The sequence below is a fragment of the Schistocerca serialis genome, chromosome 2, assembly GCF_023864345.2.
Source record: "Schistocerca serialis cubense isolate TAMUIC-IGC-003099 chromosome 2, iqSchSeri2.2, whole genome shotgun sequence".
Taxonomy (NCBI): domain Eukaryota; kingdom Metazoa; phylum Arthropoda; class Insecta; order Orthoptera; family Acrididae; genus Schistocerca; species Schistocerca serialis.
This window is the reverse complement of record NC_064639.1, coordinates 140264386-140408564: the sequence shown is the minus strand read 5'-3', so window position 1 is coordinate 140408564 and position 144179 is coordinate 140264386.

Here is a 144179-nt window from a genome sequence, read left to right as displayed (position 1 = left end):
CCGACTTATCACCAAGCGAGTAACACGCCTACAGTCAACGCGTGGAACTTCTCCTAGGACTGGAGTACGTTTTATCCTATGAACCACTGCTAGTTTATTGTGTAATTCACATCCTGACATTGACTATTTAACACAGAAATTGCATCAATATTAAGTACTAAAGATTCCTTGTAGACTTCTGTCCAAGCTATTAACGTGGTTGCAGTCATCGTACGGATCTTCTCCTCTGAGTCACGTACGTCCTTTCTGATGCACCGCTGCTAGTATATTGTTTCCCTCGCATCTTCATATTGACGAGTTAATACAGATATTTTGTCGCTATTAATAACTAAAGCGTCCATATTGACTTTTCACCAAGTGAGTAACGCGGCTACGGTCAGTATGTGGATATTCTCTTAGGAGTCAAGTAACTTTTTCCGAAGCACCACTGACCGTTTACTGTGTCGCTCGCACATTCACGGTCACAATTTAACAAAGAAAATGTTTCGTTAAAAAATACTAAGTGATTCATGCCGACTTATCCCGAAGTTAGTAATGAGCATACGGTAAACGAACGGATCTTCTCCGATTAGTCAAGAAAATTCTTTCCGATGAGGCACTGCTAGAGTATTGTGTCCCTCCCTTCCTCACATTAACCCTTTATCACAGAAATTTCGTCGCTATTAAGTACTGAAACGTCCATGTTGACTTCTCACCAACCGAGTAATGCGGCTACTGTCATTATATTGTTCCTCCCCTGGGAGTCAAGTACGTTTTCTCTGATGCACCACTACTAGTATATTGTTTCCCTCGGATCCTAAAGTTGACTATTTATAACAGAAATTTTGTCGCTATTAAGTACTAAAGGGTCCATGTCGACTTCTTCCCCTGCTTGTAACGCGGCTACAGTCAACATATGGATCTTCTCCTGCGAGTCAGGTAACTTTTTTTCGATGCACCACGACAAGTTTACTTATATCCCTCAAATTATCACATTCACGATTTAACTCAGACTTTGCGTCTCTGAAAATACTAAAGGATCCTTGCCGACTTATCAGGAAGTGAGTAACGCGCCTATGGACAACGTACGGATCATCTAATGGGAATCAAGTACATTTTTCGGGTGCACCACTGTTAGTTAATCGTGTCTCTCACATCCACGCATTGACTATTTAACACAGAAATGTCGTCGCTTTTAAGTACTAAACTATGCATGTCGACTTCTCAGCAAGCGAGTACGCGGCTACGGTTAATATGTGGATTTTATCCTGGGAGACAAGTATCTTTATTCCGAAGATCCCCTGTCAGTTTACTGTATCTCTCCCATCCTTAACTTCCCGATTTAACACAGAAATAGCGTCGCTAAAAAATACTAAAGGATGCTTGCCGACCTATCCCCAAGCGAGTAACACTCCTACAGTACAACGTATGGATCTTCTCCTAGGACTTGAGTACGTTTTATCCAATGCACCACTAATTGCTTATTGTGTCCCTCGCATCGTCACATAGACTATTTAACACAGAACTCTCGTCGCTATTAAGCACTACGATATCCCAGTAGGCTTCTCCCCACGCGAGTAGCGCTCCAACCGTCATCGTAGGGAACATCTCCTAGGAGTCAAGTACGTTTTTTCCGATACACCATTGCTAGTATATTGTGTTCCTCGCATCACCACATTGGCTTTTTCACGCAGAAGTTTCGTCGCTATTAAGTACTAAACGATCCGTGTCGTCTTCTCTCCAAGCATGTAACGCAGGTACGGTCTATTTATGAATCTTCAACTGCGAGTCATGTATGTTTACTTCGAAGAACCACTGCCAGTTTACTGTATCCCTAGCAGCCTCACATTTACGATTTAACACAGAAATTGCGTCGCTAATAAATGCGAAAAGATCCGTGCCAACGTATCTCCAAGTGAGTTACTCGCCTAAGGTCATATACTCATTGAAGTCAAGTAACATTTTCCGATGCACCACAGTCTATTTGTGGTATCCCTCGCACCCTCACATTCACTATTTAACACACAGACTGCGTCGCTAAGATATACTAAAGGATACACGTCGTCTTCTCACCAAGAGAGTAACGCAGCGAAGGTCAATGTATGGTTCTTCTCCTGGGAGTCTAATATCTTTATTGCGAAGTAGCACTGCCAGTTTTCTATGTATTAAATGATTCTTACCGACATATCCCCAAGCAAGAAACGCGCTTATGGTAAACGTTTCGATCATTTCCTGGGAGTCAAGTATGTTTTTTCCAATGACGACTGCTAGATTCTTGTGTCCCTCACATCCTCATTATGACGATTTAACCCTGATTTTCGTCGCTATTAAGTACTAAATTATCCACGCCGTCTTCTCACCAAGCGGGTGACGTGGCTACAGTCAGTTTATGGATCATCTCCTGCATGTCAAGTGTCATTATCCTGAAGCACCACTGCCGGTTTACTGGATCCTTCGCACCGTCACATTCACAACTATACACAGAATTTGAGTCACTAAAAAATATTAAAGGATACACGTCGTCTTCTCATCAAGAGAGTAACGCAGCTAAGGTCAATGCATGGTTCTTCTCCCGGGAGTCAAGTATCTTTATTGCGAAGTACCACTGCCAGTTTGGCGGCCGAGGTGGCCGAGCGGCTCTAGCCGCTACAGTCTGGAACCACGCGACCTCTACGGTCGCAGGTTCGAATTGTGCCTCGGGCGTGGATGTGTGTGATGTCCTTAGCTTGGTTAGGTTTAAGTAGTTCTAAGTTCTAGGGGACTGATGACCTCAGAAGTTAAGTCCCATAGTGCTCAGAGCCAGCACTGCCAGTTTACTGTCTACTAAATGATTCTTACCGACTAATCCCCAAGCAAGAAATACGACTATGGTAAACATATGATCATTTCCCGGGAGTCAAGTATGTTTTTCCGATGCACCACTGCTCGTTTTTTGCGTCCTTCACATCCTCTCATTGACTATTTAACATATAAAATGTGTCGGTATTAAGTAGTAAAGGATCCATGTCGTCTTCTCCCCAAGATAGTTGCGCGTGTACGGTCAACGAATCGATCTTCTTCTGGGGGTCAAGTACGTTTTTTTCTGATGCATCACTGCTAGTTTATTGTGCCCTCGTATCCTCACATTGACTATTTAACACAGTAATTGCGTCTCTATTGAGTACTCAATGGTCTATGATCTTCTCCCCAAGCTACTAAAGCAGTTCATTCACCATCTTGTCCTGGGAGTGATGTAAGTCTTTTCCGATGTACCACTGCCAGTTTATTGTGTCCCTCGCGTTCCCACATTGAATATTTAACACAGAAATTGCTTCTCTATCAAGTAATCATGTGTTCTTGTCGACTTTTCCCCAAGCTAGTAACGTAGTTGCAGTCACGACGCCGATCTTCTCCTGTGAGTCAAATAACTTTTTCCCGTGCTCCGCTTCCATTTTAATGAATTATCGGCGTAACACAGAAACTGCGTCGCTAAAATATACTAGAAGATATATTTAATTCTCTTACTAAGCAAATAATGCAGCTAAGGTCAATGTATTCATCTTCTCCTGGGAGTCGAGTTTCTTTGTTGCGATGCAACAGTGCTAGTTTATTGGGTCCCACGCGTCCTCACATTCACTATTTATCACAGAAATTTTCTTCGCTATTAAGTACTAAAGGGACCATGTCGACATCTTTCCGTCAATATATTGACTTTCTCCTGCAAGTCAAGGAACTATTTTCCGATGCACCACTAAAAGTTTACTTATATCCCTCAAACTCTCAAATGCACGATGTACCTCAGAATTACGTCTCTAAAACATACTAAAGGACCCTTGACGACCTATCCGTAGCGGGTAACACGCCCATGGTCTCCGTATGGAGCTTCTCCTGGGAGGCAAGTTACATTGTACCGATGCACCACTGTCAGTTTATCGAGTCCCTCACATCTTCACAATAATTATTTAACACAGAGATATCGTCGCTTTCTTTATTTCTTTCTTTTGATACCGAATTTATCCCGCAGTTTGCGCAGGGTCGGCAAGGTTAAGTACGCAATTCGCATGGTTAACTGTATGGAGTGGCTGGATGCCATTCCTGCTACTACCCCATACCCCCCGGGAAGGAATTAGTGTAACGCAGCTGTCTGCGTCTAGTGTAAATTGTGAAATAGTGTGAATATGTTTCAAATGCCTGCGAGTCGTGTAACTGAGGCGGGATGTGGGGACCAGCCCGGTATTCACCTAGTAGGATGTAAAAAACCACAGAAATATCGTCGCTATTAAGTACTAAAAGGTGCATGTCGACTTCTCCCCAAGCTACTAACGCAACTGCAGTAACCTTATGGATCTTCTCCTGGGAGTAATGTACCTTTCTTCCGATGCACCAATACTAGTTTACTGTATTACACACGCCCTCACTTTCATTATTTAACAAACGAATAGCGCCGTTAATAAAATACTAAAGGATCCATGCCCACTTATCCCTAAGCGAGTTCCGCGACCTCTGTGAACGTATGGATCTTCTCCGGGGAGTACAGTATCTTTCTTCCAATGCACCACAGCCAGTTTATTGAATTATTCGCAATCTCACATCCACGATTTAACAAAGAAATTGTGTCGTTAAGCAATTCTAAAGGATATAAGACGACTTATCCCCAAGCGAGTACCGCGCCCTTCGTCTACGTATGGATCTGCTCCTGGGAGTCAAGTAGGTTTTTCCGACGCACCACTGCCAGTTTATTGGGTCCCTCGCATCTTGGCATTGATTATTTAACTAATAAATTTCGTCGTTAATAAGTACTAAAGAGGATCATGTAGACTTCTCCCCAAGGTAGTAGCGCGGTTACAGTCAACATATGGATATTCTCCCGTGGGTCAAGTAACTTTATTTCGATGCACCACAGCCTGTTTACTGTATCGCTCGAACCCTTACATTCACTTTTTAACACAAAAATTTCGTTGCTAAAAAATACTGAAGGAGCCATGGCGACTTATCCCTAAGCAAGGACACGCCAGCGGTCAACATATGGATCTTCCCCTTGGAATCAAGTACGTATCTTCTGATGCACCACTGCTAATTTATTGGGCCCCTTTCCTCCTCAAAATGACGATTTAAACCATAAAATTCGTCGCTATTACGTACCAAAGTATTTATGTCGACATCTCACCACACTAGTAATGGTCCTACGTTCATCATATGGAACTTATCATGGGAGTCAAGTTACTTTTTCCAATGCACCACTGTTAGTTTATTGTGTCCCTCGCATCCTCAAATAGACTAATTAACACAGATAATTTCGTGTTATTATGTACTATAGGGTCCATGTCGTCTCTCACCAAGCGAGTAACGCAGCTACAGTCAATTTATGGATGTTCTCCTGGGTGTCAAGCGACTTTATTCTGAAGCACCACAGCCGGTTTAATGTATCCATCGTACCTTCACATTCACGATTTGACACACAAACTGCGTTGCTACAATATACTAAAGGATCCGTGCCGAATCATCCCCAAGCGAGAAACGCGCCTACGGAAAACGTATGGATCATCTCCAGGATGTCTAGTACTGTTCTTCCGATGCACCACTGCTTGTTTATTGTGTCCCTCGCATCCCCACATTGTCAATTTAACAAAGAAATCGCTTCTCTATTAAGTACTCAAGTGTTTATGTCGACTTATCCCCAAGCTGGTATAGCAGTGTCAGTAACCTGTTGGCCGGCCGGTAAGGCCGTGCGGTTCTAGGAGATTCAGTCTGGAACCGCGTGTCCGCTACGATCGCAGGTTCGAATCCTGCCTCGCGCGTGGATATGTGTGATGTCCTTAGGTTAGTTAGATTTAAGTAGTTCTAAGTTCTAGGGGACTGATGACCACAGATGTTAAGTCCCATAGTGCCCAGAGCCATTTCTTTTAGTAACCTTCTTGATCTCCTCCTGGGAGTCAAGTAACTTTTTTTCGATGCACCACTGCAAGGTTACTGTATCATTTGCAACTTCAGATTCACGATTTAACAAACAAACTGCGTCGCTAAAAACTACTGAACCATCCATGCCTACTTATCCCCAAGCGATTAACGCAACTACGGTCAACGTATGGTTCTTCCCCTGAGAGTGAAGTACGTTTTTTCCGATGCACCACTGACAGTTTATTGTGTCCCTCGCATCCTCGCAATGACTATTTAAGAAGAAAATTTTCTTCGTTATTTGGTACTAACGGATCCATGTCGAATTCTCATTAAGAGAGTAACGTGGCTACGGTCCACATATGGATTTTCTCCCGTGAGTGTAGAGTTTTTATTCCGAAGCACCACAGCCGGTTTACTGTATCCCTCGCACCCACAAATTCACGATTCAAAACAGAAATTTCGTCGCTACAAAATACTAAAAGATCCATGCTGACTTATCCCCAAGCGAGTTGCCTGCCCTCAGTCTACGTATGGATCTTCTCCTGGGGTAAAGTACGTTTTTCCGATGCACCACTACTACTTCATTGTTTTCCTCACATTCTCACTTTGATCAGGTAACACAGTAATTTCGACGCTAGTAAGTACTAAAGGATTCTTGCCGACTTCTCAAAAAGCGTGTATTGTGGTTTCGGTCAATTATTCGATATTATGCTGGGAATCATGTATCTTTATTAAGCAGTACCACTGCCAGTTTAATATGAACCTTACTGTATACATTTATCATGATGTTCCACTATCAGTTTACAGTGTCTCTCGCACCGTCACCTTCACTATTTATCACAGAAATTGAATCGTGAAAAAAACTAACATATCCATGCTGCCTTATCCCCAATCTAGTAATGCGCCAACGGTCAACCTATGGATCACCACTTTGAAATCAGGTATGTTTTACCGAAGCACCACTGCAATTTTATTGTGCCCCTCGCACCAACACATTGACCATTTATCACTGAAATGTCGTCTCTATTAAGTACTAATGGATACATGTCGCCTTCAGTACAAGCTAGTAACGTGACGAGGGTCAGTATGTGTACAAACTCCTGTGACACAAGTCACTTTAATCCTATGTTCCACTATCAGTTTACAGTATCCCTCGCACCATCACCTTCAAGATTTAACACAGAAACTGAATCACTAATAAATACTAACGTATCCATGCTGCTTTATCCCCAAGATAGTAATGCGCCTACGGTCAACGTATGGATCCTCACTTGGAAGTCAAGTATTTTTTTCCGAAGCACCACTGGAACTTTATTGTGTCCCTCTCATCATCACATTGACAATCTAACACAGAAATGTCTTCGGTATTAATTACTAAAGGATCCATGTCGCCTTCAGTCAAAGCTAGTAACGTGGCGAGGGTCAGTGTATGTATACACTCCTGGGACACAAGTAACTTTATTCCGATCTTCCACTATCAGTTTACAGTATCGCTCGCACCGTCACGTTCAAGATTAAACACAAAATTTAAGACGCTAAAACATTCTAAAGGATTAATACTTACTAATCTCCAAGCGAGTAATGCGTCTACGGTCAACGAATAGATCTTCACTTAGAAGTTAAGTATGTTTCTACGATGCACCACTGGAGTTTTATTGTGTCCCACGCATCATCACATTGACCATTTAACACTGAAATGTCGTTGCTATTAAGTACTAAATGTTCCAAGTCGCTATCTGTGCAAGCTAGTAACGTGGCGAGAGTCAGTATATGTATACACTCATGGGACAGAATAACTTTATTCCGATGTTCCATTATCAGTTTACTATATCCCTCGCACCCTCACTTTCAAGATTTAACACAGAATTTGAATCGCTAAAAATTACTAAAGGATCCATGCTGCCTTACCCCCAAGCTAGTAATGCGAGTAAAGTCGATGTATAAATGTTCCTTCGGAGTCAAGTATTTTTTTCCGATGCACCACTGAAATTTTACTGTGTCCCTCGCATAATCACACTGAAAATCTAAAACAGAAATGTCTTCGGTATTAAGTACTAAAGGATCCACGCCGCCTTCTGTGTAAGCTAGTAACGTGGCGAGGATCAGTGTATGTATACACTACTGGGACCCAAGTAACTTTATTCCGATGTTCCACTTCTAATTTACTGTATCCCTCGAACCCTCACCTACAAGACTTAATACAAAAAGTAAAACACTAAAAAATACAAAATGATTAATGCCTACTCATCCCTAAGCGAGTAATGCGTCTACCATCAACGTATGGATCTTCACTTGGATATCAAGTATGCTTTTCCGATGAACCACTGGAATTTTATTGCGTCCCTTGCATAAACACATTGACCATTTAATACTGAAATGTCGTCGCTATTAAGTGCTAAAGGATCCAAGTCGTCATCAGTGCTAGCTAGTAACGTGGCGAGTGTCTGTGAATGAATACTCCCCTGGGTTGTTGTTGTTGTTGTGGTCTTCAGTCCTGAGACTGATTTGATGCAGCTCTCCATGCTACTCAATCCTGTGCAAGCTTCTTCATCTCCCAGTACCTACTGCAACCTACATCCTTCTGAATCTGTTTAGTGTATTCATCTCTTCTTCTCCCTCTACGATTTTTACCCTCCACACTGCCCTCCAGTACCAAATTGGCGATCCCTGGATGCTTCAGAACATGTCCTACCAACCGATCCCATCTTCTAGTCAAGTTGTGCCACAATATCCTCTTCTCCCCAATTCTATTCAATACCTCCTCCTTAGTTATGTGATCTACCCATCTAATCTTCAGCATTCTTCTGTAGCACCACATTTCATAAGGTTCTATTCTCTTCTTGCCTAAACTATTTATCGTCCATGTTTCACTTCACATTCACTCCATACAATTACTTTCAGAAACGACTTTCTGACACTTAAATCAATACTCGATGTTAACAAATTCTCTTCTTCAGAAACGCTTCCCTTGCCATTGCTAGTCTACATTTTATAGCCTCTCTACTTCGACCATCATCAGTTATTTTGCTCCCCAAATAGCAAAACTCCTTTACTACTTTAAGTGTCTCATTTCCTAATCTATTTCCCTCAGCATCACCCGACTTAATTCGGCTACACTTCATTATCCTTCTTTTGCATTTGTTGATGTTCATGTTATACCCACCTTTCAAGACACTGTCCATTCCGTTCAACTGCTCTTCCAAGTCCTTTACTGTCTCTGACAGACTTGCAATGTCATCGGCAAACCTCAAAGCTTTTATTCCTTCTCCATGGATTTTAACATCCCTATCTCACTCCCTTCCCAACCACTGCTTCCCTTTCATGTCCCTCGACTCTTATAACTGCCATCTGCTTTCTGTACAAATTGTAAATAGCCTTTCGCGCCTTGTATTTTACTCCTGCCACCTTCAGAATTTGAAAGAGAGTATTCCAGTCAATATTGTGAAAAGTTTTCTCCAAGTTTACAAATGCTAGAAACTTAGGTTTGCCTTTCCTTAATATATTTTCTAAGATAAGTCGTAGGGTCAGTATTGCCTCACGTGTTCCAACATTTCTGCGGAATCCAAACTGATCTTCCACGAGGTCAGCTTCTACCAGTTTTTTCTATTCGTCTGTAAAGAATTCAAGTTAATATTTTGCAGCTGTGACTTATTAAACTGGTAGTTCGGTAATTTTCCCATCTGTCAACACTTGATTTCTTTGGGATTTGAATTACTATATTCTTCTTGAAGTCTGAAGGAATTTCGCTTGTCTCATACATCTTGCTCACCAGATGGTAGAGTTTTGTTAGGACTGGCTCTCCCAAGGCTGTCAGTAGTTCTAATGGAATGTTGTCTTCTAGCCATCCCTATCCCTGCTTAGTCGTTTTGCACTTCCTGTCGATCTCATTTTTGAGACGTTTGTATTCCTTTTTGCCTGCTTCACTTAGTGCATTTTTGTATGTTCTCCTTTCATCAGTTAAATTCAGTATCTCTTCTGTTACCCAAGGATTTCGACTAGCCCTCGTCGTTTTACCTATTTGATCCTCTGCTGCCTTCACTATTTCATTCCTCAGAGCTACCCATTCTTCTTCTACTGTATTTCTTTCCCCCATTCCTGTCAATTGTTCCCTAATGCTCTCTCTGAAACTCTGTACAACCTCTGGTTCTTTCAGTTTATCAAGGTCCCATCTCCTTAAATTCCCACCTTTTGCAGTTTCTTCACTTTTAATCTACAGTTCATAACCAATAGATTGTGGTCAGAGTCCACATCTGCCCCTGGAAATATCTTACAATTTAAAATCTGGTTGCTAAATCTCTGTCTTACCATTAAATAATCTATCTGAAACCTTTTAGTATCTCCAGGGTTCTTGCATGTATACAATCTCCTTTAATGATTCTTGAACCAAGTGTTAGCTGTGATTAAGTTATGCTCTGAGCAAAATTCTACCGGGCGGCTTCTTCTTTCATTTCTTAGCCCCAATCGATATTCACCTACTACGTTTCCTTCTCTTCCTTTTCCTACTGTCGAATTCCAGTCACCCATGACTATTAAATTTTCGTCTCCTTTCTCTACCTGAATAATTTCTTTTATCTCATCATACATTTCATCAATTTCTTCATCATCTGCAGAGCTAGTTGGCATATAAACTTGCACTACTGTAGTAGGCGTGGGCTTCGTGTGTATCGTGGCCACAATAGTGCGTTCACTATGCTGTTTGTAGTAGTTTACCCGCACTCCTAGTTTTTTATTCATTATCAAACCTACTCCTGCATTAACCCTATCTGATTTTGTATTTATAACCCTGTATTCACCGGACCAAAAGTCTTGTTCCTCCTGCCTCCGAACTTCAATAATTCCCACTATATCTAACTTAAACCTTTTCATTTCCCTTCTTAAATTTTCTAACCTACCTGCCCGATTAAGGGATCTGACATTCCACCCTCCATTCCGTAGAACGCTAGTTTTCTTTCTCTTGATAACGACGTCCTCCTGATTAGTCCCCACCCGGAGATCCAAATGGGGGACTGTTTTACATCCGTAATATTTTATCCAAGAGGACGCCATCATCATTTAATTATAAAGCAAAGGTGCATGCCCTCGGGAAAAATTACGGCTGTAGTTTCCCCTTGCTTTCAGCCGTTCGCAGTACCACAACAGCAAGGCCGTTTTGGTTAGTGTTACAGGGCCAGATCAGTCAATCACCCAGAGTGTTGCCCCTGCAACTACTGAAAAGGCTGCTGCCCCTCTTCAGGAACCACACGTTTGTCTGGCTTCTCAACAGATACCCCTCCGTTGTGTTTGCACCTACAGTACGACTATATGTATCGTTGAGGCACGCAAGCCTCCCCACCAACGGCAAGGTCAATGGTTCATGGGGGGGGGGGGACTCGGGGGGGGACTCCCCTGGGAGGCAAGTTTTTTTATTTCGATGTACCACTGCCAGTTCACATTTTCCCTCGCAAACTCACATTCGCGTTTTAACTGGAAAATTGCATTGCAAGAAAATACTAAAGGATCCGTGGTGACCTATCCCCAAGCGAGTAATGCGCCTACGGTCAACTAACGGATCATCCCTTGGGAGTCAACTACGTCATTCTCGATGCACAAGTGGAATTTATTTGAGTCCCTCGCTTCTTCACCCTGACCATTTAGCACTGAAATGTCGTCGCTTTTGAATACTAAGGGCTTCATGTTGCCTACTGTCCAAGCTAGTAACGTCGCTACTGTCAGTATATGGATACACTTCAAGAACACAAGTAGTTTAATCCGATGTACCACATTTAGTTTACTGTATCCATCACGCCCTCACATTAACGATTTAACATATAAATTGCACCGCTAAAAATACTAAAGGATCCCCAAGCTAGAAATGCGCCTACGGTCAACGTATGGATCTGCACTTAAGAGTCAAGTATGTCTGCCTAGGGTCAGTGTATGAATACTCTCCTGGGAGACAAGTTATTTTACTCCGATGTACCACTGCCTGTTCACTGTTTCCCTCACACTGTCACATTCACGTTTTAACTCAGAAATTGCATCGAAAAAAAAAACGAAAGGATCCGTGCTGACTTATCCCCAAGCGAGTCATGCGCCTACGGTCATCGTATGGATCTTCTCTTTGGAGTCATTTATGTTTTTCCCGATGCAGCACTGGAATTTTATCGTGTCCGTCGAATCATCACATTGACAATTTAACACAGAAATGCCGTCGCCATTAATTACTGAAGGATCCATGTCGTCTTCTGTCCATGGTAGTAACGTGACTAGGGTCAATGTATGGATACTCTTTTGGGACACAATTAACTTTATTCCGATGTACCACTGACAGTTTACTGTATCCCTCACCCCCTCACATTCACGATTTAACACAGAAATTGCATTGTTAGATAATACTCAAGTATCCATGCCGACTTATTCTCAAGTGAGTAATGCCCCTTTAGTCAACGTATTGATCCTCTCTTGGGAATCAAGTTGGGTTTTCCTGATGCACCACTGGAATTTCATTGCGTCCCTCGCATCACCACATTGCCAATTTAACACAGAAATGTTGTTGCTATAAAGTACTAAAGGATCCATGTCATCTTCTCACCAATCAAGTAATGCGGGTCAGGTCAATTTAAGGATCTTCTCTGGGAGACAAGTACCTATATTAAGAAGTACCACTGCACGGTTTACTGTGTCCCACGCACCCTCGCACTCATGATTTAACACAGAAGTTGCGTTACTAAGAAACTCTAATGACTCCATGCCGACTTATTCCCAAGCCAGTAATAAGCTAACTGGCAACGCATGGATCACCCCTGGGAGTCAGGTAGGTTTTTTCCGATACGCCACTGCTAGTTTATTGTGTACCTCGCATCCTCACATTGACTGTCTTACACAGAAATTACTTTGCCATTAAATACTAAAGGATCCATGTCGACTTCTCACCAAGCGACTAACATCGTTACGGTCAATTGTGATATCTTCTCCCGGGAGTCCAGTATCTTTATTCCGAGGCACAACTGCCTGTGTACTGTGTCTCTCGCACCCTCACATCCATTATTTAACTCAGGAATTGCTCACTAAAAAATACTAAAGTATCCATGAGGACTTCTCCGCAAGCGAGTGACGTGCCTACGGTCAACGTATGGATTTTCTTCAGCGAGTCAAGTACGTTTTTTTCCAATGCAAGCAAGTGACGCGACTACAGCGAATACAATGATCTTCTCCTGGGGTCAAGTATCCGTATTATGAAGTAGCACTGCCAGTTTACTGTATCAACTGCACCCTCACATTGACGATTTAACACAGAAATTGCGTCTGTAATATATGCTAGTGAATCCATGGCGACTTAACCTGAAGCCAGTAACGCTCCTACGGTCAACGTATGGATCTTCTCCTGGGAGTCAACTACGTTTCCTCCGATGCACCTCTGCCAGTTTATTGTGTCCCACGCACCCTCTCATTGACTATTAAGTACTAAAGGATCCACGTCGATTTCTCACCAAGCAAGTAATGCGGCTATGGTCAATATAGGGATCTTCTCCTGGGGGTCCAGTATCTTTATTAAGATGTACCACTGCCAGTTTACTCTATCCCCCGCACCCCCATATTCACAATTTAACACAAAAATTGCGTCGCTAAAAATTACTATATGATTCATGCCGACTTCTCCTCTAGCGAGTAACGCATCTACGCTCAACGTATGGATCTTCTCCTGTTAGTCAAGTACGTTTTTTCGATGCACCATTGCTAGTTTATTGGGTCAACCTCACCCTTACATTGAGAATTTAACACAGAAATTTCGTCTCTAGAAATTCTAAACGATCCATACCGTCTTCTCACCATGCGTGTAACGCGGCCACTACCAGTATATGGATCTTTTCCTGGGAAGGAAGTAACATTATTCCGATGTACCACTGCCAGTTTACTGTATCCCTAGCACCCTCACATTGACGAATTATCACAGAAATTACGTCCCCAATAAGTTTTAAAGGATTTTTGCTGACCTCTCCCCAAGTGAGTAATGCGGCTACGGTCAACTTAAATATCTCCTCCTTTGAGTCAAGTATCTTTTTGCCGATCTACCACTGCCAGATTATAGTATCCCTCGTACCCTCATATTGACGAATTAACACAGAAGTTGTGCCACTATTAAAAACTAAAGATTCTGTTCAGCTTTCTCCCCAAGTGAGAAACGCGGCTATAGACAACGTATGTATCTTCTCCTGGGAGTTACGTATCTCTTTTCCAATGCACCACTGCCTGTTTACTGTAGCCCTGGTAGCCTCCTCGCACCATCAACAGAACAAGCTCTGCTATCGGTGTACCACGCGTTGCACATCGTTGACATCGGTCTCTACACAACGCTGGTCACTATTTTGAAGGACAGTAGCAGGTTCAAACATGTAACCCTTTTCTATTGATTGTGAATAAATAATTGCCACTACTGAAGTTCCAGCCCTCGTATAAATAGCAGCAAAGGACCATCTGTGCGGCACTGCTTGCTCGTCACGAATTTGATCGTGCCAATCTTTCGTCGAACATCTTCTCAGGCGACAAGAAATGGGTTCATCTCCTCGAACCGGAAACAAAACAGCAATGCATGGAATAGCGTCGCACAACTTGCTCTCGGTAGAAAAAGTTAAAACCGAGTCCTTTGGCGGTAAAATTATGGCGACGATCTTCAAAGGCTCTGAAGAAGTTGTTCTGTTTTATCTCCTCCCTTGCGGTGCAACGATCGATTCTGAAGTGTATTGTGCTACCTGAGTAAAGTGATGAAACAACTACAGCGTAAACGTGGCCACAAAAGTGCATACGAAATTCTTCTTCTCCATGACAGGACCTCGCACAAGTACGTGCACCTGAGACGAGCTCACTAAAGTTCATTGAACTGTTCTTCATCCACCCTACAGTCCAGATCTCGCACTTCCGACTTCCATCTATTTGGCCCAATGAAGGATGCACGCCGCGAGAAGCGGTACGTGTATGATGGGGAGAATACTGACGTTGGAAGACATTGGCCTACAGGTCGACCAGTAGAGTGGGACCATGCGGGGCATGCAGGCCATCCCAGAAAGGTGGCGTAAGGCCGTCGCACTGAACGGAGATTACGTTGAAAAATAGGGTTTTGCAGCCAAACGAGTAACCAATAAGATAAGTATTACTGTTAGAATCTGTGTATCTTTCTTGAAGAAACGTAACTGACGGTGCACAAATTTATTCACTCAATATTTGATAATGAGAGCACTTAGAGAATTTCAACAAACATTACACATAATTTCAAATCCTCGTAGAACTTTTTCTCGCTCATACCTCCTACATAATGTTGAAAGGAAAATAGTTTACCGCTTACTAAATTTTCGCTGTTCGTGCACTACAACTTCAGCATCAGACATGACGTTGTAATTTATTATTTCTTTACTGCGGAGGCATTTTGAACACAGTTTTCAGACAGTATCCACATATAACATTGAATGTACCTGTAAAACAATATCACTATGTCACACATAGTTCATGAGATGCGTCAGAAATATTTATATTCGTGAAAAATTTGCTTTTTCTTGTAATGGAGCGCAAATTACCAACACTGTATTCATACAGTTTGTCATAATGAGAGCACTTCGCAACTTCCATCAAATTTTAAGCATAATCTGAAGCCCTTTCTAAACTTTTCTTGATCACTTGCTTAACGTCAAGTATTTAACACACAAGATAATTTGTAATCAGACATTTGAAACTGTTGTATACAAGGGAGTTCGGTTCTACAAAACGTCTGAGGTCTGCTGGTCTAATGCTAAACTGGGACAAATTTTATCGAAGAAAAATAGGTTCCAGTTTTTTCCACTCAACAAATTAGCTTGCTTCGATATTAGCAGTACCTAGTTACTAACACGTTGCACATAGCTAGTAGGACCTGATTACGGCCTTGGTAAACCGACTCCACTAGCCGTTTACAGTATTCTGTGTGCTACAGAAAGTGATGATATTGCTGCTCAATGAAAGGAAGCTAGCAAGGCCTCTGACTAGACGCACCCTGTAACGGTCGTAACACTTAACAGAAGTTAAGGAGCTCTTTCTTTCAGCGTCGTGCACAGTGACCACATAGTCACTTTGAAATTTCTCGGGATTCCAGCCCCGTTCACAGTATCATCATGGCACATTGGCCGGACACCTAATACATGGCACACAATCTCCTAACACTATTAGTACATTAGACAGCAGGGAATTTATTCTCATCTGAGGAAACTGCAGACGTTACAAAACGTGAGTTCCTTAACTCGCATAGGGCAAAAGACACTGAGTTTGCTATATAAAGGATTTGACCAATATCCTACCGATTACTTCATATTATGTGAATAGCATATGCAATCCCTGAATCCCAACTAGGTCATGTAGGCAGCACTTGTAACAGAGTAAATTATCGCAGAAGGATTACTGTAAACCCTTTCCTGAGCTACTCAGAGTAACAGCTACATCTACAATGAAATGCACATCTTGCTAAGGTAGTGTTCAGTGACACAACATATTCGTTGGAATGACATGTCACTGTATGGTGACAATTCCCTGTTGCTGCTAAGCCAGCTTATTGATGTTGACGTTGAGGTAAAGCCATGGGCGAGCTGTTTAGAACTGTGCGTGATATCTGTCTGTGTCTGTGTGTGTGTGTGTGTGTGTGTGTGTGTGTGTGTGTGAGTGTGTGAGAGAGAGAGACAGAGAGAGAGAGAGAGAGAGAGAGAGAGAGAGAGAGAGAGAGAGAGAGGGAATGAATTTTATATTATCTAAGGATACACTCACTATCTTACTGCATATATTCCTCAAATGCTGGCTCAGTTGAACCTGCAGCTTTGTAATTGAGAGTGCAATAGTATGTCTGAAGTATTGGAGGATGGGTGACATACTCCAAACAAGTAATGGTTAGTGATTCCTGAGGATTATCTATGTGCTATGATTTCTATACATATGTAATCTAATCCAGTGTTTGTAGATTGCAATGGTTAACTAATTATTGAAAGAGATGCTAGCATTCATGAAGCTTTTCATTTTTATGGAATATAGTAATTCCTAGCTTATAGATGTATACAATAGTGATGATATATGCTCAATGATGTCCCACTCATGGGTGACGAAATGGGAGAGTACTTAACTCCTCAGATTCTGGTTTCAGAGATGGGAGATTAGGATGATGTGGAGAAATGGATCAATAACCACCTGTGCAGGAATTCTGAATGATGTTTTGATTGAAACCAGTCCACTGGATACACATACTGTATGCTCTCAGGATTGAAGCGCAACAAATGTAGAGAACATGGGTGAGTAATATATCTATACATATGTTTCTCTGTGTAACCTACAAACAGGTTTTTTTTCAGTTCGGAAATACTGGGTATATGCCGCATCACAAGCATGTCATTGTATATAGGCAGATGCATGAAGGTAAGACAGATCCCATCCTCTGATGCATGATGCAAGCATGTCAGAATGGGTCAAGGATATCACGAATTATTTAGGTGAAGTAAAACAGATGTGGAGCAATCCAGATGCAGATAAATTCCTACATAAGTAATTGTTATTCATGTTTATAGCTATCCACTATGGATTTGAAATATCTGTCATATATTTTGTCTTTTTTCTGCACAAACATTTGAATCATTCACAATTATCACGGTCCATTACGTCATGGCCCTTGTAGCCTAACACATCCACTGCAGTTTCACTGCAGCTAAGTCGATGACACTGAGTGCAGTATCAAGCAGTATGCTAACACAAGGTGGACCATCATGTCAGAATCCTGGTCCATCTCAGTCGTCACAGCTATAGGCCTTCAACGCTAGTTATAGGCATCGTCTGGCTATCTGCCGTTTTCTCACCTATCCCACTAATAATGTAGACATACACCAGGATAGAGGTATGCCAGCTTTTAATTGTTCAGCTGTTGCTAGTGGATTTGAGGATGAGATCCCATATCTGTCGATTGGAAATAATACAGCTGGATTTGAAAAACTAGTCTATTACCTAAATGAGCTCTCCAAAACCGTTGGCAGTCCGCAGTATACAACCACTAAGTGCAGTGCCCTCCACTCCGCAGAACAGGCTGATTGCACTGAGCAGAAAATTATTGTCTTCATTTGATGGGAAAATGGCGTGATATCACGAGGCACCTCAATTGGTGAATGGTTATGAACCTTTACCTGAGTGTCATAGAAAGCCATTTCTTTTAGGATGCAGGAAAGGGAGTCTTATGAGGCACTAAGCGAAGTACTGCACCTCAATCTCCACTCAGATATTTGTGATACATTAAATGAAGGATGGAATTACATCCAGCTTGCTACGAATATAGCGAGGAAAATGGTAATTGTTAGTTTCCAAAATCTGATGATAAGTTTTGTTCTGTACAGTCAATCCTGGCTTTAGGGGAAGACACATACTAAATGTCCAGTTATTACAATGTAGGTAATAGTAGCTGAGGGTGTTATAACTTTAATGTGCTCAATTTCCTTGTTAAACTTCTGGACATATCTGACTTTGAAAGGTAGAACATCGGTAAATGGAATTATATTTATGGCCTAAAGTAAGATGATGGTGTAGTTTCACAGTTGTTGGGCCCCCCCATTTTCTTCCGGTAACTCCTTAGGTTAGAGTTTTATTGGGCATGGAGGGTGAGTGGGTCAGGTGTCCAAGGTACTCATGTAGGATGCCTAGCTTGGGAGCTGTTGTGAATGACTATGATATGCACTAAGACATCAGTGAATCAGTAGATTAGATTAGATTCACTTTCAATTCCATAGACCCAAAAAAATGAGATGATTCTCATGGGTGTAGAACATGTCAGAAAGTATAACATAAAAAACATATAACATTTGTGTATAATACTTACTATCCTGATCATTTGTCAGGAGATTGTCGGTATATGTGTATACATGATAGTAAACTGGAACTGCTGATATTTACAGAATAAGTTTGCTGTCAGAATAAAATATTGTTGTGCACTTTTAATAAATTTATTTCTGTTAAAGCTGGTGTAACACAGTCCCTGTTAAGATATTCATCTATGGAGTAGAAATATGCAGTGAGTATTCAGGCACGGAAGTGCACGCACTACAAAGAAGTGCTGATGCCTTGGCAGCCATTTGTAATGTCACTCTAGTGGGTCAGCAACATGTCTGTGTGCTCTGCTGGTGGTGTCAGTGATGAGGGAGATGCTGCCCATACTGACAATGTGCGGCGACCTTGTGTTATTTCCATCTGAGTACTCACAAAGAGGGAAGTGCACTTAGGTGGGTGTAAACAGCATGCCACATACTGTGGATGTCATGAAGGCAGAAGCCCAGGATTCATATCACCGACACAGTGTGCAGTTAGATAAGTGATATTCAGGTGACACAATCAGCCAGTTGTAGGCAGTAGTTTGCAGTCGCTCAATGTGGCCCCTCACCATGGGAAGGTTCAGGCTTGCCCACACTCTCCTCAGCCATGCAGTAGTGGTAGCTTGCTGTGGCTGAGTCCCACCCCAGCCGCCAGTTGACTATGGCCTTGGAGGCCAAATCATTCCACAGCAGTCACCACATCACACTTTGCCATTATCATTATTAGTATTATTGTAAGAGATTTAGCTGCTAAAGGAATTGTTTTATGTATCTTGAAGAAACCGTTGCGCAAACGGAAATGGCTACAAAAGAAAATATTCTGAATAAATAAAGAAAATTTGTTAACCTACATCCTTGTAATGATTTATAATACCATGCTGTCAACTACGTTCACAGTTCTACTGCACAAAAATGAATAAATGCAACACGTGTCAAAAGTGTGTATGTGTGTCTACAGAAGATGTGACTCATAATTATATAAACGACTGTTCCACTTCACATGAATGTATAAAAGTGTGTGTGTGTGTGTGTGTGTGTGTGTGTGTGTGTGTGTGTGTGAGTGAGTGTGAGTGTGCAGGAGATACTGCTAAGTTCACAAAAATTTTCACAGTTGTGTAGAATGTATAAAGGGTCAGACATTTGTTTCGAGTATGGGTGTTGTTAAGGGACTCTAGTATAAAGATGATGATAACAAAGTTCATAGATTAATGATTTGGGAATTTGCATTCCCCTGATCTTCAGTAGGTCTCTGGGAAAGGCTGTGGGTGATTGCTGACAAAGATATATAGAAGCCTTATCTAAAATCATATCACCTGTGCTCGAAGGAAAATATAGGCATCGAATCTGGATGAATAACTATAGTGAATAAAATTTCTCTCTCTCTCTCTCTCTCTCTCTCTCTCTCTCTATATATATATATATATATATATATATATATATATATATATATATATATCTAGCTGCCTCACAACTTTACCTGAATCAGTTGAAGGTGGCTTAGACGGATTATAATCAGGGTGAACTAATTAATAACAGAGTAATTTATTTTAAATTCATTCATTTGTCCCCCAGCTTAAACGTAATTTTACATTTCCTGAAAAGGACAAAACACTATTTTATTCATCTCCACACTTCTTCTCAAGTTGCTGGAAGGCTCGATACCCATAAGATTCCAGGTCTTGAATAGCTGCATACCTCCAAAATTTTTTGTATGCGCGAAGTTTTCTCGACGAAATTGTCTTAGATGGTATTGCTTATGTGATCAAAAACTTGAAGCGACGTCACCTGATCTTCATAAGATATCCAGGATCATTCGAGTGAATTTTGTGGGAAAGGCATGATAACCATAATGCTGTCTACCCTTTTGATACACTCCCTGTCAAGGAAAAGTTTTGGTGATGCTATATTTGCTGAGACGTCTTTGCTACTCGTCCATTATTTGTAAATGTGATAAAGGCGATATCATTATATACATAAAGAGCATATTCCTCTGATAAGTACTGTGTATTCACAATAATGATCACACTTTGATATGCTATTGCGAAATGCTTTAGATGTCATGTAACACTCGTTCATTTGTGCAACTCGGTGCATAATTCAGTAAGAGGTGAACAGTTAATCACATACACTGTAGTGATGGTGGGTAGACTGCTGAAGATTCGAATTCAGTGTGTACACCTACTGAATAGATTTAACTGTCTTGTTCTGTTCTGAGCAATCTATAACGGTCATTGGTGGAAGCTAGTTAAAACTGTATGGGGTGACCAGACAACCTTCTTCATTATGCCATCATAGCAAGGAGGGCGAAGCTTTGTATCCATATTAAATGGTAAACTATAGATTTAAAGATTCCACTCTACTTGTAAGCTGTCACGTGGATAATAAACAGAACTGATGTAGAGTTTGAAAGTTAAATTACAAATTTAGAATATATATTAATTCTTTCCGAGCTTCCTCTTCCTGTCATTCTGAAATGATATTTTAAAGAATCTTCATGTTGCTAATTGAACAGACGTTTTAACGACCCACGTCTATTGAATGAAGTCGGCAACAAAGGACATTCATAAAGCTCCCTTGGGCAGAAAGTTAATGGTAGATGAATACCTTAATTGAAAACTTTTAAAAGTTTCTGATGTTTCTTGTCTATTACAGTGATATGATGCATCTCCCATGTTGTTTTATCAATGATAATCTCATTCAATTTGTGACCTTCTTGAATGTATGAGGTACTACCTGCTGCAACTTTTGCATGATTATGTTCTAGATTCGTGTTCACAATTATGCATCTCATGTCATCGAACCATTCTGCATATTATAAACTATTCATTTCTGAGGGGAATGCCAAAAGGTATGTTTTAAGGGTTGAGGCTACGCCTTCACTGTCTGTGGCATCAGACTCTACTCCCCTCTGTTCATGTCTTATTTCCTGAAACAGAAGTGATAAGACATTATATCTAGATTCGGTGTCACTGTGGTGCTAGCATAACTTTTCCTAACCTAAGAGTGGGAACTTATTGCATGAAATGTTTAAAGGGTCCTGGTGCTAGACGAGAATACTGATTTCATCATTTTTATCAAATGTTGGTAAAACATATGGTATGTACAAAAGATATTCCTGCTGTATAATTGAGCCATCATATTCTAAGAGGACTATTATATGAAGTTACGTCATATGAAATTATGAACTGGTAATTCTTCACGTAATCACATTGAAGTTCCACTGAGAAGCGGTGCATGGATGACTGTATGTGCTGGCTTTACCCTATACCCATCCTGTCATAGGTGCTGACATGCTACGATTTTCTCGCTACAAAAGTGGATGATCTGGTGTATTGGTCCATAATGTGCAACTGTATATGGTCTAATGCCTGTACGGACACTGGAATATATATGCGTCTGTAGCAGTTTCAACAACCATATATCCATGTCCACTTGTAGGGAAGAACCCATACCTTTTTGAATCAATCTCTCATTGAGATATGGTCCCATTGTGATGTTAAACTCGATGCAAATTGTACTGACAGGCAGTGTGTCTTCTGTCTGATCTCACTCGTAAAATACATCAGGATTCTTTTTCAAGACTTGACTTTTTTAAAAAGCTCGTAGGGGACCTTCTGAATAATTGTACCCAAAGTCTACTGTCTTTCATGTTATCCTTATTTCCGATTTATGTATACTAATGTTTGCACTTATCCCAATCCGTTTTCCACACTGTTTTAAAACCAAATTTACATTATCAACTAGAATGTATTTGTACAACTTGTCCATCTTCTACATATACGTATGTAGTTTACTGCTGTTCTCCATCATATTGGGAAGGCTATTGTATGTCTCTAATCCAGTGTGATAATGCAATGTCCTCTACTTAAATCGTCTAGTTGTGCAGGATTATGATTTAATTTAGGGGCGACTAGACCCTTCAACAATAACAACAAACAACAGGATTAGCGTTGACACAACTTAACAAATAGCATCTAGTTCCCTAATGTTATATTACTGCCCGTTCCCACCTGCCATGGTTGATTGGCTAATGAAGATGGGTGCCTACGATAACTGCTTACGCAACATTACTAATTTACGTAATTTATTAGTAATAGTTCACCAGAAACACAAGTCTTAAAACACTTCATATATACTGATTAAATAACTGTTCCTTTGGGTAATACAATTAATGGCGTTCATAACTTGTCAGACATTTACTCACAAACCAGCCTACTGTAAGTGTGGCGTGCATTGTTTTAGCATTTGCGAATGCTGCAATATGCTGTCTTATAACAATGTCTCTTCTAGGAAGTACTGCCACAGTTTATTAGCTAAAATTATATGTGCATTGTGACGTCCTTGGAGAGTTTATTTGTAGTGTACGTATTACCATTCTTCTTGCACACCTTTTCCTACAGAATAATCACTTCATCACCACATGCCAGCCATGTTTGGTGTTTTGTTCCAGCTCCACATTAGTTGTACATGTTGATGCGTAATTCGCCCAGTAGTTTATCGAGAACACGTCTATCGCCTCAGATGAGCTTCCTACCATTCATGTTATTCTTCTGCATGGTTTGAGATTTGTGTGCTGCGTTTCATAACAAATCATGGGCATACACTCAGATATTGTGTGATAAAGCCCTATTCTCTCGACATCTAATGACATGGACTTTGAGAAACATGTCCAGTTTAGAGCTCTTTTTTGTAATTCAAATAACAACTTCCAGGAATTTCTTTCCCTACATCATCCTTTAAGAAATATGTTCTAGTTTATTTCCAAATTGCATGACATGCTTGACTGAACTTATACCCAACATATATAGTTCATTCCTGCAGACCCCATATAGCCAATCTATCTCACTTCCCTTATGATAGCTAATAAACTCAGCAATAGTATATCCTACTTTTTTCTCTTTTGTGCCTCAATCTGTCTTATTGGGTGTGCGTGCGAGTCGTTTCAAAGATTCAGCAACAGCTTTAAAGCTTTCCCTCAAAGACTGATTACATTACAAACGTTCTGTCCTTGGTCATTTCTGTCGTATGGCCTTACGTGACTCAATTACTTTACACAATGTCGGTATGTTGTTGTGTACTATACTAACTTTGAGATAGTATGCAGCTTTTCTCATATACCTAAAACTTCGATTGACTTCAAAACTGCTTTTGGATAACTGATATTTATACCTTCTAGCGTTTCCTCAAATTCATGTACCTATTTAGTTGTCTCATTCATGTCCTTCATTAAGACTCTACTACTGGCAACATCTTGAACAACCTTAGCAGCAGGTCTTTCATTGGGCACTTTGTCTAGTATTGTTTCTGAGAACTTTATTGAACATTTTATTACTTGCAGTAATATGCTTATGATTTTTCCTCAGAGATTCGATACTATCACTTAAAACTGCCATTCTCACAGACTGGATTTCGTTGATTGTTTGAATTTACATAGTATACTGTTTAAGAGTTCAGTTGATATTTTCAAGTTTTACATCCACATGTGTATAAATGTTTGGTCCATATACCCCCCTCTCAGGGTTAACTTGGGACATGTGTTGTAATTTGTTCATGATATAAGGTATACTGATGTATTTCGCGCCTTCTTTGCTGTATATATTAAGACAAGAGATATACTCTTTCATATCATCTGACATTCAGTTCTCTAGATTTGTCAGCAACCAGAAATCCACAGTGTGTGTGATTCCTGCAATCTCCACATATCTTTATAAATTTGTAGAACGTCATGGCAGCTCCTACATGTACCTGATAATATATTTTAAATTCATATTACCTCATTTGAAAGTGGTAACAAGATTAGCGTTATTCCTCTCAAACTGTTTTTAAATCGTAGTTTATTTCTGACTCAAATAAAAAAAAAACATCAACACTCATCTGGCTATCGAAAGAGAAATATTTCTGTAATTGATCGAGTTTTCCACTGCTACATTGAAATAACGTTCCTAAAAAGACAAATACTTGCTCAAAACGGATTCCATTTGGATGTGTTAACAATGATATGATGACATTCATCTTCTCACAGTCAGATGGACCTACAGTTTTAGTTCGCATTTAATTAGAAAGGAGTGTTCCTTTCCTCTGTAGTACTGCAGAACAAATCGTTTACTGTGAGGTCTTTGTTATTAGGGTGTTTTACCCTCTCAGCTATAGTGATGACTATATGATGACAGTAAATGCAGGGCGTTTTATATTAACATATACTTTTACCTCCATATTCCACCATAGTCATCACTGTCGCTAAGGTTTACATGACAACTGCAGTATGAGTTAGGGTTGTGCAACTGATGTTATGCGTTTCTATGTCATCAGCTCGACTCACAGAAGGATTTTTTCTGCCTGTGTCGATTCATTGTAGTCTATGAAACTTTAAGACTGAAAATTATGGGTGTATCATCATTACTTTCAGGTATAAAAGAAAAAATACACTGGACTCTATAGTCAACTCGTCATTGTCACTCATGCTGTTGCATATACTGTTGAAAAATGTACTAAGTTAAGACACTTGATGCTACAAGTAATAAAGGCCGAGTGGTAGTACTAGTTGTTAATACAAGCGTTGACATGTAAAGAAAATATATCGCGAGTTCTGAATAGGGAAGGGTCTGTTCGTACTTCGAACAAACCCATTAAGTCACTGTTAAAAGAGAGTGATGGATGCATGAAATTAGTGTTATCGAGAAAGCCAAAAACCCCTGACTTTCTACTTATTTTCCTCAATATGCCACAATTATGATGCTGGAGAACTATGGACTCGATGAGAAGGAATAGGAGGGCGTTAATGTTTACTGCATGAACGAGTAGCTTCAGTCTAAGAATGTTTGTTAGCTGCCTCATGATATTTGTCAAAAACTTACATAAAGGCATCGTAAATTGAATGTTATTGACTTTAATTAGCTTCCTAAACCACTTATGCTGATGCTGTGTGATACTTCACAGTTTTCGCTCGCTACCTGAAATGCTTTAGGATCATGCGCTTACTTCTATGTGTGAACCATGTTATGAGCATTATGATTTGAATGCATAATGGCAAACCTCCTACTCAATATACCCTATCGGATCTTTAAAAAGGAACTAATTAAATAATTTCTCCCTCTGTTTGCAAATGGAATAGCAAAGGAAATGACTAGTGGCAGTACAGGGTACACTCCACTATGCACCACATGAACGCTTGCAGAACATGTATGTAGATGTAGATGTACTGCAGATCCATAATACAGTACCCAACGATGCCACTGTCCATCGTAAAACATTTGAACAATATATCATGTCCTAGCAAATCCTAGCATTTGATTATGGGATACCGTAGTCGCGAAATATGTTATGGTAAATATTTCACATTTTTTACAACTCGTGCGTAACATTCCCATTACATTGAGTTAAGTTACAACAAACAACGTCATATGTCCAAGAATCGCTGTTGGAAGCTCTTCGGTTTGAATAATTTCCGCAAAAATAGGAATTGTGTAGTCACATGATCATGTCATTATAATAACTCGTGATTCAAACGCTCTCTCTCTGTCTCTCTCTCTCTCTCTCTCTGTCTCTGTCAGACACATCTCAATCAACAAACAATGGTGCACGGCAGCAATACTGAAATACTGCTGTTCCAGATCTGGATAGATGCTCGATGCAATACAGCACAGAACATGCTTAAAAATTTTGTAAATTTACTGTGAATAAAATTATGCCTTACATAATTTTTGAGTCTGGCGTGCTTTTTGAGCAGTTATTATTGCTCAAAATAGATGAATGTTTTGGCACGAGTAAAATGATTCCCAAAATGCAAATCTAATCCTTATTAATACTATGATTTCAGCGCATTAGCTGAACATATGGAATTTCGTTATAGACAGTGATGTAAGTTATCGAGGTATATCATCAGACACGTGAAAACAATGCTTAGAGAACAGAAAGTTCTCAGAAAAAAATTAAGATTATATACAGGTACTAAGGCAGAATGAACAGTGTATACCACCTCTTCATGTGACAGTGAAACAGTTAGTGGTCCACCAGATCTGTGCAAAATATTTAATAATCAATTCCTGTCAACAGTTGCCAAGATTTTGTTTACGACCTTCCACTAAGGAAGGGATTCTATTTGTGTTTATCTGCTCTGCATAGTAACTAACAGTTCTTGATAAAACTTTACGTAGTTTTCGTGTTAGATATCTTAGTGTTTTCTTGATCGTTTAGAACAGAAAGCGCCCTAAAACCGTCTTTTGTTTGTTTCGCGGCCGTTAGCCACTAGTCACTTGAATCAGCAGTTGTCTTGTGACAGCCAGAGCGAGAGCACCAGCAGCAGCGAGTACTGTTTGTATAAAGCGTTTTTGTACTTATTTGCTGCGCTTAGCTTTTAAATAGTTTTTCTGGGAAAACCTAGCGTAGTTTTCGCGTCTCTTATTTCAGTGAGTGTTTCTCGATTATCAGAGTAGCTCATCAGAAGATTATCTTGGGAATTTGTCACCGTATAGAGTAGGGTAAACATAGTCATGTGTAGGGACTGTGGTTGTTGTGAGCGGACGCAAGGAGAATTGGCCACTCTTCGGGGGCAGGTGGAGGCTTTGTCTGTTAGGCTCATCGAGCTCGAGGCGCAGGCGTCGGCTCGTAGTGGCGTTGGGGCAACTGTGGTGAGACCTATGCCTACTTCGGTGGCCTTGGAATCACATGGAACCCCTGATGTCGCTGCGTCTTCCGGCAGTGAGCATCTTACCGGTCAGCCATCACTCCAGGGTGAATGGCGGACAGTGGTGGGCTCGCGCGTGCCTGGCCGAAAGGCGAAGGTGGGATCTGGCCGCGTGGCAGCTGCCTTACCCCTTTCCAACAGGTACGGGGTGCTTCCTAGTGGTGATGACATCGTTTCCGAGCCACCACAGGATGCCTCGCCTGTTGGGCCAGTGGCCGATTCTCCGGCAAGGTCCCGACAGTCACAGAGGGCGGGCCTATTAGTTATAGGGAGCTCCAACGTTAGGCGGGTTATGGAGCCCCTCAGGAAAATAGCGGGTAGGTCGGGGAAGAATGCCAGTGTGCACTCAGTGTGCTTGCCGGGGGGTCTCGTCCGTAATGTGGAGGAGGCCCTTCCGGCAGCTATTGAACGCACTGGGTGTGACCGGCTGCAGATAGTAGCACATGTCGGAACGAATGACGCCTGCCGCTTGGGTTCTGAGGCCATCCTTGGTTCCTTCCGGCGGCTGGCTGATTTGGTGAAGACAACCAGCATCGCACGCGGAGTGCAAGCTGAGCTTAATATCTGCAGCATAGTGCCCAGAGTCGATCGCGGTCCTCTGTTTTGGAGCCGTGTGGAGGGTCTAAACCAGAGGCTCAGACGACTCTGCGACTATAATGGTTGCAAATTCATCGACCTCCGTTATTGGGTGGAGAACTGTAGGGCCCCCCTAGACAGGTCAGGCGTGCACTACACACCGGAAGCAGCTACTAGGGTAGCAGAGTACGTGTGGCGTGCACACGGGGGTTTTTTAGGTTAGAGGGACCCCCCCTTGGGCGAAACGATAAAATACCTGACGGCTTACCAGAGAGGACATTATCATCGTTGATAAAGAACGTCCGTCCTCAGAGACCAAAAACAGGAAAAGTTAACGTAATATTGGTAAACTGCAGGAGTATCCAGGGCAAGGTTCCTGAATTAGTATCTCTTATTGAAGGAAATAGTGCGCATATAGTATTAGGAACGGAAAGTTGGTTAAAACCGGAAGTGAACAGTAACGAAATCCTAGACACAGAATGGAATATATACCGCAAGGATAGGATAAACGCCAATGGTGGAGGAGTATTTATAGCAGTAAAGAATTCAATAATATCCAGTGAAGTTATTAGCGAATGCGAATGTGAAATAATCTGGGTTAAGTTAAGTATCAAAGGTGGGTCAGATATGATAGTCGGATGCTTCTATAGACCACCTGCATCAGCAACCGTAGTAGTTGAGCGCCTCAGAGAGAACCTGCAGAACGTCGTGAAGAAGTTTCGTGATCATACTATTGTAATAGCGGGAGACTTCAATCTACCAGGTATAGAATGGGATAGTCACACAATCAGAACTGGAGCCAGGGACAGAGACTCTTGTGACATTATCCTGACTGCCTTGTCCGAGAATTACTTCGAGCAGATAGTTAGAGAACCAACTCGTGAAGCTAACGTTTTAGACCTCATAGCAACAAATAGACCGGAACTTTTCGACTCCGTGAATGTAGAAGAGGGTATCAGTGATCATAAGTCAATGACTACAAGCGTAATAAGAAATGCCAAGAAAGGAAGGAAAATATATTTGCTTAACAAGAGTGATAGGGCACAAATCGCAGAATATCTGAGTGACCACCATCAAACGTTCATTTCTGAGGAAGAGGATGTGGAACAAAAATGGAAAAAATTCAGAAACATCGTCCAGTACGCCTTAGATAAGTTCGTACCGACTAAGGTCCAAAGCGAGGGGAAAGATCCACCGTGGTATAACAATCATGTACGAAAGGTACTACGGAAACAAAGAAAGCTTCATCATAGGTTTAAGAGTAGTCGAATCATAGCTGATAAGGAAAAGCTGAACGAAGCGAAAAAGAGCGTAAAGAGAGCAATGAGAGAAGCATTCAACGAATTCGAACATAAAACATTGGCAAACAATCTAAACAAGAACCCTAAAAAGTTTTGGTCATATGTAAAATCGGTAAGCGGATCTAAATCCCCTATTCAGTCACTCGTTGACCACGATGGCACCGAAACAGAGGACGACCGAAGAAAGGCAGAAATACTGAATTCAGTGTTCAGAAACCGTTTCACTGCGGAAAATCGTAACACGGTCCCTGACTTCTGCCGTCGCACGGACGCCAAAATGGAAAATATTGAAATAAACGATATCGGAATTGAAAAACAACTGCTATCACTTAGTAGCGGAAAAGCATCCGGACCAGACGAGATACCCTTAAGATTCTACAGTGATTATGCTAAAGAACTTGCCCCCTTTCTATCAGCAATTTATCGTAGATCGCTGGAAGAACGTAAAGTACCTAGCGACTGGAAGAAAGCGCAGGTCGTTCCCATTTTCGAGAAGGGTCATAAATCAGATGCGAATAATTATAGGCCTATTTCGCTTACGTCAATCTGTTGTAGAATAATGGAACATGTTTTGTGTTCTCGTATTATGACGTTCTTAGATAATACAAATCTCCTTCATCATAACCAACATGGATTCCGCAAACAGAGATCATGTGAAACTCAGCTCGCCCTATTTGCCCAAGAAATTCACAGTGCCGTAGACACTGGCGAGCAGATTGATGCCGTATTCCTGGACTTCAGGAAGGCATTTGATACGGTTCCGCACTTACGTTTAGTGAAAAAAATACGAGCTTACGGAATATCGGACCAGGTTTGTGATTGGATTCAGGATTTCCTAGAAGAAAGAACACAACATGTCATTCTTAACGGTTCAAAATCTGCAGATGTAGAGGTAATTTCGGGAGTACCGCAGGGAAGCGTGATAGGACCTTTATTGTTTACAATATACATAAATGACTTAGTTGACAACATCGCTAGCTCCGTGAGGCTATTTGCAGATGACACGGTTGTCTACAAGAAAGTAGCAACATCAGAAGACTCGTACGTACTCCAGGAGGACCTGCAGAGGATTAATGCATGGTGCGACAGCTGGCAGCTTTCCCTAAACGTAGATAAATGTAATATAATGCGCATACATAGGGGCAGAAATCCATTCCAGTACGATTATGCCATAGGCGGTAAATCATTGGAAGCGGTAACGACCGTAAAATACTTAGGAGTTACTATCCGGAGCGATCTGAAGTGGAATGATCACATAAAACAAATAGTGGGAAAAGCAGGCGCCAGGTTGAGATTCATAGGAAGAATTCTAAGAAAATGTGACTCATCGACGAAAGAAGTAGCTTACAAAACGCTTGTTCGTCCGATTCTTGAGTATTGCTCATCAGTATGGGACCCTTACCAGGTTGGATTAATAGAAGAGATAGACATGATCCAGCGAAAAGCAGCGCGATTCGTCATGGGGACATTTAGTCAGCGCGAGAGCGTTACGGAGATGCTGAACAAGCTCCAGTGGCGGACACTTCAAGAAAGGCGTTACGCAATACGGAGAGGTTTATTATCGAAATTACGAGAGAGCACATTCCGGGAAGAGATGGGCAACATATTACTACCGCCCACATATATCTCGCGTAATGATCACAACGAAAAGATCCGAGAAATTAGAGCAAATACGGAGACTTACAAGCAGTCGTTCTTCCCACGCACAATTCGTGAATGGAACAGGGAAGGGGGGATCAGATAGTGGTACAATAAGTACCCTCCGCCACACACCGTAAGGTGGCTCGCGGAGTATAGATGTAGATGTAGATGTAGATAAATCAAGACCTTACTGGTGCAAATAATATATTGATCATTATTTTTAGATTGTTTAAGAAATGTCAAAAGCAAAAAAATGTATGGTTGTGATGGTTCAATGAGCTGAGTGATGAAGATGCTCACAGTGATAGCGCTGAGTCAGAGATTGAGGACTGTGTTCATGAAAGCTGTCATGATTCAGGAACAGAACAAGAAGTGCCAGAGAATGATGAATATGAGTCATAGGGAAAAGTAACTCAAGAGGTTAGAAGCAGATCTTGTAATATTATTACGCATTTGCCTCGACCAAAGCATCAACCTCGTATAACAAAGACAAAAATTTTGAATTAGTTCTAGGATATAAATATAATATGCATTATCGCAACACGCACTAATATATCCACCAGTGAAGTTCGTGGTGACTTCTCTAGGGAAAGGGATGCGATAGAGATCAGAGCTTTCATTGGTTTGTTATATCTGTGTGGATCTTTGAGATGTTCTAGGAAGAGTATATCGAAATTGTGGGAAAACTCAAAGGGAAACGGACTTAAATCATGTTATTTATGCATAAGGGGAGACCGATTCAGGTTTTTGTTGAGATGTCTGAGGTTCGATAATATCCGTGGTAGAGGTGTTCGCAGAGAGATTGACAAGTTGGCTACTCTGAACTATCAGAGAGGTACTTGACCTATTCATGAATAATTGCCAAAAACATTTTTCACCTAGTGAATATTTTACTGTTGACGAACAGCTTTTGGCATTTAGAGGAAACTGCCCGTTCAGGCAATATATTACTAGCAAACTAGCATAGTATGGGTTAAAAGCGTTTACTCTGGTTGATGTAAAAACAGCTCACACTTTGAATTTAGAACCGTAGGTCGGTAAGCAACCAGAGGGACCATGTAATGCCAGTAATTCTACTGAAGATATTGTTCTTCGAATGGTCGAACTGTTTCAAACGTTAGAATATATTATACTGTGTACGAATATTAAATGTCTTATATTTAGATTTAATAAAAAATCATAAAATCCTTCATAAACACAGTTCAAAGTATACAAATAGACCGCTTGCTTCGTGGATGGCGCCTGTCATCCACGCGAGTGACCATGTCACGAATTTTCTCGCGAGTAACGGAGGGTTAAAAGCCAGTGTTCTGGGACAGTAATATCAGAAGTATCTGCAGGAAGTAAGCTGAGAAGAAATTTAATCAATTACTGAACCAGTAAAGAGTGAATACTCACATGACTATGATGAAAAATCGAGTCACCTGTGCAATGTGTCTTTCAGCTGTAGTCAGTTTCTAGACACAGAAATATCGTTAGAGAAATCACTTAATAAAAAAGGAAAAAGAGGCGATGTACCTGTAGACAATAACCTGGCAATACCTTTGCTACCATTGTTTTCTAGAGTTTTTGAGAAAGCAATGTATGAGAGAGTAGAGGAAAATCTCAGTGCACAAAATTAGGTATCAGAATCGCAAAGTGGCTTAAGGAAAGAAGTAGATACACAAAAATTTAGTTTATTCTCACGTATGTGAATCACCATTAGTACCAAACATGAGGTAGAGGGCAGTAGATATTTTCCTTGATTAAACAAAAACATTTGATTTTACTGGCAGTGAAACACTTTTGCATGATTCCTAACATTTTGGTACCAGGGGAAAACCTCAACAATGGTTTACTTCATATCTGGAAGGAAGGAATCAGGTTTCCCTCCAGAGTTTACAAACAGTGAACGGACTTGAATCTGACTGGGGTCACGTAAAATGGCATGTGGCTCGGAGTTCTATTCTCACTCCGTTCCTTTTTTGACAAGTATAAAAAGCAATGCCATTAAATTTGACAGTTAGTACGAAAACAGTTTCTTTCTGCAGCTGATACAAGTGATATTGGAAAATAAGTGCAAAATGATGTGCCCCATCACATTTTATTCTTCGACAACACAAATAAAACGGACACAGAAGAAAGAATGATGTTTCTTCTACACTCCCGAGTGTTCCTAGTAATCTCCTTCCCGTTTTACGGCCCTCCTACAGCGAGACACAAGGATGCACAAGGAGGTGTATTCCCCGTGATGTCACTACACGTTTTGGCCTCAAAGCTATTTCTTCACTGTGCGATCCACCTTTTCGTCATTCTCAAAATTTCTTCCACGAATGATATCCTTGAATGGCCCACACAAGTGGAAATCTGAGGGAGCTAGGTCAGGGCTGAAGAGCAGATCCTGTAATTAATCTAAAGGGAGTAGAGATAATTACAATACTGAACATATTATTGACAGTTCCTCATGACTGTCGACACGTAGACATTATTGGACACACACTGAAATCTTTGCTCAGGAATAATTACTGAACTCAAGATTGTCTGCTAACCAATTCATAATAGGCTATCTTTTTCTAAATACGTGTCTCTTTACCCAATCATCTTAAAAATTATCTTTCATTCCCCGGTTAAATCTCATGGAACGTCTCAGACAGTAATCTCTGTGCGGTACCTCCGCTATCCAAGCTGCTCACTCTAACATGATCCAATAGTCTCTCCGCTAGTGCACGACTACTACTGCGCACTACTGCGACTCGGATGTTAGCTCCTAGCTTGCCAGCGCTTTTCTTAATAATGCAATCTCTTGAAACCAAGACTGTGTATCGATCGCGTTTTCAGCATGCAAAAATGTTTAAAGTGGTCTCATTCCGAATAAACACATAACTGTCATTACATTTGCATTCAGAGATGCACCAAGTGGTAATACACCAAACTAAGTGTGACTTATTATTATTTCATTTAATGTATAAGCCTTACACATGCTTAAGACATTTTCTTCTGAAGGTTAATACTCTGCAAAAATTATGGGATTGGAAATCGTGGTTTAAAAAGGAACCCTGTGAAATCATGACAAATAATTACAAGGCCTTGAAGCTTCGTCAAGCAAGGCGAATTAACAGTGATTCACAACCTTACAAGTAAATGGCACGAAGTCGCTCACAGGACACCAGTGCAACGTATCACACACGTGGCTAAACATTAAAAACCGAACATGCCCCAACCACGCAAACGGCATCCAGTGTCTAGCTATTATTTGTACCAAATTGGCCCTATGGTATACTCAGCCACATCGTAAAAGTTCTACTCTTACTGGATATCACACCTTAAGAATAACTTAATTTTTGGCGGTTCCACATATGTTTTCGCCATTACCCTCTGCAAAGATAACAAGTTAGCTTAAGGTGGATAAACAGTAGCCTCATTTACCAATCACATATTAGAGGTAGCTAACCTTAACTTAAAAATACCGAGTTCACTTCAAGCGTCTGAGTGTGATCTTGTCACTTGTGGCTGAAACTAAGGAACCAGGAGGTGGCGTCTTATAACATGTATTCAAGTCAACAACCGTAAATGCGTCTACTAATGTTACTCGCAACAGCTAGCATTGGAAACATAAACCAACGCTGGGCACACCCACACGGCCGCATCTCCAGACTACGTCCAGTATAATGTTCTGTTTATAGATATCTTAGTGTCTTCAACTGCAGAACAACATTCCTAACGACACTCATCAAACATCGACGCAACAGATTAAAACAGCCATCCTTAGCCACACAAAGCACTACAAGCGGGTAGTATCAACAGCCCAGTAAGGCAGGCGAAACTAAAGCTACTGGGACAGTAAAGCAGCGACAGCTTCGTAGCCACGTCAGCAATGCACTGTGAAACACGGGGAAATTGCTTACCCCTAGCGTTCACAACAAGCAGACGCGAATTTGTAGAGCAAAGATGCCGACACAGACACACAGCAGACACCTTAATAAACAGAAGAGCAACTGCCCAATGCAGACTCCTCTTCAGCACGACTTCCACAAATTTATCCGAACACCTGATCTGATGCCTGAATTTCAGTATGTGCCACGCAGCCAGAATCAGTTTTTCCATCAAACCTTCAGTTGTGCGTGTTTTAAGGGGCTTTTGCGCATGCGCAACTGATGTGACGTATTTTCCTTACGCGCCAAATACATACGGCGTGACAGTTAGCCCTTACCACTCAACTACAAGTTATGCCCATGCAACCGGATGGCATCATCCTGCAGTAGATCTTGATCCCCTTTCCCTTGGCATAAATCTCGCTACTCACTTGCACACTCCTTAGATATGCCAGTTCGCTCACTTTATAGTTAATTGAAATTGGACATCAGTATATGTTATAGTTATACCGAGAAAAAATCTATTTTGTGGGTTTCTCATTGAGATATGGTACATTAAGTTTTGAATTTCACTGTACATTAATCCATTTGAGGCGCTGAGAGCCATAAATCAAATCATCGTGGATTGTGAGACTGGCATTTATTCGTGCTTCTGACATATGTTGACCTTATGATGGGTCAGGTTTATGTCTGCTGAAAGTCCATATTGTTTATCTGAACATTCACGAAAAGCTGTCTCACTGGGTTCTCTAATATTCACTTAAATGTGGGAGGGAAGACGGTGTGGTTTTGGTCCTTCCAGTTCTCATCGCCTCATTTTCATTCTAGACAAGTGGCTATGTTGGTAGGCAGTACTACTTGTATTAAATCGTTTGTACCAACGGCAGTTTGTATTTGGCGTTGGTTGTTTACTGTGCAGGAATCGGCTCTCTTGTGCTGTGTCATCATGAGCTGTGTTGAATCTGTTTCAAGCGTTAACTGGAGGGAAAATACCAAGGAAACTTTAGTCGAAGAGGAACTAGGGCCTCTGAGACCGGAACTGTTGAATGAGAAAGTGAAGAAATCAAATAAGATGAATATAAGCGAATATTTAACAGAGAACCGTAAATTGTGTGGGTGCAACGTAAGAATGTATGGTATCCAACCCGGAAGTTAATTTGCTTATTAATACATGTGTTAGGGATCTTCTACATTTGCTTGAAAAAATAAAAAAACACACAAAATGTCCCACCTACGCAAAAATGCAAAACAGGGAGTAGCGAAAGCGTAAACATTATTTCGTTTTTGCACCAATCTGTAATTAATTATGTACAAAGCAACAAAAGGCAACAAAAACAATTCTTTCTGTTTTTGAGACCAGTTATGCATATTATTATTATTATTGATACTGTTATTATTATTATTGGCAGTGGCTTTAGTTGTATAATACGTTAATTAACATAATTGTTATATAGGATATCTTATTATTTTCACTTTCTCGTGTTTATCTCAATCTCAGAATTTGTGAACATCAACATTCTATACTCAAGAACCGCGACTGCGACTAACCGTACTTACAACTGCAAATGCTCCGTAAACAGTAAACATACGTTTGTAAATGTTCGCAACAGTTTCTTTCTCCGCAGTGAGAAAATCAATGGCGACATGCTGCTTGCAACGTACATCACTTACAGACGCTATTTCGAAACTATGCTGCAGCTACGGTATCTACTGCAGGGAATGCAAACTTTGTGCTCGCACTCAGGGAACTTCAAATAAAGCAGAACTGAAGTTTGGCACTCCTACCATTATTCTTGGCTGAGAAAAAAAAGTGGTGCTTTACTTTCCGGGTGACTTTGTAAATTATCTAGCTAACAGACTAGTCGGTAACATCAATTCAATGCGTGACTTTCTAGAACACATAGCGCCTGATTGAAAAAAAAAGCACTGCACATACCACACAATTTCTGACACGGAACTGTTCTAAAAGAAAAATTTCATAGTTCCAAGACATTCATTTAATGAAGTAGGCGAATTTCATCACTTAGGATTGAAGGGAGATGAAAGTTTCTTAGAGGCATGACGTTCAATATACAATATATTGTGTTGAAACTCAATTCTGGCGTCGTCATTATAGGTATAATGTGTCCAGAGTGTAACTCTGAAACACGAATGCCTTTTCCACACTACTACCACTAATGGGCAACTCTGTTCTCTCACCATGAATAATTTTAACCCAGAAAGGGGTGATCAGGCAAATCTGTAGTGCCAATATTTGATCTTCGTTGCACATTTTAAGAGTGCTGTCCCTGTACAAGTAATCCATCAGGTGATTTTCTGTTGACAATTGACTCATTAACAGAAACTGCAATATCCGTTCTGTGTAGAGACAAAGATTTGCATTTTGTAACACTTCCGTAAGCACTATTTAGCAGGTTATATTTTCAACATCCTTCGAACAGTACTAAAAACTGAATGATAAACCCAAAGTGCTCAAATCCAAGTTGAAACGTTTCCTTGTGACACTCTGCTGCTATATAGAAGAGTTCCTCGTCGTACTTGGATCTTTGATATCTAATGTGTTATTTGTTTGTATACTCTCTCACAATTGTTTCCCTTATTTGTTAATTCCTTTGTTGTTTTGTTCACATACTTGCTAATCAGTATTTTGCTATCTATGTGCTTAATCGTTGTCTGACGAAGCAGCTGTTGCTTTCAACTACAGCCTGCCTACGCGAGGAGTCAGAATGGCACATTATGAGTGCAATCACAATGCCTCTCTCATCTAGAGTGTACTGTACTGTTCAGTGTCTCGCACCCGATTCGTACTTATGCGCAGACTACTTACTCATTAAGTTACTAGCGTTTACAAGAACAGTATAAACACACTACCTTCCCTATTCATCTGCTTAATTATATTCCAAAAATACATTAAAGAAAATGAAAAGTGTGGAAAATATTACACATAGACTGCATATGAGGAAATTGAAACACTACACCAATCACATTATTAATTTACAAAAGTCTTTATGTTACACCTGCAGATACTTTGCTGCAATTTAGTTTGTTGAAAGTGCAAAATGAGCGTCTTTCTCTCTCTTCACAATATTTTGACGTCACGAGAAATTTCTCCTTTATCTTGATTCATAGCCGCTATGTGAAATGCATTATATAATTAAAAGATGTAAGATGACAGTGGATGGCTTCAGCAGGGGTGTAAGAATAATCGTGAAATATGGAGCTGACTCAGCAGGCGCGGATGCAGCCGACTTTTGGCACCCTTGGCGCCCTGGTGAGGTGATTCACGCTCCATTCGCCGCTGCATAATATATCGCTGATTTATGAGCCTCATTTCCTGTGATCTATTACGGTAAGTAGCTTACCGACCTCGCTTTATTCATGAGCTGCCGATAAAAGGATACGTTTCGTTCCATCTCTGCAATGAATCACCTAAACGTCTAAGTCACTCGATACAATTTCTTATCAAACATTCCATTCCGTGATGCGTCTTAAAAGAAACACTCCACATTATTTGACAAGCTGTTTCTTCAGACAGTTAGCTGTTTCTTTGAGTAACTGTAGTTTGTCATTATGAAAATTTTATGTCAAAAGTCATAATTTAAAGTCAAGCGTTCACCTGTTGAACCATATTATTACTAATCCTCTTTATTCACCTGAAAAAGCAAGATACGTGCACTGGGATGCTGAAATTAACTTTACATCACAAATTTCCATAGCATTATCGTCTGGACTAAACTGCTAATATAAAATCTTGATTTGGTGGCTGTAGAAAGATTACGTCATTGACAATAACTACAGACAAGTATCGAGAAAAGGAAATCAAAAACCCACATAACTGAACCACTCTGGTTAACTGTAGCAAGGCGCTGTACTCCTGTGCCGCGAAACATTAAGCGTTATAAGCATTTTCATATGTACGTGCATACAGAAACATTAAGATTCTAACATTTATAAAACCTTGTCTCTATTGAAGAAGTTGTTGACTTTTACACTACATACATCTGTGTAAGTGACAAAGTTTATGAGGTTTGTTAACATTACTGTCAACAGATGCTGGTGTATTTCGTTTGACGCTACATAACAAAGTGCCATATGACTCGCAATGAATGTTAGAACTACGACCACTGTAGAGGTCAAAGAACATACTACTACATCAAGGTGGGAGGGCAGAGAAAATCAACCCAATAAAATGATTAAAATTATGTAACTGAAAAAAACTAATAGTAAACATAGAAAAGTCGAAGGTGACTCATAACAAATGGTTGTAAATAACTCGTACGAAATGCCATAAATAATTATTTTTTCGCATTGTAAAACAGAAATTTATGCCGAATAAATTATCATGAGTCATAATTTTTACACTCACCTTAAGTATTTAAGAGAATAAATTGGCTCAGCCGTATCTATGATGATAACCACGTTAAAAATCTGCTTTGACAAGCGATATTGACCTATGGTGACGAAGTGTTCAGCGTACTGTGTGATAACTGTGGGGATGGTGGCCAACAAGAGGGCTACCAAGGTAAATACGCTAAGGCAAATTATTCAAACACTTTAATTGTTATTAATGAACTGTTTTATTCTACTGTTTTTCCAGATGCTCTGATTCCTGTGAGTGTTTTTGGCTATGGATGATGAATAATATTATATGCGTGTCCGAACCAAATTATTCTCTTAAGTTATTAAGTGAATAGTAACACCAGTATTTATTCATCCTTTGATCATTGTGTACAATAATGTGGACTATTGGAAGGAGTACAGAATGGGGATAATAACGTGAAAACAAATGTTTGTTTTAAGGAAATTATGAAGTGAACATCTAATGATCTATTTCACAGCTCACAACTTACGGAGTCGTATAAGCACAGCTGACACAACTCAGCCCACTCCACTTGACACACACAGTTGCGTACACACATGATTACGAACTCCTGCGACATATATAGGGCTGCTGCTGTATTTGGTTACGTACCAAGAAGAGACGCATCTATAACATTTGTACGTTGTTGATGAGTGTGGAATACATCAGTGGCTTTAAATGTGCTCACTGTCGCAACTGTGTGGGAATAAGGTCAGCGGCGCTTTAAGGAAACGCTATTGGGTCTCGATCAATCCATCGCTCCTTAAAGGTTCATGAAAGTTCCTTTAGTACGAGGCGCAGAAAAGAGGGTGGTGCACGGTCATGCCCATACTACATCAGTTGTCTTTACGCTGGGATAACGCTCTCCAGGAGTTAGCGTAATCTGTCACTCAGAAATCCGTAATAAAGAAAACCTGTTAGTTTCTCCGTTGAAGTGAGTGGGTCTAGGAGTCAGTCACCAAAAATTCGTGTCCTCATATTCATACTAAAGCAAACATGATGACACGTGTTTGATGATTTGCATCTTCCCTGCGCGCCCTTGTGGTACTTAATTACACCATTCTGTGCGAATCTCGCACCGTTCGTAAACAAAATGCCAGTTGAGAAATATACATCTCCAGTGCTCCGTCTTTGAATCCATTGTGAAGCATTTTCCTCTAGAATTATCTACAAAAATGTTTTACATAATTATGTCCCAGTAAGTCATGGAAAGGATACAATATGGTTATTGAACAGTTCAGTATAATGTAATACCGTGAACAGCAAGAGAATCATCCAGTGGTCCGAAATTCTAGGTAAACGGAATTTGGTATTAAAAGATAATACCAGAGGTTGAAAACAACACTACAGCTGCAAATTAATTTTATCATCACACGACCCGTTTCTGGCTTTTATAGGCCCATCTTTAGGTCGTAACTTGGTGGTGTGGCCCCCGACCGCCGCGGTGGATGTGTACCAGGAGCGGTGTGCTACCTATGAACGCAGAACAGGGAGCAGTACACGATGTGCCTATAAGAGCCCGAAACCGGTCGTGTGATAATAAAAAAACTTGACAACTGAAGCGGTGTTTTCGACCTCTGTTATAATGCTCAGTTGCGTCTGTTCCTCCAACAGAATTGTATGTAGAATATAATAATTACGCGTTAATGTAATATTTCAGGTTATCGCCTGTTGATCTTGATGAGACACGATATATCAAGGTAGTGAAACGTTTCCGACGGTATTGTTCTATAACTATCGATCGACCAACATAACACGATTCTTACTAAAGATGTAAACACAAGAAATTAAAAGAAATGGCCGAGAAATCAGGGAGGTTCTGCTTAGGGATGCAGTATTAATAACGAGAAAAGACGTAATGTGTTCGGTTGTTATTTGCTTGAAAATTTAGTCACCAGTCCTTTCTTTACGGCCTCTGAAAAAAATACAGAAATTCGTAGAAAATTACGTTATTATCGTGACAGATAATCAGGTGTAATTTTGTAGATGAATTCGACATGCACGGGTTAACAACACTCTCTATTTATCAGAATTAGGATACACGGGAATATGGATGGTTTCCTTACAATTACCGGGTGATAAAAGAGACATAATATGGTGAGAATAATTGAGGTAAGCTTTTACGCTTGTTTTTACAAAAGGTTACATGTATTTTAGGCGTTTCGGTAATCTTCACTCGTTTGTAAAGTCTCTGGCCAAATATATACTTTTTAGGTTTTAAAGACGAAGTATTTCACACATACAATAAAAAGGAAATTCACATTCATTACAGACTTAAAATATTCTTATCGGTGTACAAATTATTTTATGAGTCACACAACCACTTGTCTTCATGGAGGTTGCATAAATATATCTCAAGGATAAGATATCTAATTTTGTAACCTGGCTTGAAGGCATGAAGTTACGTGTGGCACAGAACACATTTCAGGAATCCAAATAAGTGTTACTAGTATTTTTGTTCATGTCACTCATTTCTTTAAAACATTTACGCTTAAAGACAAATCGATTAGGCACTTTAAACAATAAGTTACATTCTTGATTATGATGATCACGTGATGCAGTCAGTTCTATTGGAGGCGATATCAGAATGTAATCCAGATGTCAACAAGGACACCACAAAGCCTGATTTTATACACGTCTTTTGTATTTTATGTGTCCCCATAGCTATTCTCTTATTATATGAGGAGAGACGGTAGTGTGGAACATCGGCTCTATAATTTGTGTCCAATTAGTGTGAACAGTCGAGGATGTGGATTGGTCCTTTAAAGAATTTTTCTATGTAAGTGGTCTGAAGTTGGCGATTTAATTTTGCTGAAACTAGTAATCATTGTGCGATCTGAGAGAATAATTTTCTGTAATAAGAAGAAAAATATTGCTTGCACTGAGGATTATTTTTGTTTCCAGTATTCATTTACATAGACTTTCAGTGATTTTGCTAATGTGTGATAAATTGTCCAGTTAACTGTAAGTGGCATGAATTTTATTTTAGCTTAGTATCAGATGAGAATCTGTAAGTAGTTACGCTTATCTTCATTTTCTTCTATTAGTTTTTTTTTCAGTTACATGATTTTGATGATTTTATTGGTGTGAATTTCTTTGGCTCTCATGTTAATATAACAGTATAGCTCTCACTATGTTCTTCGGCCTCTTTTGTGGTCGTAGCTTTAATATTCATTACGAGCCACATAGCAGAGAGAAAATTTCATAATACATGGTAAAGTCTTAGCTCTCGTAAAATTTGATTCGCAATTTAGCGTAATTCAAAGTTTTAAATTGTTGTGACAATTGTCGTTACAGACGACTGTCTGTAATGTTTTGGTTTCGGCATGACCTTATATAAACACACTGATGGCGGACGGTTGTTGCGTCACCGAGGCGATGCGAACCACACGCGAGACTGAACACGTCATACCGCTGTTGACCTCCAGAGTCGGAGGAGGAGGGGCCCCCAAGCCAGCGATGATTGACGGGGACATATACTTCGCATCAGTATTGGCATGGCGGTTCTCGGTCGTACCTCTATCTCACCATCGAACAGGTTAAGGGAGGTATTAGAGATAAAAAAAACATATTTTTTACGCGTTGTGCGGTCCTAAGATGAATTTTGTTTAGTACATTTGCCTAGTTAGAAGTTTCACAAACTTGGTATCGTAGTCATTCATTTTATCCGTAGAGTGGGAACCTGCGTTTCTCACTGACTTTGCGTTGGTAACTCTGGCCACTACATAGCTGCTACTAAACGGTATATGTCAGCGTGTTGGATACAGTTCAGTTCTCTCCTAACGATATATAGAAAAATAGGTTTCAAAATTGTTAAAGGTTTTGTACCTTGACAAACGAGTAGAGGTTACTAAAGTATTTGCTTCCAATGGATCGTGAAACGTTTTTTTAGTCATCAGTCCGCTGATTTGTTGCGGCCCACTACGAATTCCTCTCTCTACCAACCTCCTCATCTCACCTGACTTGCAACCTATGTCCTCAATATCTGCTGGATGCATTCCAAACTCCGTCGTCCTCTACTCTGAATAACTACTGCAGACAATATCTGTGGTGTGCGTACTGTAAGACCTTCGGTACACACACCATCAGATTATTTGACTTGTCACTCTAACGAAGTAGGCGAGTGTCAGCAATATGTCTCGTGGTCTTATCGTGGCGTGTTTATCTTCTGCCGTTAGGTCAGACGATAGAAATGGCACTTGAACGCTTAGAGTAGCAGATTGACGGTGACCAACTTTAAACAGAACTTGATTAATTTTCACACATTTATTAAAATAATAACAAGCATAAAAATACCTGAAGTTGGTTCTGGATGCTATTTACAATTGACAATCTGAAGGTCCTTTGGTCTTGGTACGTTAATCTTATTCTCACATATCTCTGATACTTGACAAAAGTGTCTATACATTTATCTTCATGGCTATGTACAGGAATACGGTTGGTTGGTTGGTTTGTGGAAGGAGACCAGACGGCGTGGTCATCGGTCTCATCGGATTAGGGAAGGATGGGGAAGGAAGTCGGCCGTGCCCTTTCAAAGGAACCATCCCGGCATTTGCCTGGACTGATTTAGGGAAATCACGGAAAACCTAAATCCGGATGGCCGGACGCGGGATTGAACCGTCGTCCTTCCGAATGCGAGTCCAGTGTCTAACCACTGCGCCACCTCGCTCGGTACAGGAATATGATAATCTTATTAGGCGTAGACTGAAACTTGACTACAGACTAATGCAGACTGGTACAGACTAATGTAGACTGACTAATCGGAGGTCTGTACACTCGTTATAATACTTCACGCGTTCAGGTGTCACTGCGCCAGTGTCATCCGCGAGGAGAAAAGGTTCTACGTTAGCAGCAATCTCATTGGCTGCGTTACATATTAATACGCGGATCGGCGGAAGCAGAATTTGGTTCGTCTCTAAGACAGCGCCATCTCGTAGTGCGGAGACGGACGAGCGCTGCGCCTGCGCTGTTGTGCTTAGCGGGGCGCGCTCTATTGGGAAAGTTGTGAACGTACTGACTACGCGGAACTATGTACACAACATCCCTCCCTTCCGGGGGAAGCAAAAAAGGTTTTGAAGTTTGCTTGAAAAGCGTTTTTTTCTGCTTTCTTGCTTTCCGGCGTGCGTATGTCTGTGGATGCACACATGTTGCTCCCCGTGGCATTCGCCCGCGGTCCCGCTCAAAACCTATGGAACCGGAGAAGCAAAAATTTTGTTACATAATTGCATTTCAACATCGGTACATTGGTCATAGTTTAAATCTAATCCTTCTTCGACGTCCATCTTCTCTGGGGATGTCGGCTGTGGACGGCTCGTGTAGTCGGCTGCCCCTGAAGGTGCTGCGTCGGCGTCGGCGGCGGTGGCTGCGTTGGCTACGGCGGCGGCGGCGTCGGCGTCGGCTGCCGGTGACGGCTTCTGGAATCCTGCGAGCTGCTCGGGGTTGACACCTTATTCTGAGTCTGCAAAATGAAACAGCCTAGGAGTTCTGCCTATATGTGACTGCTGTCTTTGCTGCCGTAATTGATCAGTATGGCGAATAACTATGCCGCTTTGCGTTCTTATTCTATACATGACATTTCCAATGCATTCTACAATGATTCCTTGTGTCCAAGTACGCTTTCCTCGACTGTAGACAGTTACGAAGACTTTGTCGTTTACGTGGAATCGTCGTCCTTTCGACGGTCGTTGATCATTTTATGGATGCATTGTGGGTTTTAGGATAGACATCAAAGTCCTGTGTTGTCGCCCATGCAGTTTTTCTGCTGGTGACTGTGCCTCGTGCGGAGTATCTCTCTATAGTGACAGAAAAATTAATAAGGAATCCTCTTTGTTGTACTGTTGCACCAACTTTGTGTGCCTTGAACGTTCGTACGAATCGTTCGGCGAGTCCATTAGCCTCAGGGTGAAATGGTGCCGTCCTGTAATGTGCAATTCCGTTCATCTGACAGAATGACGGGAATTTTTGCGACGTAAATTGTGTGCCGTTATCGGTCACTATGGTTTGAGGCAATCCTTCAATTGAAAAGATCTTTGACAACGCTTGAATTGTTGTCGCTGAAGAAGCTGAACGCATCTGTAGTACAAAAGGGAATTTTGAAAATGCATCAGTGACAATTATCCAAGAAGTTCCAAGAAAAGGACTTGCATAGTCAATATCCAATCTTGACCAAAGTAATGTTGCCTGTGGCCACGTAAAATATTGTCTTGGCGGAGCTCATTGGTGCGGCTGACATAATTTACAGTTAGAAAGCATTGTTTCAATATATTTATCAATGTTCTTCCAGTAGCAATGTTCTCTGGCCATGCGTTTCGTGCGTACAATGCCCCAATGACATTGGTGTAACACTGTTAGCACTTTAGTCCTGAGAGCTTTGGGTATAACTTCTCTTGTTTTTCCCGTTTCACTGTGAACTAATATGACGCCTTTGTGCACTGTGAGAGCATGTCTCATGTTCCAAGAAGATTTCACTTCTGGCTGAGCTAACATGTTCTTATCGGTTGGCCATTCTGTAAGAATATACTGCTTTATCTTTCATAACACTGGATCTTTGGGTACTAACTTAACTATTAAGGTGGCATTGACGGGGAAATTTTCCACGACGTGCTCACTGATTACGTCTATCTGAAAACATACGTCCCCTGATTTGTCAAAATGTTCATCTTGACCCGCCGGTAGACGTGAAAGTACATCGGCGTTGGCATGTTTTGCCGTCGATCTATATAAGATCTCGTAGTTGTAATTAGAGAGTAGCAATGCCCAACGTCGTAAACGCTGTGCTGTCTTAGTGGATACACTATTATGTGGTCCGAATATTGTCACCAATGGGTTATGGTCTGTGAGCAGAATAAATTTTCTTCCGTATGTGTAGTCATGAAACTTCTTCACTGCAAAGATAATTGCGAGTGCTTCTTTTTCTACTTGGCTATAGTTACGTTGACTTGAGTTTAATGTTTTCGACGCGTATGCAACCGGTCGTTCAATTCCTTCATGTTTATGGGACATGACTGCACCGATCCCGTAATCTGACGAGTCCGTCGCAATAGTGATCATCTTTTGCGGGTCATATGTCGTAAGACATTTTGCGTCTACTAAACTTTGTTTCAGTTTGTCGAATGCGCGCTGGCATTCTTTGGACCAATTCCACACGACTCCTTTGCGAAGCAATCTGTGCAACGGTTCGGAAATTTCAGCTGCTTTCGATATGAATTTCTGCTAATAATTAACTTGGCCTAATAAAGCTCTTAGTTGCTTTAAGTCTTTCGGAGCTACCAATTTCTGTATTCATGCTATATGCTGTGGTGTCGGACTGATTCCGTTATTTGACAATATATGTCCTAAATACTGAATTTTCTTGACAAAAAATATAAATTTGTCCTTGTTGCACCTGAGATTGGCCTTTCTGAGAACCTTGAACAGTTCTTCCAGGTTATCTAGTAAATCCTGTGGAGTTTTTCCCGAGACGATTATGTCATCGAGATATTTAACTGCGTTAGGACAGTTTCTAGTTAATTGTTCCAAGTAACGTTGAAAGATGACTGGTGGGCTAGCGATACCAAATGGTAAGCGCTTGTATCTGTACAATCCAAATGGAGTATTTATCACCATAAAATTTTGTGTATCTTTGTCTAAAGGGATCTGCAGGTATGCTTCCTTTAAATCCAGTTTGGCGAAATACACACCCCCTGCTAATTTATACATTAGTTCTTCCGGTTTCGGGATCGGGTATGTATCTATAAAGCACTGCGAATTAACAGTATTCTTGAAATTTCCACAGATACATAATGATCCATTTGGCTTTTCTATGACAACGATTGGTGTTGCCCAGGCGCTACATGTGACTGGTTCGATAATACCATTGCCTTCTAAACGGTCAAGTTCTTAAGGTTTATAATTTATATAAAAAACAGCTACCAGCCACATGTATGGTTGAAATAGGTTTATTATCTTCAGACCACGACCGGCTTCGGATTTTTTTCTTTACAAATCCATCTTCAGATGGCAGTTACAAGCATTCTTAGTTGGACCTAGTCTTGTTTTTGTTATTCGTTTGCTGCACTGGGAGAGAAAAGAAATATTTTTCTTGTCATATCGGTAGTGGTATTTTTATGAAAGATTTACTTCTTTTATAAAATCTAATTGCTCATGAGATGGTTTTATAAACATTAGTAAACTTGAGGTTAGTGTACTTACGAGCTGTGTAGTTCTGCCTGACGAAATATTCGTGCGTTTATGTTTTCGAACCCAAGCTTAATACACTTTTCAATATGCACTAAGTGAGTGCTATTCCAGTCAATGGACGTCACTTTCAACCTCATCATCTTAATTAAACACGCATCACACACGAATAACGTTGACAGAACGTGGCCCAGCTTCATATTACAAACGAGAATAATATTTGCAAAGAGCTTACAGTCATAACGATGTTAACTTACAGATGCTGTATAGTCGATATGGGTACAGTAAAATATCTCTTTGCTGTTGTATGAAATTAATCTATAACGGAATAAATAAATTTACATACAAATAAGATTACAAACATTATATGTAGTACAGAATTACTGTGTGTTACTAATTAGTTGTTACAATAGTGGGAGATAAATTCTAATATATGACATAATAAGCAATGCACATGTTTTCATTATGCAATTTTTCAATGACATATAAGCAGTTTTTGGGGCCTGTATACTGAATGTTTTTGATGGAATATTAGGCTTAAGTTATTTTAAAAAAGTGAAAGCTTCTTCAAAGTTATGTAGGAAGGGGGTGTTAACTGACTCTGTCTGTTCATTCAAAAGAGATCAGGGAACCTGTTTTTATGTGTATGAATCTCAATCTCCTCTAGGAGATTCAATGTGAAACCTTTGTCTTTGAGGTGTAATATCTGCAGGTTGTTTTCTATATTCTCAACTGTATGATTTTTCTCTGCAAGATGGGTGGCAAAAGCAGATTTGCTTAGGTTTTTCAGACATAGGGCATCAAGGTGTTCCTTGAATCTTGTTTCAAAAGCTCTACCTGTTTGGCCAATGTAGAATTTAGGACAGTTGTTACACTTGAGTTTATAAATTCCGGATCTTTTATGGGGTATGCTATTGTGTGGGAGTGAGTGTATGACTTTGTTGGAGTTTATTATTGGTAGAGAAACTGATTTTGACTTTCTTTTTCTTGAATAAATTGGAAATTTTCTATGAAAGTGGGCCTATATATGGTAGGGCTACATATTTTACTGATTTTTTGCCTTTCATAGTTATTGTGGCTGTTGCTTGTTGCAAAGACTTATTGCTAGCAATTTTTTCTTTTGTTTTTTGAGAGAGTGTGTCTATGATTGAAGCATCATAGCCATTATTTTGGGCAATTGATTTGATTATGCTGATTTCTTTGTGCTGTTCAGTGGGGGTGAGGGGGACTTTATGCATACGATGTAGCATTGACCGGAAATTAGCCATCTTATGTTGGTTCGGGTGGCAGGATGTGTTACTGATGGTAACACCTGTGGTTGTTGGTTTTCGAAAGATACCAAAATGGTGTTTGTTATTTATGTTTGATATTTTGAGATCCAGAAAATTGATGCTATTATTTATTTCATGCTCCACTGTGAATTTGATGTTGTTGTGTAATTTGCTCAGATCTTCAGCTAAGGCATCAATTTAGCTGCTGTCACCATCAAAAAGTAATTGAGTGTCATCTCCGTATCTCTTGTAGTAAATTATTTTACTGTGCATTTGGTTATTGGATGAGAAGAACTTTTGCTCAAGATGGTTAATGTAAATATCAGCTAATAATCCAGCAATAGCAAAGAGATATTTTACTGTACCCATATCGACTATACAGCATCTGTAAGTTAACATCGTTATGACTGTGAGCTCTTTGCAAATATTATTCTCGTTTGTAATATGAAGCTGGGCCACGTTTTGTCAACGTTATTCGTGTGTGCTGCGTGTTTAATTAAGATGATGAGGTTGAAAGTGACGTCCATTGACTGGAATAGCACTCACTTAGTGCATATTGAAAAGTGTATTAAGCTTGGGTTCGAAAACATAAACGCACGAATATTTCGTCAGTCAGAACTACACAGCTCGTAAGTACACTAACCTCAAGTTTACTAATGTTTATAAAACCATCTCATGAGCAATTAGATTTTATAAAAGAAGTAAATCTTTCATAAAAATACCACTACCGATATGACAAGAAAAATATTTCTTTTCTCTCCCAGTGCAGCAAACGAATAACAAAAACAAAACTAGGTCCAACTAAAAATGCTTGTAACTGCCATCTGAAGATGGATTTGTAAAGAAAAAAATCCGAAACCGGTCATGGTCTGAAGATAATAAACCTATTTCAACCATACAAGTGGCTGGTAGCTGTTTTTTATATAAATTATAAACCTTAAGTACAACAGCCACGTTTCTCAACATGTCGACTTTCGACAAAATAGGGTCAAGTTCTTGTTTTACGCATTCTTTCATTGCGTAAGGGACAGTTCTAGCTTTGCAAAACTTCGGCACTGCATTCGGTGTCAGCGTAATGTGTGCCTGGTAATCAGTTACACTGCCTGTCGCGGAGGAAAAAAATATCTTCGTACTTCTGCAACACTGTTTGTAGTTTTCCTTTCGGAACTTTGTGTGTGACCTGTTTCGCTTCATGGATTGTGAAGCCTAATTCGTTGAAGAGATCCAGACCAACAAGTTTGATACCTTATGGGTGTTAACTACTGCTAAAGTAGCTGTCCTGGTAAACTGTTTCTAAGTTACTTCCGTCGTCAGTGCACTTACTGTAGCTGTACAGTGAGCTGTCGAAATGCTGCAATTTAGGAGAACCTAGTCGTTTATGCGTGTGCAGATTTATGATAGAAATCGACGACCCTGTGTCAATCTGGAACTTGATAGGTATTTTGTTCACCAGTAATGTGACATACAAAGATTTGTTTCTGTTTTGTACAATAGCATTAACTTTGTTTAATTTTTGAAATCTGACTATAGTCTTGCCTATTCATATCGTCACACGCATTGGAGGTATACTTCTTAAAATTAAGCACTTTCTTATTGCTAAACTTACTTCTAGACTGTACACTTTTCTTATTACACACTTCTGATTTGTGCCCTTTTCGTTTGCAAAAGTCACAATGTGCGTTACGATAGTAACAATTGTCTCTGTGATGATTGATTTCACATTTACGACATTATTTCAACTTTTGTCTTTTAGTTTGGGTGTGTGATCCGTTCTTAGATCGCGTGAGCCTAGCCTTGCTGTCCTGTTTACGGCCTTGGCTACGCGGGCCGCGTTGCCCCATTTCGCGTGCCTGTGTCGCGAACACGTCACAGCCGTCGTCTTGTGCCACACCCACAGAAGCTTGGCTTTGTTCGTGTGCTCGAATGATTGATAAACAATCTTGCGAGGACGCATTGATTAAACTAAGAAGCTCTTTCCTTAATTTATCGTCTGGTGAATGCATTATGAGCATATCACGTATTAAAGAATCTGCATAGGACTTTTTACACTTTTCGTTTTCACAAATAAATTTGCAGTTCCTAGTTAATCCTTACAACTGTGTAATCCATTCCGTGTATGTCTGCTGTGCCTTTTTCTTGCATAAGTAAAATTTATGCCTTGCAGCAGCGACATGCGTTTGCTTGTCGACGTATTTTTCGAGCGAGTCTTTAATAGCTGGAAATGACAAATTTGTCGGTTCACAAGTCGGACTCAGTTGTAAGAGAAGGTTGTAGATAGCTGCGCCGCAATTTGCCAAAAAATAAAATCTTTTTTCTACATCACCTGATATCTGGTGTGTGAGGAAGTGCTGTTCCAGGCGTGGTGCATAGTCCGGCCACGCTTCTTCCTTCCTGTTGTAAACTGCGAAAGGTGATGGCGGAAGTTTAATTTGTAGCGGAGACGCTACGGCAGGCTGCGACTCCAAACGTTCCACTCTTGCAAGCAACGCCTGTTGCGTCTGTTGTATTTGTTCCATGAGATTTACTATCTACGCCGTTAGGTCCATGGTTATCTGAAAATTCCAAGTGCGACTAAATTACTGCAATAATGATATTATAGCTGCAAGAGAGCGGGTTAACAGCAAGTATGTAGCTTCCCGAAGTCCACTGTAATTTATTTTATTTCAGGCTCACACGTGGTCATCCGTAATTGTGCTGAAATCATTTGACTGGTCGCTCTAACGAAGTAGGCGAGTGTCAGCAATATGTCTCGTGGTCTTATCGTGGCGTGTTTATCTCCTGCCGTTAGGACAGACAATTGAAATGCCACTTGCACGCTTAGAGTAGCAGATTGACGGTGACTAACTTTAAACAGAACTTAATTAATTTTCACACACATTTATTAAAATAGTAATAAGCATGAAAATAACTTAACTTGGTTCTGGATGCTATTTACAATTGACAATCTGAAGTTCGTTTTGGTCTTGGTACGTTAATCTTATTCTTACATATCTCTTATACTTGACAAAAGTATCTATACATTTATCTTCATGGCTATGTACAGGAATATGATAATCTTATTAGGTGCAGACTGAAACTTGACTACAGACTAATGCAGACTGGTACAGACTAATGCTGACTGGTACAGACTAATGCAGACTGACTAATCGGAGGTCTGTACACTCGTTATAATAGCTCGTGCGTTCAGGTATCACTGCGCGAGTGTGATCCACGAGGAGAAAAGGTTCTACGTTAGCAGCAATCTCATTGGCTGCGTTACATATTAACACGCGGATCGGCGGAAGCAGAATTTGTGCGTCTCTAAGACAGCGCCATATCGTAGTGCGGAGACGGACGAGCGCTGCGCCTGCGCTGTTGTGCTAAGCGGGGCACGCTCTATTGGGAAAGTTGTGTACGCGCTGACTACGCGGAACTATGTACACAACAATATCCTTCGGAATCTGCTCACTGAATGCAACCCTTGATCTCTTGGTCTTCCTCTGCGATATTTAACCTCCCCCCCCCCCCCTCACCACACACACACACACACACACACACACACACACACACACAAACACACAGCCCCCCCCCCCTGGCCCTTATTAAATTGGTGATCCGTTGATGTCCCCCTTCTTCTAGGCAAGTTGTTCCACAAATTTGTTGCCTCCCCACTTCTGTTCAGTACCTCCTCTTTAGTTACGTGATCTCCCCATCTGATCTCCAATCTCCAGCATTCTCTGCAGCACCACATTCCGAAAGCTTCTATTCTCTTCGTGTCTAAACTGTTTCTCGTTCACGTTTCACTTCCATAAGTGGCAACACTCCAAAAAAGTACTTTCTGCTAATCCTATATGCGATATTAACACTTTTCTCTTCTTCTGAAATACTTTTTCTTGGCATTGAAAGTCTGTATATTATATCCTCTCGACTTCAGCCATCATCAGATGTTTTACTGCCCAAATAGTTAAACTCACCCACTGCTTTTAGTGTCTCCTTTCCTAATCTAATTCTCTCAGAATACCTGATTTAATTCGACTACATTCCATAATCCTTATTTTGGTTTCGTTCATGTCTATCACATATCCTTTGATCAAGACATTGTCCATTCCACTCAGTTGCTCTTCCAAGTTCCTTGTTGTATCTGGCAGAATTACAATGTCATCGGCAAATCTCTAAGCTTGTTTCTTTCTCCCTTCAACGACTACACCAAAATTTTTTTGCGTTCATTTTCAGCTTTCTTAATTTACAGCTTGAATAACATTGGGGACAGGCTACATCTCTCAGTCCCTTTGATACACCTAGCGTCCTATACTTGCCGTCTGGTTTCTGTACAAGTTGTAAATTGCCTTTCACTCCCTGTGTTTTACCCCTGCTGTCTTCATCTACATCTACATCTACATTTATACTCCGCAAGCCACCCAACGGTGTGTGGCGGAGGGCACTTTACGTGCCACTGTCATTACCTCCCTTTCCTATTCCAGTCGCGTATGGTTCGCAGGAAGAACGACTGTCTGAAAGCCTCCGTGCGCGCTCCAATCTCTCTAATTTTACATTCGTGATCTCCTCGGGAGGTATAAGTAGGGGGAAGCAATATATTCGATACCTCATCCAGATACGCACCCTCTCGAAACCTGGCGAGCAAGCTACACCGCGATGCAGAGCGCCTCTCTTGCAGAGTCTGCCACTTGAGTTTATTAAACATCTCCGTAACGCTATCACGGTTACCAAATAACCCTGTGACGAAACGCGCCGCTCTTCTTTGAATCTTCTCTATCTCCTCCGTCAGACCGATCTGGTACGGATCCCACACTGATGAGCAATACTCAAGTATAGGTCGAACGAGTGTTTTGTAAGCCACCTCCTTTGTTGATGGACTACATTTTCTAAGCACTCTCCCAATGAATCTCAACCTGGTACCCGCATTACCAACAATTAATTTTATATGATCATTCCACTTCAAATCGTTCCGCACGCATACTCCCAGATATTTTACGGAAGTAACTGCTACCAGTGTTTGTTCCGCTATCACATAATCATACAATAAAGGATCTTTCTTTCTATGTATTCGCAATACGTTACATTTGTCTATGTTAAGGGTCAGTTGCCACTCCCTGCCCCAAGTGCCTATCCGCTGCAGATCTTCCTGCATTTCGCTACAATTTTCTAATGCTGCAACTTCCCTGTATACTACAGCATCATCCGCGAAAAGCCGCATGGAACTTCCGACACTATCTACTAGGTCATTTATATATATTGTGAAAAGCAGTGGTCCCATAACACTCCCATGTGGCACGCCAGAGGTTACTTTAACGTCTGTAGACGTCTCTCCATTGATAACAACATGCTGTGTTCTGTTTGCTAAAAACTCTTCAATCCAGCCACACAGCTGGTCTGATATTCCGTAGGCTCTTACTTTGTTTATCAGGCGACAGTGCGGAACTGTATCGAACGCCTTCCGGAAGTCAAGAAAAATAGCATCTACCTGGGAGCCTGTATCTAATATTTTCTGGGTCTCATGAACAAATAAAGCGAGTTGGGTCTCACACGATCGCTGTTTCCGGAATCCATGTTGATTCCTACATAGTAGATTCTGGGTTTCCAAAAACGACATGATACTCGAGCAAAAAACATGTTCTAAAATTCTACAACAGATCGACGTCAGAGATATAGGTCTATAGTTTTGCGCATCTGCTCGACGACCCTTCTTGAGGACTGGGACTAACTGTGCTCTTTTCCAATCATTTGGAACCCTCCGTTCCTCTAGAGACTTGCGGTACACGGCTCTTAGAAGGGGGGCAAGTTCTTTCGCGTACTCTGTGTAGAATCGAATTGGTATCCCGTCAGGTCCAGTGGATTTTCCTCTATTGAGTGATTCCAGTTGCTTTTCTATTCCTTGGACACTTATTTCGATGTCAGCCATTTTTTCGTTTGTGCGAGGATTTAGAGAAGGAACTGCAGTGCGGTCTTCCTCTGTGAAACAGCTTTGGAAAAAGGTGTTTAGTATTTCAGCTTTACGCGTGTCATCCTCTGTTTCAATGCCATCATCATCCCGTAGTGTCTGGATATGCTGTTTCGAGCCACTTACTGATTTAACGTAAGACCAGAACTTCCTAGGATTTTCTGTCAGGTCGGTACATAGAATTTTACTTTCGAATTCACTGAACGCTTCACGCATAGCCCTCCTTACGCTAACTTTGACATCGTTTAGCTTCTGTTTGTCTGAGAGGTTTTGGCTGCGTTTAAACTTGGAGTGGAGCTCTCTTTGCTTTCGCAGTAGTTTCCTAACTTTGTTGTTGTACCACGGTGGGTTTTTCCCGTCCCTCACAGTTTTACTCGGCACGTACCTGTCTAAAACGCATTTTACGATTGCCTTGAACTTTTTCCATAAACACTCAACATTGTCAGTGTCGGAACAGAAATTTTCGTTTTGATCTGTTAGGTAGTCTGAAATCTGCCTTCTATTACTCTTGCTAAACAGATAAACCTTCCTCCCTTTTTTTTATATTCCTATTAACTTCCATATTCAGGGATGCTGCAACGGCCTTATGATCACTGATTCCCTGTTCTGTACATACAGTGTCGAAAAGTTCGGGTCTGTTTGTTATCAGTAGGTCCAAGATGTTGCCTCCACGAGTCGGTTCTGTGTTTAATTGCTCGAGGTAATTTTCGGATAGTGCACTCAGTATAATGTCACTCGATGCTCTGTCCCTACCACCCGTCCTAAACATCTGAGTGTCCTAGTCTATATCTGGTAAATTGAAATCTCCACCTAAGACTATAACATGCTGAGAAAATTTATGTGAAATGTATTCCAAATGTTCTCTCAGTTGTTCTGCCACTAATGCTGCTGAGTCGGGAGGTCGGTAAAACACCGTCTGTACCTTTGTAAAAATTTCGGCAGAATTTATCTCTGGCTTAAGCCAGCTTTCTGTACCTATAACGATTTCAGCTTCGGTGCTTTCTATCAGCGCTTGAAGTTCTGGTACTTTACCAACGCAGCTTCGACAGTTGACAATTACAATACCGATTGCTGCTTGATTCCCACATGTCGTGACTTTGCCCCGCACCCGTTGAGGCTGTTGCCCTTTCTGTACTTGCCCAAGGCCATCTAACCTAAAAAACCGCCCAGCCCACGCCACACAACCCCTGCTACCCGTGTAGCCGCTTGTTGCGTGTAGTCGAAACCCCACCACCCTATGGCGCAAGTCGAGGAATCTGCAGCCCACACGGTCGCAGAACCGTCTCAGCCTCTGATTCAGACCCTCCACTCGGCTCTGTACCAAAGGTCCGCAGTCAGTCCTGTCGACGATGCTGCAGATGGTGAGCTCTGCTTTCATCCCGCTAGCGAGACTGGCAGTCTTCACCTAATCAGATTTCTAAAAGAGTATTCCGATCAATGCTGTCAAAGGCATTCTGTAAGTCTATAAATGCTATGCACGAAGATATCCCTTTCCTTAAGCCATCTTCTAAGATGTAGGGTCAGCATCGCTACGCGTATTCCCACGTTTCTCCGGAATCAAAATAGATCTTCCCAGAGGTCGGTTCTTTCAACTTATCCAGGCCCTACCATTTCCAACGTTCTTGAAATTTCTTTAGTTTCAGTCTTCAACCTTAACCAATAAATTGTGGTCAGAGTCCACGTCTAACACAGGAAATGTCTTACCAATTAATATGTGGTTCCTAAATCTCTGTCGTACCATTATATAATCAATCTGAAACGCTTCGGTGCCTCAAGGTCTCTTCCACGTACACAGAGCCCTTTCATGATTCTTAAACCAATTGTTACTATGATTAAATTATGTTCCTTGCAAAATTCTACCAGGTAGATTCATCTTTCATTTCTTTTCCCCTTTTCCTTCTATTCATTTCCCTACTATCGAATTCCAGCCCCCAGTCATACTTAAATTTTACTCTCCCTTGACTACCTGAATAATTTCTTTTATTTCAGCATACATTTATTCAATCTCTCCCTCGTCTGCGGTGGCAGTTTGTATATAAATTTGTCCTACTTTGGTACATTTGGTCATCGTTTCTATCTCGGAAATGCTAATGTGTCCACAGTGCCCTTTACACTAGCTTTCCCGCATTCCCATTTATTATTCATCGCTAAGCCCACTTCTGCATTACCCCAGTTTCACTCTGTATTTATAACCCTGTATTCACCTGACCAGAAATCATGTTCCTTCTGCCATAGAACTTCACTAATTCCCGCCATATATAACCTCAACCAGTCTAATTCCCTTTTTAAATTTGGTATCACACCTGCACGATTAAAGGATCTAACATTCCATACTCCGCATCTATAAATAAATTATTTTAGTATTCTCTTTTTATTTGGTCGCGTTCCGGGTTACTTGGTTCGGTGGACTGATGGTTTACATACGAATTGTTTCCCAAACCATGAAACTGTGTTTTTAGTCTTAAGGACAACATCGATGTACACCTACATCTTCAGAGAACTAGGACGCCTACGAACGATCACAACAGAAAAGTGGTAAATAAATCATACATCACGTACGCGAATCAAAAGAGAAGCATCTTCCAAAGACACACCAGGATAAATTTTGTCAAACTTTAAGATCAACTAGATGCTACGATGAACAGCTCATAGTTAGGTCTTAAAACTAGCACCATAAGCCTGCATCATTAGCATAATAAAAATCACTAAGAAATGCTTCACTACTAGATTTTGAGCAAAACGTAACCACTTACATATTTGTGCCTGGCTGCATAGCTAATGTTTACTTTCGCATGCTCTTGGCAGTGCATTAGACCCATACTGGCCGTCTTGACAGCAAAATTGATTCTTATTTTATCATTCATTTGGATATTATGTACGTCTGTCGTCGATTACGGCTTTTCAACTCTAAGTTAAATTCTGTGCTTCCCATGACTCGGTAGCAGTAGATGGGTTTAATTGCCAACGGCGTAACTAGTTTCTGAAAAAGAGTTATTTCTACCATTTCCATAGCTACCTGCGAATTTCACTCACTATATACAGAGGTACATACATATATAAACGAATTCATATCAGTATCAAAGCTGTCTACTTTTCTTTAACTGTCTGGAGTCGAATGAAATACCTACAGTCTGTGCGTAACTGAACAGCTTCTTTCAGTTTAAGGCAAGCATACTTCTGACCTACATGCTACGAAATTTTAACATAACCACCTATACTACATGTGGATCGAGATAATGTACAAATTCCAGTTATTGCTCACATCTTCTTATGAAACAAATGCTACATTTAATTACTGTCTCTGCCTTCCGGGCCTTAAGTAGTCATTTTATACATACATTTTTTGTCTTGTTTCTTTTCTTTTCTCTTTTTTGTGAGTCATCACTCCTCTGATTGGTTTGATGCGGCAAGCCACGAATTCCTCTACTGTGCTACCCACTTCATGACAGAGTAGCACTTACAACCTGTGTCCTCAATTATTTGCTGTATGTTTTCCAATCTCTGTCTTCCTCTACAGCTTTTGCAATCTACCGTTTTTCCCCCTACAGCTCGCTCTAGTACCATGGAAGTCGTTTCCTGATGTTTTAACAGATGTTCTATCATCCTGTACTTTCTATTTGCCAGTGTTTTCCACGTACCCCTTTCCCCTCCGATTCTCCGCAGGATCTCCTCATTCCTTACCATATCAGTCCACTTAACTTTCAACATCCGTCTGCAGCACCACATCTCAAATGTTTCGATTCTCTTCCGTTCCGGTTTTGCCACAGTCCATGATTCACTTCCATACAATTCTGTGGTCCAAACGTACATTCTCAGAAATTTCTTCCTCAAATAGAGGTCTTTGTTTGATACTAGTGGACATTGTTATTCTGATGTCTAGGTTTTATTCAGCTCGCTTGGTATTAGAATTCTTTAACTCCATCTACTTTGTGACCATAAAACCTGATGCTTAGTTTCTCCCTGTTCTCATTTCTGCTACTTCTCATTACTTTCGTTTTTCTTCGATCTACTCTTAGTCCATATTCATCACCCATTAGACTGTTCATCCCGCACAGCAGATCATATAATTCTTCTTCATTTTCACTCAGGATAGCAATGTCATCAGTGAAACGTATTATTGATATCCTTTCACCTTGAATTTTAATTCCACTCCTAAATATTTCTTTTATTTCCATCGTTGCTTTATCGATGTACAGACTGAGCAGTAGCGACGAAATACGACATTCCTGTCTAACACCCTTTTTAATCCACTTATCACTTTGTTCATGTTCTCCCACTCTTAGTATTACCTGTTGGCTATTGTAAATATTGTATATTACTCGCCTCTCCCTACAGGTTATCCCTGTTTCTCTCAGAGTTTCGAACATCTTACACAATTTGACATTGTCGAACTCTTTTTCCTCGACGATAAGTCCTATGAACGTATTTTGAATTTTCTGTAGTCTTGCTTCCATTATCAACCGTAACGTCAGAATTACCTCTCTGGTGCCTTCACATTTCGTAAGGCCAAACTGATCGTCATGTAACATATCCTCAATTCTCTTTCCCACTGTTCTGTATATTTTTCTCGTCAGCAACTTGGATCCATGCGCTCTTAAGCTGATTGAGCGACAATTCTCGCACTTGTCAGTTCTTGCACTGATCGGATTTGGGTGGATGATATTTTTCCGAAAGTCAGATGGTATGTCACCTGACTGATATTCAAGACACCAAAGGGAATCGTCGTTTTTTGCCACTTCCTCCAATGATTTTTAAAATTCTGATGGAATGTTTTCTATCCCTTCTGCTTTATTTGGTCTTAAGTCTTCTAAAGCTCTCTTAAATTCTGATTCTAACACTGAATCCCCCATCTCTCCTAAATCGACTTCTGTTTCTTTTTCTATCACATCAGACAAATCTTCCACATCATAGAGGCCTTCAATGTACTCTTTCAATCTGTCCACTCTCCGCTCTGCATTTAACAGCAGAAATCCTGTGGCACTACTAATGTTATCACCTTTGGTTTTACTTTCATCGAAGGTTGTTTTGATTTTCCTATATGCTGAGTGCATCGAAGAAAGACAAAGGTAGTGAGAAGTAGTTGAAGTGAGAACAGCGTGAAACTTAGGATTGATGGCCACGAAGTAAATGAATTTAAGGAATTCCGCTACCTAGGCAGTAAAATAACCAATGACGGACGGAGCAAGGGAGACATCATAAATAGGCTGGACATGGCAAAGAAATCATTCCTGGGCAAGAGAAGTCTACTAATATCTAATATCTGCCTTAATTTGACAAAGAAATTTCTGAGATTGTACGTTTGGAGTACAGCATTGTATGGGAGGTTGCAAGCACTACTGTGAGATGAGAAGGTTAGCACAGGAGAGGAGTTCAAAATGGTTCAAATGGCTCTGAGCACTATAGGACTTAACATCTGAGGTCATCAGTCCCCTAGAACTTAGAACTACTTAAACCTAACTAACCTAAGGACATCTCACACATCCATGCCCGAGGCAGGATTCGAACCTGCGACCGTAGCGGTCGCGCGGTTCCAGACTGAAGCGCCTAGAACCGCTCGGCCACCAGCGGCCGGCAGAGGAGTTCGATTTCTTCACATCTCCCATGCAGCCATTTCGACTTAGATCCTCCGCACTTCCTATTTATTACATTCTTCAGTGAATGGTATTTCTTTATTCCTGCTTTTTGTAACTGTGTTTTTCTTTACAACTTTTGTTACTGATCTTTTTAGAGATGTCCATTCCTCTTTAACTGTACTACATACAGAGCAATTCGTTATTGCTGTATCTATAGCCTCAGAGAACTTCAAGAGTGTCTCGTCATCCCTTAGTACTTCTGTATCCCACTTCTTTGCGTATTCATTCTTTGTGACTAATCTCTTAAACTTCATCCTAATCTTCATCACAACTACATTCTGATCTGAGTCTATATCTGCTCCTGGGTATGCCTTACAATTTATTATCTGCTTTTGGAATCTCGCTTAAATCTTGATAACCTGCCACTGTAGCAGCAGTAACCGACGTAACAACTGCGCCAGACACTTGTTGTCTTATATAGGCGTTTGTGCACATATCTCTGTATATGAACACGCATGCGTATACCAGTTTCTTTGGGGCTTCAGTTTAACTCCGCAATCGACGCACTGTGAAACAAGAAAGCAGCAAGATTAAAACAGACTTGTAATTTCTTGGTAACAATGTGGACAGAAATAAATTGAGGCTCCAGGAATGCAAATATGTCTCTGAAAATGAACAAACAAACAAAACAAAAGTTTTGCAACTTTAGTCTCTAGAGATTATAATTACGGACAAAATATCCTCCGTTTTCAGAGTCGTAATCCTGAGAACACTTGCAGATATGCCGAGCGTGAAGCGCCCCTTGGTCGCAGGCGCGGCTCGACCCGGGCGCTTTTACATTATGTCAGGGCTCGGCCAGAGTTTCCGCCCGTCTGCCGCGTATGAGAAGGCGTGGCGCAGTTTGGCGCAGGCGGCGCGCCCCGCTGTTGGACGTGGTTCAGCTCTCGAGTGATTTTTATCGCCGGCCATCTGTTAAATTCGGACACAGAACTCTTTGCTTGGCTGCGAGCCCAGGCGCCGTAAACGGAATCACTTGGCAGTTTCAGCGGAGCCATTGACGCTTAGGCCGCATCTTGCAATCGCAGAAAAGGCGACGAATGCCGTAGCGCAAATGACGGAGAACTTATTATTCGCCCATCACACTACGTTATCCCGTATGACGACCGCTCATCAGCAGCGGGGAAACGTAGGGAATGCTTGAGTGAAACGTGACTGGAGCAATCTCGTTCTCATACATGTAAACAGACCATTACACAGTGGAGCAGGAGCAGAGACTGAGGACAATGCATTTGCCAACAGAAGGGATTCTAGCTGTAAGGTCGTAAGGAAATGCGCAAAGACTCTAACAAAAACGAGCCTCTCTGAAAGTGGATAAATGCAAGAAAATGCATCTAACAAAGACGGAGAGCCTGATAATATCCTACTGTGCCTTTGGTAGTGGACCTAGAAGCATGTCACCTATTAACAAACAGCTGGCCATTAAAGACGACCTGGAACGAACGTTAAATTAGCGGTAAGTGTACTGCAAGCTCGGGTATTTAAAAGTTGAGCATTTCAGCCTAACTACAGAAAATAATGGACAGTCAAATGAAAATCAAACAGACAAGAAATAAATTAATCCCTATAACTGTTAACATCGGCCAAGTAAGTCTTTCTTCGGGGCTCCGAAAATATGAGAATAGCATGGGGTGGAATCGGATGTACAAGGGCTTCCCAGCGGAACGTATGCAACGTAGTCTAAACTAACTTGCCAACATGTAGATGGGTAATCTCCTGCAACGGAGAGGCGCCGTCCGTAAATACTCCTTGGAATTTGGACTTCACGGCGTGCTTCAGCTTTTGCATAATGTCCACGTACCACTGTGCGTTAATTGTGGCGTCGTGTTTCAAACAGTCAATGAGCAGCAGGCCCTTACAGTCAAAAGAAAAGATGTGCAAGACTTTCCAGGAGGTGGAGTGCACGGCTTTGGACATTTCGATGGCGGTGAATCCACATGCTTACACTGTTGGCTCTCAGGCTTTCTCCCGGGCTCAGAATGGAGACACCATGTTTCATCTCCCGTCACAATAGAGGTTAAAAAGCGATATTCTTCGTCGTCGTACCGTTTTAGTTTCTGCAGTGGTGTCGACATTCTACGGAAAGTCTGCTCCTCCGTCAGGCAATGGCGAACCAACTTCGCAAAGATTATGTAAGTCTGAAAGCTTTCATGGCCTTTGACCAACGACTAACCTCCAGCATAAGTTCGGAAAAAACCCTTTCTAACCAATGACGTTATCACACTAGAGGTAGCCACAGGAGGTTAAGCCAATAACCTCTTTCTTCGTCATTAGTGCCGGAAAACTTCTCTTACTATTGAATGACGGTGGCTTACCAGAGGTAACCCACGATTTGTACTCAATAATACCGCTTCTCCAGCACAATCGCGGGAAAAGCCCCCTTTAAAAAGAGGAGGCAACACTGGTTTCCGACAGTGCTCAATCCACATTAGACACCAGAAGATCCTGAAGAAGATCCCAGCAGAGGGGTCGAAACGTCGGTTGTTTGAAGAAAAATGACGCGGCCTAAAAACCCAGAAAACATTAAATTTTGCGATCAGATGTTCCAGAGCATCAGATGCTCTCTCATTATGGCGTGAGCGGTGCTGAGACTGATGTTCAACATGAGGCGGATGTCTTCAACTGTCCACCATCAGTCATTCCTGACAGTAGTAACCATAGCAGCAATGATATACGGATAATGACGCGATGAGTCTGCCCTGGCCCGACTGCGGCTTTTCGCTGACACATCACTTTCTGAAATCGTTGATTCCACAAAAACACACGCATGCGTTATTTACCCAGCGGTCATTCGGGCCGCACTGTACCTTGCTGCTTCTCTTTCCTGGTTAATACAGTGGCTTCGGGCACACACACCACTCGAGATACCGAGCCAAGTGGCGCAGTGGTTAGCACACTGGACTCGCATTTGCGAGGACGACGGTTCAACCCCGCTTCCGGCCATCCTGATTTAGGTTTTCCGTGATTTATCTAAATCGCTCCAGGCAAATGCCAGGACGGTTGCTTTGAAAGGGCACGGCCGACATCCTTCCCAATCCTTCCCTAATCCGATGAGACCGATGATCACGCTGTCTGGTCTCCTCCCCCAAACAACCCAACCGAACCAACCACTCGAGATTCCACGTCGAGTATGTCTAACAGACAAAGGGCATAGCAGTGAACGTTCTCGCTGTTCCATTCTGTTCCCCAATAGAAGCCATTTCTATAAACTCCCCTACATCCATTACCAACGTCCGCACCATGCTCGCTATAAAGTGTGTTAGGGGTATCAGCGCAAATATTTTTATTAGTGTGTGAGGACAACGTACTGAAGAGCATTACATCAGTATTTACGTCATCTGCAGAGCAATAATTACAGCTATTAGCCGTAGTATATTTTCAAGTACCTACAATGAGGTAAGAGCAAGCCATTAATGCTCATTTTACCTTCGCGCCAGGTCAGGTGTTGAAGTGTGGACGAGTGGACGCAAAACGGGTAGTCTCTACTGACAGCCGTTACGACTGTGCAGAAAACATGAGGTAGTAATTTGCGTGACAAGCTAGTGGGAAGACCGCTTGATGCTGAAAAAAAAAAAAAACTGAAGTTGGTATACATTAAGGTAACAGTGATAGCAATATCTGCACTTATATCCCTAGCATCCCTAGCACCTTGTGTAATCTGCCTCATTTTCATTTGGATGTCCACATTCGGAATAACGAAATCTCAATTTTACATATAAAGAAATATTATCTGACGATATACTCATTTCGAAGTCGTGTTTGAATATTGGTTGCGTGCGAGAAAATCGTACTATTCCCACAGGGCACATACCTGCCGGCACTTCTTATAATTTTACAGCGGCAGGGTAGTGGCCATTTCGTTTCAAGTCAGTGCTGCTCACGCGAGTCGAGATAACAAGACTGTAATGCGAATGTGTATTCGATTAGATCTCAGAGGGCACCCGCCACTAACACATGAGATGATAGCTCATTGTTGGCTAGGCCGTGAATTATTATGCATCAACGTCACGTACCTCGAATTAGGAAATGCGGCCAGTAGTGTCACAACGTCTGCAGCCAGGAGACTGTCAGCACTGTGACCACAGATGCGCCTTCACTTAACGCGGCAGCGTAGAGGAACGAGCCGACAGCATTTGTGTGCCCATCGACAACAATGGACATAGCAGTAGCACCACGTCGGTTTTTTTAGTTGCATGTTCTCCCTACTCTATCGTGATTCGCACCATTATGGTTAGCTTATCCGCAAGTCCGTGTATAGAAACTCGTAGAGGGAATTATCAGTGAATTAGGTCCTGCTCGATTCACACACTCGGCGAGGGCAGATTATCTATACAGGATGTATCAAAAATTACTTTACCAATATGGAAACTCCCATTAATTTATTTATTGAACCTTTTTTAATTTTTTTTTTTTTTGAGCCATCATTCTTCTTACTGCTTTGATGCGGATGCGGCCCGCAACGACTTCCTCTCCTGAGCCAAATGTTTTCATCTCGTAGAAGCTTTTGAATCCTACGTCTACAGTTATTTGCTGAATGTTTCCCAGTATCTGTCTTCCTCCACAGTTTTTACCCTCTGCTGCTACATCTGGTATTGCGAAAGATATTCATTTATGTGTTAACGGATGTCCTATCATCCTGTCCCTTCTTCTTCTCAGTCTCATCCGTACATTTATTTCCTCGCCGATTCTGTACAAAAACGCACTCCTTATCAGTCCAGCTACTTTTTAACATTCATCTCTAGCATTGCATCTCAAATTTTTCTGTTTCCTTCTGTTCCGGTTTTGCCAAAACCCATGTCTCACTGCCATAGACTGCTGGGTTCTTAAAGTACCCTCTCAGAAACTTCTTCCTCAGATTAAGACCTATGTTTGATACGAGTAGACTTATCTTGGGTAGGAATGCTTTCTTTTTGCCAATGCTAGCGTGTTTTCTTTTGTGTCCTCCTTGCTCCGTCCGTCATGGATAATTTTGCATCCCAGGTAATAGAATTTCTTAACTTCGTCTACTTCGTCATTACCATTATGATGTTAAGTTTCTTACTGTTCTCATTTCTGCTACTTCTCATTACTTTCGCCTTTCATCCATTTACTCTCAATCCATATTCCGTACTCACTAGACTGTTCATTCCTTTCATACCCTGTAATACTTCATTTTCACTCATTGTGGCAATGTTCTCAGCGAATCTCAACGCTGCTATCCTTTCTTTTATTTCCGCCATTCCTTCATCTATGTGCAGATTGAACACCAGGGGCGGAAGACTAGATCCCTGTCTTAAACCCTTTTTAATCCGTGCTTTCCTTTCTTGGTCTTCTAATCTTACTGTTCCCCTTTTTGGTTCTTGTATATATTGCATATTACCCATCCTCCACTATAGCTCACCCCTAATGTTGTCAAGATTTCGTACATCTTGCACCATTGTACGTTGTTGAACGCTTTCCCCCGTCTACAAATCCTCTGAACATGTCTTGATTCTTTTTCAGTCTTGCTTCCATTATCAATTCTCAACTGAAGAACTGCCTCTTTCGTGTCCTTATCTTTTCCAAAGTGATCGTCATCTAACAGATCCTCCGTTTTCTTTTCCCTTCTTCTATATATTATTTTTCTCAGAAACGTGGATGCATGACCTATTACGCTGATTGTCGTACTTGTCGGCTCTTGCAATCTTGAAAATTGTGCAGATTATGTTTTTCCGAAAAGCCAGTTCGCATATAGTCGGTCTCATTTGTTCTCTACACCAACTGGAATAAATGTTGCCACCTCCTCCAATGATGCTAGAAAATTGCGATGGGATATTATCTATCCATTGTGTCTTCTTACGTGTTAAGTCTTCTGATTCTAATACAGCACACCCTGTACCTTTCATATCGACATCTGTTTCTTGTTGTAGCACGTCGTGGGATATGTCATCTTCCTCATAGAGGCTCTCAGTATGCTCTTTCCAACCTGTCCGTCCTGTGCTCTACATTTAACAGTGAAAGTCCGATTGCACTTCTTAATGCTACCGCGCTTCTTTTAAATTTCACCGAAGCTTTCTATATGCATAGTCATTCCAACCGACAATCATTTCCTTTTCGATTTCTTCACATAACTTGTTTCACAAAAACATTACTTTCCAGTTAATCAAAAACAGTGTTAATAACAATTACTTTAAAGAGATGTATCCTTTAGTCTGTGTTTGTGAATACTGGCTATTTTTCTTAATATTTAGTACCAAAGCATCCGGTTTTGGCGCACGAACTGTGAACACATTTCGCCACCTCGTTACTAGATCTATTCACCCTCATGTGATCCATGGTTCTATACACCATTTTGCTCCTTGCCGTTACATCTGTTGCTACAGATTTGCTTCTCTCTATACGTATACTGTTGTGCGTTCTGTTGTAAGATTCACTTCACCAACGAAATGTGCTATGCCTCTACGAAATACAACAGTTAGCAAGTACAGAACCGTTTAGATTAGTTGTGTCGGAGGTAAGCACAGTCGCGGATGTAACTGCGGGTGCTTTGGTTTGCTTCGATCGTAGGGATGCTATAAAATATTTGTTCACTTTATTACGACAGAGATAAAAAATTACTTAACTTTGTACAATCCATTTACACAGGAATGTCACGAGTATTTACACATGTCTCTGAATATTCGTGTATACTTGATTCGGGCAGTATACAAGTTTCTTCACTTGAAGTACAGTTGACATAACTGCGCTTATAGTTCTGCCTAAAACACTGATCAAACCGCTGGCCTACCAGAAGATAATGCTGTCGTCTTTGTCGATGATCCTTAAGCGATTCATAATGGTCCTGCGCTCTGCCGTAACTAAACGATCGCATGCTACGGCGTAGCGAAACATTTGTGGTCGCGGCTATCGTAGTGTTGCTGATTCGTCGATGCTGCTTGCAGTACCTATTGTTTTTTTTGGTTGCATTACGAGCTACCAACCTTGCTTTGACACCTGACTCTTTGGACGACACTAAATATTTGTCCTTCCAAACTGGCTACGACAACAACAGCTGACTGACTTCCCGAGCCAAATTCATACTGTTTATTGCTGAATCAATTATATACAACTATTAACTCTCGTTTGGAATTATATGACTACTGGTAAGATATTTAACAAGTCCTAATACGTTCCGTGTAACCAAGTCTAATCGCAATGGTACGAAATGATGGACGATTGACGGCCGTTGCAGGTAGGTTGGAGAATGTTGCCCAGTGGCTTTCGTCGTAGACATGTAGAAGATTGGGCGTCGGATTTGGAAGTAGAGCCGCGATTGGCTTCCCAGTAGACTCAGCTGGTTGGCCACGCAGCCCACATGAATACCCGCCAGCCAGAACGAAACGAAGGGGTGCAGTGTTTCCACCCACGTGACACGCTACGCAAAGGAGAGTAGCGCCGCTGTCGCTCTCCGTAGGCCAGGCCGGAACTATGGCTTTATCGTCGCTGCTTCATACCTCGTGAGCAGGCAACATAAATTATACTGCTACATCGCGTATACCCGCAGTGCACCGTGGGATGCAGCATTCCTAGCCCCACCCCACCACAACCTACCCCGTACTACATCATCACTCCCTCCCCCCCCCCTCCTTCCATTTGGGATACTCGGAAGCTATCTCGATCGTGAAGATCATCCGCTGAGGCCGCACATGTAAAATTATCTCTCTTTGGATCGACGAAGTCGACTTCCAATCTGGCGGTGCCCAAATACATTTCCACGTCCTCCCTGTCATTGGAGATGAGTAGAAGAGGTCAGGAGCCATAATAATTTCCCGCTGTAATTTTTTTGATTTTCCAGGAGGTATTCTTGAACTTCGGTCTCCTGAAGAAGGAAAAAGCCAAGTAAATCTGTCACTCAAGACGTATACACGTCGTGGCCTTAACTGGTTCGTTTCCTAGCATGGCCCCGATCTGTTGTTTGAATCTCAAAAGTAGCGTTAGCCAATAGCTTGGTGATGCGTGTCAGCATCCACATTCGTTTTCCTTTCTTAAATACTGAGGCAAACACATTGTGGTTCAGCTTAAATTTTTTATTATGTTCTATGTATGATATTTTGCTACGTTCCAATGTTTTACAGCAGACATAATAATTCTTTAGCGTCAACTATGTAATTTATCGGTTTGACAGTTACCTTCCTGCAGGGTGTTTTGATATGTCAATAAGAGCATAGCTGAGCGATTATATTCTTTTGTAACCGTGAATTAATTTGATGATTAGCAGATTGAAGGTTTTAACGAATTTTTCAAACAGATCATCTGATTCTGGGTGAAACGGTGGTGATACGGTGGTAATACGTCTGGTGTCGTTTACAATATTTCTCAAATACGTGAAAGATAATTTGTGTGCCTTTATTTGAACCCAAAGTTGTAGCTAAATCTACGATTGCAAAAATTCTCGATGGTGCCTGAATTGTTTTAAAATGATTTGTCGAAGCCATCTTTGTGATGTAAGGAAACTTACTTTACGCTTCCCCAATAAAAAGCAAATTAGAAATTACAAATGATCCCGCGAAATATAACTATATGTTGGACCAAGGTTGTGTGCGTTGTGACAATTGGAAATATATTTTAGTCGTTGCTGTTAATGGAGCGTACATTTTTGCTAGTGTTAGCTCAATATTATCGTCTGTATCTACCATAAAAATACGTTCTTGTGTGCTCTCTTTAGTGACAATAGCGTCCCAATGATCCTATTGCATTAAACTATCATTTATGACTGGATATTAATGTAGACATCAGAAATTGTATAGTTTTGTAAGCCAAGAACTTTGCGTTTTAGAAGTTAAGGACTTAAGTATTTAGTTTTTCCATGGAGAACCCCTGTAAGTCTGTAAGGGGTCCAATCAAATGAAAACGAGGCAGAGATAAATGAAAAAAATAAAAAATAAAAAAATATTGGCCAGGCGAGTAGGACTCGCGCGCTGAGTTTTCAGCGCAGACTTAATTATGTATGTAGACAGTTCTTCCATTTCTGGAACCGAGAATTTCTATCATTTTCGCCTATTAGCGACATTGGGATCTTCGAGAATAATTCAATTTCGGTAATATAAATGGGATAAAATCATGTAGGAAGTAGACCACCATTATTATAATAATCAATAGTCCTGCATTCAGGATGACTGAGTCAGAATGGTAAATGTTAAAAATCGGGCAAGGAGTGTCATTATTGCTCATATGACAAGTTTCAAAATATATTCATCATCAGATATCCCCAAGGAATTTACTCATCCAGTAACAAATGACAAAAGAAATATTTTCTCGTGGCATATCAGTACAAATTAACAATTTTCAGATTTTCTTCTTTGCTTGTACTATGATTATAGATCAACGGGAAGTACTCTATAGGATCTGTCAACGAAAAGTACTGTATAGGATCTGATGAGTGAGTTCGTGAGTTTCAGAATAGGTAGCATAAATAGTTGTACCTTATGAGCGAACAGCCTTAGGAGCTTCATTTTCTTTTACCACCAACTTAATACGTCTACCCGTTCCGAGAAAAATAGGTCCTATAAGAAGGACGGCCAAAAAAACAGATAAAATGGACTGAATTTTCTCATTTTCAGAGTATTGGAGGGCGATGCGTTTTAACTGTCAAAAACTGTCGCAAACCCAAGATCGCATAAAAATAATTTATTTAAGACAACCGGTTTCAACAGTCGTTGCTGTTAACTTCAGGTCTTTAACGTCTTTTTGTTTAAAACATGTTCATTTTACACTAAAACTCACGCACAAGATCTCAATGGACGACAAACGCTCATAACGTTCTGAGTTTTACTCAATTAACATCTTGTGCATGAGATTCAGTTTAAAATAAGGAGATATTGAAGACCTGAAGATCACAGCAATGACTGTTGAAACCGGATGTCTGAAATAAATTTTTATACGATGTGTAGGGTATTATGAATTTTGAATGGATTTTAGACAGTAAAAAATGACAAAAACGGTTTTCCTGCGATATGATTACAGATTTGCTATTTACGGATTTTTTTGCTTCTGTTGTACTGTAAAATATTGCTTTTTGCAAAATTTCATGCATCTAGGCCAACGAAAAGTACCCTGTAGGTTTTGATGAGTGACTTTCCGAGTATTAGAATATGTGACATAAAAGGGTGTACGTTTTGACTGCAGTGAGTTACTAAGCTTTAATGATCGCCACGCAATCATCATCCATGACCTGACACGCCTACCCGTTCCTGAAAAAACAGGTTTTTAACAGTCGCACAGACAGAAGGACGGTCGGACAACGCAGTGGCCCTGTAAGGTAAATTACACTGCAGGAAACACTGCAACCAGCCATAGGCTCTTTTCGACATTATTTCATTCTATCAATAGCAGTTTCGGTCCCGAGCTCATTGTCAGATGGTAGCTTTGATTGGTTTGAAAGTTTTACGTTTAAATCCTGATGAATAGCCCTCCTTTACATGTTGTAAGGCAGATCATTGATTATCTTTTACAGTCCATACTGATCAATCAGTACGGATCAAATCTCTGTCTTATAATATGTAAAGGAGGACCTTTTATAGGGAGACAATGGAAGGACTTGCAACGAAATCAACGTTACCATATGATGATCGACTCAGTTTGAAACTAGTAACGGTAGAATAAAATCGTTTCAAAAGAACTTTTGGCGGCTTGCAGTATTTCCTTCAACGTAATTTACGAAAACAGCTGTGGTCTTCACTAACCAAAATGGTAAAATAGGCACCTATAATGGTTCTCTTTTTACCGAATGAGGTACAGAGTCCAAAAAAAGTAGGTAATTTCATTCATTTGAAAAGTAATCGCATTAACTGTTATTACGTTTACCGCGCTGTGAGCCAAAGCGGCGGTCAAAGCATTCATCAACGTTTTGCAAAGGTTGTTTCGATTACGCTGCACAAGTTTCACCTGAAAGGCCGTATTCATCATTCATACAGTCCTCATGTCTCTCCATACAGTTTCCACATTTTTGGTGCCGTATGAAAGACATTCGGACATTCAGTCATTCTGACAAAGATGTGCACCCTCGAATACAATCATGGTTCCATAGAAAACGGCAAAAGTTTATCCATGAAGACGTTGACTGCCTTGTTTTGTAGTGGGATAAACGCATTAACAGTTACGGCGAGCCGGCCGCTGTGACCGAGCGGTTCTAGGCGCTTCAGTCCGGAACCGCGCGACTGCTACGGTCTCAGGTTTGAATCCTGCCTCAGGCATGGATGTATGAGATGTCCTTAGGCCACTTAGGTTTACGTAGTTCTAAGTTCTAGAGGACTAATGACCTCAAATATTAAGTCCCATAGTGCTCAGACCCATATGAATCATTTGAATAGTTATGGCTACTACTTTTGAAATAACAGTTTACTTTCTTTTCCACATCTATCACGCTTTCATTTGACTGCACCTTATAGTAACGTCAGCTCTTATGTTCTAGTATGTATGGTTATAGCCCGATTGGCGAAGCAGCTTTTTATCCAGTATTCGTTGTGTTTCGACGTATCTTTTTACGTCGCGTAGAATAAGGTGCATGGGTATCAGTTTGGCTTCTTTGTCCGTTAGACAGTTGTGAAAATTCTTGAGAGCGAAAGGAATAAACTACGTACAATTTTCTATGTGGTTATAGTTCCTTTGCACAACATTATTGTAGAAGCAAATGCTATCCGTCCTGCCAGACCATTAGCTTTGTGCAAAATAAGTGATCCAAGTCCATAGTCTGAATCATAAGCAGCCACTGTAATTAACTTCATCGGGTTACAGTTAATTAAGTGCATGCATTTGATTGGTGCTTGTTAAAGCTTGCTAGCTGCTTATTGTTGCATTTCCACTGTACATTTTTCTTTGACTATTTGTTCAAAGGATTTGAAACGGCGCTGCATTCTGATTAAATTTCCTATTACAGTTTTTTGACCCAGAGTGGGCTATAGCTGCTCTACGTTAGTTGCAGATGGTAACTTTTCAATTTCCTTGATAAGTTTTGATGTCTTCACACGATTATCGTTGAATATGTGCTCCAGTTACGCTATTTGCTTTACTGTAACGTGGCAACCTCTTTTGATGCTAGTCAGTTGTCAGGATGAGCATTACTGCAAAGGGCATTTGATGCTAAAGCATTATTTCAGGGTCAAAAACAATAAATAAATTACTTTTTCTCTCTTAACAACACGTGGGCTGGCTGGGTTCTTCCTTGGCTCCGGTATGAGGTAGAATGAAACAGCATTTTTACATAAGATAACTTTTATTGAAAGATTTGTACAATGCTTTCCTTACTGGATTGTTCTGGTTGGGAGAGCAGCAGCTGTGTCGTTTGCGAAGCCTTCTGGTGCGTGGGCAGCGGCGTCTGATTGCGCCTGGCGGTGTATATCTCGTGTCGCTGATTCGCCCAGTTGACTGGAGACGCGCATCGTGAGGTGGCCCGTTTAATTATTGAGAACGAAGTCATGAATCGGATGGTGATACCTTTGATGTGGCGTCCCAGTGATTCTCTTCTCTAAGTGGCCGCGTGTGTCAGTGTTGTGCATCGGCCAGCAGAGCGGCTCGGCGGGGGAAGGTCAGTGTCCTGGACTCGAACAACGGACTCCAGCTTGCCAGTCTTTGGCTGTCAGACCTTCATCCCTGCTCACAGGTGACTGCTGACGTGAGGCCGTCTCCTTCCAGTCCTCACGAGTCACCCGGGTAGGTAAAAATCAAATACCTTCTAACTTCTGTCTTCTGGCGGCGAGGCTGCTGCTTGCTATTCCATTACAGCGGCGGAATTGGTGCGTCTGTGTACGATTTAGTCTCTTCCTGCATGACGATCTTCAGCACCGACTGAACTGTGCTGGAACTGAACTCGAACCGAAACTGAAGTGAAAACTACTGTCGTAACCACTGCGTCTCGTGTATTTATTTATTTCAGTTCCTGGAGGTGAACGACTTCACAGTCATTGCCTCTTCTCTCACGTTGAAAAGCTTCTCAAAGAATCTTCTTAACGTCCATCATTGGCTCTTGGAATGTAGGCGAGAGCCTTTGATCACATGTGACAATTGAGAAACACGTGAGCCGGTCGGGCGATGCCCTGACGGCTGAATCGACAGCTTCCACTGTCTGATTGGGGGGGGGGGGCGATGGCTTCTCCTGAATGTGGTGACCTGCAAGCGCCGGTCGTTGCCACTGCTGCTTTGCCCGCTGTTTGCCAGTGTGTAACTTTTCTAAACTAAACTAAGTTTTCCATTTATTTTCTAATTTCTACTTCACATTGATTTCACTAATTTATTCACCTATCTCAAGTACTACTCAACATTACAGGAGAAGCACAAATTTTTTTATCATACATTAAATAAGAATATTATAGAGAACGAAACAATATTTCCAAATTTCTCGAAAGATCATTAAGATCTATCCACATCAGTATTAACCATAGAGATATTTCACGGTTTCCGGAATTACCCTGCTCAAGATATCTTTGAAAATAATAGTGTGGTAGTGACATTAAATGACCATCTTTTGTATCCAAATAAAAAAGTATTAATCAACATTTTTTGTGTTTGTTGATCAAAAGACAACTAAAGTTAAGCATCCTTGGAGTCAATTTTGGCAAAAATTGTATCTCTAGTCAACTTAATCATAATATCCCCCACTTTGTAGATGAAATTAGTGTCTCTATCTGCTTGTGCATTCATTGTTTCTTTAAAGTCACCCATGATTCATAGAGATTGAAATTTCCCAGAGCACTATTGGCGTAGCCGACTGGGTGTTCTATTACGACATCTTCGTAACAGAAGTTTATATTTCAAAGCAAAAGATGGTTCTTACGCTTTTAAGAAGTGGGGTATTGCCGAAGGTTTCAGCGTTATGATGCTTCGGAACTTAAACGGGAATCGCTTGAGGCAAGGCGAAACTCTTTTCTATAGAAGCGGTATTTGAACCCCAATGTTCATTTCGCGTAAGGGAAACATAAGATAAGAGAAATCAGGGTTCGTACAGAGGCATATAAATAGTCGTTTTTCCGTCACTCTGTTTGTGAGTGGAATAGAAAAGGAAATGACTAGTAGCGATAAACGTATTCTCCGCCACGCACAGAACCGTTGCTTGCAGAGTATTAATGTAGATGCAGGTGTTAAAGTGAATCGTAATCTTTTACACTTGTAGTTTTGTCGTCAAAATGATTGTGTATTTGTGCAATAATTTCGTAAGTAATGTATCGGGCTCTTGATCTTACACTTGACTGGTGAAGTCTTGATCCGCAAGATCTACATTAGAATACAAATCCAGACGCAATATGTTATTAGCGTTGTATGATTTGCCCAAAATTAATCTTGCTTTCTCTGTTGCATCTTCACACCTTACACTAGCAAAGAGTTTCATACGTACAACAATACTGTCGTTATTCTGATTGATTAAGGTAGGGGAGAGTGCTGCAGCTAGGGACACTTTTCAAACTTCCACCTCTAGCCATATCTGTAACACAATATTAACATATTTTCTTATTAGATTTTTAAACGATTTCTGAAATCACAAAAATTACATAGGAAATTTAGGTTTCTCCAAATGTAAAAACATGTTCCACAGTACAACTCGGTCATGTACCTGGTAATAAATAATGGATTCAAATTTAAAAGCGTTGCAATCGTGAAAATCTTGTCATTACTACATTTTGTGGTATACCTGTTACATCATTTCTCTATTACTCACCAATAACCTGGAAGTGAAATCAAATTAAGCATTGGTATAATCCAAAACCAGTTACAAGTTAAGTACATTTTCAAATTGTAGCTGTTATGAACAACACTGATTTCCATTCTCAGAACACGTAAAATAGTAAATCTGGTAAGACATTAAGAAAACTCAGTTAATTTGGATAAATCCTATGTCCCATGGTAACACACGTCTTTCTGTATAAAAGCGCAAGATGTTGCACGACTTACGAAATTTGGTTTTACCGTCCACATGTTACATACGTAAATTTAAGAATACATGCGGCTGACACAAAGTTGTGTTACTGAAGAATTAACAATATATTTCAAATAGCTTAAATATATTATACAGAATTTAAATGTGCAGAACTCGAAATATTTGTAGATGCTGCAGAAAAAGCAACCACATGGGTAGCAAGAACAAAAACTGGAGAAAATGGCGGAAATTGTTCACGGCTGTCTGTAGTGCGCATTTCGTCAAGTGATTATAAAAATCAGTCACTAGACTACAGTACCCACCAAAAAAAGTTTATTTGTTCTGTTATATAGCTAGGGAAGGCCGAAATGCACGCTATAAGCTCACGAAGGATGGCGTGAGGTCTGAAACAGGATACCTAATGAATGCTATAAAGAAAAGTACGTAGCTGCTGGAATACTTAACATTAATCCATCATTTGTATACATCGTTCTTGATGAGACATGCTTCATACGATAACTATCAATTCCTATGGCGCCTTGGTAGGTCGTAGCCATTGACTTAGCTGAAGGCTATTCTAACTATCTTCTCTGCAAATAAGCGAGGCTTCGACAGTGTTGCATCGCTAGCTAAGTCGTCCGTACAACTGGGGCGAGTGCTAGAAAGTCTCTCGAGACCTGCCGTGTGGTGGCGCTCGGTCTGCGGACAGTGGCGACACGCGGGTCCGACATGTACTAATGGACCGCGGCCGATTTAAAGCTACCACCTAGCACGTGTGGTGTCTGGCGGTGACACCACATGTTCCTAGGCGTACTGTCCTGTATGTACAACACTCTCCCCTAATGATAAACTGTTGTAGCTTTGAGGGGCATAACTTCTTGTAGTATTGAAGTTTTAAAAGTGTAGTACATGATGCTGTATAAGTTTGAAATTTACCGCGATTTCTTTTGATCTCCGCCAGTAAATTAGAGGTTTGTTGCTACAGGGCAACGTTGTATTTACTTGAAAGTTTTCGTTAGGTGAGCACACTGTATCTTGCTTTTGACTTGCTTCTATGCTCAAAAGCTAAAGAATCAGGTACACCTGCCTATTATCGTGTAGGGCCGCCGCTAGCCCCCAGGAGTGCCACAACATGACGTGGCATGCACTGGCGTAATGTCTGAAGTAGTGCTGCAGGGAACTTGCACCATGAATCCTGCAGACTGTCCATAAATCCGCAAGAGTCCGACGGGGTGGAGATCTCTTCTGAACAGCAGGTTGCAAGAATTCCCAGATATGATCTATAATGTTCATGTCTGGGTATTTTGGTGGCCAGCGGAAGTGTTTACACTCAGAAGAGTGTTCTTGGAGCCAATCTGTATCAATTCTGAGTGCGTGTAGCATTGTCCTGCTGGAATTGCCCGAGTCCGTCAGAATGCACAGTGGACATGAATGGATGGAGTTGATCAGACGGGATGCTTACGTACGTGTCAGCTGGGAGAGTGATATCTAGACGTATTGGGGTCCCATATCACTTCAGCTGAACACTCCCAATACCATTACAGAGCTTCTACCAGTTTTAACTGTCCCCTGCTCACATGCAACGTCCATGAATTCATAGGTTGTCTTCATACCCGTACAAGTCCATCGGCTCGATACAATTTGAAGCGATACTCTTCAGAGCAGGTGACATGTTTCCAGTCATCAACAGTCCAATGTCGGCGTTGACGGCCCCAGGTGAGGCGTAAAGCTTTGTGTCGTTTAGTCATCAAGGGTCACGAGAGGGCCTTCGTCTCCAAAAGCCTATATCAATTATGTTTCGTTAAATGGTTCGCACGCTGATACTTGTTGATGGCCCAGCATTGAAATCTGCAGCTATTTGCAGAAGGGTTGCAATTCTGTCACATTGAAAGATTCTCTAAAGTCGTTGTTGATCCCGTTATTGCACGATCTCTTTCCGGCCGCAGCGATGTCGGAGATTTGATGTTTTACCGGATTCCTGATATTCACGGTACATTCGTGAAATGGTCGTACGGGAAAATCCCCACGGAGATGCTGTGTCCCATCGCTCATGCACCCAGTATAACACTATGTTCAAACTCAGTTAAGTCTTGATAACCTGCCACTGTAGTAGCAGTAATAAATTTAACAAACGCTTCATACATGAGCGTAACTTACTTTGGAACTGTTTTATTGTATGCACTGCAGACTTCATTCAACTAAATTCATCTCCCTCACAAGCGAATCAGCATTTAGCTACAAACATTTACCGCTAAGGCACTGAAATCTTAAGTCACATGTTTATCCTTTCATCTCATTAATTGATTGGATACATTTGTAATTGTAATTGCCAATTAAAAATTTTGCTTCCTGTAGTGTTGGCTGAAGCGCCGACACTGTGTTGCTAGAGGAGGCCGAAATGCACGCGTTTAATTACACGCTGACTGGCGTGAGGTCTGGAACAGGACAATATCTTGAGAATTGCAAATAGAGTAAGTAGTTGATATAATACTTAACTTTAATCCACAATTGTAGAACATCTCTCTTGATGATACATGCTTCACATAATAAATATCAATTGAATACGGCGCCTTGCTAGGTCGTAGCAAATGTAGCTGAAGGCTATGCTAACTATCGTCTCGGCAAATGAGAGCGTATTTATCAGTGAACCTTTGCTATGAACGTCCGCTGTACAACTGGGGCGAGTGCCAGTACGTCTCTCTAGACCTGCCGTATGGTGGCGCTCGGTCTGCTATCACTGACAGTGGCGACACGCGGGTCCGGCGTATACTAATGGACCGCGGCCGATTTAAAGGCTACCACCTAGCAAGTGTGGTGTCTGGCGGTGACACCACACTTCCGAAGGACGTACAGTCTAGAATCGGTATTCCGATCAGGCAAAATCGCTGTGGTCATTGACTCACCAGACTGAGCGTTTGGTAGATCACTAGATCACCGCATCGTGCTGGGTGAAGAAGTCAGAAACTTACCACTGCATGTCCTCGGCTGACAGGAATCGTCGATCCTCCGAGGCCTTTCTAGGAGCCCAAAGGAGTGACAATACCGTGGGAAAGGATCAGGAATGTAAGGCGTGTGCTCGAGACTCTCAGTTGGGGTTGACCTCCCAGATACACCGACGTCAAAAGGGTACCTGGACGTGAACGGGCTGCATTTTCATACCTCGCTCTCAGTGCACATTGCTCTTGGTCTACAATGCGGAGGAAGTTGTGGTTTCTTACCAACAATGAATTACATTAACTCAAGCTGTAAAAGGAAATTTATTGAAACGTCTGTTATAGTTTAAGAATTACAGTGTTTTGCATAATAGACGTTTTTATTCTACACGTTCCCATTTTGGTACCATTTTCTGGTCCATCACCAGTCTAATAGCATTCAAACAGTGACAGGCTGTTGTTAACATGTATAGGAACACATTATGTCTCTCGTTTTGTAGTTTGGAGTATATCCGAGGAAATAGAAAACCCCTTATTATACCATATTACTACTTTGCCCACAAAATACCGCTAAAATTATATACAGAATGACAAACATAGATCATATCTGCGATATATTAGGCATAATACAAAGATACTATCCCATTCTTCACTTGAAAGAAATTTGGTGAACATAGATAAAACCAGTGTGAAGTTATAAGTACCTAATGTTCTGCAAATGGAGTGTCGAGAAAATGAGAAAAGAATGTTCACAGTGATTTTGACTCGCCGTATGCCTCTTTCAGAACATTCCAACAGCATAATCTCCTCTGTAGACTTCTTCAGGAGCCTTTCATTTACTTTCGACTCTTTAGTGGTGGCTTCCACAGCCCTTTAAGCTTCAACTAGTCGCTGATGATCTATGGCAGTGTGAGCAGCTATAATATTCCTCTCTGACTGGATGCCTAATTTGCTCATTACTTTTGTCCTTCTGATTACACCACCATTGAAACAGATGACAACATACATCCCACCCATTTTAAGCACTGTACATCCACCAAACACTTTTTATGGTACTCGTTTCCACATGCAGCTGTTGAAACTCTCCTTAGGGTTTCGTGTATGGCCATGTAGACATTTGCTAAGTAACATTGTCTTTGCAACGTCCTCTGTATATTGGCTTTATTGTTTCTATGACTGTGGCAGGCATGAAATGTTTGTGATGATATTCCTTGCCTGCCACACGAGCGTGGCTGTTTTGCAGACATTTGTTCAAAGAGCGTTTAAGACCAAATCAACAACTGAAAACTAGATAAAAATATATTTTTTGAAACAAGATAAAATTGACTTTCAGATGGTGACAAAAAATGTTTTCGAAAATTACAGTCATTTCATTTCCAGGTCCCCTTGAGCCGAATCGCGACCATACGGAACTTGGCTCAACATTCCACAACGATGGTTTCCGACGTATATGCTGCCCCATATACATGTTTCATTTTCTAACGGAAGTCTACAAGTGTTTGTCCTTCGGCAGCCACGAAAAGAATAAAAGCACTTTGGTACTGTTTGGGTGAATTTGATAAGAACGTCGCCAAAGCTCACGTTTCCGCATTTATCACACGCTCGTCGGAAAGACGCGAACGCCACAATAATACATTGCCTGCATGTGCCGAAACAAACGCTGTCTCTTTTGAGAGATACAGTGGCGATCGAGTCTGCCGGGACTTAAGCCTACCCCAGTTCACTGCTAGTAGCGCCACATCACCGGAACGCGTCTGTGCGTAGCACAGAAGTATAGCACCACAATTTAAGAATGAAGTTGAAAATTAAAGCAGCTTTTCCAAACTTTGTCAACATATGCTTCGGTAAAGGCTATTAATGCTTTAATTGTCGAGTGTCTGAGTGATCGGATGAATATCTTTACCGAAATACATGGTTTTAAAGATAAAAGTAAATGGCGCTAAATGATAAATCAAGGAAGCCAAAAATTGGTCAGAATGTGCAAATGTATGTCAAAATTAACTGCCACAAGTTTCAACTTGATGGAAACAATATTGTAGTCAGACAGAATCCACGCTTCTGAGAAAAATAAATGACGCTAAATAATGAAGCCAGAAAGCAAAAAAAAAAAAAAAAAAATTGTGAAGCTTCAGTTCAACAAAGAAACAGTAACTACGTGACCCCATCAAGCTACCTCTAACAGTTTTCGAACTATTTTACTGAAAACTAAATTTGGAACAAAAAGTCTTTATTTGTAGTAGACTAAGTATTATTTATAGTCATGGCAGAAAGTTCCGATTACAGCACGTGATTAAACCCCCTTAATAATAAAGTTGTTACAAGTTTCAAGACTTTGATGTAAGTAACAATCAACACAAGGTCTCTTAAAGATGTAGTTCAGAGGTCTTGGTCTACTGTCTGAATGCAGTTGAGCTAAATCTTTTTCTGTCATTTTAACTAACTTAGTTACATTCACACATATATTACGAAAATTCTAAATTAATACACAACAGTGTCAGAATGTATTGTGTGTCCGAGAAAGCGGCCATTTAGAGACAACTACCGGGGCACAGACCAGATGACCGCAGGAATTCCCTTGGTCGTCCGCTGCGCCCATATATAAATACGGCCTGAGCGGCAGTGACGAGACTTCACTTCCCACCCAGCTACCTTATGGTCCGTATCAGTCAAACGCAGGCTTACGCGCTGCCTCGGGTGACGTCACAGCGAGACTGGAACGAAGTGCATGTGTTCGGAAAAAATGGGAAGTGAACTCGCGAGGACTGTACACCGTCCGGGATCGCTTACATTTCACGCAATTAACTGTTTTTGTGCCGCCCTTAATGTTAAAAAAACCGCGTGGCAAGTGGTGACTTTATTTTCCCCTTTCGTGGATAGCCATTAACTTTGATTATCAGAATTCAGGTCGAAAGACCATTTAATGCAAACCTATCGTAGAGGTCGCCTCTGAACTGCTCATAGTGCTGTTTATGATAGAGATATCATATTTATTATTATTATTATTTCCTTCACTTTCTCAGACGTTAAGTCCGGTTAAAAATGGAGTGACGCGGACCTTGATCAAGCGTCACTTCCTTTTAACTGTACGGTATGTGTTATATTGCATTTAGGAACTTTCGGGTAATTGAACATGTATCAATAATTACGGATGTCTGTAGTTGTGTATATATGTTTGGATGTAGCTTTATTGCGTTGATGTACTGGTGGATATTGTGTGGTATGACTCCTGTAGTTGATAGTATAATTGGTATGATGTCAACTTTATCCTAATGCCACATGTCTTTGACTTCCTCAGCCAGTTGGATGTATTTTTCAATTTTTTCTCCTGTTTTCTTTTGTATATTTGTTGTATTGGGTATGGATATTTCGATTAGTTGTGTTAATTTGTTCTTTTTATTGGTGAGTATGATGTCAGGTTTGTTATGTGGCGTTGTTTTATCTGTTATAATGGTTCTGTTCCAGTATAATTTGTATTCATCATTCTCCAGTACATTTTGTGGTGTATACTTGTATGTAGGAACGTGTTGTTTTAAAAGTTTATGTTGTAAGGCAAGCTGTTGATGTATTATTTTTGCGACATTGTCATGTCTTCTGGGGTATTCTGTATTTGCTAGTATTGTACATCCGCTTGTGATGTGATCTACTGTTTCTATTTTTTGTTTACAAAGTCTGCATTTATCCGTTGTGGTATTGGGATCTTTAATAATATGCTTGCTGTAATACCTGGTGTTTATTGTTTGATCCTGTATTGCAATCATGAATCCTTCTGTCTCACTGTATATATTGCCTTTTCTTACCCATGCGTTGGATGCGTCTTGATCGATGTGTGGCTGTGTTAGATGATACGGGTGCTTGCCATGAAGTGTTTTCTTTTTCCAATTTACTTTCTTCGTATCTGTTGATGTTATGTGATCTAAAGGGTTGTAGAAGTGGTTATGAAATTGCCGTGGTGTAGCCGATGTATTTATATGAGTGATTGCCTTGTGTATTTTGCTAGTTTATGCTCGTTCTAGAAAGAATTTTCTTAAATTGTCTACCTGTCCATAATGTAGGTTTTTTTATGTCGATAAATCCCCTTCCTCCTTCCTTTCTGCTTAATGTGAATCATTCTGTTGCTGAATGTATGTGATGTATTCTATATTTGTGGCATTGTGATCGTGTAAGTGTATTCAGTGCTTCTAGGTCTGTGTTACTCCATTTCACTACTCCAAATGAGTAGGTCAATATTGGTATGGCATAAGTATTTATAGCTTTTGTCATGTTTCTTGCTGTCAATTCTGTTTTCAGTATTTTTGTTAGTCTTTGTCTATTTTTTTCTTTTAGTTCTTCTTTAATATTTGTATTATTTATTCCTATTTTTTGTCTGTATCCTAGATATTTATAGGCATCCGTTTTTTCCATCGCTTCTATGCAGTCGCTGTGGTTATCCAATATGTAATCTTCTTGTTTAGTGTGTTTTCCCTTGACTATGCTATTTTTCTTACATTTGTCTGTTCCAAAAGCCATACTTATATCATTGCTCAATCCTTCTGTTATCTTTAGTAATTGGTTGAGTTGTTGATTTGTTGCTGCCAGTAGTTGTAGATCATCCATGTATAGCAAATGTGTGATTTTGTGTGGGTATGTTCCAGTAATATTGTATTCATAATTTGTATTATTTAGCATGTTGGATAGTGGGTTCAGAGCAAGGCAGAACCAGAAAGGACTTAATGAGTCTCCTTGGTATATTCCACGCTCAATCTGTATTGGCTGTGATGTGATATTATTTGAATTTGTTTGGATATTAAGTGTGGTTTTCCAATTTTTCATTACTATGTTTAGGAACTTTATCAATTTAGGATCTGCTTTGTATATTTCCAATATTTGTAGTAACCATGAGTGGGGTACACTATCAAAAGCTTTTCGGTGATCAATGTATGCGTAGTGTAGCGACCTTTGTTTAGTTTTAGCTTGATATGTCACCTCTGCATCTATTACCAGTTGCTCTTTACATCCTCGTGCTCCTTTGCAACAGCCTTCTTGTTCTTCATTTTTTAATTTTGTTCTGTGTTGTATGTGTCATTAATTTCTGTTTAATGACTGAAGTTAATATTTTGTATATTGTTGGTAGGCATGTTATGGGTCGATATTTAGCTGGGTTCGCTGTGTCTGCTTGATCTTTAGGTTTCAGATATGTTATTCCGTGTGTAAGTGTATCAGGGAATGTGTATGGGTCTGCAATGTAACTGTTAAATAATATAGTTACATGTGAATGTGTTGAGGTGAACTTCTTTAACCAGAAATTTACTATTTTATCATTTCCAGGGGCTTTCCAATTGTGAGTAGAATTAATTGCTTTGGTGACTTCATGTTGCAAAATTATCACTTCAGGCATTTGTGGTATCGTCTTGTATGTGTTTGTTTCTGCTTGCATCCATCGTGCATGCCTGTTATGTTGTACCGGGTTTGACCATATGTTGGTCCAGAAGTGTTCCATGTCTGTTATGTTTGGTGGATTGTTTATTTTAATGTGTGTGTTATCTATTGTCTGGTAAAATTTCTTTTGGTTTGTGTTGAATGTTTGGTTTTGTTTCCTTCTATTTTCACTTTTTTTGTATCTTCTGAGTCGTTTGGCTAATGCTTGTAATTTCTGCTTCTTTTCGTCTAATTGCTCTGTCGCTTCTTGTTGTGAGATGTTACCTAACCTTTTTCGTTTTTTTTCCGAGATTTCATTTCTTATAAATTGTGTTAGCTGTCCGATGTCTTTTCTCAGTTTTTCTATTTTGATCTGTAGCCTGTGTTGCCATGCTGGTTTTGTGGGTCTCTTCTGTGTGTTGGTTGGTTCTGATCTCTGCCTAGTGTGTATATTTAGTGTAGTGAGTGCTCCTATATAAACCAGTAGTTGTAACTCTTCCATAGTTGTGTTTTCATTTATTTTGTTGTGTATGATTGTGTTGATAGTTTTTATTGTTGTTTCGACTTGTGGGTTATTTGGTGGTCTATGCAAGGATGGTCTAATGTCCGTATTTGTGTCTTTGTATTCTGTATATGTTAGCTGAAATTTTTCTTCTATATCTAACATCTGTGTCATTGTTCTATTTGTGCTTGTTCTGGTGGCTGTCTTAAGATTTCGTTTTCCTCTGATTGTTTAATTGGTGCGTGTTGTTCTTTGTTTGTTTGCTCTGGGATGTTTGAGTCCATTACTGTATTTTCTTCTTCTTCTGATTGCACATTATTTTGTTCCAGTATTTGTTGTACTTGTTGTTTGATGTTTTCTAATTCTGACTGGGGTATCCTGTTATTTTTTATTATTACACGGATCTGATCAGCTAGTCGTTGATCTGTTAAAAATTTTAATTCTGGGTATCTGGTAATAAATGTTGTGTATACTTGTGATCTGTATCCAGTTGTGTTGGTTCCCAGGTTTGTTGCTTGGTAATAACAGAACATGAGGTGTCGATAAACTTCATCTGACCATCTCATCCTCTGTCTTTGTTTTCCTTCTAGGGTGGTTGCAGGAAGCATATCCTGCAAAACACCTCTATTTGGATTTAAATCATTTTCCAGTTGGCTAGCAGTGTCGTTACCATTGTGGGCGGGCATAGGGTTCAAGCGTCGTCCCCGACCATGACGGCGCTTGTCCGAGGCTTCTTTAGTTCTGTCCTGAACCAACTAATCACACTAAAAGGGGGGTTAGCCCTATTAGTGGTTTGCTCCTTTCGTCGCCTTTTACGACTGGCAGAACATACCGGAGGTCTATTCTTTTCCCGGGCCTCCACGGGGATTATTATTATTATTATTATTATCAGGAATATTACTATGTTGTCCTTGAGAAAGTTTCTCAAATATATCTGTCAATTAGAACTCGAAATCTTCACTGACAATTATAGTTCCTGATCCTGCTGAATGGAGAATATAAATATTTCTTTCAGTGGGCTAGACAAGAATGTAAACGTGAAGACTGGAAACTAAGGTCAGTATGTTCTTCATTGCTTTCAGGATGGCCACAGAAATACTCTTCAGGCTCTTGCAGAAGACGGGGCTGTCGCCACACAATGTCGGTGCATTTAATTCTGGAGTCTCTCTGCGCTGTGTGTATGCTGCAGCAACACCGTCAAACAGAAACTTATTGATCGCAGCTACGTTAGTTTGCAGGTCACGGTATTTTGCAAACTTCTTTTTCGACTGTATATGTTAATGTGCTGTGGTCTACTTCTAGATTCAGTTTCTATGTACGCCTAACAATATCTGCGCCAGTATATACAAGTAGAAAAGCTTTCGGGCTTGTGTCGACAGTTATTCCATGGACTGCGAAGTTTTATTCAAACCTGGCGAAGTAGTTCAGTCACGACTCTACCTTTCTCCTCGAAACTCGGAAACGGAGGAGGCGGCAATTTCATCTACTATACTAGTTATCTTTTTGGATTTCCAACTTCTTCAACAAAAGCTCTTGCATCCACTGAAAATTTCGTAGCAAGCTTAGTACTTGAGTCGAGACATTCACTTGTGTAGTTTCCATACTGAAAACGTAAAGTTTTCACTATTACAACAGTTATAAATAAAAAATATGCAGACTCAAGTATTGTTTCACATCGTACTATTAGAAAAATGCCGTTCAGTTTGTAACCAAGAATTAATCTGTGTTGATGTAACTTCTTATTTCAAATAATTTTCGTCGTTTTGGAAAATAAATTCTTTAATTTTGTTATCTGTGCTAGGGTACTCTTTAGCAAAGAGATTTGCTGTGTCTCAGAGTACTACAACCCTTACCACGGGTAAAAGTGTTAATATTAGTACTACAAAAGATTCTACAACTAGCGTAACTATTGAGTACCCGTTCAGAGCCGAAGTTCACGCAATTTATTAACGAATCAGTTAAGCACAATACTTAACTTAGTTTTGGAAAAGATCTAATTTTAGGTACAATATTTAAAAGGCATTTCTATTACAGTCCTAATTTTTTCTAGTTCCAATAGTCAAGCAATGAACTGGCGGTATATGGGTGGTCGTCAAAAATTTGCTGCAGGCTGCTGACCGCTCACGCTCGTCCTAACTAGAACACTGGGTGTCAGCTCTGTAAGTGGACCCACCGAGTGATTCTCCAGTGGACACTGCTTGTCGAGCTGACCAGCGCACACAAACACCCAGTGGCCGGAATGAACACCCACGCGACAGGCGTCACAAAGTAAGGCGACGAAGTTGTCACCATCTGTAAGCCACATCGGACAACAGTTTCAGCCGTACGTTGGCTCGAAACTTCACGGCTACTGAGGAGGCAACCCAAATGACACCTTCGGGTTGGCCCACGAGGAGTCTCAATTCCACGTGGGATAGAGTAAAATGGAAAGGACCACTTGCTGCTTCTCAGCTGCTGACTTGTTCCCTTACTTCTTACGTTTTCGTAACTACAATCCCAATTGCGATAATAAACTGAAATGAATAAGATTTCCAGGCCAATGTGAGAAAGCATGTCACAGCTTATTCAGCGTCCTTAGTAACACCGCTAACTCGATTCCAGGTGGGCGTCTGCGTTCCTCGTCGTTGTTTCTAATGAAGTGAAATGTTAATGAATGATAGGTGGCATGACTTTCAAGGCATCCAAGCTATCCGTTTTGCTCTGGAAGCAATTAAGTCGTACATCATCGTGAAGCTGTTTTACGTATCACCTAGTTTACTGTTTCAGGTGAATGCATACGCTTATCAAACGGCGACAAGGAAAACGTGGAGTATATTATCACATACACCACAGTGGAAGAATCATAGTGTAAGCGTGCTTTCATCTCTTACAGCTCCTATGGTGCCTGTTACTGATTTCCTTTTTATGTTTCCTGTTGGTGATCTTCTTTGGCTTCTCATATAAAGTAGGTAAAATTCATGAAGTACAGTTTTAAGTGGAGCACTGTTTGACAATGAATATTGCAACTTTTGTTATCATATGTACAAATACACATCTAGACTGCTACTGTACACCTCTGTTACACTTTGAAATTATTAAAGTAGAGAGAAGTTACTTTTATATTCTAATCAGGGCGTGGTTCATACAGAAGTAGCTTTCAACATTACTTTTTAAATCAATAACCCTATTTGGTTCAAATGGTTCTGAGCACTATGGGACTTAACTTCTGAGGTCATCAGTCCCCTAGAAGTTAGAACTACTTAAACCTAACTAACCTAAGGACATCACACACATCCATGCCCGAGGCAGAATTCGAACCTGCGACCGTAGCGGTCGCGCAGTTCCAGACTGTAGCGCCTAGAACCGCTCGGTCACCACGGCCGGCAACCTTATTTGAGTACAGGATACAGTTCATGTCCCACAGAATAATCTTTGCTCTTATACACTACAGGAATGTGAACGTTAACTCTAGAAATTTTGTATTGTATCCTAAATAAACCTTTTCAACTAAAACTAAGATTAAAAGTTAAAAGAATTAAAAATAAGAAATGAACCATTGTAATTATACTAATTAACAACTGACTATTCATTAACCACAGAGTTAATTAATTATTAGTTTATCAGTAGTCAATGAGAAAGAACTGTGAGGAACACACTTTAAACTAGTTACATGCAAAACATCGCAACTGTACGAAAGTACAATGTTGAGTTATTGAATACTGATATAAGGAAACCTGTTATCTTAGTCAAACATAATAGCAAATCATCTGCTAAAAAATAAAGTTATGCACTGTACCAGTTGTATCAAGATAATCTTTATTTTGTATTCATAAAATGTGAATGATTAGCGAGTAATTACTGTACACATTCTATCTTAGATTTACTGAGAGAAGACTCTGCTTTGGAAGTATGTGCATAAGCATGTGTGTAAAAGAATTGAGACATAATAACAATAACACAGATGTTCAAAATGTTCAAATGTGTGTGAATTCCTAAGGAACCAAACTGCTAAGGCCATCGGTCCCTAGACTTACACACTACTTAAAGTAACTTAAACTAACCTATGCTAAGAACAACACACACACCCATGCCCGAGGGAGGACTCGAACCTCCGGCGGGAGGGGCCGCGTACTCCGTGACAATACGCCTCAGATAGCACGGCCACTCCGAGCGGCTAACAATAACAACAGTACCAATAACACTAATACTAATACTAATAATAAATGTGTGAAGAAGTTATTTATTCTACTGCGGAATATTCATGTTAACAATTAAACGTCTTTGTACAATAAAACTGACAGTGTATATTGAAGTATAGTCGTGCCCAAGCATCAGCTTAGATCAAAAACCTCAGATTAGATGGTAAATAAGCATAAATATCTTAGTTATACAAGTAACAGCAAAAGATGCTATTAATATATTTGCGTAGGAGATGCAAATATCTCAAGCAGGTTAGTCCATAGAGCGTGCCAAAGAGCTCAAGAGCTAGGTGTGCAGGACATGTGTGAGCTGAGGCCCAGCTTGTTTTGGCTTCACTCAATCTTTCTCAGAAGTATGCAACACAACACAATATTTCATTCAGTATTGCAATGTGGCAGTTTTGGTGAGCACAACTCTGTTCAGTTCTGATAGAATTAATTTTTTTTTCCTTTGAACCATTTTAGTTTCATCTTTATTCATAATAGTAATATAAGATGAAAAAAACGAATTGAAATTGGTGCTATGGCCAGGGCTTGGACCCAGGTCTCTTTGAATACTAGGCAGGTGGGCTAGCCATTACAACATTGCAGCCGCAGAGCTAATACACCTGCACTGTCTACCCTAATCCAGTGCCCTCCCGAACACTGAAGATGTGAATTGCAGTTTGCGTTAGAGAGGGCACTGGACTGGAGTAGCTCATGGAGGTGTGTTATTTATATTGCTGCAGTGGTGTAATGACTACCACACCTCTCTAGTAAGCAAAAGGACCCAGAATCGTGGTGTCAGCGCTGGTTGCCTTTCCATACTTATTCGAAGTGTGAAGGACGTTAACAGGTCCAGTGGCTGTTTGTAACAAAAAGAGGCAATCTAACAATCTATCATCACAAGTCTTCAAAACTCAATGGGAATGACAGAAGAGAAACATGAGAATTCTCCGTATCTATTATGCAGACGCAGAATCTACAGGTACAGCAAATTTGCTATGAAGCGATATTACAATAAGAATGAAAGAGACTTAGAGATTTAGTTGACAATGAAAGAGCAAAAAATTACAAGAATCGACAAATGATATTCATTGTTCTTTACATCAAGAAGCACTGTGTACTAGATTTGTGGGCATGGAGCATATGAGGAAATCTGTGGTACGAATAGTAAAATTCCTGAAGTCGCATGCATTATTCCACTGATCGATGGAACTAAAAGAAGAATACGGAAACTCTATATGTAAAATACTACGAAGTATGTTGTTTAAGGGAAAGGGCATGCCTGAAACGATTTTTCGAATTAAAACGCACTATTGTGAAGCAATGGGAGAAAAAAAGTACAAAAATGAAAATTAGAACATTCGCAGTGGATTGCAGACCTTGCATTTAAGGAGAGACTTACTATCTTATGGTTCAAAAAATCGATTTTTTTAAATTGCATTTTTGGATCCATAGAAGTGTTTGGATTACACTACTGAAACGGTTTTTTCGGATACAGAACAGAAATGCTTGTTATTCGTGGTTGAACAAAAATTCACCTTCCTGAAATCGGCCTTTTTAACGCACCAGTTTCTTTCTTTCGGAGTAAGAGTTATTGTACCGGTGCTTGGGAGGAAACACACAAATTTCAAATGAAAGATTGAACGCGTATGTTGGGAAGTTAGCCCCCAAGCATTTGCATTCTGGTGAGAAGACTGTAGAGATTGCGATTTTCCTGGCAGTGAGCAGCTTCAGCGAAGGGTATTCAGCAATTCTGAAGACTATGACAACGATTGATGTCAACCTGGGACTCTATGCGACGCAATTCGCCCAGCATTCGGACGACCACCGGATTCAAGCGGCAGAAAACCGTTTGTTACCGGCGGTACCAGAGACGCTGGAACAGCGCAGGATGGCCCAGATCGACCAGAAAGCCCTCTGTGAGAAAGAGGAAGGACTAGTTTATGGACCCGGAATAGCAGAATTAACGTAAGTTGCATAATATTGCATTTATATGTAGTCAAAATTTCAAACGAGTTTTTTCGAAATGACTTTCCCATTATCGCGCGGTGTAGATACTTCAAATCTACTGAACCGATTAGCATGACTCTTTGTTTCCGGCGAAGCTAACTAAATTGTCTAGGACTTGTCAAATGGCCGACATTTATTTCCTAGGGTCTAAATAACTTATGCGAGGTACAACTCCTGGAGAATCTCATATACTTCGCTAACGTCAATTCAATTTTGATTTCAGATGAGCAGGCTGACATGTGACATACCGCGCGTGAGGTCTACATCGAAATTTCGTTTCGTTCCGCCTTTGCTCTTCGACATTTCCGGTTGAAAAAATTCCAATAAGTAGAGAAAATACCAATAAACATTTTGACCAAGTTTGACATTGATATCTGTAACACAACCCGAGAAAAAAATTCTCATAAACATGCTTTTTTCGGGCGAAAGCGGATTTTGCTGCCCATTGTCCCCTGTAAGACAGCGCAAAGACAGAAAAAAACTAATTTCTTATTTCATAGGGATGTAGTCAAAAATGCTGTACTCCAGACGTACTTTCTCAGAAATTTCTTCCTCAAATTAAGGCCTGTGTTTGATACTAGTAGACTTCTTTTGGCTAGGATTGCATTTTCTGCCATTGCTATTCTGCTTCTGATGCCCTCCTTGCTCCGTCCGCCACAGGTTATTTTACTGCCTAGGTAGCTGGACTACTTAATCTACTTGGTGGCCATGTTAAATTTCTCGCTGTTCTCATTTCTGATACTTCTCATTACTTCCGTCTTTCTTCGATTTACTCTCTCATTCTGTACTCACTAGATTGCCCACTCCGTTCAACATACCGGGTAATACTTCTTCTCTTTCACTCAGGATAGCAATGTCATTAGCGAATCGTCTCATTTGTGGTGTCACCGCGAGACACCACACTTGCTAGGTGGTAGCTTTAAATCGGCCGCGGTCCATTAGTACATGTCGGACCCGCGTGTCGCCACTGTGTGATCGCAGACCGAGCGCCACCACAAGGCAGGTCTCGAGATACGGACTAGCGCTCCCCCAGTTGTACGGACGACGTAGCTAGCGACTACACTGACGAAGCCTCGCTCCTTTGCAGAGCAGATAGTTAGAATAGCCTTCAGCTAAGTCAATGGTTACGACCTAGCAAGGCGCCATTAGTACATTGCATGTATCTAAAGAGTCTCACTTGTATCGCCACAATCTCCAGATGTACCAAAAGGATGGATTAAAGTTAATTATTCCAGAAGCTACGTACTTTTCTTTATAGCATTCATTACGTATCCTGTTTCAGACCTCACGCACCCTGCTTTGGCTTAGCGCGTGCCTTTCGGCTTCCTCTCATTGTGTCCAGGCTGTCTTGTCTAGACACAACATCATTGATATCCTTTCACCTTGAATTTCAATTCCACTCCTGAACCGGTCTTTCATTTCCATCATTGCTTTTTCGATGTACAGATTGAACAGCAGGGGGAAAGTCTATGTCTCCCTCTTACACCCTTTCAATCCGAACACTTCGATCTCGGTCGACCACTGTTATTATTCTCTCTTGGTTCTTATTCCTATTGCATATTACCCGTCTCTCACTGTAGCTTACCCCAATTTTTCTCAGAATTTCGAACATCTTTTACCATTTTGTATTGTCGAAGGTTTTTTCCAGGCTGACAAATCCTATGAAAGTGTTTTGATTTTTCTTTAGTCTTGCTCCCACTATTAACCGCAACGTCACAATTGACTATCTTCTCTAAAGCCAAACTGATCGTCATCTAGCACATCTTCAATTTTCTTTTCCATTCTTCTGCATACTATTCTTGTCAGCAACTTGGATGCATGAGCTGTTAAGCTGACTGTGCGGTAATTCTCGCACTTGTCAGCTCTTGCCGTCTCCATAATTGTGTGATGATGCTTTTCCGAAAATCAGATGGGAATGCCGTCAGACTCATACATACTACACACCAACGTGAATAGTCGTTTTGTTGACACTTCCCCCAATGATTTTAGAAATTCTGAGGGAATGTTATACACTCCTGGAAATTGAAATAAGAACACCGTGAATTCATTGTCCCAAGAAGGGGAAACTTTATTGACACATTCCTGGGGTCCGATACATCACATGATCACACTGACAGAACCACAGGCACATAGACACAGGCAACAGAGCATGCACAATGTCGGCACTAGTACAGTGTATATCCACCTTTCGCAGCAATGCAGGCTGCTATTCTCCCATGGAGACGATCGTAGAGATGCTGGATGTAGTCCTGTGGAACGGCTTGCCATTCCATTTCCACCTGGCGCCTCAGTTGGACCAGCGTTCGTGCTGGACGTGCAGACCGCGTGAGACGACGCTTCATCCAGTCCCAAACATGCTCAATGGGGGACAGATCCGGAGATCTTGCTGGCCAGGGTAGTTGACTTACGCCTTCTAGAGCACGTTGGGTGGCACGGGATACATGCGGACGTGCATTGTCCTGTTGGAACAGCAAGTTCCCTTGCCGGTCTAGGAATGGTAGAACGATGGGTTCGATGACGGTTTGGATGTACCGTGCACTATTCAGTGTCCCCTCGACGATCACCAGTGGTGTACGGCCAGTGTAGGAGATCGCTCCCCACATCATGATGCCGGGTGTTGGTCCTGTGTGCCTCGGTCGTATGCAGTCCTGATTGTAGCGTTCACCTGCACGGCGCCAAACACGCATACGACCATCATTGGCACCAAGGCAGAAGCGACTCTCATCGCTGAAGACGACACGTCTCCATTCGTCCCTCCATTCACGCCTGTCGCGACACCACTGGAGGCGGGCTGCACGATGTTGGGGCGTGAGCGGAAGACGGCCTAACGGTGTGCGGGACCGTAGCCCAGCTTCATGGAGACGGTTGCGAATGGTCCTCGCCGATACCCCAGGAGCAACAGTGTCCCTAATTTACTGGGAAGTGGCGGTGCGGTCCCCTACGGCACTGCGTAGGATCCTACGGTCTTGGCGTGCATCCGTGCGTCGCTGCAGTCCGGTCCCAGGTCGACGGGCACGTGCACCTTCCGCCGACCACTGGCGACAACATCGATGTACTGTGGAGACCTCACGCCCCACGTGTTGAGCAATTCGGCGGTACGTCCACCCGGCCTCCCGCATGCCCACTATACGCCCTCGCTCAAAGTCCGTCAACTGCACATACGGTTCACGTCCACGCTGTCGCGGCATGCTACCAGTGTTAAAGACTGCGATGGAGGTCCGTATGCCACGGCAAACTGGCTGACACTGACGGCGGTGGTGCACAAATGCTGCGCAGCTAGCGCCATTCGACGGCCAACACCGCGGTTCCAGGTGTGTCCGCTGTGCCGTGCGTGTGATCATTGCTTGTACAGCCCTCTCGCAGTGTCCGGAGCAAGTATAGTGGGTTTGACACACCGGTGTCAATGTGTTCTTTTTTTCATTTCCAGGAGTGTATATCCCTTCTACCTTATTTGATTTCAAGTCCTCTGCTAAATTCTTACTCTAATACTGGATCCCCTGTCTCTTCTAAATCGATCCCTGTTTCCTCTTGTATCACATCATACAAATCATCCCCCTCATAGCGACTTTCAATATTTTCTTTCCATTTATCTGCCCACTCCTCTGCATTTAGCAGGGGAATTCCCGTTACACTATTAATGTTACCACCCTGGCTTTAAGTATCACTGAAAGATGTATTGACTTTGCTGTATGCTGAGTCTGTCTTTCTGACATTCATTTCTTTTTCGATGTCTTCAAACTTTTTATGCAGCCATTTCGTCTTAGGTTCACTGTACTTCCTATTTGTTTCGTTCCTTAGCGGCTTGTATTCCTGAATTACTGAGTTTCCTGAAACATTTTTGTACTTTCGCCTTTCATCTATCAAAAGAATTACTTCCTCAGTTACCTATGATTTCTTTGCAGTTACCTTCTTTGTATCTACGTTTTTCTTTCCAACATCTGTGATTGCCCTTTTTAGAGATGTACATTCCTTTCCAACTGTACTGCCTACTAAGGTATTCCCTATTGCTCTATCTATAGCCTTAGAGAACTTCAAGCATATCTCGTCATTCCTTACTACTTACGAATCCCACTTGTTCTCGTATTGCTTCTTCCTGGCTAATGTCTTAAACTTCAGTCTACTCTTCATCACTACTATATTTTGATCTCAGTCTATATCCACTCCTGGATACACCTTACGATCCAATATTTGATTTCGGAATCCCTGTCTGAACATGATGTAAGCTAACTAAAATCTACCCGTATCACCTGGCCTTTTCCAAGCATACCTCCTCCTCTTGTGATGCTTGAACAGAGTATACACTATTTCTAACTGAAGCTTGTTACAGAACTCAAACAGTCTTTCTCCTCTCTCATTCCTTGTCCCAAGCCCATATTCTCCTGTACCATTTTCTTCTGCTGCTTTCCTTACAACTGTATTCCAGTCTCCCATGAGTTTAATAACCTTTTACCCTCTTAGTGTCCTCATAAACTTTCTCTATCTCTTCATCTTCAGCTAGCGACGTCGGCATATATACCTGAACAATCGTTGTCGGTGTTGGATTGCTGTCGACAACCGTATCACTGAACTATTCGCAGTAACACACTCTCTGCCCTACCGTCCTATTCATAACGAATCCTACTCCCGTTATACCATTTTCTGCTGCTGTTGATATTACCTTATACTCATCTGACAAGAAATATTTGTCTTCTTTTCACTTCACTTCACTGACCCCTGCTATTTCTAGACTGAGCCTTTGCATTTGCCTTTTCAGATTTTCTAGTTTCCCTACCACGTTCAAGCTTTTGAAATTCCATTGACCGAATTGTAGAACGTTATCCTTCCGTTGATTATTCAACCTTTTTCACATGGTAACTGTGGTGTCACCGCCAGACACCACACTTGCTAGGTGGTAGCCTTTAAATCGGCCGCGGTCCATTAGTATACGTCGGACCCGCGTGTCGCCACTGTCAGTGATAGCAGACCGAGCGCCACCACACGGCAGGTCTAGAGAGACTTACTAGCACTCGCCCCAGTTGTACAGCCGACGTTCATAGCAATGGTTCACTGACAAATACGCTCTCATTTGCCGAGAGGATAGTTAGCCTTCAGCTACATTTGCTACGACCTAGCAAGGCGCCGTATTCAATTGATAATTAATATTATGAAGCATGTACCGTAACGAGAGATGTTCTACAATTGTGGATTAAAGTTAAGTATTACATCATCTACGTACTTTATTTACAATTCTCAAGATATTGTCCTGTTCCAGACCTCACGCCAGTCAGCGTGTAATTAAACGCGTGCATTTCGGCCGCCTCTAGCAACACAGTGTTGGCACTTCTGCCAACACTACAGTAACCTCCGCCTTGGCAGTCCCCTCACAGAGATCCGAATGGCGGAATATTCCGGAATCTTTTGCCAATGGAGAGATCATCATGACACTTTTCAATTGCATGGCATATGTCCTGTGGATATATGTTACGTGTCTTTAATGCAATGGTTTCCATTGCCTTCTGCATCCTCATGCCGTTGATCATTGCTGATTCTTCCACCTTTACTGTCAGTTTCCCACCCCAAGGACAGGAGAGTGCCCTGAACCGCTGTCCGCTCTTCCGCCCTCTTTGACAAGGCTGTAGGGGAAAGAGTGTTGCTTCTTATGCTGGAAGTATTCGGCCCTCAATGCTGATTATTAATCAAAATTTAAGCAGTAGCGGGATTCGAATCTGCGACCGAGAATGTTTTGATTACTAGCCAAAAACGTTACCTCTCGGCCACTGTGCACAAGTACATCAGATGTTTCGCAGGAATATCAGACTCTAGAACACGGTGGAAAGGGACAGGGACTGCGGATAGATGGAGTTCAGTGGGAGTGTGGGTCGGCTAGGAGGCGTGCTGAGATAGTCTGCGTACTTGTATTCATATGGCGTAGTAGCTTAACGCACCTGTCTAGCAAGAAGCAGCTCATGCGTTCGAATCCCAATCACGCACATATTTAGCCTCGTCGCCGCTGATTCCGAGCAAAGTCTTGATGCAGCTGACATCATTAGTCCTTTCCCTCTCCTTTTCATTCTTTCCCCCTCCACCTTAAATTGACATATTATATATCACAGCTGCGGAAAGAACAGACACTATGCACTCATGTAAGTCCTCTAATCGCTTTGAGTACCCTACTAATCTCGCATCCCTTTTGTAGCTGTTTTCAAGAGCATTCGCCGTGTCAGTTGAAAGCGGTACTGTGCATGTCCAGATGTAACTGATTGATGTACAATGTAACTCTCATTATAAGGACAAATTCTTTTACGTTAAAGTTGTCCAGACCGTATATACTGTTTTCCTCAGGTAGAGTTTCCACGTATCCATAATGAGTTTACAAAAGGCTACAATATTTGCCTCAAATCAGATCTGTGATAGACTTTTTTTGATTATAAAACTAAGACACAATTACATGGCAATCTGATTGCGAAAATGTTTTAAATTGTCCGCGTCTGTCTGTATGATGACAGTTTCTACTGCATCTCCAGCGTTCCAGAACTAATTATATAATACTGAAATTTGTCTTGTGATCTGTGCTGTTGAGAAATATGAAATATAGGACCGAGTCATACGCATGCGACTGAAATACCACTTAAATGCAGAACATTCGCAGTGCCTGGTGCTCAGAAAGCATGCCTTAGTGGTGGGGTCGTGAATGGAATTCTTGGTCGCCGTTCGTCTAAACGTGTTTCACATGCAGTCATAGTATCACATGCAGTTCATTGTTTCAAAATATCAATTAAAAACAATGTGGAGTACAATTTACATTCTACTTACGTAATGATATTTATACATTCTAAGATAAAACAATGACGCACATACAGGAATTATCCGAAAGAGACAGAAATCGGTAAATGTGACGCACATGCACTGATTAACAATTGATTACAGTTTCAAAAAGAACTATGATTTATTCAGGCTGAAGAGCGTCACAAATTCAGCAAGGCAATAACGCGCTGGTCCGCTTCTGACACTAACCGTCGTCTTCTTCACGTCTGATGTGCAACGAGCTACCTTAACTTAAGAATTAACTGCATTTTTCTTACCTGTCACTTCTTCTTCCGTGTGTTTTTGCTTTTAGGAAGCTTTAATTGTCGAGTGCTATTAATAGTGTTCCATAGATTTCGTGTTTGTTTTGAATACAGTCAGAGAGAGTCCCTTTAGTCAACCATAGTGCCAGTAGTGCTAGTGTTTGTTTTCAATACAGTCCAGAGACAGATAGTGTTATTTTATTTGTTTTCTACAAAAAGTGGCTAGCAATCACAGTTTAGTCAATAATCAGCCGCCTTTAGTGAATTAGCAGTCTAGTTAAAAGTTGATTAACTCTCTTCAGTAAATTGATTCCTTAGGATGGATAGGATGTGTCACTGCTGTGTACGGACGCAGGAGGAGCTGACCACTGTTCGCAAACAGCTGAACGAGTTGATGGCCACGGTCAGCCGTCTTCAGGCTGCTGCTTCGGAGTGTAGCGGCAGTGGGGAGTCTGGTGCGTCGCAAGGTACACCCCAGGTGTTACATGCTTCACCCACCGTCCCTGCTGTCGAGACTTCTTCGCGGGTACCGGGCGCGGTTGGTCCACCCTCTCCCCAAGGGGAGTGGCGGTTTCAGCGGGGTTCGCGGCGCACGAGGCGGAGTAAATGTGGAGGCTGGCCGTGTGGCATCGCCCGCTCTGCCTGTGAGTGGACATGTGGCTGCTCCTTCAGCAAGGTCCGAGCAGGCACACGGGGGGAGGGGTTTATTAGTTATTCGGAGCTCCAACATTAGGGGGGTGACGAAGCCCCTTAGGGAAAACGCACGAGGCGGAGTAAATGTGGAGGCTGGCCGTGTGGCATCGCCCGCTCTGCCTGTGAGTGGACATGTGGCTGCTCCTTCAGCAAGGTCCGAGCAGGCACATGGGGGGAGGGGTTTATTAGTTATTCGGAGCTCCAACATCAGGCGGGTGACGAAGCCCCTTAGGGAAATAGCGGAAAGGTCGGGGAAGAAGGCCAGTGTTCACTCTGTCTGATTGCCGGGGGGTTTCATCCGAGATGTGGAGGAGGCCCTACCGGCGGCGATAGAGAGCACTGGGTGCACCCGACTACAAATTGTTGCTCATGTCGGCACCAATGTCTCCTGCCGTCTGGGTTCAGAGGTCATCCTCAGTTCGTACAGTCGGTTGGCGGAATTGGTGAAGGCGGAAAGCCTCGCTCACGGGGTGGAATCAGAGCTAACTATTTGTAGTATCGTTCCCAGAACCGATCGCGGTCCTCTGGTTTGGAGCCGAGTGGAAGGCTTAAACCAGAGGCTCAGACGATTCTGCGGAGATCTGGGGTGCAAATTTCTTGACCTCCGCTATCGGGTGGAGAAACATAGGGTCCCCCTGAATAGGTCAGGCGTGCACTACACGCCGGAAGCGGCTACAATGGTAGCAGAGTACGTGTGGAGTGCACATGGGGGTTTTTTAAGTTAGAGAATTCCCTCCCTAGGCCCGACAAGACGCCTCCTGAGACGCGGCAAGGTAGGAGTAGGCAAAATGCAACAGGGAATAACAATATTAATGTGCTAATAGTAAACTGCAGGAGCGTGTATAGGAAGGTCCCAGAACTGCTTTCATTAATAAACGGTCACAACGCCCATATAGTACTAGGGACAGAAAGTTGGCTGAAACCAGACGCAAACAGTAATGAAATCCTAAACTCAGATTGGAATGTATACCGCAGAGACAGGGTGGACAGTGAAGGGGGAGGCATGTTTATAGCGATAAGAAGTGCAATAGTATCGAAGGAAATTGACGGAGATCCGAAATGTGAAATGATTTCGGTGAAGGTCACGGTTAAAGCAGGCTCAGACATGGTAATTGGATGTCTCTATAGGCCCCCGGGCTCAGCAGCTGTTGTGGCTGAGCACCTGAAGGATAATTTCGAAAATATTTCGAGTAGATTTCCCCACCATGTTATAGTTCTGGGTGGAGATTTTAATTTGCCGGATATAGACTGGGAGACTCAAACATTCATAACGGGTGGCAGAGACTAAGAACCCAGTGAAATTTTTTTAAGTGCTTTATCTGAAAACTACCTTGGACAGTTAAACAGAGAACCGACTCGTGGCGATAACATATTAGACCTTCTGGTGACAAACAGACCCGAACAATTTGAAACAGTTAACGCAGAACAGGGAATCAGCGATCATAAAGCGGTTACGGCATCGATGATTTCAGCCGTAAATAGAAATATTAAAAAGGTAGGAAGATTTTTCTGTTTACCAAAAGTGACAAAAAGCGGATTACAGAATACCTGACGGCTCAACACAAAAGTTTTGTCTCAAGTACAGATAGTGTTGAGGATCAGTGGACAAAGTTCAAAACCATCGTACAATATGCTTTAGATAAGTATGTGCCAAGCAAGATCGTAAGAGATGGAAAAGAGCCACCGTGGTACAACAACCGAGTTAGAAAACTGTTGCGGAAGCAAAGGGAACTTCACAGCAAACATAACCATAGCAAAAGCCTTGCAGACAAACAAAAATTACGCGAAGCGAAATGTAGTGTTAGGAGGACTATGCGAGAGGCGTTCAATGATTTCGAAAGTAAAGTTCTATGTACTGACTTTGCAGAAAACCCTAAGAAATTTTGGTCCTATGTCAAAGCGGTAGGTGGATCAAAACAAAATGTCCAGACCTCTGTGACCAAAATGGTACTGAAACAGAGGATGACAGACTAAAGGCCGAAATACTAAATGTCTTTTTCCAAAGCTGTTTCACAGAGGAAGACTGCACTGTAGTTGCTTCTCTAGATTGTCGCATAGATGACAAAATGGTAGATATCGAAATAGACGACAGAGGGATGGAGAAACAATTAAAATCGCTCAAAAGAGGAAAGGCCGCTGGACCTGATGGGATACCAGTTCGATTCTACACAGAGTACGCGAAGGAACTTGCCCCCCTTCTTGCAGCGGAGTACTGTAGGTCTCTAGAAGAGCGTAGCATTCCTAAGGTTTGGGAAAGGGCACAGGTCATCCCCATTTTCAAGAAGGGGCGTCGAACAGATGTGCAGAACTATAGACCTATATCTCTAACGTCGATCAGTTGTAGAATTTTGGAACACGTATTATGTTCGAGTGTAATGACTTTTCTGGAGACTAGAAATCTACTCTGTAGGAATCAGCATGGGTTTCGAAAAAGACGGTTGTGTGAAACCCAGCTCGCGCTATTCGTCCACGAGACTCAGAGGGCAATAGACACGGGTTCACAGATAGATGTCATGTTTCTTGACTTCCGCAAGGCGTTCGATACAGTTCCCCACAGTCGATTAATGAACAAAGTAAGACCATATGGACTATCAGACCAACTGTGAGATTGGATTGAGGAGTTCCTAGGTAACAGAACGCAGCATGTCATTCTCAATGGAGAGAAGTCTTCCGAAGTAAGAGTGATTTGAGGTGTGCCGCAGGGGAGTGTCATAGGACCGTTGCTATTCGCAATATACATAAATGACCTTGTGGATGACATCGGAAGTTCACTGAGGCTTTTTGCAGATGATGCTGTGGTGTATCGAGAGGTTGTAACAATGGAAAATTGTACTGAATTGCAGGAGGATCTGCAGCGAATTGACGCATGATGCAGGGAATGGCAATTGAATCTGAATGTAGACAAGTGTAATGTGCTGCGAATACATAGAAAGATAGATCCCTTATCATTTAGCTACAAAATAGCAGGTCAGCAACTGGAAGTAGTTAATTCCATAAATTATCTGGGAGTACGCATTAGGAGTGATTTAAAATGGAATGATCATGTAAAGTTGGACGTCGGTAAAGCAGATGCCAGACTGAGATTGATTGGAAGAATCCTAAGGAAATGCAATCCGAAAACAAAGGAAGTAGGTTACAGTACGCTTGTTCGCCCACTGCTTGAATGCTGCTCAGCAGTCTGGGATCCGTACCAGATAGGGTTGATAGAAGAGATAGAGAAGATCCAACGGAGAGCAGCGCGCTTCGTTACAGGATCATTTAGTAATCGCGAAAGCGTTACGGAGATGATAGATAAACTCCAGTGGAAGACTCTGCAGGAGAGACGCTCAGTAGCTCGGTACGGGCTTTTGTTAAAGTTTAGAGAACATACCTTCACCGAAGAGTCAAGCAGTATATTGCTCCCTCCTACGTATATCTCGCGAAGAGACCATGAGGATAAAATCAGAGGGATTAGAGCCCACACAGCGGCATACCGACAATCCTTCTTTCCACGAACTATACGAGACTGGAACAGAAGGGAGAACCGATAGAGGTACTCAGGGTACCCTCCGCCACACACCGTCAGGTGGCTTGCGGAGCATGGATGTAGATGTAGATGTACCAATTTATTCGGCTTGGCGTTGACTGATAGGGCTATTGGATGGCCCCCTGAGGGATGTTGTGCCATATTGTGTCATATTGGCACGTTAGATCGTCAAACTCAAGAGTTGATTGGAAAGCCCCACCCATAGCGCTCCAAACATTCTGGACTGGGGAGAGATCCGGCGACCTTGCCGGCCAAAGTAGGATTTGGCAAGCGTGAAAACAAGCAGGAGAAACTCTCTCGTTGAGTGCGGGCGGGCATCTATCATGCAAAAAAGTAAACACAGGATGAGTTGCCGTAAAGGGCAACGAAACTTGGTGTGGAATATCGTAGACGTACCTCTGTTCGGCGGATGACAACCAAAGGGGTGCTGTTACGTAAATACACTCCTGGAAATTGAAGTAAGAACACCGTGAATTCATTGTCCCAGGAAGGGGAAACTTTATTGACACATTCCTGGGGTCCGATACATCACATGATCACACTGACAGAACCACAGGCACATAGACACAGGCAACAGAGCATGCACAATGTCGGCACTAGTACAGTGTATATCCACCTTTCGCAGCAATGCAGGCTGCTATTCTCCCATGGAGACGATCGTAGAGATGCTGGATGTAGTCCTGTGGAACGGCTTGCCATGCCATTTCCACCTGGCGCCTCAGTTGGACCAGCGTTCGTGCTGGACGAGCAGACCGCGTGAGACGACGCTTCATCCAGTCCCAAACATGCTCAAAGGGGGACAGATCCGGAGATCTTGCTGGCCAGGGTAGTTGACTTACACCTTCTAGAGCACGTTGGGTGGCACGGGATACATGCGGACGTGCATTGTCCTGTTGGAACAGCAAGTTCCCTTGCCGGTCTAGGAATGGTAGAACGATGGGTTCGATGACGGTTTGGATGTACCGTGCACTATTCAGTGTCCCCTCGACGATCACCAGTGGTGTACGGCCAGTGTAGGAGATCGCTCCCCACACCATGATGCCGGGTGTTGGCCCTGTGTGCCTCGGTCGTATGCAGTCCTGATTGTGGCGCTCACCTGCACGGCGCCAAACACGCATATGACCATCATTGGCACCAAGGCAGAAGCGACTCTCATCGCTGAAAACGACAAGTCTCCATTCGTCCCTCCATTCACGCCTGTCGCGACACCACTGGAGGCGTGCTGCACGATGATGGGGCGTGAGCGGAAGACGGCCTAACGGTGTGCGGGACCGTAGCCCAGCTTCATGGAGACGGTTGCGAATGATCCTCGCCGATACCCCAGGAGCAACAGTGTCCCTAATTTGCTGGGAAATTGCAGTGCGGTCCCCTACGGCACTGCATAGGATCCTACGGTCTTGGCGTGCATCCGTGCGTCGCTGCGGTCCGGTCCCAGGTCGACGAGCACGTGCACCTTCCGCCGACCACTGGCGACAACATCGATGTACTGTGGAGACCTCACGCCCCACGTGTTGAGCAATTCGGCGGTACGTCCACCCGGCCTCCCGCATGCCCACTATACGCCCTCGCTCAAAATCCGTCAACTGCACATACGGTTCACGTCCACGCTGTCGCGGCATGCTACCAGTGTTAAAGACTGCGATGGAGCTCCGTATGCCACGGCAAACTGGCTGACACTGACGGCGGCGGTGCACAAATGCTGCGCAGCTAGCGTTATTCGACGGCCAACACCGCGGTTCCTGGTGTGTCCGCTGTGCCGTGCGTGTGATCATTGCTTGTACAGCCCTCTCGCAGTGTCCGGAGCAAGTATGGTGGGTCTGACACACCGGTGTCAATGTGTTCTTTTTTCCATTTCCAGGAGTGTAAATAGCGCCGCAGACTATCAACCCTGGCTGTCGGTCCGTATGGCGGCTAATATTCAGGTTGCTATCCCACTGCAGTCCGGGTAGTCACCAGATACGTCCTCGGTCTGGAATCTCTCTGACTGAAGTGAAATCCCGTATCGCAGGACAGAGCGGATCAGGTTGTGCAAAAGGGCCAAGATCAGTTACTGTTAGTTAAACAAGAACACACAACTTTATTCCTCGAAAACACAATGCACAATTTCCTCTTTAAAACAACAAGGATCAATTTACAGCTGAGGGCCGAACAAACCTCTAAATAATAAGGTTTAAAGAATTTCTTTTAAAACACTAGTATTTAGAAAAACGGATGAAGGCCTTACTTAAGTAAAATTAAAATACCTTCTCAGCTAAAGGCCCGAATAATATTTCAGATCGACAAAGGAAATTCTTTAAAAGGCGAGCATTTACCAATTTCGGATAACAGCCATTTTAAGGAACATTTGAATTAATTACTTGAGTGAAAGCCAAATAATATTTCAACATAATAAAAGGCAGCCTTTAAAGACAAGCGTTTACACAATACAACAGAAAACCATCTTAAGAAAACTTGAAATGTTTTAATGGCTGAAGGCCCAATCAATTATTAAAAATAACTAAAGACAAACCTTAAGGTAAGCATTTACACATTACAGCTGAAGGCCATTTTAAGACTTCAAGATAATTAAAGAGAAACCTTACAGACAGGAATTTACACTTAACGGCTAAATGCCACAAATTTTAAAACAAACGCGGCTGAAGACCTAAATACAGAGCAAACAAGAATTTTAAATAAAACACGGCTGGATGCCTAATTTTAAAATATTTCACATAAGGCTCAAGGCCTTATAGTGAACACTAAAACAAATTAACAGACAGCTGAAGGCCTCTCACATTATTAGCGACTAAATAAAATCACCTTCCCAAACAACAGAACAATGGTGCTCAGAAGTGTTCCAAGGGTCGGCCTGGAGAGGAATCTCTAACAACAGCTTAGGTGAGACAGGCAGCCAAGCGTAACACTAAATAATCTGGTGGCAGCATGACCTAGGGACGGCTGTCGAACCGACCAACAACCTAATCAATTCCCTTCCGGCCGACCAACGGCAAATGGAAAATGTCAGCCAGGACGAAGATACGAGCAACGCTGTGTCTTCAAATATTGGCGTCTAAATACAGCCAAGGCACTATAACTACTCAAAAATGTGAACTAACACCAAAGGCTGTCAAACTACAAGCGGTACAGACAGGATCAATAACGCGAGGAAAAACACACATCGGAACACTACGATAATGCCATCGCCGAGGAGACTTCCTCGCTGCTCTGTCCGAACAGACCGACTGCCTACTCCATTTCGCAGACAGAATTAACATAACTGCTCAGTCGAAATTACACAAGCTAGACACAGTTCCATGAAAACACTTCCGCAAGAACTCTAACAATGCTAAAAGCAATCACTGTGGAACAACATGGACGAATCACAATTCCACACACACAGAGAACCCAGAAGCGGTCTGCGACCAAATACAGGTCGTCCGGTGAGACGACCAACCGAACGACAAACCAAGGTCGTCCCCACTCAAGTCATGTGTGTCAGCAACGGTCGGGCGAGTCTTGGCTATCCAGACTTAGCTGTATCTCCATCCCGACTCCACTCCATGTCCGTTCGGAACTCGAAGACAGGGTGACCTTGTCACACTGGCTCGGACCCAAACATGCAGAGGTAACACTTGCCCATAGGCCAACCCCGCCAGACATCTCTGCACAAGGAAGGAACCGACCCACGTCCGGCAAGATGACCAACTAACGAGCCCCAGAAACGATGAAAAGACCAAATACACGTCACCCGATGAGATGACCGACCGAACGACCAACCAACGGTCGTCCCCTCTCCACTCTCCTTTCGTCGGAGGACAGTGCATGTGTGTGGCCAGCGGTCGGCGAGTACTGGCTGTCCGCGCCTCATTGCAGCTCCGTCCCCCGACTGAACTCCCTACACACGACGACCCGGAAATACTAGCAGTCGCTTCAAAGATAATACGACAGTGTTCTTATCGATAAGCGCTGCTGCTGCCACTCACGGGCAAGTAAACCAGCAACTTGATGACGCCAAAAAAATTTAATAAGAAAGAGGCGACAGAGCCATAGAAACAAGATGACGAGCAATAAAGTGCATGACCACGAGCCGCTCACGGCTCATTAAGTATTGTCTCCAGTCAATGAGTGCCACTTCGACCTGAGTCCCGAAGACCAGGGAAGACGTGTATGGGGACGCCCTAGACAGCTGTGCGTCCTCAATGTGACTGTCACCTCCCATGTCGCCCGACAGCCAGTAGTCTTAGTCGGAGGTTATATTTCATTTCACAGTGGTTGTTATCTGCGACACAGCACAGCGCTTAGCCCGAAAGTGCCAGCCTGACGAAAATCACCGACCGACCTTGAAGGAAGCACGGATGACAGGATGAACATTGAATCACGGGTTGTGCCGACAGCGGCTTTTCTGCCAGACACCGGATCAACTGAAGAGATCCAACCACATTCGGATACTGAAATACACACCTGGAAATGGAAAAAAGAACACATTGACACCGGTGTGTCAGACCCACCATACTTGCTCCGGACACTGCGAGAGGGCTGTACAAGCAATGATCACACGCACGGCACAGCGGACACACCAGGAACCGCGGTGTTGGCCGTCGAATGGCGCTAGCTGCGAAGCATTTGTGCACCGCCGCCGTCAGTGTCAGCCAGTTTGCCGTGGCATACGGAGCTCCATCGCAGTCTTTAACACTGGTAGCATGCCGCGACAGCGTGGACGTGAACCGTATGTGCAGTTGACGGACTTTGAGCGAGGGCGTATAGTGGGCATGCGGGAGGCCGGGTGGACGTACCGCCGAATTGCTCAACACGTGGGGCGTGAGGTCTCCACAGTACATCGATGTTGTCATCAGTGGTCGGCGGAAGGTGCACGTGCCCGTCGACCTGGGACCGGACCGCAGCCACGCACGGATGCACGCCAAGACCGTAGGATCCTACGCAGTGCCGTAGGGGACCGCACCGCCACTTCCCAGCAAATTAGGGACACTGTTGCTCCTGGGGTATCGGCGAGGACCATTCGCAACCGTCTCCATGAAGCTGGGCTACGGTCCCGCACACCGTTAGGCCGTCTTCCGCTCACGCCCCAACATCGTGCAGCCCGCCTCCAGTGGTGTCGCGACAGGCGTGAATGGAGGGACGAATGGAGACGTGTCGTCTTCAGCGATGAGAGTCGCTTCTGCCTTGGTGCCAATGATGGTCGTATGCATGTTTGGCGCCGTGCAGGTGAGCGCCACAATCAGGACTGCATACGACCGAGGCACACAGGGCCAACACCCGGCATCATGGTGTGGGGAGCGATCTCCTACACTGGCCGTACACCACTGGTGATCGTCGAGGGGACACTGAATAGTGCACGGTACATCCAAACCGTCATCAAACCCATCGTTCTACCATTCCTAGACCGGCAAGGGAACTTGCTGTTCCAACAGGACAATGCACGTCCGCATGTATCCCGTGCCACCCAACGTGCTCTAGAAGGTGTAAGTCAACTACCCTGGCCAGCAAGATTTCCGGATCTGTCCCCCATTGAGCATGTTTGGGACTGGATGAAGCGTCGTCTCACTCGGTCTGCACGTCCAGCACGAACGCTGGTCCAACTGAGGCGCCAGGTGGAAATGGCATGGCAAGCCGTTCCACAGGACTACATCCAGCATCTCTACGATCGTCCCCATGGGAGAATAGCAGCCTGCATTGCTGCGAAAGGTGGATATACACTGTACTAGTGCCGACATTGTGCATGCTCTGTTGCCTGTGTCTATGTGCCTGTGGTTCTGTCAGTGTGATCATGTGATGTATCTGACCCCAGGAATGTGTCAATAAAGTTTCCCCTTCCTGGGACAATGAATTCACGGTGTTCTTATTTCAATTTCCAGGAGTGTATACGTTCGTCGGTAAACAGCGTTCCCCGCGGAACCACAGGAGACTGTGGCGTGCTCCATCGGACGAGTGCTTGCAGCAAACGTCTGACATAGACTGCCCACAATCCGACGACAGTACCGGCCGTACAGAGGCCGCAGTCACATATCCAACAGATCGTCGTGGTGACTGCTACAGTCAATTCTACCCCACAGAGCAGCAGGATCATATGGAGACAGCCGCAGCCGATTACCACCCAGTAGTGCCGAAACAGTCTGCGCCAAGTGCCGCGGCAGCCACCAACAACCACCAACGGCCGATGGTATTTCATCGCGACTGGGTGGGACGACGGTGAGCAAAACTCCTTGCCCATCGTGTGAGACGACACACGGGGTAATTTACCCCACCAGCGCTGATCCTTTTGCACCATCAGTGACCGCGATAAGAAAGCCTGACGTCACGTTCACATAAGGCTGCTGATGGCAAACACGGGTGCTATCGACAGGCCTCAAACATATCGTCTTGCGACTATAAGCATCAACAGTATATGGACTCGCACGAAGTTATCCTTGCTTCAGGATATGTAGAATCGATATAGCCCTTCTCCAGGAGGTGTACGTCGACGACTTCCCAGCCATATACGGTTATGACGCATGTTTATCTCCTGCTTCCCCCACAGCAGCGGCGTCGCTGTACTTCTTCGGGAAGGGATAATGGCGAACAATATCCTCTTTCTGCTTGGGGAAGAGAAATGACACTTCTAGTACAGGGTGGCCGCCTTATCAATATCTGTGCACTTTCCGGGACGGACAAACGTCACGAACATTCACGATTCTTTGCGGAAGACTTCGCCCCGATCTTCCACGGCCGTCACGACCAACTGGTGTTTGAAGGTGACTACAATTGCGTAATGGTACCCAGAATCCAACTACCACGACACAATCCGTGCCCGGAACTCGAGACGCTATTCCGAGACTTGCAGATGGTGGACACTTGGAAACATCGTCACGGCTATCGACCGGGATTCACACACTTCACGAGTCACTCATCCAGTCGCATCGACCGTATGTATGTCTCAGGCTTTCTTGCCACTGGGACACAGGATGCGGAACTGTGGCCTGCATCTTTCTCGAACCACTCAGCTTACATCTGTGCCATCGCCCTATGGGGACAACAATTGTGAAGAAGCCGCAGACAGTGGAAATTAGGCGTCGCTCACCTGTCGTACCCGGATTCCTGCCAAGCAGTTGAGAACATGTGGCAGTCGTGTGAAAATCGCCTCCGTGCATATCCCACAACGATCCGATGGTGGTTGGACTGCACCAAACCGACACTGAGGAGAACGTTGGAAGCCTACGGTCGTGACCACGGTGCTTGGTGTAGACATACACTCGGTTTTTTCTTCAGGGTACTGCGAGACGGCAATGCTATGGCGCCGTCTCCGGAACGACAAAAGGCGGTGCACCGTGCTAAGGCTCAGATCATCGCTAACATGCGACGCCACCTGGAGGGGGTGGTCATCCGCGCGTAGGCGCAGGATAGGATAGCGAGCGAACGCCCGGCTATGTTCAACGTACTTTGTGCACGTAAACGACGCCAAAGAGGGCTGATACGCTTCATCGATATGAGGGACTGTTGTCGCCTCACCAACACATAAGCACAGCGTTCTACAGCACTGTAGGACGTCTGTGAGACCATATTAGGCACCTTCACCTCGGCAATGGAAGCGGCCTTAACGGAAGAAATTACGGAAGAAGAAATGATCGACGCCATTAGAAAAGGAGCTGTAAACAAGTCCCCGGGTCTTGATGGTCTCCTCTTGAAATTTTACCGGACTTTTCAATATTTATTTGCCACCCGATGGACGGACATCTGTCGCGAACTACAATCCCCAGGCCGGCCGTTGTGGCCGCCGGTTCAAGGCCCTACACCCTGGATCCATGTGACCGCTACGGTCGCAGGTTCGAATCCTGTGTGTGATGTCCTTAGGTTAGTTAGGTTTAAGTAGTTCTAAGTTCTAAGGGACTGATGACCTCATATGTTAAGTCCCATAGTGCTTAGAGCCATTTGAACCATTTTACTATCCCCAGATGTGACATTCCCTGCGGTCCTTGTAGAAGGGATGATTATTCCTATTCCCAAACCATCTGGTGGCTCAGCGATGCAGGACTACCGCCCGCTGACGCTACTGAATTCCGAGCTTAAGATCTTTTCTCGACTTTTGTCGGCGCGGATACACCAGACTTTACAACACGTCATCTCACCCGATGAAACGTCATTAGTAGGCGACAATAGTATTCAGACAACACTGACTTGGTCTCACTAGCGAGGGCATGTCGTCTGAAGGGTGCGCTGGCGGCAATCGATTTCAGTCAGGTTCAAAATGGTTCAAATGGCGCTGACCACTATGGGACTTTACTTCTAAGGTCATCAGTCCCCTAGACTTAGAACTACTTAAACCTAACTAACCTAAGGATATCACACACATTCATGCCCGAGGCAGGATTCGAACATGCGACTGTAGTGGTCGCGCGGTTCCAGACTGTAGCGACTAGAACCGCTCGGTCACCACGGTCGGCGATTCATTCAGGCTTTCGATCGCATGGATGACGACTATTTGGAAGCGATCCTCCAACATATGCTATACACACAGCCACTTGTCACTGTCGTCATGCGATTACTCCGTGGCGCGACATCCAAGGTAATCGTAAACAGCCGACCTAGGCAGCCGCTCATCATTTTTCCATCGATACGCCAAGGCTGCCCTCTGTCCACTTTACTTTACGTTGTGGTCATGGAACCTCTCTTATGCGGATTGCGCCAACGACTAAGGCGTATGGCGTTACGAGACCACACATTCCGATGTAGACCATACGCTGACAACCTGGTGATTGTCATCGGCAATGGCGACGACACCGTCAGTGCACTGAATTGGATAGCTACATATGGCGTGGCCACTGGTAGTCGGGTATCAACGTCGCAAAATCAGTGGCGATGAATGTCGGACTCCCTGAGGACTGTGTCACAACCTTACAGCTTAGAGATACTTTGAAATGCCTCGATACTGGTTTCACAGACTATATACGACGAACCGATGCCTTCAACTTTCGACGACTTTTGCGAAATGTTCGGACTGGGATAGCCAAAAACCGCCTACGACCGCTGGACACCGTACAACACATCCAGTATGTCAACACACATTTAGTGTCACGCATTCCTCACATCAAACAAATATTACATATATCGGTGATATTAGCTCATCTTATACTAGCGGCTTTTGGGTCCTTCGTGAGCTTAGAAATGCTTTTCCAGATCAAATATGAGACTCTCACTCTTCCCCCGAATCGGGGAGGGCTTGGCCTTTATCACGTACATGACAGAGCGGTCGCCCTATTTGTGAGCACTTCAGTCAAACTATGGCACCGCCGTCCGTCCAGTCTGACGAGTTTGGTATAAGAAGAACTAGCATCGCCTCCGCTCGCCACCCGTGTCGGTACACCACGTCCCCTCGTCATGTTTCTACATCGGTGTCTTTTACCCCGAACTCAGTTACGTTCGACTTGCCTTAGCAGCCTCTCGACTGGCGACGTCACGGACGGTTTATCGTGTCCGGCAGCGTAGACGACCCGATAACATCGTGGAGAGGAAGCACCCGAACGTTAACTGGCGAGTAGTGTGGAGGACAATTCACCACGTATCACTGGACACTGACGCCACGGCGATGTGGTATATCACTGTCAACGATAATCAGGTACGATCCATATAGTGCACTGACCCATGTGCACTAGCAGCGGCGTTCCAGACGCCGATGAACACCGTCTTAGCTGCGACGAGTCTACGGCAGTGGCCACTTAGTGGAGCCACTTTCAGCGTAATTCCTTCGAGTGACGCCGAATCATATTGAACCCAAGACTATATTATTCCCGGATGAGATTATTACCCACACACGAAAATTAATGTCGTGACGTGGCTTCGTGGACATACAGTGCATTATTTGTTTCAAGACGGCACTAAGGACACTTTATACTTATGGAACTATACACACCCAAAAAGGTTTAGCATCACCCCGGTTCCGAGAACTCCTGGAGATAGACGTTTACTGTTGATATTGTATCACAGACACAGTCACTTTGACTGTTCAGACATGTCACTAACCCCGCCCAAAGATGTAAACAACCATGCAGCGTCTATTAGACGGAGGAGGTTCGCCGATCAGTTCCAGTTATTCCATCAAGAAGGTGGTACACAGCTCATGTTGTCTGTACTTGGAACATGCATAGACGGTCAATACCGCGGTTAGATCGCGTCCGCATTGTTACTTTGCGTCTTCAAGTCAGTGTCCGGTGTTTCTGAGTGAAAAAAAATGTGGTTCGGACATGGACGGCATACAGAGCGACAGGAACTCTCGATGACATGCCTCGCTCAGGCCGCCCAAGGGCTACTACTGCAGTAGATGACCACTACCTACGGATTATGGCTCAGAGGAACTCTGACAGGAACGCCACCATGTTGAATAACGCTTTTCGTGCAGCCACAGGACGTCGTGTTACAACTCTAACTGTGCACAATAGACTACATGTTGCGCAACTTCGCTCCCTGCGCCGATGGCAATGTTCATCTTTGCAACTACGACACCATGCAGCGTGGTACAGATGGGGCCAACAACATGCCGAATGAACCGCTCAGGATTGGCATCATGTTCTCTTCACCGATGAGTGTCGCATATGCCTTCAATCAGACAATCGTCGGAGACGTGTTTGGAGGCTACTCGGTCAGGCTGAACGCCGTAGACACACTGTCCAGCGAGTGCAGCAAAGTGGAAGTTCTCTACTGTTTTGGAGTGGCATTATGTGGGTTGGACGTAGGGTGCTGGTGGTCATGGAAGGCACCGTGATGGCTGTACGATACATAAATGCCTTCCTCCGACCGATAGTGCAACCATATCGGCAGCATATTGGCGAGGCATTCGTCTTTATGGACGACAATTCGCGTCACCATCGTGCTCATCTTGTGAATGACTTCTTTCAGTATAGCGACATCGCTCGACTAGAGTGGCCAACATGTTCTCCAGACATGAACCCTACTGAAGATGCTTGGGATAGACCGAAAAGGGCTGTTTATGGGCGACGTGACCCACCAGCCACTCTAAGGAATTTAGCCGAATCGCCGTTGAAGAGTGAACAATCTGGGCGAACAGTGGCTTGATGAACTTGTGGATAGTATGCTACGACGAATGCAGGTATTCATCAATACAAGAGGACGTACTACTGTGTATTAGAGTTACTGGTGTGTACAGCAATCTGGAGCTAAACCTCTGAAGGTCGCGCTGTAAGGTGGTACAACACGCAATGTGTGGTTTTCATGAGTAATAAAAATGGCGTAAATGATGTTTATGTTGATATCTGTTCCAATTCTCTTTACAGGTTCCGGATGTCTCGGAACCGATGTGATGCAAAACTTTTTTTGATGTGTATATTTGCGGGAACGACATTGCAAGATCGTCCGTAATCCAAAGTATCGACAGTATTTTTCCAGTTATTTGTGAGTGCGTTCCACGACCCTCCACGCAGCTGGATCATCGTGGATAAGAGAAGGTAAAAAAGTCATAGCTGGATGATAAAGCAGATTGAGCCTTTCGTCGGGTTCCGTCGCACTGTGTAGCAGTATTTACCCTCTTTCCCCATTCTGTCCCCAGTGAGAAATGTTCTTCACAGTTTTCGTTCCCTGTCCTGTGCAAATGTAGTTCCGGTTAATGGTGGTTCCACCCTTTTATTTAATGGCTTTCTTAGCCCCACACTTTGCTCTCTCTCTTTTACCGTTCGTAGCAACTATACGTTGTCAGTTATGTGATTCTACAGTTCGACGCAACGAGTGTACTCATTAGTTTCAGTTACTTACTGCTTAAAAAAACAAATTAATTATTAAATTAAATAAAAAAGTAAAATAAACATTAGGATCAATAAAACCATTGCATCCCTAGTAGCACATCTCCAGGAATGGGAGGGGGGAGACATCATGCCCAGGCCTCGGATTGTGACCCTTGCCCACCTTGCATCCACCACCGCAAGACCGGATCCATTTTCTATTAAGAAAAAAAAATTTCCAAGTGGTAAGGCGACAGCTCGTGATAAGCGGGAAATCCGGGTTCGAGTGCCGGTCCGGCCAAATTTTTATTGCCGTCATGCCATTCTACGAGTGATGATTGTCCATCTCCGCAACTGCGAATTCATTTCATGTAATCAAAAACACTGCCATTTTATGTACAAAAGGGACCAGTACACAGTGGTAATCAGATTGAGTTACGACATATACTACCGATAACTACTTTAAAGTGGCCTAATTTTTCAATCCATTTCGTATGGGTTTTTCCACAGAAAGCGTGGAATAGATGTCCCAACTCTTTCACTAATCATAGAGATGCATATTGTGAGAGCCTATAAGAAATAAAAGAAATAGCCTGAATTCGCCGGCCGCAGTGGCCGAGCGGTTCTAGGCGCTTCAGTCTGGAACCGCACGACCGCTAGTGTCGCAGGTTCGAATCCTGCCTCGGGTGTGGATATGTGTGATGTCCTTAGGTTAGTTAGGTTTAAGTAGTTCTAAGTTCTAGGGGACTGATGACCTCAGAAGTTAAGTCCCATAGTGCTCAGAACCATTAGAACAGTTTTTTTTTTTTTTTTTAGCCTGAATTCCGCATTCATGCATGAAGACTTTCCAAAAATTTTTACAAAACAGACTTGGGTTTGGTAGTGTAGACAGAGTATTCATCTTTCGTACGGGAAATGTTTTCGCAGTTGGGAATATCGACAAATGTAGAATGGAATGATGACAATGGAAATCTGTGTCGGACTCGTTTTCGAATCCGGATTTCTGTCTTGTCGCAACTGGTCTCCTTAACCGCTCTGGCTATCGGCGCAAGATTTATGGCCAGATTTCAACTTCCATATGTCGTCGTCCAGGCGTCATTAACCTGCAAACAACACGTGCTGTAACTTTCGCACAGGTGTGACATTTGATCGGAAGACGCTAGCCTGGTGTTGGTGGATAAACAAGTTTACTACAGTGCCTCTGTTTATAAGAAGTACATCATGCATGTCTAATGGAACAATGCATCGTACTTCTTACAAACAGAGAAACTGCAATATCATATTTATCCGCCGATTCCAGCCTAGTGACTTCTGATTAAATGTCTCCCCTGTACAGGAATTACATACATGCATGTCCAAAGGAACATTCCATCATAAGTCTTGTAATCTTACCCTGCCTCAGACCACCATTCGATTTTTCACTCTTATAAATAATGATTCGTTTCATAAACTTTGAGAGGAGTAAGACGTCCTAATAACGTTTTTGCGCCGGCCGAAGTGACCGTGCGGTTAAAGGCGCTGCAGTCTGGAACCGCAAGACCGCTACGGTCGCCGGTTCGAATCCTGCCTCGGGCATGGATGTTTGTGATGTCCTTAGGTTAGTTAGGTTTAACTAGTTCTAAGTTCTAGGGGACTAATGACCTCAGCAGTTGTGTCCCATAGTGCTCAGAGCCATTTTTGAACGTTTTTGCTTATCTTCATTTTCTCGTCGTTAGCTACAGTTCGTCACGCCTATGGGATGGTTCTTAAGGCTGAAATTTTTGACTTTGTAGGTTCTAGATGACATGATAACTATTAAATAGGTCTGCTGCGTAATTTCTGTTTTTGTATTTCTTATTCTCTCATATTTTCTACATCACATTGCCTTTACAATTTCCACTTGTTTGAAACCAAAAAATTACATTGTTATTGCCAAACATAAAAAATAAAAACACGTCCGATTCCAGCAGAGGCATGCCCACTACTCCCTCATTCTGAGGTATTAACAATATTCATAATAATTTAAAAACAGAAAGAGTTCATAAACTTTCTTGACAAAAGAAGAAACTCTACGAAGTTATATCATTATTTTATAAATGAATCCAGAAATAAATTTAATAATTAGCGTCAGATTGCGGAATTAATATTATAAATTTTAAGTGTGCCGAATATGTTGTAATTTCTAATGTTTCTAAAAGAAAAGTAATTTTAACTCTACATTCTTGTAATAATGTAATAAAGTAATTTTTTTTACATTTTAGCCTAAAATTTAATACATCATATACAGAATCATATGAAATTCTTTTACTTAAATAGCTGTATAATATTAACTTGTTTAAAAGGTAAGAAGTGTTTTTGATGTCGATAAATTCTGTTGAATAAAGGTAATGTTACAGTTGGGTATCCCTTTACAGTCTGACGAACAAAGACACTGCCATATCGCATTTATCCGCCGATACCAGGCTAACGACTTTCGGTTAAACATCTCCCATGTATGGTAATTAAAGTTAGTGGACGAGTGCAAGTTAATGACGTATGAGCGGTGACATGTAGAAGTTTGGGTCTGGCTGTGAAGTATGCATAGCTAAATGGAATGGCAGGCTGCTTCCGGCAGTCGTGCAGCTCGGGCGTCTGTTAAAGTCCCTACCGCGGAGCTTTGCGCACACGCGGTTGTTTACTTCGTGTTATCCTTCGCTAGTGGTTGCAATTTCTATCTAGAATGGCTCATTCGTATCGACAGTCTGTTATCAAGATCAGCTTTAATAATGAATTTGCACGACCGAAGGCATCTGAAGGAGAAAGATTCATACATGAGCAAGTTAAAATTGAACCACAATATATGACAGGAATCCACTTTTCTATCACAAGCATCATGGTCTACCTCAAACTGATCCATGGCACAGTGTGTGACAAGATCGTGCACGACCACAAAAATGGACTTAAATTTAAACATTCTGATGGCTACGTCGGAGCAGTTGCTATTGATCGTGTGGGGCTTGTATAATGAACTGTCAGAGTCCTGGAGCTGCCGTTTAAGGCTCCGGTTGTTATTGTAGTTGTCACGCTACAACCCCACGGGTTGGGTACTTTGTCACATACCATAAAAATGGAGAACCTTTACCAAGTACCCGTTGTTTGATGGTGTGCAACAAATACAGATCGAGCTATTAGAACACGTTCAGACTTCTTTCACAATTAGAGGCAGCAGATTGGTTCAGAATGGTTGAAATTGCTCTAAGCCCTTTGGGACTTGACATCTGAGGTCATTAGGCCCCTAGACTTGGAAACCACTTAAACCCAACTAAGCTAAGGACATCACAGAAATCCATGTCCCAGGCAGGATTCGAACCTGCGACCGCAGCAGCCGCGTGGTTCCGGACTGAAGCGCTTAGAACCGCTAGGCCACCGCGGCCGGCTGCAGATCGGTAGTCATTTACAATGTTTAGCCGGAAACTTGCTCAGGCTGTGGTCAGGAAGACCACGTCCACTTAGCATGTCTCCAAAAGAGAAATGGGCAAATAGCAACACGTGAAGCTGTAGCAGCACCTATGGCGACATCCGTCCCTCTCACTTACACAAGTGTGTTGCGCCAGGATGCCGCACTGAACAGTGACCTCACCGCACAGTTTGACAGTCACGTCAAGCAGCCGTCGATGGCGGATGATGACACGAGCATGTCGGCGGCTGCAACACCCCCACCGAGCCGGCCGCGGTGGTCTAGCGGTTCTAGGCGCGCAGTCCGGAACTGCGTGACTGCTACGGTCGCAGTTTCTAATCCTGCCTCGGGCATGGATGTGTGTGATGTCCTTAGGTTAGTTAGGTTTAAGTAGTTCTAAGTTCTAGGGGACTGATGACCACAGTAGTGAAGTCCCATAGTGCTTAGAGCCATTTTTGAACCCCCACCGAGCAGCACCGACCGAAACCTGTAATACAGACACAGGAAGAGAAAATGGTCATCGACAGTTCTACAGGGCCAACGGTTGCCTTCGTCTCAGACTGCAGTAGCGACAGAGACGCAATCCTTCATTCGGATACAGAAATTTACGCGCGTAAGTAACGATATGAAAGATTTTTGTGAATAATGAGATACTAAACGTATCTGAAGTATGTGCATAGTTGCTTTAAAATGATTTGATGCGTCCTGTTGCACAGTCTAGATTTACTGCATGCATCTATGTGTGATAGCGAGTTAGGCACTCTGATTTTCTTCATCGTGCAGCGGTGAGAGTACCCATGAGACAGTATGTGCCACCTGCCCACACTTGATCTGATTACGTTCATCGTATAACTACTTGATAGCAGATACGAGGGGAGAATGATTCCAAATAATCTTTCACGATCACCCTGTATCAATCGTGTCGGTGATGTCTGATTGCGAAACATCGACTTGTGTTACAGCATGCAAGCATTCAACGTTTGGGCACAACACCTCGTGTCTTTCCCTAGGAATTTTTAACACTGTATGTCCTACATTTAACAGATAAGGGGCATGAGCTAAGTTAATGCCCTTAGTGAGGAATACAGACTACTGGCCATTAAAATTTCTACACCAAGAAGAAATGCAGATAATGAACGGGTATTCATTGGACAAATATATTATACAAGAACTGACATGTGATTACGTTTTCACGCAATTTGGGTGCATAGATCCTGAGAAATCAGTACCCAGAACAATCACCTCTGGCCGAAAGAACGGCCTTGATACGCCTGATCATTGAGTCAAACACAGCTTGGATGGCGTGTACACGTACAGCCGCCCATGCAGCTTCAACACGATACCACAGTTCATCAAGAGTAGTGAGTGACGTATTGTCACGAGCCAGCTGCTTGGCCACCATTGACCAGACGTTTTCAGTTGGTGAGAGATCTGAAGAATGTGCTGGCCAGGGCAGCAGTCCAACATTTTCTGTATCCAGAAAGACCCGTACAGGACCTGGAACATGCGGTCGTGCATTACCCTGCTGAAATGTGTGATTTCGCAGGGATCGAATGAAGGGCAGAGCCACGGGGCGTAACACATCTGAAATCTAACATCCACTGTTCAAAGCGACCGAGACGTGTAACCAATGGCACCCCATACCATCACGCCGGGTGATACGCCAGTATGGCGATGACGAATACACGCTTCCAATATGCGTTCACCGTGATGTCGCCAAACACGGATGCGACCATCATGGTGCTGTAAACAGAACCTGGATTCATCCGAAAAAATGACGTTTTGCCGTTCGTGCACCCAGCTTCGTCGTTGAGTACACCATCGCAGGCGCTCCTGTGTGTGATGCATTGTCAAGGGTAACCGCAGCCTAGGTCTCCGAGCTGATAGTCCATGCTGCTGCAGACGTCGTCGAACTGTTCGTGGAGATGGTTGTTATCTTGCAAACGTCCCCATCTGTTGACTCAGGGATCGAAACGTGGCTGCACGATCCGTTACACGAGGCATTACAACAAAGTTTTACCAGGCAATGCCGATCAACTGCTGTTTGTGTATGAGAAATCGGTTGGAAACTTTCCTCATGTCAGCGCGTTGTAGGTGTCGCCACCAGCGCCAACCTTATGTGAATGCTCTGAAAAGCTAATCATTTGCATATCACAGCATCTTCTTCCTGTCGGTTAAATTTCGCGTCTGTAGCACGTCATCTTCGTGGTGTAGCAATGTTAATGGCCAGTAGTGTATGTTTAGCGTTGTTGCCGTCTTCAGTCCGAACACTACTTTGACGCAGCTATCCATGCTACTCTATCCTCTGTAAGCCTCTCCATCTCCGAGCAACTACCGCAACCCTCATCCTTCAAATCTGCTCATTGTATCCGTCTCTTGGTCTCCTTGTACGAATTTTACCCCACACACTTCCCCCCAGTACTCTACAGGTTAATCCTTGGGCTCTCAGCGTGTGTCCTACCAACCGATCCCTCCTCCTGTTGTGCAACAAATTTCTTTGCTATCCAATACCATTCAGCACTACCTCATTAGTTACGTGAGCTATACATCTAATTTTAAGCATTCCTTGTAGCACCACATAAAACCTTCTATTCTCATCTTGTCTAAACTGTTGATCGCCCATGTTTCATTTCCATACGTGGATACACGCCATAAATATTCTTCCAGAAATGTGATGTAAATTTAACGTGGTTTAGTTTCATAGCTATTCATTCCTATGCCATTTATAGATTACTCTCCACATGGTAAAATTGACGGAGCCTTCAACTATCACCGTAAACGCACTGGTTCGTAAGTAACTTTAACTTATTTTCAAACACATTCATCTGAACGACGTATGTGTTAGCTGCTACTGTTCTTCATTACGTCGTTCAGAACCCCTGTCTCAATTTCTGTCACAAATATCATAAAATTGCACATAAACTTCCAATCCGCGTAGCTATTACTTTCAAGGATATGACGTATTTCGTTATAATTTACTTCAGTCGAAGTATCATTCAACTTTATATATCTGTCTATGTTTTCATAAAAACAGTTCAGCACTTTCACTGAAAAAAATCTCGCAAATAGCTCCCCCACACAATTCTATACTTTTTCAATAACAACTCTCCAGTATTCATTTGTTGCATATCAGTCGTAAGCTATTGCATATAAAAACTGATGTACATAGTTATACGCTGAAGCACATGCTTATTTAAATACGATGGCATGTTAACAGGTGGAAGACGGTGCTGTAGTTAGCAGCAACTATACAAGACATCAAGTGTCTGGCGCTGTTGTCAGATCGGTTACTGCTGCTACAATGGTAGGTTATCAAGATTTAAGTGAGTTTAAACGTGCTATTATTGTCGGTGCACTGGTGATGGAACACAGCATCTCCGATGTAGCGATGAAGTGGGAATTTTGCCGTACGACTATTTCACGACTGTACCGTAAATATCAGGAATCCGATAAAACATCAAATCTCCGACATCGCTCCAGCCGGAAAAAGATCCTGCCACATCAGGACCAACGACGCAAATTGTTCCAGATTTAAGTGCTGCGCCATCGACAAGTGTCAGCGTGCGAGCCATTCAACGAAACATGATCGATATGAGCTTTCGAAGCTGAAGGCCCACTCGTGTAACCTTGATGACTGCAGGACACAAAACATTACGCCTCGCCTAGGCCCGTCAACACCTGCATTGGACTGTTGACGACTGGAAACTTGATCAAAAATGGCTCTGAGGACTATGGGACTTAACTTCTGAGGTCATCAGTCCCAGAGAACTACTTAAAACTAACTAACCTAAGGACATCACACGTATCCATGGCCGAGGCAGGATTCGAACCTGCGACCGTAGCGGTCACGCGATTACAGACTGTAGCGCGTAGAAACGCTCGCCCACTCGGCCGGCCGGAAACTTGTTGCCAGGTCGGACGAGTGTCGTTTCAAATTGTATCGACGGGATGGATTTGTACGGGTATGGAGACAACACGGACCCTGCATGTCAGCCCAGTTCAAGCTCATGGAGGCTCTGTAATGGTTTGGGGCGTGTGCCATTGAAGTTATATGGGACTCCCGACACGTCTAGATGCGACTCTGGCAGGTGACATGTACGTAAGCATCCTGTCTGATCACCTGTATCCATTCATGTTCATTGCGTGTCACCGCCAGACACCACACTTGCTAGGTGGTAGTCTTTAAATCGGCCGCGGTCGTGTAGTATACGTTGGACCCGCGTGTCGCCACTGTCAGTGATTGCAGACCGAGCGCCGTCACACGGCAGGTCTAGAGAGACGTCCTAGGACTCGCCCCAGTTGTACAGCCGACTTTGCTAGCGATGGTTCACTGACAAATTACGCTCTCATTTGCCGAGACGACAGTTAGCACAGCCTTCAGCTACGTCATTTGCTACGACCTAGCAAGGCGCCATTATCATTTGCTATTTATCTTGTGATGCATGTACCGTCAGACCGATGTTCACCAATTATGGATTAAAGTTAAGTATTCCCGCAGCTACGTACGTTCTTTGCTAGTATAACTTCCTTTACCTGTTCCAGACCTCACGCCAGACTGCCTGAGCTTAAACGCGTGCCTTTCGGCTACCCGTCATTGTGGATTGGCTGTCTTGCCAGTCCACAACACCTTGCAACGTGTTGTTCAGAAGAGATCTAAACCCCCTTGTACTCTTTCGGATTTATGGAAAGCCCTGCAGGATTTGAGGTTTCAGTTCCCTCTAGCACTACTTCAGACATTAGTCGGGTCTATGCCATGAGGTGTTGCGGCTCTCTGCACACTCGCGGTGGCCTTATTTGATATTAGGGAGGTGTAACAATTTCTGTGGCTCTTTACTGTAGTATTCGTGATGGTGTATACATGGACTGACATAATAAAACACACACAAAATTCTATAGTTAAATAAAAAGTACATCAACTCGTATTTGGATAACTGTCGCAGGAGACGGGCACAATACCGACGCCTTCTTCTCCTTGTCCGTGGCTGTCGGCTGCGTAACAATGCTTCTCGGCTTGCAGTAATACATTTCATCACTATGATTACGGACTTAAGATATTATCTGTTTCGACTAGGAATCTCATAGGTAATCCGGAGGGTAGTGGTGAGTTACAAAGGAGTAAGATAACTTCATCGCTGCTGACTATCAAGTGTGTGCAACGCTTATTAGCTGCAATTATAGTGGTCTTTTTTGTAAATGGCATGCTATCTTTCCAAAAACGGGCGTGATTTTCCCTGAATTCCTTTTTGAATTTTCGAGAATGTGTGTGGAGTTTTCCTGTGAAGGACCGATAGTATTGCAAATACAAAAGCCATAATTTCGCGAGCCTAGTTTGTGCACATGTACGAAGGTAGTCGGTGGGGGACTCCCTGCTAATAAGGGATGATCTATTTGGCAGGAGTTATGGCCTTAGGTTTTAATTTTGTTCGGTCTGATTGCTCATTTCAGTAAAGTTTGTTTTTCTATTTTCTTTTTTTTTGTGAGAGAAGAATGTAACGCATTATGCTTGCGTTATGGGCAGAACGTTTCTGTCGGCAACGTTTGTCTGGGGCCATGATGTTTACTTTCACAGGTGCTCATTAAGTCTCACGTTATACGGGCGTTCGCATGCTAATTGTACTGACAATGCGAAATGTATAAAGGTCATCTTATTTGGACAACGTGGCTCGCAGTATCATGTTTGACTATTAAAGTTTTCTGCAAGTACTAATTTGGCAGCGAATTTGATTGCGCTGTCAAAGGAGATATATTTAAACACTTGCAATGTAATTATTATGAGCGACTCCGTGTGCCGCACAGACGGTTAAATTTTAACACTGTGTGTAACCGTGCTGTTTGTCACGTTTGTGGATTGAAATTTGTATGGACGTACGCATTTGGTTGTGAACCTGCTTCCGCTTTCAAAGGAGACGTATTTAATCACTTGCTTTGTAATTACTTTACGTACGATTCAGCTTGCCGCACAGAAGGCTAAAATTGAACAATATAACAATGCTGTGTGTTGGCTACGTGTGCGAATTTGCTATGGCATGTTTACCCAGTCTCGGTTGATACTAGGCAGGAAATGACTACGAGAGGGGAACTGTTGACACACATGTCATGGAGTAGTTAAAATGACTAAGAGATGCTATGAACTGTCTGCCTCCATGACGGCAGTCAAACCTCCAGTTAGTATTAATTTTCCAGAAGCACGCTTCACATTTATTTGTATTGACATAGGAACGCCTTGTCCGAAACGTACTACCCTGTACTGACGATAGCGGTATGGATTGCATTATTTTAGAAGTCACGTTTTTCCACAGTCAGTATTCTCCTTTTGTGTTGCCACCTATTGTGCCAATGGTTCCCAGGAAACTACTGCAGACAAGTGAATATACGTCTCACAGAACTTACCAAAAGCCAATAGATATATTGTGATGAAACGCCAATGTTTTCTTGTACCACCTATTGCATGTATGACACGATAAGCCACATCTGATAAAGCAGATCGAATCTCCTGTTGAAAAAACCAATCACCACTCAGTGCTGCTGTTGACCAGCTTTCCTGACTACCCGATGCCAAACTGCACCAACAACCGTGAACTCTGATGATGCTGCAGTGGAAGATGGCTCTCTGTTGCAGGTTGTTGGAGCGTGCTTTTTCACAAGTAGCGGGCTAATGCCAGGGCGAAAAAGATCCTGTCCCTACATATGAAGTTAACTGAGCACTCAGCTAGGTGTGGTCGTCAAGAAACCAACAATGAAGTGTATAAACCTATTGTACATAAGTCAACAAAGACTGATAATATTGTAAGTCAAACGTCCACCTGCAATAATACACTGCTGTCCATACAAAACGCAATACCCTCAGGGAAGCATCCATCTCAGGCGAAATTTGCAGCGTAGGTTTGAGGCGACAAGAGATGGACATGATTAGCAAAAAAAAATGGCTCAAATGGCTCTGAGCACTATGGGACTTAACTTCTGAGGTCATCAGTCCCCTAGAACTTAGAACTACTTAAACCTAACTAACCTAAGGACATCACACACATCCATGCCCGAGGCAGGATTCAAACCTGCGACCGTAGCGGTTGCGCGGTTTCAGACTGTAGCGCCTAGAACCGCTCGGCCACTCCGGCCGGCCATGATTAGCGTTTCAGAGCGGGCGCACGTTACAGGTGCCAATAGCGCCACCTGCAAACACTATACGAAGGGGGAACCGACCGCTGCGTGGACGTAGTGGAATTGTTCTTTCGTGCGGTCGTTTTGGGTAAGATGTTTCTGTATGCCCCGTACAAAACAGAGAGCGTCTTTCAAGCAGACTTTGGAGTTCGGTCGAGGACTAGTAGTTTCCTCTAAGGATTGCGCATTATCCTTCAGTGAAATCGGTGATCGTGTTGGGCGGAACGATGCAGAAGTGACACAGATCTGTAATCACGTGATGCAAGAGGGAACGACGGACCGTCGAGACAGATTATGCGTGGCGGTGACTGATCGCTCTACCACACCAAGAACCATTACACAACAAATTCTGTCTGTTGCGCAGCAAGTAGTGTCCGCGCGTACCATTCGACGTCGTTTGCTTGAGAGTGGACTGTCCGCAAGACGTCCATTGCTGCATTTATCACTGATTCAACGCCACAGGAGTTTGCGCCGGCAATGGTATGATTAACGACGGACATGGACAATGGAATGGAACGACGTTGTTTTTACTGACGAATGCCGATTCTGCCTGCATCACCACGATGATCGGATAACGCGCGACCACACGTGACACGCCCATCAAATTGCATTGCTTCCTTGGCCTTCCTATTCTCCCGATCTCTCGCCTATCGGAAACGTATTTTCGCTGATTACGAAATATCTGGCCCGGGATACATCACCTACTGCTACACCAGATCAAGTATGGAAATGCAGTGGAACCTCGCATAGCGAGTATAATTAGTTCCAGAATCTTACTCGTAGTGGAAAACACACGTTAAGCGAAACAAGTTATCCCATAAAAATTAAAACTACGGGCACCGGACGTCGCCGTACCCCTAGGAGTACCATGTGGATCATATTTGACCCACAGTAGGAAATCACCCTTTGATTCGTATTTGGATGGTATTTTGAGGGTCGCCATGTTGAGTAAATGTTCAGGAAGACTCTAAAGTGTAACCAAAGGATAATTTGGTCTGTAAAATGAACAGTACACAGTAAACATAGATTTTCAGGAATGAACTTTTTTTATTTTGAATTTTACAGAAGAAATTCCACCGTCTTTCAGCAATCATCATTAAAAAAGTAAGTAAAACAATGTTAGAATGTTTTCCTTTCTAAAAAGGTTGAAACAGAATAAATACATATTTTTTATGTAGGTACTAATAGTATTTTTACTTTTACAGACAAATTAAGTAATAACTATTTGCGAAAAATTCTAAATCGTAGCAGGTGACTAAAATGCTGTGAGTGTTTTCTTGATTGTTGTAATCGAGCAACTAAAACATAAGACCAAATAACTTCAGTCTATAATCCTAAATATTGGGAAATATTCATGAACAGAGACTTTACAAAACTGCCTAATCTGTGATGGGCTCACAGTTCAGATATTTGACAATAGGTTTTGCTTGGTCGCTTTTGCATACATGTTTGTTGCTCTTGAAGCATACATTTCATGTTTTATTCCCATTTGTTGTTTTGTTGTTTGCAGGAAACCTGAATTTGGTAAAGCCCTCTATTTTCATATTGGCCGGCGCTGGTATCGAGTGTTTGCAAGGGGAGATTAGCTCCTGTCTGCAGTTTATGGAAGGCAGCGAGCTCATATGCTTCTCGGAGAATAAAGTCTCGGCGAGAAATCGTAGAGAAAAGTAACTTAAAAACTGTGTGAGCGTTGACCATGGCAAGGTCGAAAAAACTGCAAAAGACATGCACCCGCCATCAGTGGGTCCCATCTCGGACACTGTAGTGTCTAGCCATTTGCTCAACTATATCAACACCACATTCAGTTTCATTACAAAACTTCACGGTTTCTGGAAATTTATTCTCAGTATTCTCGTTCACCTGACATCCAGCATGCATATTACTCAGAATACGGATTTTCTCTTCTTTTTCCCTTGGTATACTGTGAGAAGATTCTCGTCTGAATTATAAGTGTGTTGCATACAATGCGTCATCTCCACTTCGCGCCACGGCACGGACCTCTTTGAATGATCCCGAAGAGTGCCAACTAAACTTGTTCTTTTTTGTTTCGGCTCATCCGCCAGTTCCCCGGAAGTGAAGATGTTGTCCATCTCAATGTTCCGTAAGAGAAACGCGCCTGACATCTACTGTAGTTAAGGAAACTAATAGCAGTGCCCCAGACAGCAGCATTGGTTGGTGGGTGGGTGGGGGGGGGGGGGGTTGCCTTTTCCACTGTACTCTGTAGCTTCCCAGTCTCACTCCCTAAGTCTGCGCGTGGCCAGTCCGTATAAAACGGAGAGCCGCGCTGATATAAAGTATCTCCTGACCTGCAAATTCTTTGTATTTCGCATCCTTTTTGGCCCAAAATGTCGTAATAAACTCAAACATCTCGTGCATAGCGTCTACTCACGCTCAAAAACTAATTAGTGTCTGAAACTCGGTGCTCCAGATATCAAATCGCGTTAAAATGCGTATGGGTCACAAGTGACCCACATGGTACTACTGGTACAACAGGTAAATTTTTCACGCTTCTCAGTGGGCTAGGGGGATGAAAGTTTGGTGAGTCGTACAACCCCATAAATGATGAAAAGTCACCAGAGCGTTTGGTCCTGCGATGATTGTGAAGGCGTCGTACTTTTAGTGTTAATGTAAAATACGATAGTGCGTTCCATGCAGAAAGAGTACTAAAGGTTTTATCTCATTCATGCCATATGTTCAAAGAAAATTATACATGGAATATTATGTTCCTTATTATTCAGAATACACAGCTAACTATCTATTGTCATTTGCATGTGCCATCGCCTCAACACTTGGCAAAAATGCGACATAGCCTTATCGTGGGATGAATTTGTAGTTCTCTTAGCCACCGCCTTATGATTTTTATGTACGATATAACCGATTACCATGTTTTCAGCATTTCTCTTATTGCGCCAGAAGATTGCTGCTTTGCTGCAACCGCCTCCTCCTCCTGCTCCTATTCCTCCTCCTCCTCCAACTCCATCAGCTCTTTGGTGGTAATTCCTTGACTATGTTCTTCCATAGGCTCATCGACATCGTTGTTGTCCACTAGTGGTCCCATGCCCTTGCCAAAGACAGAATCTCGTGGACCACAGGCTCCACAGGTACTGGCTCAAAAGTCTCAGAATCACATTCGACGACGCACTCCAGCCAAAGCTTCTTCCAAGCAGAAGTGAGAGTTCTCTTTGTAACACCTTCCCACGTCTTTTCGGTCATCTTGACGCAGGCAACGACGAAGTGATATTTGCAAAACTCTCTGAGAGAGAGAGTGATAGCTTCAGTCAACTCAAAGCAAGGCTTTAGTGTAGAGTTTAAAGTTAGAAATAATCTGCTGCTCCATATGCTGGAGTAACAGAATATTGTTGGGAGGCAGAAACTGGATCTTTACATGGAGTGGCAGGTTCGTCTCAAAGAAATATTTTTTTACTGAAGGACCAAACACCGCACAAAAAAGATCGCGCGTCACCCAAGCCTTGTTGTGGGACCTCCACATTTAACTTGCTCTTCTAGAAGGCTCGTGGTGTTTATGAATGGCAATCAAGCAGCCGTTTAATTTTCAGATCGTCGTTTTCATTTCACAGAATAGCAATGGAGACTTTTTTTTTATTGGCCAGTGCCCTGGCAACGCATTCTGCTCTGCTGTTATAAATGTACGCTTCGGCATCTTTTTCCAGAATAGTCCCTTCTCCTCACAGTTAAAAACCTGTTGTGGCAGATAGTCCTCAGAATCTATGAGCATCTTGAAGTTGCTGATGAAGTTTTCTGCTGCCTTTGTGTCAGAGCTGGCAGTTTCGCCGTGCCTCACAACGCTGTGGATGCCGGTTCTTCTCTTACACTTGTCGAACCACCCACGGCTTCTCTGAAACACTTCTCCGGCCACTGATGATACTGGCGTTTTCTTAACGAGGTCGGCGAAAATCGTTCTCGCCTTCTCACAAATGATGTTCTCGTTAATAGCGTTGCCTTGCAATCACTTTTCATTTATCCATATAAGGAAGAACCTTTTAACATCATTCAGAATACTCTTGTCACTCCCTTCGAAGCATATACCTCCATCTTGTCCTTGTTCTTGAGGCTAGTGCAAATAGTTGATGTAGATCGATTGTATGTCTGTACTAACCCAGCAATGCTCACACTACAATTTCGTTTTTCATTGGTTTTTCGTCTCATTTGTAAGGTCATTTTCTTTCTCTTATGGTCGTCTTCGTAAGGCTTAGTCTTGGGGGGACGTTTCTACGAACGTTATTAAAATACACACAGAAAAACACTTTATGAACGCGTTTAGAAAAACGCGTGATCACAAGCTGCACTAAGATGGTAGAAGGATGTTCACTAAGCCCAGACTGCAAGTACGTACTAAAGACATTGTTGATATGCCGCTGACGACAATGGAAAGTGTTCATATTGGTGAACGTTCCCCCCCCCCACCCCCCCCACCCCCACCATGCGCGAACGGCTGGTTCAAAAATGGTTCAAATGGCTCTGAGCCCTGTGCGACTCAACTTCTGAGGTCACCAGTCGCCTAGAACTTAGAACTAAGTAAACCTAACTAACATAAGGACATCACACACATCCATGCCCGAGGCAGGATTCGAACGGCTGGTGACGTCACACTAATTCGTTGTCACTCTTTATACGAAACATAGCGAGTCATTTTAAAAAAAAATGGTTTTGCTCGTTATGGGACGTGTTCGTTAAGCGACATTCCACTGCATGTGGAGGCAGCCTGGACTGCTACATTCCAGCAACACATCCAGAGTCTCTTTGATTCAATGCCGAGGCGTGTAGCAGTAGTTGTAGCCAGCAATGGCTGCAATACTCAATACTAATTTCATCATCTTCTTTACTTCACATGGGGCTGTATTTTTTTCAATTATGTCATATTTGTACAAGGTGTTATCCCCATATTCGATTTGGCTGTGATATCTGCGGTTCTTGGTGTTGCATACTCGATGGACAGCAGTGTCAAAGCGATTGTAAATAATACTTACACAACGCTAATCTCCAACAACAAAACTGATAGAAATTGTGACAAAACGCATTGCCAAACCAGTTTGCATTCTACGGCAAAAGAGTATGTATATGCGTATTTACCTTTATGTATATTTAGGCAACGTGTATGTTACTCCGTGTGTCATTCTTAAAAATGTCGCTACGTATATACCGTGTGCTACTTGGCTATTATAACTATATGCAGGTGTTAACTTATACTAGCTGTATGTAACAACTTACATTGCATAATAAATAAACTGAGTATTTAATGCAGTAGGACGAAAAATCTATGAGAAGGGTACAGTGCTGTCTTCAGTGTAAATATGTGTGTAATGTTACTTCATTTCCCTATCACTTACCGTATTCATGTAATTTCTGTGTGTAAACCCAAACTATTATTCAAAAACTCTATTCTCATCGATTAAAGATACTGCTAAATGATTGTCATAGACTGAAAGACTTAAAACTGTTACGGTAGGCCACACAGTGCGAAAAAAATGACGTAAAGTCCATTACTTAATGCAACGTGTGTATGAACTATCGAGTTGTCCCTCGTCAGTTTATCTTAACAGTTCGGTAGCTCTGTAAAGCAATGCGAATAATAACAACTGAATGAACGAAGGCCAAGCTGACACTATCAGTGCAATTTCGTCCTGCGTTGGGGACATTGCGAAATCTTATTTTCACTGTAACGTCGTCTGCGTAGAAAAAAGACATTTTCCTACAATATATTGTAGGTACGTTGTCTTCTGCGATTAGCAAGGTAGCAATTTGCATTTTTACTCTTTGGATTTTCAGTTGTCTTTGTCTCTGCGAAGACGCAGACAACGCAAGAGATTAGTTAGTAATTCTGGTCCATTAGTCGCATAAGCCAGGAGCTTTTCGGGAAAGCTCCGATTTTGGCTTTTAGCCGCTATTTGTGAAAGCACAGTAAAATGAAATATTACTGTGACATGTGAAGTATTAGCTACAATTAAATTAGAATGAACTTAGTGCGTGTTGAAATTTAGTATCTGCAGTGTTCAAAAATAATGAAAGGACAAGGTACGCAACGCTCTCTTTCATCATTTGACCTTAGCTTTTAAACCTTTAGAAATTAATGCCGAATAGGGACAGAAGATCCGTGGCAAAATGACTGTTGTCCTTCTCGCACGTTGTCTCCGAAAAGCATGGCATAACTTGCCGTTTAAATACATAGTTATACAGTCGTTATGGTTGAAAGTGAAAATCTGTGTCTACAGTGCTAACCAAATATACACTTTCGAAACCGTTTGAAGTTTCTTAGGAGTGCGTTTAGCTAGAAACGACGCTTCAAAGCAGCCACAAAGCTTTATTTTGGTAACTAATTTTTTAATTAACTAGATAGCGGTCGCCTCCTAGTAGCACCTCAACGATCCTCAAGAACAGCAAGGGTGCCAGCTCCAGGGATCTTCCTTTATGGCAGTGGCGTCAGCAAATGGTTAAAATGGCTCTAAGCACAATGGGACTTAATACCTAAGGTCATCATTCTCCTGGACTTAGAACTACACAAACATAACAAACCTAAGGACATCACACATATCCATGCCCGAGGCACGATTCGAACCTGCGACCGTAGCAGCAGCGGGGTTTCAGACTAAAGTGCCTAGAACTGCTCGGTCACAGCAGCCGGCTGGCGTCACCAAGTTACAAGAATAGATCAGTGTCTTCAGACACATCACTACACTTGTTCGTATAATACTGAGACAGAATCTTTATTCCAATAACAACGCTGGCAAATTAAATGAACAGTGATAAAATATTTTATAAGAAGTTATTAATAGGCAAACGGTTCAAATGGCTCTGAGCACTATGCGACTTAACTTCTGAGGTCATCAGTCGCCTAGAATTTAGAACTAATTAAACCTAACTAACCTAAGGACATCATACACATCCATGGCCGAGGCAGGATTCTAACCTGCGACCGTAGCGGTCCCTCGGCCCCAGACTGTAGCGCCTAGAACCGCACGGCCACTCCGGCCGGCAGTTATTAATAGCGTTACTCTGAATATCAGTTACTTCAGCAGCATACAACTTTCTCCCGTAGCCATAACTTTAAAATCAAATGTTGTAAAAGACGGGTGTTAACCTTAATTTTATGTTTGGTTGATGTGCCGAGGCCTCCAGAACGTTCGTCATCTTCAGCTTCTTCACGGCCAACTCAGTAATGTTAAAACCACTCGTAAATTCTAATTTTACTCATAGCAGTCTTACCAAAGGCAACATTCGACATCTTTAAAACTACGTTGCTTAGTATTCCTCTTCAATAACAAAATTTAATGCAAATTCTCTAACCCATTTTTAAAACTAATCAATAATCGCCACTCGTAAGCAAACTCGTGTAACCATTTAGACACCTGACGAAAGACTAAACATCCAATATGGCTACCACTGTACAGATACGTTTTGGACACGTTTACCAACACAACAACGAAAAATCGCACAAATCGATCTAATACAACACACGAAATTACGAAATTCCTTTTACTTTTTGAACGCACCATGTATTGCTTAGACGTGCGAACGTTTTGGCAACTATAGAAAGTGGTCTTCATCAGGCATACTACTGGATCAGTTCCACACGAACTCTTTACTATTCTGAGTATTCCCTGTACTATTTGCTGCTCCCTGGTGATGACCCATCATTTTTCGGTTTCTACTCCCAAAAAATTATATTGCCTTTCTGGAGCTTTTCCACTCAAATCAGTCTGAATTTGCAGGTAAATCATTAGTGCCTGCGTTGTTTTCACTTGCCTCTGCGGAGACCAGAGGGAAACCTCCAGTCATTTCATTTTAGTAATTTTCTTCAAGAAGAGAAGACATGTCAGCCTATTGTTCTGACATAGCACTAATACACGTGGTGAAGCTTAATACAAAACTTTTAAACTCATTACATGCGAGAGTGCAGTGTGTCTCGAGTTCGTTACTTTGATACCTAATGCGAGGGCGTTCACTAAGTAATGCAATAGTTTTTTTTCTAAAAGCAGATTCATTCAAGATTTAAATACAACATATTATTCCTCTCTGTTTTGGCTAAAAGACAATATTTTTCAATAGTGTTATTTCACCTTACTGGGAGGGCCTGTTTGTTTACATGGGAACACATGACGACGGAGCCAACTTCTCGGTGTATCAATACGCTACCCATCGTCCATGTAGTGCTTCCGGTGGAGTCCGACCTTCATTGAGTCACATAGAGAGATGGTGTGAGATCCGGACTCCAGGGTGGATGAGGAAGAACAAGTCCAACGAAGTTTTGTGTACTCCTCTTGTTGCGCCGACTTACTTGAGGCCTTGCGTTGTCATGGAGCTGGAGGAGATCGTTTGCATTTTTGTAGCGACAAACACGCCGAAATCATTTCTTCAGTTTCCTGAGGGTAGCAGAAGGGACATCGGAGAGGTTTGCGCGATCATGTTGCGATGATGACAGACGTCACGCCCAATGACTCACCGTGCTTTTGTTCACTACCAGATAACTGTCAGACCTTCGTAGACATTGTGCAAGCGCCAGTAAATATCTGCGATGCTTTGGTTTTCCACCAGAATAAACTCAATCACAGCCATCTGCTTGGAATGTAATTCCGTTACTGACGCCATTTTGAAGGCTACGTGTAGCTCCGCTATCTATCGAAACCTCGTGAAACTATATGGGCTAGAATATTCCACGATGTTCCACAGCAAATTCCAAATTTTTCAACCGAATTGGATTAGAAAAATGTGTTGGATTACTTATTGAACGCTCTTTGTGTTAATTTAATGATATTGATGTAGATTTTAATTTTTAATTTTTAATTTTTACATGTCTAAGACTGTTAACTACAAGTAATTCAAGCAAAAGTACCGAATGAATATGGAAAACAAAGAGGAAGAGAGAGAGAGAGAGAAAGAGAAGTACATTATACCTACTACTGAATAACATTAGTCTTGTGATTCAGTGTGGAGAGTACGAGGAGATGTACTATGCTAATTGAATGGCTATTCATGTTACTAATTTACTATCCTCCATTGGTATATTAGGAGGAAGCTTCATTTATGGCATGATACTGTTTCTGCTGAATCCAGTAGTGGATAACCGGGTCAGTGCGATGTGTGTGCTTTCTGCTGAAGCATTTACGGCCTCGCCTCATTGATAATGAAAACCGTTCGGTCCAGCCATTAGTGTGGCAACGCGTCTGACCACCAGACATGTTATTGATTCTATCGTCTGCCTGAGAACTGTTCTTCGTGACGTGGCAGATAACTATAGCGCTATCTCGCTCTGTTTCAGAATTACAGTTTTGAGATTGAGACCTATTTTCCACAAGTCGGAACACCGAAGCAGGACTGCTGTCTAGCGAGCCCAGAACGCATGCTCAGTGGAAACCAACTCTGCCGCTGGGTGTGCGGTGTTGCCATGCGGAACACGTGGCTCGCACATCCCCAGGGAACCGCTACTCTGCTGAGAATGTCAACAGGGCCACCCGCAACTCACGCGACATCAAGTTCTCACCCGAGCTAACGTCCCTCGTGGCGTCAGAGGACAAGGAAATGGAAGACTCAACTGGGTATTCCCTCTACTGTTCGCTAGGTGTTGTCTTTTCCCTTCTACAACCTACAACAAAAGAGTATTTCTTCCTGGTTCACTAACTTCACTTTCAGAGCCGTTTTGGTACCCTGCTACTTACTGTCTCGCTATAATAAGCATTGAATAATAAATTTAGTTGCGATATATACTCGTACTACCAAAAATATCCTGCTTCCGTATTTTTAGAACAACTAAATATAAGTCCGGTGTTACACAGAAACCGTAACAGAGGATGTCTTTCATGACACAATTACATTGCTGGCCTGCAAATTTGTGGCACACTATGATCAATAATGGATAATCCAGAGGCTTCTGTAAATTACTTAAAAAAAGAATTAATGTCACATTTCTGAAACACCTGAAAGCTTGATAAATATGCCTACCGCTGCATACATACTATAGGAAAGAACGTTCCTTTCGACATAATTATCAGCCTTACTAATTTTTCGTTTGTTCCTTTCTTCTAAAGGCTTTCTTTAAAATAATGTGAAACAATATACAGAATGATTCAGACCCACTAGTTGATCGTCTAGCGAAGTCAACGTACTTTCAAAATGAGTTACAAAATGATGTAGACAAGAGACCTGAATGATACGAAAAGCAGCATAAAAAGTTATGGATGCTAAGAGAATTCTGCTGAATTTCTGTTAGACTATAAATAAAAAAAAAATTGAGATTTTAGAGAATATTGTTTGGAAGGCAACCAAACCCTGAGATTTAGTGGCAGAAGGCTTAGAAGGCGCAATAACCCCTATAAAGGAATTGCGCAAACTACACTTTCTGTTCAGTGGGACTGGAGTCGGAAATTATGACGTAACACACATTTTTTAAAGGCTGGCTCCTCAAACTTCGACTGTGAATATGTTTTGCACTGGCTGCCGTTGTGAACTTCAACTAATGCTTTACAGTATTAGTTTGAGATATTTATTAAACTTTAACATGTTACTGGCGCATAAGGGTATCGTCAGAATTATTAAAACAGTAATCACATCGATAGTATTAAAGACACTCATTAGATTTTTTTAGTTTTATCAAGATACGGAATTTTCAATCAAGCAACAAACTTTATAGTCTTTTACTAGCCAGATGCTCTTAGGATCTGAATATATGCATGCCAATATTATCATTATTACTAAAGCATTGCTTGTGATTTATGTGTTGGTAAGTGTTTTTAAATTAAAGTTCGTCAACTTTTTCTTCTTGTGTCATCTATGTTTTGTAGTGAACTTAATATGTCCGCTACGTAAAGCTGTAGCAGAATCCACTGGAGAATCTGATAACCTAAACGTCATAAACTCCGTTTCAAAACTAGCTAATTTAAAGTCGTTAGAATGTTCCAAAGAAGATAATAAAGAAGTAAATAATAAAGGCAGGACAGGTCAGCGCAGTTAGAGTCAAAGCACAGGGTAGAAATCTATGGATGCCCACAATGAGATTTTCACTCTGCAGCGGAGTGTGCACAGATACGAAACATCCTGACAGATTGAAACTGTGTGCCGGACCGAGACTGGAACTCCTGCTTGCTTGAGTTAGCGTCTCGGTTCGGCACACAGTTTTAATCTGTCAGGAAGTTTCGAACCTATGGATGACTGATTAAATGGTAGAACAGAAAATGAAAGAAGAAAATAGCAGATGGCTAAGAATGAGACAGGAAACTCGTAGTACCTTTTTGTTGGCAACGCCTGGCAATGAGATTAGCAGGTAGTACAAAGAGTCTCAATGAATATCGATGGGAGAGAACTGAGTAAATTGAGAATGAGATCATTATATGTGAAATCGATATCGCCTACATGAAGAATAAACCTAAATTCAAAGACGTAAATAGGAAATTTGTCGATCTACGAATTATGAGTAGTAAACCTCTTTCAAAAACAGAGAAGAGAGCAAGTACCTGGCAGGTACACATCGATCCCCTGTATGGCGGAGAATATCTACCCAAAAGTGTGCTAAAACAGGAGGCGGGTTCTGACGTGGGCTAAATAGGTGATCGAGTTTATTGATCAGAGACTGACAGAGCACTAAACGATGTGACCTGAAAAGGCCTAGCAGATATTTCATCAGAATTAGCGAAATATGCGGTAAGTGTAAGAACTAGAAGATTCTGGAGTGAAAAACTATGACACAGTGAATTACCTTCACATCTTGAGAGGAAACATTGTCACATTAAAAAAGAAGGAGCATCTGGGTAACAGTGGAAACTATTAGGGGCTTAGCCTAGCTAATGATTGCCGTTAATTACTGCCACAAAAGGTACAGAGTAATGGGAAGATAAAATGAAGACGTAGTGAATGAAGATCTGTTTGGTTTCAGGAAGAGTGAAGGTTCCAGGGACGCAAAACTGAGACTGCACTTAGTAACAAAGGGAAACTGTCGGAACCGCTCGTTACCTCCCCAGGATTTGCACACCTAGATTACATGGACAATATAAGTGACCCGTGGGGTGCTTCAACATGAATTCGAAAGCATGGTACACTGAAGCGCCAAAGAAACTGGTATGGGCATGCGTATTCAAATGCAGAGATACGTAAATAGACAGAATACGGTGCTGTGGTCGGCAACGACTGTATAAGGTAACAAGTGTCTGGCGCATACGAGCGATGGGACACAGCATCTCCGAAGTAGCTATGAAGTGGCGATTTTCCCGTACGACCATTTCACCAATGTGCCGTGAATATCAGGAATCCGGCAAAACATCAGATCTCCGACATGGCTGCGGCCGGAAAAGATCCTGCAAGAACGGGACCAACGACGACTGAAGAGAATCGTTCAACGTGACAGAAGTGCAACCCTTCCTCAAATTGCTGCAAGTTTCAATGCTGGGCAATCAGAAAGTGTTACCGTGCGAACAATTCAAGGCCACATCATGGATATGGGCTTTCGGAGCCACAGGCCCACACGTGTACCCATCACGACTGCCAGACACAAAGCTTCACTCCTGGCGTGGATCCGTCAACGCCGACGTTGGACTGTTGATGACTGGATGGTTCAAATGGCTCTGAGCACTATGGGACTCAATATCTGAGGTCATCAGTCCCCTAGAACTTACTACTTAAACCTAACTAACGTAATGACATCACACACAGCCATGCCCGAGGCAGGATTCGAACCTGCGACCGTAGCAGTCACGCGTTTCCGAACTGAAGTTCTAGAACCGCTCTGCCACCGCGGCCGGCTTGATGACTGGAAACATGTTGCCTGGGCGGACGAGTATCGTTTCAAATTGTATCGAGCGGATGGACGTGTACGGGTATGGAGACAACATAATGAATTCATGAACCGTAGATGTCAGCAGGGGACTCTGCAGGCTGGTGGAGACTCTGTAATGGTAAGGGGCGTGTGGAGCTGGAGTGATATGGGACCCCTGATGCGTCTAGATACGACTCTGATAGGTGGCACGTACGTAAGCGTCCTGTCTGATCACATGCATCCATTCATGTCCATTGTGTATTCCGACAGAGTTGTGCAGTTCCAGAAGGACAATGCAATACCCCACACGTCCTGAATTTGTAAAGAGTGACTCCGGGAACACTCTTCTGAGTTTAAACACTTCCGTTGGCCACCAAGCTCCGCTGATATGAACATTGTTGAGCGTATCTGGGATGCCTTGAAACTTGGTGTACAAGATTTCTCAACCCCTTAGTACTATTAGAGGTTTATGGAGAGCCCTGCGGGATTCATGGTTTCAGCTCCCTCCACCACTACTTCAGACACTGGTCGAGTCCATGTCGTGTTTCACCACTTCTCGTGCTCGCGGAGGCCTAACAAGATATTAAGCAGATGTGTCAGTTTCTTTGGCTCTTCAGTGTATATTCTCTTTGCCTGCTTAGCTAAGCATCCATCTCCTTCGCGCCAACCACGGGGTATACACACTCACCATGATGCCGACTTAAACAGCTTTGCCCACGTGCTTAGCCTCAGTCGTTGGCCACCCGTAATTGCATAACTTTAAGGTGCCCAACGAAGGAGAAGTGCTGACAGTGATGTGACATGTGGATGCTATTAACATTTGCCGAAGTTGAATATGATTGAGCAAGGTGTGCTAATCTCGGTTGTACTATCTTAAGTGCCTAAGGAACACGTCGCTGGGATTCGTTGGAAGACGATCTACGAACTTTGTCTGCTATTTATGGCCGGCCGGTGTGGCCGTGCGGTTCTGATGACCACAGATGTTAAGTCCCATAGTGCTCAGAGCCAAATACGGTCCAAATGGCTCTGAGCACTATGGGACTTAGGTTCTGAGGTCAACAGTCCCATAGAACGTAGAACTACTTAAACCTAATTAACCTAAGGACATCACATACATTCATGCCCGAGGCGGGATTCGAACCTGCGACCGTAGCGATCGCGCGGTTCCAGACTGTAGCGCCTAGAACCGCTTGGCCACTCCGGCCGCCGCTCAGAGCCATATTTTTGCTATTTATGTCGACGGAATTCGCGGTCCAAGTAGGATTAGTGAGCCGAGAAAACGGTGCTTGTTGCAGTTGTTTGGTAAGCACTTTGATGTGAAGACTGAGTGGTTATTTGGAGCTATCCAATATGCCATAAATTTCTTTACGCTATGTCGGTTTCAGTTAACCCTGATTTTTTTTTTGAGGAGTTTACTGGTTACAACTCGGCTGACTAACAATGCAAAAATCGTTTGTGCCAATTTCTTGTGGTTTGTCTATCTACTGGGTTTTTAGCCCTGTATGTGATGTATGGTAGTTTATGAATATTATATGTGCTGGTTATGTGTATGTAGCTAATACGTGCTGTTTTCGTTTCAGCCATGTGGGTGTTGTTACATGTAGCCGTTGTTGTTAAATTTTATTTAGACAGTTATCTGTAGAACTAGCCTGAGTCATCACAACTTAAAATCAAGCTACTTACACTCGTACATTCTGCTTTTGCTGATATTCGCTTTCTGCCTAAATCCATTTCCGGCTATTTGACAAGACAACAGCTATCTAGTACTTTATGGAACAGAGATCCTTCCTCTCACCTCCAAACCAACTGCCACGAGTTCCCTTGAGCACCGTACCTTGAGTTACACAGACAGCGCATCTCCGCTTTCCGCCACACCACTTACAAGGGAACCTCCCCATCACCTCCCCCCCCCCCCCCCCCTTCAGATTTAGTTATACGTTGGCACAGTGGATAGGCCTTGAATAACTGAACACAGATCAATCGAGAAAACAGGAAGAGGTTGTGTGTAACTATGAAAATATACAAACTGAGTAGTCCATGCGCAAGATAGGCAACAACAAGGATAATGTGAGCTGAGGAGTGCCGTGGTCCCGTGGTTAGCGTGAGCAGATGTGGAACGAGAGGTATTTGGTTCAAGCCCTCCCTTTTCAGACAATTGTTATCTGTCCGTCCGTCCGTCCGATACGAGGTAACGACACCCACAAGTAAACCTAAATCGGGCAAGATAGAAGAATCTTTTTACCCATTCGCCAAATGTACAAGTTAAGTGGGTCGACACCGTATTCCTGTCATGTGACGCACATGCCGTCACCAGTGTCGTATAGAATATATCAGACGTGTTTTCCTGTGGAGGAATCGGTCACCTATGACCTTGCGATCAAATGTTTTCGGTTCCCATTGGAGAGGCACGTCCTCTCGTCTACTAATCGCACGGTTCTGCGGTGCGGTCGCAAAACACAGACACTAAACTTATTACAGTGAACAGAGACGTCAGTGAACGAACGGACAGATCATAACTTTGTCAAAATAAAGGAAGTAAACTGTTCGCTCGAGGGAAGACTTGAACCAAGGACCTCTCGTTCCACAGTTGCTCACGCTAACCACGGGGCCACGGCGCACCTCAGCTCCCACAATCCTTGATGTTGCCTATCTTGCGCTTGGACTACTCAGTTTGTATATTTTGCTTATTTTTCTCATAGTTCCACACAACTTCTTGCTGTTTTCTCGATTGATCTGTGTTCAGTTTTTCAAGGCCTATCCACTGTGCCAGCTTATAACTAAATCTGAGGGGGGTGCGATGGGGAGGTTCCCCTGTTAGTACTCCCAGCCTCTTACTTCGTTCAGATTACCCTCCGCTGCCTTAATATCTCCCGTCGCACTGCACACACGCCACTCCAGCCCTGGGGCGGCCAGCACCAGCCAAGTGCCGACTATCCATTAACCACAAACATTTTCTTTAACAGTGAAGTAACAATTTGCAGCTGCCGACACACATTCTTCCAGTCTTAGTAAATAGCCTTGGATAGTCTGGAGACGCTACAGCTCCACAACAAGCCCAAGTTCGCGTGAGGTTCGCGGCATACATTGCCGCGAACGGTTCATTCTGTGACGTTCCGCCTTTCGCTTGCGCCTGACCACCAACGTAAGTCCTTTCCATGGACGCAGCGCAGTATGCACCATTTCCTGATTTTCACTCGAGACCATTATCCAGTGAAACATTGTTCTTGAGGCCAAGGTAGCAGATTTCCCACTTCCTGCCTTCTACCAGTGAAGGACCGGTACTGAGTTTACTGATACCTTCAGATTAAGGCTCCACTAGATGGGTCGTCACAAAATAACATGTCATTCTTATTTTCGGTTGTAAAGATACAGCTGGCAACAGATGTACGTTTAACATTTCGCTTTGGGTTTATTTGCCGATTGCCATTTTTGTTTTGAAGTTCAAGCTGTTAGGCTTTGTTCCAGTTTACACAATTGAATTTGTCGACTGTGACAGTCAGTTCCGTTGTAACATTTGAGCATGCCACATGTATTTATAAACGATGAAAGCTGAAGAAATGAGTTGAAATACGCGCCACAGGTTGGACATGAACCCAGGTCTCCTTGCCTATTGGACAGGAATGCTAGTTATCACACCAACATAGCACTATACCTATCATCGCTGCAAAAACTACCCAAGTCCAATGCCTTCCTCAACACATCAGTTAACATCATCATCTAAATATAAATGTCGTGTGACTCGGGCCTCCCGTCGGGTAGGCTGTTCGCCGCGTGCGAGTCTTTTTTTTTATTTTTTTATTTTTTTTTAAGGAGGTGGATGAGGGAGGCGAAGGCAGAGCGATCAGGGGTCGTAACCCGAGGCCTGGTCACAGGGTCCCCCTCGTCAGTCAAGGAATCAAGGAATCAGGGATGGGAAGGGGAAATCTGTTGTGGTAATTATTATTTATTTATTTATTCTTATTTGCTGTTTTTAATACATTCTTAATGTGGTTTTACTTTATACCACAACAAAAATAAATGTATCTAGCACCGCATCGTGCTCTGAGAAAAAGAAAACAGTATCTCGGCACGTTCCTACACCGAGCTAATGTATATGGGGAAAACGAAAAAAAAGTGCTTCATACAGGATGCAGAAGGGTGTGTCGCTACTCTCCTTGCGCTTCATCATCCAGGTACGTCTTCACGTATATCATGTTATTACACCGGGAATCGAACTTAGTCTTGTCAGCTCACTCAATGGGTGTCTTCTCCTACCTGTTGATGATCCAGCTGCGTGGAGGGCCGCGTAGGGCACTCCCTAAGTAATTAGAAAAATACTGTCTGTATTTTGGGTTCCTTACGATCTTGCAATGACGTTCTTGTAGGTAGTTCCAAAAGCCGAATACATCTTTAGGTCCATCGTGAAATAAGTAGTGTACCGCATGCGCACGGGTCCACGTGACAGCGTTTGTCTTGGCGCGCGGGAAATACTGTTGATCCGGAAATAGTAGAAACCGAGGTGTAATGTGTTCCGGAGTCACTCGTAGAAAATACGACAAAATTTGTCGCACCAAGCGCCATACGTCTTCTGCCACGCCACATGTGAGACGGTGTTCGTCCGTGTCAGGTATCCCGCAGTCTACGCAGAGAGGCGATTCCGCCATGTTTATCTTGTGGAGGCGTGATCGGGTGATCTGTTTACCATTGACTGTGATGTACCATGTGGATCGGACGGCTGTGTCCAGTGGAACCGCGTGAACCGTATTCCACACCACCTTCCAATTAACCTGAGGGCTTTTGGTCTCCACGATGTTTGGTGGGCGCCTCTGCTGTAGGACATGATATATATCCCGCGCCGACGCCTGTTTCATCGGTGGTACTGCGATACGGACGTAGCTGTGTTCAATGTAAAAGTTCCCGAAGTAGTAGAAGGGTGGGGGTATGTCTTGCGTCGTCAGTGGGGGCATAAGGGAGGGCGGAGCTAATGACTACAACAGAAAACCTGTCAAACTTTCCGGGTGGTGGCGCCACAGCTTGATGTGTGAGTTGACATACAGGGCCACAGCTCTGTCGTGAACATGGACTAGACCAAGACCTCCCCTTTCTGGAGGAAGGGTCAGTGACTCATAACTGACTTTGAAGAGCATGCATGTACTGACGTAGGCTCCGAATGCCGCGAATAGACGTCGAGACATCAGTAACGGTATTGGCAGAACACGCGCTATGTGCGGAAGGCGCGATGCGAGGTAAACATTGACGAAATGTGTCCTTTGGAGAATGTCGAGGGTCCGCAGACGAAGGTTGAAGATCTGGACCCGAATTTGTTGTAATAAGCGGCGGTAGTTAAGAGCCGCAGTGCGTCGTATGTCGTCGTGAAACTCTATTCCGAGACATTTGATAGTGCCACGAAGCTGTAGGGGCTCGACACACGCTGGAGTCAACCCGTCTCCTATGGCCATGGCGACCGATTTGGCGACGTTGAGACAGCTGCCGGAAGCCACACCATACGTGGTAATCCCTTCTAGTGCTCTGTTGACATCGTCGCGATTGCGGAACACGAGAACCAGGTCGTCTGCATATGCTGTACAGCGAAATGTGACGTCACGTAATATAAGACCGGTGAGGCGTTGACGGAGGCCACAGAGGAGCGGTCCTAGTGCCAGAGCATATAGTAACGTCGACAAGGGGCAGCCTTGGCGCACGGAGCGGAAAATCGGGAGGGACTGAGAGAGACGCCCGTTAACGAGTACTTTGGAAGTCGCCCCTCGGAGGAGGCCCATCACGACGTCTGTGAATTGCTGTGGGTACTGCATGTGCTGGAGAACGGACGTTAGGTACGCGTGATCCACTCGATCAAAAGCTTGGCTAAAATCTAGTGATGCCAGCGCTTCCGGGATCCGGCGTGCCCTGGCTAGGGCTAATAAGTCACGGTATCGACACAGTGCTCTGTGGATGTTGTACATACCCCCAAGGGAAGTCTGATCTGGCGAGATGACGTAAGGTAGGGTCGGTCGTAGACGACTTGCTAATAGTCTGGTGAATACCTTCATGTCGCAGCTGACGAGTGTTAGCGGGCGGTAATCTTGTATTCGAGCCCCACCTTTAGGTTTGTGAACCGGTATAAGTATTCCTTCTACGAAGGTCGCAGGGAGCGACACCGCGGGGGACATAAGCTCCCGACAGATGTCTGTCAACTTGGGAGCCAGTAAATACTGGAAAGTTCGATAAAACTCCACAGGGAGCCCGTCGGGGCCAGGAGACTTACTCGCCGCTCCTTTTCCGATGGCGTCGATAACTTCGTCTTCCGTAATGTCGTTCAATAATACAGTTTGTAAATCCTGTGGGACAATGCCGTAAACCAGTTGGGAGACTGCTATCACCGCCGTCGGGTCAGAACATTGAGCAGAATAAAGCCGTGCTTAATGGTCGAAGAAGGCTGCAGCAATATCGCGTTGTGTGGTGATGGCATGTATCAGCGCCCGTCTTCGCAGTCTACGTTCTCGGATGACGTGGTACATGGTGTGTCGTTCCGTTGCGAGTCTGGCTTGTGTTCGCGCTCGGACGATCGCCCCTTCGAGGTGTCGGCGCATATGGGCTATGATCTGTGCTTTCGCACGCTGAACTGTCAACTGTCGTTCCGGTGTGGGTGGCAAGGAGGCGCATTCGCGAAGGACAGTGAAATAAAAATCAAGGGTCTGCCGCTTCCAAGCAGCAGTCTCACGACCATACGTAATAAAGGTTCGCCGTAGGGCCGGCTTGGCGCAGGTTAACCACCAACTAATCGACGTAGGATACATTGGGAGGCGGCGGACGCACAAACTCCACGTGTCTTCGATGGCGCGTCGATTTCCAGGGATGTCGGCTGCGCCACACCCGTTGGCGACGAAGGGTGACGGCGCATATATAGGCCTCGTGATCAGAAAAGGCTACTGGCCACACCTCCGCGTCACTCACCGTTGCCGCGAGAGAACGGGAGACGTAAATCCTATCGATGCGACTAGACGAGTGACTCGTGAAATGGGTGTATCCCGGTCTACTTCCTGTGACATGTTCCCATGTATCTACCAGCTGGAGATCGCCAATGAGTGTCCCAAATTCGGGGCACGGTGAATGGCGTGGCAGCTGATCTTTAAGTGCTTGGGTGCAATTGAAATCGCCCGCTAATATCAAGTCATCGTGCCTGCCCTGAAAAAGCGTTGCTATTTCTTCTGCGAAGAGGAGCGATCGGTCACGACGGCATTCGTTCCGGAAGTGACGTACACATTGATAAACCGGACGCCTTGCACCGTTACGGTCATTCCTCTAGCGTCGGGGAGATATCGGACTTCGTCCGCCTTGAGGCCCTCTCCACTGTTAGTTGGCGAGGCGTGGGACACATGAGCCGTATAACCATACATACCCGGGGAATCGGCGACGAAGACTTCTTGTAGAAAGAAAATGTCAACGTCTGCAGCATTGAGCATGTCTTGGAGCAGCGACAACTTCGTACGTGTTCGAATGGTGTTAATGTTGATGGTCGTTAAGCGATAGGTCTGTACATCGTCTCCTGCGGTGGGGGCCGCCGTCAGTGTCGCCGTAAAAGGTGGGGCCTGTGATCTGCTGGCCGCGTCCGCGCCGTCATCTGTTGCTACTCGGGAGGGGCTGAGGTGTGGGAGGAGAGAACTCTCTCCTCATGCACCACAGCGGGCGTAGAATAGTCTTCAATGTCATCCTCCCAAGGTCCGTAAGTTAACGGTGGCTGCGGTAGGACACTTGTGGACTGAAGGACTAAGGGTGAATCCGCAGTAGTTTCCGGTTGTCTACCAACGGCGGGCGCTGTGCTGGCCTTCCGTTTGTCCGAGAGAGCGGAATCGGATTTGTCAAAATCAGACAAAGTGACAGGTTAGGGCGATCTCGTGTCATCCATTTTCCTCGTCGTTTCGTCGGCCGTCCGGTCGTCAACTGGAGAAG